We start from the raw sequence: 144,179 nt of genomic DNA on the forward strand, positions 1-144,179 counted from the left end.
AAAAAAAATTGCTGTCTGTGTGACTTCAGATAATAAATCCCTTTGTAGGGGGAAAAAATGTTCCTTTAGGGAAACTGGTTATTAACTTCAACCTTCCTAGAAGGTTTAATAATACACTGTGTACAACAGGACAGCTGTGGTTGGAACAGGAAGAGCCAATAGGAGAAATAGCATTCTGTGTTTGCATATTAACCAACATCCCCCAAAGAGCATATGAGGATGGTTTGAGCCCAGAGTTATTTGGCAAGCAAATGGGCCATGTAAATATGAGCTGCCTCTGGTAGGAACAAACATACAATATTCAATTGAATAAAGCTTGATTTTCATACGAATATCTACAAGTTTTTTGTAACAGAATATATACATATACCTATAATATGTACCGTAACTGAGAGATTTGTCTCAGGACAGCCTCAAGGAATATAAGGGTGATATCAAATAGCCATATGTAGCATGGGAGATGCTTTAAAAGCTCCTCCATCAAGGCTCAAACACTGTAATCTTTCCTGAAATTCTTTAATATCAGATCAGTCCCCTCCATGCCTTCCAAAGGATGGAATCTGTATGTGTTAATGCATCTCTCCTTTTCAGCAAGCACACACACACACACACACACACTGAGAAGTAATTGTTTCCACTCTTAGACTGTGACAAATGACTCATGCTTTCCAGCAGAGCATGGGGGACATTTAAACATCCCTCCCAATGATGTTATGTGGGCTGAGTCCTAAACAGTTACAATTAAAAAGGTTTTCCCTCTTGCAAGTTTATCAGCAAAACATTTGTTTCTGAGCCTTGATAGCAGCAAGGGTGTGTAACCTGTGGTCCTCCAGATGGTGTTAGACTCTAATTCCCACCAGCCTCAGCCAGGATGGCCAGTGGTTAAGGTTGATGGAAACAGCAGTCCTCCAACAACTGGAAAGGAAATAAACAGAAAAACACGCACAATCAATTTTTAAGAGAAGTCATAAATAGTGGGTGATATCTCATGCAACCTACTTAGAGTGAACCTATTGAAGTGAATGGATGCAACTAACTTAGGTGCATTAATTTCAATTATTATTGAGTTTTATTCAGCTCCCAATCATCATCATCTTCTGCTGTTGTTAGTGTCCTCTCTTCTTATGTCTCACCAACTGTGGCTTCCCACAGATACATGGCAAAAACCATAATGTGTTTGTGCATGTATATATTTTGAAGATTTATACTATACCTTCCAATCAAATCATTCTCAATGTGACTTAGAAACAACAGGTTATTTTTACAACCTCCTCCCTGAAAAAAGGTCATACATATGCACTCCCAGCAGCTATCCCTGATGGATCGGGCCAGAACATCTTCTCTGTCTGTTTTGCAGGCTGAGGAAAATGGTTAGTGTCCTATCTGGCAGGGAGGGGGGAAGATCTCTGCAGCTGCTGCTTCTCTAACCAACACTTGGGCCAAGTTGATCTTCCCTTTGCCATGATGTTCTTCCTGGGAGGCAGGATGCACAGACTCCCAATGGTCCTTGGTCGCCTGACCAGTGGCAAACGTCAGTATCTCTACCCTGTGTCTCTTTGATAACCTTACAATGCGCACACATGTTTTATTTCAGTTTGACGCCATGCAGACTGAAACAGCTGGATTTCTCTAACATGCACTCCTCTTCCCAAGGGATGCTTACATTCAGTCGAGCAAACAATGGACCTTTTAGTTTTGATTTATATTTCCTTAATGGTTTGGCTTTGTTTTATTAAAAGCAGCGACCGAACTTAGCCATTCTAAGTAGAGTGACTCTTATTTGGAAAGCGCATTTAATATGTACATATCCCGAGCAGTGCACACTTAAGTAATGTAGCTGAATGTTTGAGGAACAACAGTGTAGTGTTTGTGGGAGAAGTGGGTGGAATCCCTAAGGAGAAGAGTCAAGCTTGCCTAACAGAGAAAGCCATTCTCCACCATGACATCCATCTCATTCAACCTGAAATGGAGAAATCAAACCATTATTGTAGCAAAATTCTCTGACCTAAATCCACAGGCCCAGCAACCAGGGAGCAGTCAAACAAGAACCCAAATTGCTCGGAGCAAGGTTTCTGTGGCCTTAGGAGTGCAGGAAGCTGCCTCACACCAAATTAGACTATTGATCCATCTCAATATGGTTGACACAAACTAGCAGCTGCTCTCAGGGTGTCAGACAAGATTGTTTCTTCCATGCTCTCTCTGGAGATGCCAGGTATTGGGTCCAGAACCTTTTGTATGAAAAGCACCAAACTGTGGGTAGAGCTGGTGTATTGGTGCAACAGACTCTTCACAACATAGAACCATGGAGGATGTTGACATTTTGAGCATTGTGTTTTGAAGTGTTTTCCCCCACAAACCAGCTTCTATCTACAATTTCTGTCCAGGTAATTTGTTCTATTTCTCCATGTGTCTGCCCTTTAAGGATGAGGTGGTGTGTGTGTGTGTGTGTGTGTGTGTGTGTGTGTGTGCAGTTTGGTAACATGACTTATTAGTTTTGAATTTACTCTAGTTCCTTTATTTCGAGCCAGTTGGGTTACAGAGGCAGAAAGCAAGACATGTGTATAGCCTGTGGCCAAACAACTTTAATAGGCTTAAGGTTTATGCCACAAATGAGAAAGCCGAGTTATTATTGTCTGGTGATTGGAATAAATTCAACCCGGAGTGGAAAAACAGTGAAAAGAAGTAATGAGAAAAAGAGAGAGAGAGATTGGCAAGCAACAAGGTGTGTGTGCATGTAAGAAGCCCAAAGTTTTTTGTTTTGTTTTTAGTTAGGAATATTGTCTTAGTCCAGTATTCAGGGAATATTAAACTTCTTAGATCAAAGACATATATCCTGCTAAATTGCAACATGATCAAAGTCTCCCCCTCCCCCACAGATATCTCGCCAGAAAAAACCTTTTAGAAATCCATGTTCTACATCCCTTCACTTTGTTCTGATCATTTTATAACTCTTGTGGTTACATCTGCAGAGTCTTGTGTGCCTCTTGTTAAGGAAAGACACATACGTCCATGAATAATCTATTTTTTAAAGTTACCCCCTCTAACTATGCAGCAAGAGGCCTTGAATTAACAGAGTAAAATAAGAAACATTTTGTGGCCCAGTGGGGTTCAATAACTCTGGAAGTAGTTATTTAAAACCGCAAGACATCTGAACACTTTATTGCTGTGTTTTGACCTTTTCTGCAAATGGTATCTGATACCAGAGAATGCTGGAAGTTGGAAGAGTGTTCCAATCTGATATGGATTAAGCATTCCTGTATAAAAGAGAAACTTGCTGTCTGGTTACTCTTACTCATATTATTCATTCAGTTCTATACCGTTTTATATTTTAAAGGGAAAAAAATCTCAAAGCAGTTTACAACCTACATCAAATTAAAACATCAAATAAAACAATCCAGTATGAAACATAAAACATAATCCAGTAGTCAAACATAAAAAGTATAACATTCAAAGAAACATGATGGTGTTCAAGTGATCTTAGGATCCAGGCCATTTAAAATGGTCAAATTGTTTCTTGTTTGCAACCCCCCCCCCAAAAAAAAAAGACCTCACCCACCCTCATTTGTGTGCATTTTGTAATGGTAGTAAATACAAAACGGCTGGAAGACTTCCTGTTTCTAGTATTGCCTTTAGCAGTACATGTATAAAATGTACCTTATATGCTCATTGATTCCTTGCAGTGAAAGAGTGTTCTGATTGCCCTCTTGTACATTTGCTGTGGTTGCTGTTTAAACAGCAGTTATGATTGCAAATATAGATCTCAATGAAATTCTTTTTATTTCTTGCTTTCCTCACCTGTGTCTCGGAAATAGGTGACTGAGCACTCCACAGGAAGCAGAGCACCCAATTTAAATAACCATGTGGATCAATATTCTTCCCATGTTAAAAATGTGTTTCCTGAAGGTGCTCCAAGCTTGCGGGTTTGTGAAATGTTAATTATAGAGGCACTGACCTCATGCCAGAAGTGAAGTTTCTTTTCACTGCGTGAACCGGATTTCCCTTCTCGATTTATAAACTTTATAAATAGCACCTTATTCCCCTGGGAAAGTACTGTCAATGAAACAGTTCAGTTCAGTCAGTTCAGATGTACTGTTTATAAGTAACCGTAAGCCATCACAATATAAAACAAATACTACTGAACTAAAAGTCCCAGTTTTAAAAAATCAAGCCAGATTTGGCAACCAGCTGCTTACTTTGCAACTCAGGATTTTTGCACACTTGGACTACGTGAAGCTTAATCACTGATTAAGAGCCCTGATGGATTGGACTATCTAGCCCAGCATCCTGTTTACTCAGAAGTAAGTTTCAAGACCTCATCACAGAGAAACGCATGCAGCTATACTCATTGTCTTCATGACCTCAGTTCAGGGCCTTATATATGTGACGCAGGTGGTGTTGTGGTCTAAACCACTGAGCCTCTTGGGCTTGCCGATCAGAAGGTTGGCAGTTCAAATCCCACCGACAGGGTGAGCTCCCGTTACTCTGTCCCAGTTCCTGCCAACCTAGCAGTTTGAAAGCACACCAGTGCAAGTAGATAAATAGGTACCGCTGAGGTCGTAAGGTAAACAGTGTTTCTGTGTGCTCTGGTTTCTGTCACGGTGTTCCGTTGCACCAGAAGCGGTTTAGTCCTGCTGGCCACATGACCCGGAAAGCTGTCTGTGGACAAACGCCAGCTCCCTCGGCCTGAAAGCGAGATGAGCACTGCAATCCCATAGTCACCTTTGACTGGATTTGACCGTCCAGGGGTCCTTCACCTTTACCTTTTTACCTATATGTGACTATCCCATATCCCAAATATGGAGCTTTCTACTGAAGACATCTAATGATTCAAACGCCACCTTCCCCAAAGTGATGACTTCTTCAGAATTGCCTTCAGAAGTTTCTGCCATAAAGAGATGAGCTAAAAGTATTGATGCATATATGAATAATGACGCTGGCTTTATTTCTACCTTCCTGTAAACTATTGGGCTACAATGCAGTCTGATGCCGTAACCCAAGAAAGTCACGTGTATCATATATCTCGGGAAAGGTCTTATTACTTGTTCCATGATTGCTGTTTGAATCTCAGCTTGTTTTGAGCAGAGCCGAGTGTGACAACTGTAGAGGATAAAGAAAAAGCCCTAATGTGAGAGGCATTAATACAGAAAGTAGCAAATCAAACCAGAACTGATGAGAAAGCTGGCATCTTTCCCTTTATGTACAAACAACACCTTAAATGGAGCTCACAAAAGAATTGGCACACCTCTGGGATATTTTTTGTGCGCAGTTTAAAAATCTGCTGACTCAAACTGCAAGGATGCTTCCAGACCACTGCTATTTGGGGGTGGGATTCAGTCATACATTTGCAAACTTAGGTTGTTCAGTTAAAGCTGCTTTGGAGTTGTTGCACAACAAAGCCACACACACACACACACACACACTGCAACTTTCACCCCCTGCCTGAGCTTTTGAGATAATTCATATAATGGGAAATGCACAGAAAAGTGTATGATAACTTTTGCTGGAGGCAACATTGTCTAACCTCTCTACAAACAAATTGGACTGAATGGAAGTAAGATAGCTCAGTTGGTAGATCATGAGACTCTTAATCTCAGGGTTTGAGCCCCACATTGGGCAAAAGTTCCCTGCCTTGCAAGGGGTTGGAGTAGATGAGCCTTGTGGTCTTTTCAAATTCTACAAGTCTATGATTCTATGAACTCAAGATGGTTTTTATTATCGTTACACAGAGAGAAATAAGTGCACCCCACCTTTTCTAATGGACGTGATTTAGATGTACAGAATTTGGGGGCCTTAATGCCATAACTCACTGTTCTTTGCAAATTTGTTATTCACCATAGCATAAAATACTGGTCATATTTAAAAAACCTCTCAACTGACATTCAGTATTAATACCCAAACCTGGCAGCTCAATCAGTGACTCCAGAAACCTTAAGGCATCATTTCACAGACTATTATTAAAAATCATAAAATTAAAAGTCGCACCAAATTGCCTTATATCAGGTCTGACCACTGGTCCATTTAGCCAGTGCTCTTTATCTAGAAAAAGAGGTGCCAGAGCTCACCATGAACTTCTTCCTTGTTCTCTTAGAATGGCAATGGCACCCACCTGAGAAGTGCTGAGCTCTGGTAAACTCTGGCTGAAAAAAAAAGGCCTTGCATTCAGCTCAGGATGGTCAATTACAGTGGTACCTCAGGTTACATACGCTTCAGGTTACAGACTCCGCTAACCCAGAAATATTACCTTGGGTTAAGAACTATGCTTCAGGATGAGAACAGAAATCATGCTCCGACGGCACAGTGGCAGCAGGAAGCCCCATTAGCTAAAGTGGTGCTTCAGGTTAAGAACAGTTTCAGGTTAAGAACAGACCTCCAGAATGAATTAAGTACTTAACCCAAGGTAACACTGTAATGGCATTGGCTCTCCAGGATTCCAGACACGGAATTTTCCCTTGTCGTACCTGGAGATGCGAAGAACTAGTGCTAGAACTTTTTTTCATGCATCGTGTGCTCTGTCCCTGAGCTACAGACTTCCTTCCAAAAGTGAAAAAGACAGTATAACAAATCCCTATTAATGGGGCAAAACTCACAGTTTTTTTCAGTCACTGCAAACTGTAGAAGGCAATATCTTTTACTTTCATGTTTGTGTATGTGTGTAGATTTGAAATATGAGTTTCTCTGCTTAGAAACAGAAACTTTAGAAGCCGTACTTGCCTTGCAGTGTTCCAAGATCTGCCTTGGCCAATGTAGAATAAATTGCCAGGAGCTGTTGCTGATTCACTTTTGACTTGAGTCGAGTGCTGTCATCGTACCATAGGAAGGAATTGAGAAAATCTGCATGTGAACCTGTCAGTTATTCTTTCGATGCTTTCGCCGAGGCCAAGTTTCCAGTTTATATATATTCAGCATGACTCCATTTTGTTTGGAATTCAGCACCAAGCATATGCCATTTCAATTTTGACCTTAAAAGTCTAATCAGGTTTTGGTACACATTTTTACCTAGATACACATTTTTACCTAGATAAAGTATGTCTTAAAGAAAGTAGTAGAAATGTTATGGGTATCATATGTTCATGCAGGTATATGGCTATCATATGCTCCTGCAGGCAGGCAGGCACACACACACACACACACACACACACACACAAAATTAAGTGATTTGGAATTTTGTACTTGCATTACATACAAGTTAATACTCATTTGCAAGGGTGGGGAGAACCAGTGTAGTGCAAAAAGCAACAACAACATAAGTAAAGTTATGTTTTCTGAAAGCATCTCCTTATAGTTTGTCCCTGAGAAACACAAACTAGTATTTCTATCTTGCTTTCCACACCAGTGAAGTCCCATAGATAACTGCCACCATATACAGTATGAAGTTTCTACTTTCTGTGTTCATATGTTCATAAAATCACTTTGAAAAAATTCAGCCTGACATTGTAGAGCATTGTTGAAGGCCCTATGCATCAATTAAGTTGTAGCACATAAGCCCTCCTCTTGTATTGTTTGTGTGGAGAGGTGTTGACAGAGATTTTGACACAGTGCATTTAGCTCCTCCCCCAAGGCTATGCTCCGCCTCCTGCCCCGGTTGCTGTCATTAGGTTCAGCATTACAGTGGTACCTTGGTTCTCAAACTTCATCCGTTCCAGAAGTCCATTCCAAAACCAAAGCGCTCCAAAATCAAGCTGCACTTTCCCATAAGAAAGTAATGCAAAATGGAGTAATTCATTCCAGACTTTTAAAAACAAGCCCTAACACAGCAATTTAGCATGAATTTTACTATCTAACGAGACCATCTAACGAGACTATCTAACGAGCAATAATCAATGTACTGTAAATAAGTAAGATAGTATTGTAGATGATAAAAAATTAAAAAAAAAAATCTTACCTGCACAGATGATAATCATTGTTTGGATGGGGTTTTATTTATCCATTTCGACAGTCACTCAATCAATCAATCAATCAATCAATCAATCAATCATTCAGTAGCTGAGCTGGGTTCCACACAGTCACAAAAACAAATTAACTGAAAAAGCCTCAAAAAACAAAAATGCAAAATAAATAGCAATATCCGTTCCAGAAGTCCATTTGAAATGTTCGAAAACCAAGGTGCAGCTTCTGACTGGTGCAGGCACCCCGGAAACAATAGCCGACAACCGCATCAGACATTCGGCTTCCAAAAAATGTTCAAAAACCACAACACTTACTTCCAGGTTTTCGGCTTTTGAGAACCAAGGTTTTTGAGAACCAAGGTACCACTGTACATGAGCAGTGGGAGGCCTTCACAGTGACTGGAGGCTCCCTCTGTGATTTTGAACCCTGGCCAATCAGGATCGGGCTTCCCACTGCAGACAAGCTAAACATTAGAGCAATGGTGGGGGCAGGTGGAGAAGCATTAATTCTGGATAAGCACACAGGCTCTACTTTGTGACCATGTGCATGGAAAATTTGCAGAACAAAGTAATTATAGAAGTACTGTAGCTGTGTCACCATGCATCCTACATGGTTAAATAATCTAATAGCTGCCTGAAGAGCAATGCTTGTGTGATAAAGAACTCTGTCTTTTGGAGCAATCCTGTAAATGTATTCTCCCAGGTAAGTGGATATGAGATAGCAGCCTTAATACCTCTTCATGTAGAGGAATGCTTTACTTAATGACATGGTAACTGCATTCTTCATGTTAAAAAATAAATTTAAAAAGCACTGGCAACTGTATCTAAACAAGTTTCTGTCTTTATTTTGAATGGAAAAACTCCAGAATTCCTGCCAAATGTGTGTTCCAAGTTTCAGAAACTCCAACAAGTTTGTCATGCCAACTGGGTCACTGAAAGGCTGCCTCCACTGTGGTCCAGGATTGTATCTGGCCTGTCCTTTTGGGTGTATTTTTTCTTGCAGAACTTTAGATAAATATAAAGATTGTTTGTTTGTTTGTTACATTTTTGACAATACTCCATATGTTGAGAGAGAGAGACGAGACAGCACTCTTCAGCTTTAGGAAATGTTTGACAAAGCTGGGCTGGTGTTTGGGGGAATCGGTTTGAAATACATTCTTTTTTGTCATAAACAAGTTCATAAAGAAGTGACTTTTATTTTAAAAATAAACAGTATGGTTTTTGGAAAGGGGAGGAAATGTATACAATTATTTCCCATTTCTGTGGTCTCTCTATACAAAGAACAATGGACCAGTTCACATTATCGGACTAGCATGGGACATTGTTGTGTTCAGAGCATATTATGTGATAGAGAGATTAGCTCATTTCAGACCCTTATGCTGTTCCTCTTAAGCACACGTACAGTGTGGGATGTGACCCTAGTCCTGATATAGATCCTGATATAAATATGTTCCCATTTGCATGCATGTGCACACACCACAGAAATGTGAGAAACATGCATCCATTTCACTTTGCCACTGTTAGCCAGTTTGCTTGACTTGCTATTTAAATGCTAAGTATTATTGTTATGACAATTATATTATTATTATTATTATTATCTTGGAGACTGTGGTTTATTAAGTGTCCTGGGAATTGTGGCTCTGTAAAATGTAAACTACAGTTCTCAGATTCTTTGGGAGAATCTAAGTGCTTTAAATGTAGGGTGTGGGTGTGTTTGGCAGGGGGAAGACACTTGGAATAGCTGTAATCTTTTGGTTTTTTTGTGGTGGACAGTCTATGATTGTGCTCAGGTTTGAAAAAGGAATCAGTGGTAGTGGTATTCTGCTGTCACTTGCATGATGTTGTGTTTTAATTCCATCTCCTGCTGGCAAGTTTTTGTGTGGCCCTAGACCAGCAAGTCTGATGAGTTCTTATATATAAGCTCCTATCAGCATCTGCCCTGCAGGGCTGTTTTAAGATGGGTAATTACAAAGCAACCACAAAGTCAAAGATTGAGTAGTGGCATAAAGAACATATGGTAAGTAAATAACTGCAATTTGAGGGGGTTCTTTTAAAAAGAAGCCTCAAAGATGTCTTTCTCAGCAGCAAAAAGGCTGCAAAACTAGGGCCTCAGATGTTTCTTCACTTAGATGTGCTACCTCAGTCAGATCAGAAAGCATTCTGCCGACCTAAATAAACTTACCCAAGATGCCCTTTCTCTGCACATAGAGTCTTCTGTAGTTCCAGGACATCAATTGCAGTTTTGGAATCCCCAAAAGAGAATTGTTGAAAGAAAAATAACGTATCTATCCAATTTCTGGTTACTGTCAGGCCCAACTGTAATATTGCAATTGCATCGAGGACAAATTTAAAGCAGACAACCAAAGATTAAATCCAGACATGGTAGTGATAGAGAATTTATTCAAGAGATTTCAGATATTTATACCCTATCTGTACTCCAAATGGGTTTGAGTGAAGTTCATGTTCCATTGTGGTCAACAGCAACATTTTTAGATGTTGCTCACAACCTTTGTATCTGCTGCAGCAAATATTTAAATTATGTCTTTTTCATATCCAAAACGAGCTGAAGTCACACACTTCCAAGTCAGTGGGAGGATGTGAACTGCGGGCTCCTGCATGTTTATTCAACATCCATTCTGATTTTCTGGCATAAAGCCTATGCAGTGATTAGACTATGTCTGATCTTCACTGAGTGTTCATTCTGATTTGTTTACAGGGAGGTTATATGAGAGTGCACCCTGCGTCTGTCCGGATTTGCTTGTGAGGTGTTTACACATCTTTCCATGAAATGTTCATTTGGCACAAACTTTTCAATGCATTTCCCCATCACTTTGGAAACTGCAAAAACCTCCAAAGAGCTGAAGACTAACATAAAACTTAAACTAAAGGATCACACAATGGTGAGACAGCAGGTAGCACACTACCCTAGCATATGCATTTTTGTACATAATACATGGCTGAGGAACTGCATTGCAAAATTCAGAGAAATACGAATTTCAACAGTGTTTGCATATTGGTTTTGAATGTGTGAATTGGTTACGTTCACCTTTAAATGAATCCTAGCTGAATCTTACTTAATTGTTCCAGTCCTGAATAAAGAGACTCTGTTTTTCAATACATGCAAATCTCCCAGACTTTTAACTAGTTACTAATCTAGAGGAAGACATGTGACATTTTACTAGGTTTGGCATATTAACATTCTGGGAGCTGCTAACAAATATGTTATCATTTCCATTCACCCTGGATCTTGTTGACAATGGTAGCCCAGTATTTATTGCTGCTGCTGTTGTCATCATCATCATCATCACCATCACCATTTCTAATATAACTAAATCCCAGATTACTTGAATATTAGTGTGTGCCATATAATATGAATTACATTAGCTCCTGGCATGTTGCATCTACAACAGTGGTCTGTATTGTTGCCATCATCCCAATCTCCAAGCAGTGTGAGATTTCAGGGGTTCCAGGGAGGCTTACCTAATGTTCGTGTTTCCTTTGGAACGAGGGACAGCAGAGAATGTGGTCTTTAGGATATATGGCTTATTTACATACACATATATATAACCGGAACTTGTGATAGAGAGCTTCTTGATTGTTCCAGGAATTGAATCTGTGCTGGATTCAAGAATTAGAAGGGGGCTCAGGCCCCCTCCAAACTCACAATAGTATATTCTTGGTATATATTTTTCAATCCAACTGGATTAGTAACTTGTAAAATTTTCCTTAACTTTCATACATATAAACGTGAAACATTATTTTTAAATATTCTGTTGGGTCTAAGTTTTACTTCCTTTTGTAAACCCTACTTTCATCCATGGGATTCTTTTAAAAATTGAGTGCTGTAATAGCTAAGAACTATGATTAAATAAATACAAGCAATATCAACATCAAAGCTAAATAGCCATAGAAATAATGATGCTGCCTAGAGGGGAGTGCAAGATGGCAAACATCCCATTTCATCCTCAGAACTCTATGATGTATTTATCCTGAAAGATCATGATTGGTGCACATTTAACCAGTGAGCTTCATGGGCAAGAACTGAAGTCTTCCTTGTTCATGCCCTTATACTGCCTCACATACTGGCTCTTTGTGGGCTTCAGAAATGCTTCACAACAGAAGCGCAGCAAGAAAGATGTGAGGAGTCTGCACAATAAATGAGAAACAAATGTGCACTTAATATGCTATAAACCTGATTATGTGAAAAGGCCCTTAATCTTGAACTGATAAATTGAAAAACAGCAATGTGCATTAATGTTCTACTTATGTAAAACTAAATGTAATTTAAAGCATATGTGCTATTTTCTCTTTCTGTGCGTCAGCATATAAGAATCTTGGCTATAGGATAACATGACATGATTGAAACCATATGTTCTCTCACAAACAGGTGGGGGAAAGCTGATTAAAAATGTGTGAGAAAAAGGATGGAATTGTTATTTCTTCCAAAAAGGTGAAGAACTGTGGGCCGGCGCTGTATTCCAATTAATTCTTTTAAATTATTTAATTTAAAGAATGGTTTACTTACCACTTACAAGAGCAAAAAGCTGGACAGGAGGTTTATTATTCTGCTGCATTTTTGGACCCTACAGGTTGGTCCTTCTTCAGGGCAATAGCATGAAAAGAAGAGAGACAGACAGCACACCTAAATGTTTAAGCTTCAATTCTCCAAATTTCCCTGAAGAAGGACTAGCACTGTGTTGACATATTGAAACAAAGCAGGTACTCCAGATGGATGGAAAGGGCAGGCAATCTCACTTTGCTCCTCAAATATTGGCTGGATCAGAACTGTCCAACCCAGAGCCATCGCCAAAGCATGATAGAGATGAAGCCTAAGGCTTATGTCTTAGGCACACTCATTTGTGGAGAAGCCCATTTAATTCAGTACACAGTGTAGTTGATATATCATGTTTTCCTGGGATTGTGACCCAGCAAAAAGTCTAATGGTGCACATTATTGTTCTGGGATTAGGACTTTGCGCAGATGCTAGAGCTGACGTTTGAGGCAGTAGCCAGCTGTTGCTGAGTTTAATTGTCACCTGTTGTTGGTGACAGCGTGACTGCCTAAGTTCCTGCTCACCCACTTTTCATCACCATTGCATTACCCATTGCACCATTATTTTAAATCTCATATGTATGCATAGACATGTGCATACCTAAAAGGTAGACAAATGCAGAAGTGCTCCTGCCTCCTAGGAAGTGATAGTAAAGAATGATATACCCTATCCTTGCATGTTGATATGCCACATAGCTTTTTACTGGGCCCCCATGAGGTCTCTGACATAGGATTTATGTCATGTGGCGGATCTGAAGGAAATTTCTGGAGCCATTTTTTTTCAAAACCACACCCCTATAGGAGAAAGTGAAGAGAGAGAAAAGATTTGTTTCACTTCCTGTTGAGTGTGTTCCATTTGTAAATTGAGTCCCCCGCTGCTATGGGAAAGCACGCCTTGGTTTAAGACTGCTTTGGTTTAAGAACAGACTTCCGGAATGGATTAAGTTCGTAAACCAAGGTACCACTGTAATGAGTTTTAGCACATCAAAGGAGGGACCTTCCCCTGAGTTATAAAAGAGACCAGAACTTAGGGCAGGGGAGAGGAATGGGGTTAGAGTTGGGAGTGATGTAACCAGGAAGCAGAAAGAGGAGCTGCTATGCTGCTTTGCTTCTGCTATAGAGTAAGCTAGCACTTTTTGGGGTGCTGCTGCCGTGAGCCCCTCCACTAAAAGCTCCAGTAATAGACCATATATCATAAAGACACTAGCCTCTGCTGAGCCTCATTCCCAAAGAAAACACTAACCCTGGGTAAACGCTAACCCTAAGTGTACCACTCGGCGATAGATTGGGGTGGTGTGTAACAATATACAGTATTGCAAGGACCATGAAATGGCTGTGGCAGTGACTCCTAGCGGTGCCCTGTCATGTTTCGCCATCTGAGGTAAACAGGAGGTGCTGCTTCCTCTCTGCTACTGCCCCACTGCTGAACCCTCGGCAGTGTGGCAGTGGCAGCATCCGGATTCTGGCAAGATCTTGTGTGAGAACCCACAAGCTGATGCCACTTCTCCTCTGGTGGGGTGGCTGCCTCAGTCTCTCTCTTGAATAACCCAGTCCTGGTGATTCCTGTTAGCTGCGGTAACATGTAGAAGTAAACCACCAATAGGAACTTAATCTGGAGATAAGCTGAAATCAGAAAGGACTATAGTTTATTGCAATAATTTCTCCCCTTCTGTGCAGTTCATGTTATATTTTGCTTAGGTTTCCAAAGTCATATTTTAAATGTGCAGATGGAGGAAGTGGGTGGGTGCTATTCTATTATCCCCCCCTTGTTTTATGATACTGCCTATGGAGGATACAGTTGCTAAATAATCTTGAATATTCTTGAGTAAAACAAAGTTTGAAACAGCAATGAAAACAAAAGCCCACAGATAATCATTAGATTATTATTATAAAACTAACATACTGTTACAGTAAGTGTGGCCTTTTATTTTATTTTTTTTTACCATTAGATGTTGGTTTTGTAATTTTGCTTAGTAAATGAAGTCCATGATCCATTTCCAGAAGTTAGTTCTACTTGGTGACTGTGCAGGACTGAATATGCCTTTTGTCTGACAGAGAAGAACTTGTCTTACAGTCTTGATGCTCTCAACAGTTCTGGTAGGCATGTAATCAGTTTGTGTGTTTGTGATGGGAGTAAAATAACAAATATCCGTAGCTGGTAACATTTGCAGTTGCAGACTTGCGTGCAAGGCTGCATACACTATCAATTTTGTTTTTTGTTTTTAATACTTCCTGAAATGTAAATTGGTGTTAAATACATCCAGATATTTTTCAAGCATTGTACATGAATAACTCCTGCTAAATATTTTGTAGAGGTATGTTGTGGGTTCAACAACACATGGGAGTGTTTTTGCATTCAAGGCTGGTTCCGTGTAAGGCAGTTGCTGTGAAATTGTCATGCTTTGTTCATTCATTTTATTAAGGGTGTGGAGAATTAAGTGGCCTTAAAATATTCACATGAACTAGCAGAAAATAGAGCAGACAGAGGGAAGGAAAGCAAATAAAATAACCCACTGTTTTTCTCAACGTCGGAGCTTATCCCACATTGAACAATGCCCTTTTCAATACACGACCCCAACACAAAAATGGTATTGCAGTCACAAAATGTGTGCTGGGTTCACTTTACTACAAATAAACTTCTCCAAATAATTTGATAGTATTTATATTCATTTGTCAACAAGGGTTCTCTGCTTAAAATATTTATTTAAGGCTTTGTGGAGGAAAGAAGGGGGAATCTAAATCTAAATATTACAACGTGGAGCACCACATGGGCAATGCAGATTTTTGAGGGAATATGTCCTGAGATCTTTTGTGGGAACTGTTGGAGGTCCTGACAGGAACACCATTGGCTGTAGGTGCCATATTAGTGATACCTGCCCTTACCTCTGAGCCACACAGCAGCGGCAAACATGAAAGACACATGTTGTGGAACATTTGTCTTGCCACCCAGCCGCTAGACTCAGCCATAGATGCCATGTCAAGGGAAGCAGAAGAAGAAGAAGAGTTTGGATTTGATATCCCTCTTTATCACTACCCTAAGGAGTCTCAAAGTGGCTAACATTCTCCTTTCCCTTCCTCCCCCTAACAAACACTCTGTGAGGTGAGTGGGGCTGAGAGACTTCAGAGAAGTGTGACTAGCCCAAGGTCACCCAGCAGCTGCATGTGGAGGAGCGGAGACGCGAACCCGGTTCCCCAGATTACGAGTCTACCGCTCTTAACCACTACACCACACTGGCTCTCAGTGTGTCTTAACTGGCTATTTGTCACTTCCAGGGAGAGGTTAGAAATTCAAAGCAATGCTTCTGAATACCAAGAGCTGGAAACAACAGGAGATGAGAGTGCTCTTGTGCTTGAATCCTGCTTGCAGGTCTCACACAGGCATCTGGTTGGCCACAGTGAGAACAGGATGCTGGACTAGATGGGCCATTGGCCTGATCCAGCAGGCTCTTTTATGTTCTTAATGCTAGAAGAACAGTGGCTTCAGGAGGAGTTCTAGCTGCCTGGAATTGTTCTGCCCGTGTATCTTTTGTGCTGGTCTCATATTGTAAATTCCCCTGGCAAGGTGTGGCTTCTACCAAATCCTTTAGTCCTTCAGCCAGCACACTCTAAATAGAGGTTGACGTGTGACTTGATGAATCACCTTTTTTCAGTCTAATATGACTGTGTGGGCTAGTTTGTGTATATCTTTAGGACGTTTTTGCCCAGCTTGTGTAAAGCACCTTCACTTACCTAGAATAGTTTTAATATTTGGTTTAGGAGACAGGAAAAAATATTTTTATTTCTGTGGAACAGCCTCTGTCCACTTATATGTTAAAGAAACCACACCAAAAACTTGTCAACATTGGCAAAGGTTCCATCTGGTTTGGGTTGTCTCAAATTTATGTTTTGATGAAGAAGAAAAAAGGTACCTCAAGGTCAGAAATGAAGGTTTGGAAGCTACCAGGCTAATATGTTTTACAACCACATTATTTATATATTCAATATTTATCCATAACAAATGTTATAATGCTCTTTAATATTGTAAACTGCTCAGTGATATTTGAATGAAGGATAGTATATAAAATGAATGAATGATGATAAGGTAAGCATTGTCTCAAATTGAGCCGTAACCATATCTGGTAAGTGGTTGGTGATGGAATACTAGCTATTTGTGGAGAATTGTACATATTAAATGTGCATCTGTAAGAATAGTTTTATTGTTTTTAGAGTTTGTGTTTTATTTCATTTTTATTGGCCTTTTGTTTTATAGGCCTTTGGTCTGATCCACTTACACTTTAAGGCTTCTCTTTAAGGCATTTTGCACATGCTCAATGGTCTGCTTTTTCCCTGGTTACTTCACATGAACCAAGCCGAAGGCTTCTGGAGCAAAGTCTGGGTAAGCCTTGGCCCCAAATAATCCTTGATTTTACAGTTGCAGACCAGGCTGACATAAGGAATTCAGAACAGATCTGAATCAGCTGCACCCCTAGAATGGAATGTTATGCTAGGAAAGTATTTTATAAATGTCAAGGACCCCATACTCCACCCCTTCTCAACTGTAAGTGGCTATGTCCAGTAGAAGCAACTTGTAAAACACAAGCATCAGAAATTCAATGCAAAAAGCTTTCTCTTACTAGTTAGGCAAGGACAACCACTGGTGTCTGATACAATGTAGAATGGCCTTTCAGTGCTCGGTGCTAATGAACAACACCTACTATTCTAAATAGTTTTTTTTTTAAAAAAAACATCCTAAGTCAGTGACATATTTTTCTTCTGAGTCAACATGTTTAGCACCAGGTAGTTGGTCATTTACATTAATCAGGAGTCTGATTAAGGGGATGTTATGACTATTTTCGGGAAGCTCTTAACGGCTTATGTGAATGGAAAACACATACGATTGCTGTAGCAACAAAGACAACAATTTTGTTGTGGCTGCAGACTGGCTTATGCACTAGCCTACTTAAGCAGTTTCAAGTTATCAGTTACTATGTTCCTTGTCTCACACAACCCCCTCTTTTTCATCCCTTCTCTTTAGACACACACACACACACCCCCAGTCATTGTTGATCACTATCATTTTAATATTTTATGTATTTGTTTGCTTGGCACATCCCTCATTATTGGAGATCTCAGGGCAGGTTACAACAGACAGGGTGCTTATTAACTAAGTTTTACTCTGAGGAAACTCATTGGCATAAATTAACATTGCAAAGTTAGGTCATGTTATTAATTTCAGTGGGTCTTTGATGAGTAAAACTTTGTTGAGTATCATCCACAGTTACAAGCTAAAAATAGCATCACTCGGTGATATTGGGCTAGTCACTACCTTTCACCCTAACGCATAAAGGTAAAGGGACCCCTGACCATTAGGTCCAGTCGTGGCCGACTCTGGGGTTGCGGCACTCATCTTGCTTTATTGGCTGAGGGAGCTGGCGTATAGCTTCCGGGTCATGTGGCCTGCATGACTAAGCCACTTCTGGCAAACCAGAGCAGCACAAGGAAACACCGTTTACCTTCCCGCCGGAGCGGTACCTAGTTATCTACTTGCACTGTGACGTGCTTTCAAACTGCTAGGTTAGCAGGAGCAGGGACCAAGCAACGGGAGCTCACCCGTTGCGGGGATTCGAACCGCCGACCTTCCGATCAGCAAGTCCTAGGCTCAGTGGTTTAACCCACAGCGCCACCCGCGTCCACCCTAACACATAACACAGCATAAAATGAGGAAGGAAATTCCTACCTTGAGATTTGTAGAGGGAAAGTGAGGTGCAAATGTTTTTCTTACGCTGCTTCAAACAGTTATGGCTTCCCCCAAAGAATCCTGGTGTAAACAGTCTTCACGAAGGCTTCACTCAACTTTATTGAAGTTGGTTAAATCACAGCGCTTGCCTTGCCAGGTCGTAACCATCACACCATGAAAGTATATGTGAAGCATATTGAACTCTCTCAAATCCTACAAGCTAGTAGCACATTCGTAATTTGAACGTGGATCCTTACATAAAGAAAATGGCACGATCTAGGAATTAAGAGGAAGTCTCAGCTCGCTTGAGGGAGCCCCAAAGCTGACAGAAGTCCAATATCTCTTGAGAGGAAAATACTAAAGGGGAAACCCAACACAGTGAAGACCAGTGGCGTAGCGTGGGGGGTGCAGGGGGGGCCGGCCGCACCGGGCGCAACATCTGGGGTTAGGGCAAATCCACGGGTTAGGGGGCGCAAATCCACGGGTTAGGGGGCACAAATTACTTGCCTTGCCCCGGGTGCTGACAACCCACGCTACGCCACTGGTGAAGACTAAACGTGTTAAGTAAGCAAGGAATGATGACACTGTGTTGATGGGAGGATCAAATGGAATGGACACTGGCATGCTTGGCTTCAGCACAATTGTCCTGTCATCATCGCTACCATGCTGATGAAATGCCAGCTGGCTAATGGATCTGCCATTTTAAAAATAGTTCTGAGGGGGGGAAACACACACACAGTTTTCAAAGAGCATTAACATCAGAATCCTATACATGTGAACTCAGAAGTAAGCCACATTGTGTTCAATGGGACTTACTCTGAGCTGCAGCCCAAGTGAAGTTATACATGCCTTGGTAAATGTGGCATCTGTACAGAATAAAGTTTGGAGTGTGCATAATCTGGCATATTTCATCCTAGTTTTCTTCGCTGGGGTTCTAAGAGCTGGCAAGACTACTAATGCTTCAGGATTTGCATCATAGCCAAAACCTATCCCCTTCTGAGTATCGCTTTTATTTTATTTTAAAAAGATGAAACAAAGCAGTAGAGAAGGGCATGAGAAAATATTTATTTTTGTTCAGCAAAATAACAACAGTACTTTTAAATACACTAGAGGTGTTGTTGTTTTTTAAAAAAGAATAAATGTTTGTTTTGTTCTTGTGGATAATAAATAGGTATGCCTCTGTGGAATTGCTGTAAAAGAACAAGATATGTGGGCTTTTGCCAGTTAACATTCCATGTCAGGGATCTTTTATAATCTTATTTATATAATTTACAGTAAATATTATGATAACTGTGGTTCTTTTGACTTTTGTCTAGACATTAGGAATTTTATGACTAGTTTTAAACTGCCATGCTACACCATGTTGTTTTGTAGCCACATGAGATATCATCTTGAATTAACAAGTCATTAACTAACAACTAGACACGATTTACAAGACACTTACCAGAAAATGAAACCTAATTTCCCAGCAGTTACTAGACCTCTTTGCTGGATTCTGCATTTTGCACACAGCACTCAATGGCTTCTGATAAACAGTAATCAGAGTATTGCTTGCATGGCAGATGTTGGTGTGTGGACTAGAATGGGAAATGGGGAGAGAGGAAGGGAAGAGAGTGTATTCGTTGTCCTTGACAAAGCAGGCATTTCAAGCTGATGCTGTTGCTGTGTTCAAAACGCCAGATGGCTACCATGTGGGGCAAGAGGCACAATAACGGTGGGCATAAGACCACTTTCTGGGTGAGAGCCAGGATGGGATGTCTATAGTGCCCTAGTTGAAAGTTGGGGTGGAATCTATGGATGTTTGAAGATGGAGTCTTGGATCCAAACTACAGATACATCATCTGGACCATGGTGGTGCCTTTGTGCAACAATTCTACTTTCATATTGGCATCATTTTCTCCTCTGTTTAAAATATATATTGATTTTATATTTATTGATAAGATTGTTTATAATTGTTTCTATTTTTAAAAGCTATTGTTCATTTTATATGTTGTGAGTGAGTCGCTTTGGGCACAATTTGTGGGAGGAAAGCTGCATCTACGGCGATGGTACTTTTCTGAAAACAAAGGGATTTTGTCAAAGCCAGAGGTTGCAGAATGCACCCAAAGCAATAAAACAGCAGCCTGGAGCAGAAGCAAGAGCTACAGGCAACCTCTTGCCTTAGTAATGGAGGAAACTCTGGCCAATGTAGGCACAGACTTAAAAGGATTATGTTGAACTCAACATTGTCTGGGCCAACTAAATGAATAATGACACAACAGAAAAGGCCCTCAGCGTTTCCTGTGTAAGGTCACACATGACCAAAACAAACCCTCTTTTTTTGTGTGGAGTTGCTATAACCGTTTTGCAAACAATTCGAAATGGCTCTCCGGAGCTCCTTTAGAGAGCAAGGGTTTCAAGGAGGCGAACTTATCCCAATCTTTTTTCTAAGGAAGTGATATTGAAGGGTTGCTGCTTAAGCAGTCCAAAGGGTGGATGCTAAGCAGTCCCCCTCTGAAATGTCCTCAAGTCTCTGTGCAAGAGGGGAGAATAAACACAGCTGGATTCCTGAGAGAGTCCGGCTGCAGACATCCTTTTCCTGTGAGTCTGACTCCAGTCCAATCTCTGGACAGGAGGAGGAGAAGGAGAAGGGGGAGTCTTCTGAGACTAGACTCCTTTCCCTTCCCTCCCCTCTTTCTGGCTCTCCTCCTATTTTTCTTGCTGATGTCACAGATAGGAAGCTGACTCCTGATGAATAACTATTTGCTGTTCCCCAACAGCCTGCCCTTTTGCAGAAAACCTGTGCAAAGTTTTACAAGAGATTTCTCAACCAGCTCCCCTAAAGCGCTCCAGGAACATTGCTCCTAGCATGATGTCACGGGGAGTAGTCCTGGAAAGGGGAATTGTATTGCCGCAATCCAGGACTTTAGCCTGCAAAGGCTCTATCTGCAATGTGCTCTCCAGCAGCAGTGAGAAACTTGCACCCTACAAGTCAGCCAAGGGAGAGAGTAGGAAGTGTGGCACCAGTAGTGCAATGACATAATTTTGCACTCCAGAGCTAATGCTTTTATGTGGCCTTCCTCTTTAGATGGTAATAGGTCAGATTCAGATTTACACTGCAAGCCTAACCATGCCAACGGGCATTCTTACTCCCAGGTAATTGGGGTTAGAATTGCAGCCTCGTTCAGGTTAAGTGTGCTTAGGACAGCAGACACACTTTCTTGGAAGTAAACCCCACTAATTTAAGCCCCACTGATTTTAATTGGGCTACTCCAAGTATGAATAGGTCTGGATCCAACCCTTATTTTTTTAAAAAGCGACAATCCAGCCCTGCTGCTTTTGGGTGCCTTCCTGCTCATCTTGCTTTCATTGAATTGTAGAGCTGGAAGGGACCCCAAGGGTCATCTAGTCTAACCCTCTGCAATGCTGAGTGGCGCCTTGGTTTTCTGCCCCCATCCTGTCCTAAAGTGGGTGTCACTGCAGCATTGGCAGCCACTGAAATCTACTTCCCAAGAGCCTCAAGGGAGGATTTCACCTTGTTCCCCAAATACAAGCTTTCTTCTCCAGAACTGGATTCTAGAAGGCCAACCTGAATTTCTTCTCCAAACCGAGTCTTGTAAAAACATAGCGGATTTACATCCGCAGCCAATAAATGTCCACTCAGAAGAAAATCCCACTGACTTCAACGGCCTCCTTCCTAAGTAAGTGTGACAGCACTGCAGTTTATTACTCGTATTGCATCTTTATTCCAACTTTTCTCCAAGGGGCTCAATATAGTGCAGGTGGTTGTTCCCTCTCCGCTTTATCCTCCCAACAACCCTGCCAGGTAGGATAGGCTGAGAGATAGCCACTGACCCTAAACCTTTGGGGGCCAAAGTGCAATCAGATGCAGAGAAAAGTATTTGGAAGTATCCCCTCCCCACTCCTTTTCCCCTTTCTCCCAGCTCGTTAGCAGTGCTCGGAAAAATCCTCTTTCTTTCTGACTCTGCGCGCGTCTCTCGCACCCCTCCTCTTTCGATCCTTCCCTCTCCCTGTTATCCCGGAGGGAACGAACCATTGTAGCCGGGAGGGGGGGTGAGTTTGTGTGGCGGCGCTCTTTGGCTGGAGCTTGGATACCCTAATGGGCGGGACTGGCTTCGGCTGCGCGGGGAGGAATAGGAGCAGCAGCAGGAGGAGGAGGAGGATCCTGTCGAGCTGAGGAAGGAGGCGGGAGGGGGGGTGTCTCTTTTCGTAAGGCGCCCGCGATGGGAGTCTCCGGAGTGGCTGGGGAAAGCGAAGGATGCACAAAAGGCAGCAGCACCAGGAGGTGAGTGAGGCGCTGCCTGGAGCAACTGCTTTTGTCCCGCGCGCGTTTGGGTATCTGCGCGCCTGAGCGCGCAACGTGCGGGGAGAGGGAGCGCAGAAAGCGCGCAGCAGGCAGCTTGTGTGCCGGGCAGGGAGCGCTGCTTGAGAAAGGCAAGTCCGTCTCTCCGTCCGGAAGCTAAACAAAACCCAGGAGAGGATTGTAAACTTTGCCCTGAAGTTTTGTTTTTGTTTTTGGAGGGAATGAATTTTGGAGGGCATCTCCTAAAAGGCACCTACTTAACAACCCAAAACCTGTCTCTGTTGCCCACCAGGACTCCCTGCTCTTTTATGCTCCGTGGCAGACAGATTTGTTTTGTCTTTCATGGGGGAAGATTTACTGGTCGCTTTGCATGCATTTTAATCTTGCTGGCCTTTTTGCTTTTGCAAACTGTGGCGCGTTTGTTTTTCAACTTCTACAAATTTCTGCTAATGGGCTTGCTTAGATTACGCTAAAAGCCTCTGCTGAGAAGAAACGGGGACAGCACAGCATTTGTTTTGTTTTTTTGAAAGTCGGGGGCACTGTTGACTTAATGTAAACTGTTCCCTTCCGCTGAGAATCATTCAGCAGAGCTTTGGTTAGGAACCCGCTGTAGCTGAAGAATTAGTGCTTGCCTTGAAAGAGACTTTGTACAAACACAGCTAGGCAGTTTCCTCTCACCCACTTGCTGTTTCCTCCTGTAGGGTTTCCCTCTTTTGTATGTTATCCCGGATGATTGTTGCCCTTTAAAAATGTCTCTTAAAGGAAGCTTTTTGTGTTCTGTTCTCTCTCTCTCTTTCTCTTGATAAGCCCAAAGACTTCATCCGTGCATTCACAAATAGATCTGTTTGGTGATGCTCTCCTCAGTTTTGCGTAGAGTTTTTCTAAGCAAATGAAGATGTGATTTTACTGCTCTTATTCAAGCAAAGTTCATTGGTTGTTGTCAGGAGAGCACAGGACAGAAGTTGAAACATGTGCTTCAGATCACATAATCCAGAACTTGAGCCTGGAAAATGATAGCTGTGTTTGTCTGTTACAGCAAACACGCACACACAAAGAGAGAGAGAGAGAGAGAGAGAGAGAGAGAGAGAGACGTCTTGTGGTGTCTTAAAGACTAACAGATTTATTGTGGCATAAGCTTTTGCGGACTTGTCAGACACACAAAGTGCTAGTCATGGTAGACTGTTTACGTATTTTAAATCTGTAGGATAATTTACCCAGAAATGCTTATGAAATGCTGAATCAAGTTTTCTCTAAGATGTCACTAGACTCCGTCATTTTTGTGATCAAAGTGTAACACGCTGAACTCACAATCAGGGTGGTCAAGAGATGGATAGCCCCTTCACCGCAGTTTGGTCCAGTACATAGACTGAATGGTAGCCAACATAAGGTCTTTCCAATGTTGCTGGATTCTATCTCTCATCAGCCCCAGCCAGTATGGGGTGAATGGTCAGGAATAATGGGAGCTGAAGTTCAACACCTGGAGAACAACGTGTTGGCTCTGCCTGGCATAGGTTTGTGAACTGTGATCTTCTGGACTGGAGTTTAAGTCTCATTTGTGTCAAAAACACAGAATGTCTTTGGATAATACAATCAGTGCTACCCTTATGTCAGGCATGGGGAATCTCTGGCCCACTGGATGTTGTTAGACTCCAGGTAGCATAGCCAGTGTTCTGGGAGGGGGCGAGCTGTGTCCCCATCTCTGCCTTAAGTGAGTGCACAGGTTCCTTGCATTGGCATTTTTACTCTTCCACTGAAACTTGTGCAAAACTGGAGGTCACTCAAACAGCTTGCACATCTCTGTGCAAGTACTGCAGAGAGAATGTGAGCACAAAGAGTTCATTCACTTGCTAGTTAGCACTTCTGGTATCATCCAAAGTTGCCACAGTGTGTGGTAAATCTCTGGTCATCTTTTAAACAGAAATAATGGAAACTCACTTCAAAGCTATTGTGAAGACAAGAAAGACTGCTAAATTCTTTACAGAACATAAAGGCTATGTGCATAGGTTGTATAGATGTAAGCAGTAACTTTCCTTAAGTTATACTCTGGTAGCTGTCTTCTGCAGGTGTGGGATTCGGTAAAGTGTGTCACCTTCAATGAGTAGACCTTGGAATTCAAACATTATCATTGACTGACATGAGAGAACTGGTTGGGACTGGTTGACTATTATGGGAAGCAAGTTACAGTGTAGCACCACCATCTAGATTCTGGTTCTTATGGTGATTAGCTATATGGGAGGTTAAGACTGTGCCTGCACCTCGGAATATTCTAAAGCTCATAATATAGCAGTTGCTTCTTCATAAAATTAGGGAACTGAATAAATGTTTTCAAGTTAGGAAAAACGTCAAGGTATGAATAGCTTTTCCAATTGGAGGGGTAGAATGCTGACTATATTGTAGACAATTTCAGAGGCTGAGCAGAAGGAGAGGAGGCTGTGTGAATCTGAATTTATATTCCAGGACCAGCAGGGATAAAATAATGGGTGGCAGACTGATTGGTTTAGCGTAGGATCCCCTATTCCTTTAAGCCTCAACAGTCTGCTGAAACAAATATATTTGCAGGCTTTCAACCTGTGAAATCGACTTAATGTTTGCATGCTTTCAACTTGCTTTGCTGTACTTCTTCCTTCTTGATAATTATGAGACATAATTAATTCTAATTAGTTTGCACTGATGCATCTTCTATTTGATAAGGGATCTTGTTTGCCCTTCTGGTACAGGCTCCTATATAGTTTAGTTTGACTGGTCTTGCTGTGGTTCCCTGAACCACAAAACCACTGTGGAATGAAACCTCTTGATGGTGGTTGGCCTCTGTACAGTGCAGCCTAATGCATTTATGACAATGTCACTCAAAAATCAAGGGGGAAATAAAGCATATTCAGCTTGCATTGCTTTTAAAATTGATTTAACTTTAGAAAAAGGCAAAGGGATCACTGACCTTACAAAGAAGGGCAATGTCTGCTGTTGGCAAAGGTCTTTTCACAGCTCAGTGTGAGGTTTGGGAGATTCCAGGAAATCTAATGAGAATGAAAAATGCACTTGGTGAGAACCCTTAGGAACTTATGATATTTTCACTGGAAATTCTAACCTGGGAACAGGTTGCCTGAAATTGAAAAAGGTAATATGGAAGGTAATATAGAACCAATAAAGATTCAGATGTTGCAGCTCTAAACCTCTATTGAAGTGATGTACAGTCGTATCTTGGTTTTCGAACAGCTTAGTTCTCAAACGTTTTGACTCCTGAACGTCGCAAACCCAGAAGTGACTGTTCCGGTTTGCAAACTATTTTTGGAAGCCGAACGTCTGATGGGGCTTCCACGGCTTCTGATTGGCTGCAGGAGCTTCTTGCAGCCAGTCAGAAGCCACACTTTGGTTTCCGAACATTTTGGAAGTCGAATGGAGTTCCAGAATGGATTCCATTCGACTTCCAAGGTACTAGGTTTCCAGAACTCTCTTAAGGTTTTCTCCTCCCACAGGGGTGGAAGATATGTTGACTTGTATTATCTCTGAAGCAAGGGAGCTACGGACTCTTAACTCCTTCTCCCGCTGAAGCAGCAGTGGATCTTCCTATGGTAAATGGAAGCCCTGAAGTACAAAATAAATGTCAAAAGCTAAGGTTGCAGAAGACTTCTACCCAATTTGGCATAAAGTTCTTTAGAAGGACAATGTGATGACAGTGGAACGATCTTCATCACCACCATTGCATAGTATCATCCTTCAGTCATTGGCTGTAATAAAGAGATTGATAATATTACTTTGGCATGTACTGCGTGGACTTCTTCCCACCTGGGTGTCAAATTATCTGTCGTTTCTGCAACGGATTTGGAAGGCACTTTACAGATAAAATTCGCTAATCTCCATTCTGACTTTGATAACATATTTGAACCAAAGTCCTGGGATTATTTTCAGTTTGTTTCCCCTTTGACAGATTGCTTGGTAAGAGGGAGTATCCATACTAAATTCTTGCCCTTCCTGGGTGGTTAGAATACATGGGAAAGGCTGGACCTCTTATAACAAGAGTGATTTTTAGTTCATGAAGAGAATGGAAGTTTGCAACTGCTGAACACAGGGTTCATTTGGCTACTGTGTTAGAAATATTTACTTTATGTCAAAAAGCTCATTTCCATTCTGCCTCCTCCTTTGTGGGAAAATTGGGGAAATGGTTACAGCATGTAGTTGGCGTACAGTTTTAGGCATCTAGGCATTCTGCCTTGTCCTTTTTTCAATCCTGCTTCTAGCTTTGGGACACAGTTTGCTTCAATTGTTTCGAGATTAAGTTAGGAAGTTTCTGACCACTTTGGACCATCTCACACTATTGATGTCCAGATATTGATAAACCAAAATCTTTATTTTGTGAGCATACAGGGGTTATCCTTGAATACATGTGTGAGTTTCCTGGTTGATAACCTGTGGGATTCTTTAGTGAGCATATCTGCACTTGCTGTTACCGGCTCTGTTTGTTGAAAGATAGCAAGCAGCCAAAGGTTCGGAGCAGAGCGTGGTAATACCACTCATCTCATTCTCCACTGCTCTAGGGGCAGAAACCTCTCTTCTGAATCACTGTCTGGGGTCAAGGTCAAATTATGACCTTGGAACTGAAGCCATACAATACAGAGGTGGTGGCACTGGGGATTTTAAATACTCATTTAACGTATGGCAAAGATGTGACCTAACACAGCTATCCTTCTAGATGGATGGGACATGGGTGGCGCTGTGGTTTAAACCACTGAACCTCTTGGGCTTGCAGATCAGAAGGTTGGCAGTTTGAATACCCACAATGGAGTGAGCTCCTATTGCTCTGTCCCAGCTCCTGCCAACCTAGCAGTTTGAAAGCATGCCAGTGCAAGTAGATAAATAGGTCCCACTGTGGCGGGAAAGGTAAACGGTGTTTCCATGCACTCTAGTTTCTGTCACGGCGTTCTGTTGCACCAGAAGTTGTTTAGTCATGCTAGCCACATGACCCAGAAATCTGTTTGTGGACAAACGCTGGCTCCCTCAACCTGAAAGTGAGATGAGCGCCGCAACCCTATAGTCGCCTTTGACTGGACTTAACCATCCAGGAGTCCTTTACCTTTACCTTACCTTCTAGATACTGTAAGCACTGTAGGAGGACCTTATTATTTGGGTTGGCTTATATCACTGGAACTATTTGTAGTGGTGGAATTTACCTTAAAGCTTTATATGCTTGGTAGATAATACCTGTGTGCTGGTTTTAGATGTGCTCTAAGCCTCTGAGATAGGACGGAATACAAGTCATGATTAATAAGAATAAATGTTCTTCAGTTTTAGAAAATGGGTGTGAGTTTGAAAACTGAAGGGAAACTATTTTATAGAAATATATGGCTACTGCCTACTAAGAGCAGTTTGTTCTGGGATTGTCTTATTAACATTCTGTAGCACTCAGACATTCTTGAATAAGTACCTTGATAATTACAGTATGTTATGTTAACTGCTGCTTGCCACTTCCATTGCTGATGAGGTTTACTTCACATTTGGCAACACTGATGCTGTAGTTCTTGCTCTTATTAAAATGCTTTGACCATATGGAGATATGAAGTAGTCAAACATGTTCTAGTTGTTACCTCGAATACATTGTCAGCATATGAGGGATCATATTAGGGAGAGAAAAAAGAAGAGGAGGTGGTAGTTGGATCCAAGTATAGATAACTATTATGAGTTAAAAACAAGATGGAATAAGGCTGCCGTCATAGGCACACTTCCATGGATGAACTGAGTAGGGTTTTCTGGGGAAATGTGTAGGATCAGGCTGCATGTTTTGAACAGGTTCTTCAGAGAAAACCAATTACTGAATGTTTTGTGTAGGGAAAGAATAAATTGATAATCATACTAGCATTCGAAACAGGATTGTTTTTAAAACAAGGTGGCAAAAGTAAAAAAAGAGGAGATGAGGACGAAGATGTAATAGTTACAAGGACTAAAAGAGCAAGAGCAACTAGAAGCCCCAAATGCATTTTATTATGCTCTTATTCTTCCTGTATGTTTTATTTCCATTGTTGTGCCAGTGAAGTAAATACAGAACTGCATGTGAGTGCCGGTTGTCTCTTTTCTGAGAATCCTTCAGTGACAGGAATGGTGATATATACTACTCTCTGGTACTTCGTGTGTTCTTTCAGGGATCAAGAATCTTAAGCCTGCTTCTGGACAGCTTTAATACAGTTCTGTCTGCTTCCCAACATCCAGAGTTAGTTTGCCTTAAGCCAAAAACAACACTTTTATAATGTTCATTGCATGGGGACAGGGTCCACTCATTGAGGTTTGAGGTTTCTTGGACTGAAAGGTCATTGTTCTAAATTTCACTCGAAATGAAATGATTTCCTTGCCATATGGTCAGAGCGTATGGTTTTTAAGCCTCCCCTCCTCCGAGATTATTAACCTTTCAAATGAGGTCCCAGCACTATGGCTCAGTGGTAGTGCATCGGCTTTGCTTGCAGAAGATGCCAGGTTCTTCAGAATATCCTGGTAAGGCTGGGAAGGATTCCATCTGAAAACCAGGAGAAAGAGAACAAAATGAGAATATAAAAGCTAGGTTGATTGGCTTATACAATCTTGAATTCATTTGTTTCGTTTTTGTTGGAAGCTCCCATTCATCCTCATGCACCCATGAGATCTACAGCTTTGCCTACAAAACCAGCAAAGTGAAAGACTAGCACATTTGCTTTGCGACACACTCATATGTATGAAGTATTGTCCTTAGTTAGCATAAACATATATGCATAGATTTAGACATGATAGTCAGTGGGTGAAGGATGTTATGCAAATGGTAGGTGTGTCCTGTTGCAATTGACAGTCAAATGCAAACAAGGTGATCCGAAAAGGGGAAATGACAAATGAGTAGGAAGCCCTCTGGACTTGTATGGAACCTTCAAAACAAGATGAGTCATTGACATAAACACTGGATAAGGAAGAATTCCTTTCTGGAGGGAGCTATCTGCTCTCATGCTCTGTTCACTCCCTGTTTGATAGGTGTCAGGTCTGCAAATGAATTCCAGCTCAGCAGTGGATGGTAGGTGGAAGCCCACTAACACAGGGGTGGAGAGCCTCAGGGCCACCAAGCCTCTCTTATCTGGCCCTTGGAATCCTCCCCAGGCCACATCCCCTATTGGTCCTGCTTTGTGTCCTGGTTTTGCCTGGTTGGAATGTGTTCTTGAATTCTGATAAAACACTGTGATTCCCTAAATGGAGAACAGAGAGGGGTGTGTGAAACTCAGTCTCCTGTACAAAAGGTAAAATCTGCAACAGTTGCTCAGCTGCATTTGTCACCTGCTGCTGGCATTTGGCCCTAGAAGGGAATGTGGCCGCCAAGCTGAAGAAGGTCATATCCCTCAGTTTCTCTGTTGAAAATAAAAAAAAAATCAATTCATCTCATCACACCCATACCCTTCAATAAAGTGTTGGATATAGGCTGCAATTTTAAACACTCATCCAAGTGAGATACATTTTATTGGAGCTGGGATTATATATTACTCTTGTATAAACTGCCCTGGGATTGAAAATGTCCTATAACTACCTTAATTAAAATCAAATCAAATCTTTCCATTAAATAGAGGGAGGCTTACTTCCACAAATGATCTGCATGAAATGCAGCACAACTTATTTGCAAGTAAGCATAACAATGATAAATCAGACTGTATGGACTTTGCATTTCAGGTGTATGAGCTTCTTGAAAAGGAGAATGTGAGCACTAACCTCAGCTGTGGAACTTCTGATTTTTCTCCCAAGAATACTAATAGTAGATTTCTAAACAGACTTAACATCAGAGCTATCTGATGATGACTGTAAACCAAACCAAACAACGATACCCTTCCTTTCAACGTAGAATTGGTTGGGTTTTGTTTCAAGCCAGCAAAACTTTTCTCATCTGTACGTGTGTATCCTACCTATGTACATCCTGAAGACAGCCTTAAAAAATATTTTTTCAATAGATGTAGTCACCAGAAGTGTAGATTATCTAGCAAACTACTGTAATACTACCCGTTTGTTAAAAGATGCTGCTCTTGCAATGTTCCACATGATTTCCTCTGAGGAAAAGAAAAAGTCATAAGAGCTTCCTTTGCCAGTCTTTTCCCACATTTGTAGTTACAAGGGCAGTACTTTCCAGTGGTAAATTGTGGTTTATATGTCAGGTTCTTTCTATAACTCTTCTGTGACACTAACCCCTACCAGAAAGTTTAACATGCAACAGTCTGACAGACACCAATATCATCTTACTTCATTAATACATATACCCCAGATGTTACCGGAATACAACCTCAATGAATATTCAGGTTCATTGGATGATACCAATTTCTAGTCTAGTGAGAGAAGAAGAGAAATGTCTTTCTATCCACCTTCTCTACACCATGCCAGATTATATATAGCTGTACATGTCCCCCCCCTTACTTGCCTTTTCTCTAAACTGAAAAGCTCCAGGTTTTTTAATGTCACCTCACCTCACTGCTTGAGTTGCTGCAGGCCATTGTTCATTGTTGAATATTACTTCATTTGATATAAGTTGCTTATTTTAAAGTTATGTTTTATTATCACATTTCTCTATTGGATTAGATTGTTATAAGGTGTACATTCTTTGTTTCTTCAGCTTGTAAACTGCCTTAGGTATTGTAAAAATAGAAAGATGGTATTCAAATAAAAAGTGATGGTGCTGATGATGATTTTGGATGCCCTTTCCTGCCCCTTTTCCATCTCTACAATACCCTCTTTGAGGTGCAGTATTCCAAGTGTTCTCACAGCATATATTTGTATAATGGCATTATGGCAATGGCAGTTTTATTTATTTTCAATTCCTTTCCTAATGATCCATGACATGGAAATCTCCATTTTCATAGCAGCTTCCCAGTGGGTCAACACTTTAATCAAACTATCCATCGTTGGCCCTAAAATCTCATTTGTGGTCAGCCACTGCCAGTTCAGGCCTCAAGAACATATATAGCCATACCTCGGGTTACATTTGCTTCACATTGCGGCTTTTCAGGTTACGAACATGGCAAACCCAGAAGTGTTTACTTCTGGGTTCGCCGCACGCATAGAAGTGATCTGCACGCTTTGCTCATGCGCAGAAGCACTCTATCGCGCTTCGCGGATGCGCAATAGCAGCACTCTACATATAGACTTTTTGGGGTGCGAATGGCACCCCGAAACAGATCACGTTCATAAGTAGAGGTACCACTGTATGTGAAATTAGAAATTTTTACCCCAATGTGTATTACTTGACACTTCTTTCATTGAGTTTGCCATTTTCATACACCTTAATGCAGTTTGGATACATCCTTCGGAAACTCCCCATGACCCAACCCTCCTTTAACCACCTCAAATAATGTGGTATAATCAGCAAACTTAGTCAGCTTACTTCTGACTCCAGGTCATTTTATGAACAAGTTAAAAAGCACAGATCCCAGTCCTGATTCTGGGGGGACTCTGGTTTTTGGTTTTTTGTTAATATTTCCATTGTGAGAACAGTTCATTTCTTCGTCTGCCTCCTTATATCATGACTGCTCTAGCAGTCTCTGGTGTCGTACTGTACCAAAAGCTTTTTGAAAGTCCAGATAACTTCATCCACATGCTTACTGAAAAAGCTAACTCCAAGAGGTTAGTTAGAAATGACAAATTTTTGGAGGCCATGCTGGCTCTTCATCAATATTTCTTCTTCTGTGTGCTTTCCTACCAGTGTTCCTAGAACATACATTAAGTTAAGATAATTTCCCATATCCTCCCTGAATCCCTTATTTAAAATTGGTGTTGCATTGAACACTTCCTGGTGCTCAGATAAAGAAACCACTCTTAGGGACCAGTTACAGGGGGTTGGGAATTATTTTTGTTTCTTTTTTAAAAAGAGCAGCAATCACATATTTAAGTTCTTTAAGAGCTGTTGGGTGGATGCCATCTGGACCCTGCAATTTGTTCATTTTAAATCTGTGATGTGGCTGCTGTTTGCCTCAGTTCCTCAGACTCCCTCAGAAAGTCCCTTCAGCCACAGGATCTGCCCTCCATCTTCCAAAGTAGAATAAGACCTTAAATGGTAATAGTAGCTTTCAGATGTTTGTGTGTCTCAAACAGCTTTATTTTCACCTGGAATGGTTTTGAAAAGAATAACGGTATTGGGACAATTAAGAAAAAAATGCAGTGTTTTAATAATAAATTGTTTGGCCATGAGAGAAATGCATAAAACAGGATCCACACAGATTTGATGCATTACTTTGACTTTTTAAATGGCTCTGACAATGTTGTAAGTGTACTTCTCTCGGGGGGAAGGGTTAATCTGAAACATCTGGATCACCAAGGTTTTTCTTCTTCTTCTTCTTCTTTTTTGCTGAAATACATATTGCTGGATGTGTCCTTAAACTCTCTCACTGCCAAATTCTCTCTTAGTTCAGAATTTCAGAACTTAGTAGCTGTCGAATGTGTCAAAACACAGCCTCTTAGTAAGTGATCTGTAGAACAGATGCCACAAATCAGTAGTCCTGAATCAGATTACAGATTTTGTAGTTGCAAATTTGGGACTCTCACCTTTCCCCCGCAACTTTAGAAAAGGGACCTTTGTTCTGCGTTATCATTCTGATCGCATGATTTGATTTTGATGGTAAATATGTGAAAACCTTGCGTGACGTTTCTGTGATCATAAAATTCATTTTGGGAGGCAGAAGTGCATATTGCAATTAGACTTGTGAAATGTTCAGATGTGTGCCATATGGGGAATTTTTGGCCTTTCTATCATCGTCAGCTCTTTCTGGCATCACAGTTGCATATATTATGTTCTTTGCTTCTAAGGTATAAAACTTGGCTTTCTGCTGTTCGGATGTGAATATGCCGCATTTTGCTTATTAAGTGAAGATAAGGTTCCTTAGGGACGCGGGTGGCACTGTGGGTAAAACCTCAGCGCCTAGGACTTGCTGATCGCATGGTCGGCGGTTCGAATCCCCGCGGTGGGGTGCGCTCCCGTCGTTCGGTCCCAGCGTCTGCCAACCTAGCAGTTCGAAAGCACCTCCAGGTGCAAGTAGATAAATAGGGACCGCTTACCAGCGGGAAGGTAAACAGCGTTCCGTGTGCTGCGCTGGCTCGCCAGATGCAGCTTGTCACGCTGGCCACGTGACCCGGAAGTGTCTGCGGACAGCGCTGGCTCCCGGCCTATAGAGTGAGATAAGCGCACAACCCTAGAGTCTGGCAAGACTGGCCCGTACGGGCAGGGGTACCTTTACCTTTAAGGTTCCTAAGAAAAAGAAGTTTAATGAACTAAAAGTTTTGCAGAATACGGTATCAAATACACCACAATTCAAGGAGGGGCAGTAAATAGACCTGCATTGACACAACTGTTATTTTCACAGAGAAGTTCATTTCCCTTAAGTTCTCTTTTATAAAGCAGGGAGGGAAAACATTCAGCCCTGCAGAAGTTGTTGGACTCTAAATCCCATCAGCCCCAGCCAGCATGGCCAACAGTCAGAGATGGGAGGAGCTGTTCAACAACATCAGGAGGGTCATACTTTACCATCCCTGTCATGAAATGTTTAGTTTCTCATTGAGGAAGGGGTTTTTTGTGTTGTAATTTTTGAGTCCAAGATCTAAAAGAAAAAGCAAAGAAGGCCCTTCAACATGATTTGTTGCTGCTTGCTTCCTCCAACCAAATTGTTGTCCATTCCCTCTTGACTGCATCTCCTACTCTTGAAAGAAAATAACTTCACAGCTACATATCACTTTCAGTACATATATATGAATTAAGAGTACAACTTAATGGCTTGGATCCTGAATTCCTTTCCATGGACCTAACAGGGCTCTGTTAACAGACTCTACGCATTTCTCTGTGTACCCTGAAAACATGAAACAGGGTTGGGGGAATCTTCTGAACAGAATGACATTATGTTATGGGGGTGCTTCAACAGAAATAGGTAATGGGGAGCATTCTCTTTTCACAAACAGAACTAATTCCACTTGCCCAACACTGAACATCTGATCCTATGATGCTAGTAATAATGTGAATTTTAAAGTTTTAATTTTGATTAATCGATGTTATCTTTCTCTAATTCTGCGACGTATTTGTAACGAAACCCTTTCTTTCCCAACAATTCATTTCCTTTCAGTGCACGAAGGAAATGGGTCGAGTTATGTTAGTTTTGTTCTCAGAGTGTTATTACTGTACTCACAGGTGTGAAGAGTGGGGAAGCTGAAGAGAGAAAATATGGATTTAACTTGTTTAAAATATTTTAAGCGTAGCTAAACCTTTAATTTAGCATAGCTAAACCTTGAATTATGGTGCTGGAGGAGACTCTTGAGAGTCCCATGGACTGCAAGAAGATCAAACCTATTCATTCTTAAGGAAATCAGCCCTAAGTGCTCATTGGAAGGACAGATCCTGAAGTTGAGGCTCCAGTACTTTAGCCTCCTCATGAGAAGACTCCCTGGAAAAGACCCTGATGTTGGGAAAGATGGAGGGCACAAGGAGAAGGGGACGACAGAGGAAGAGATGGTTGGACGGTGGTCTCAAAGCTACCAACATGAGTCTGACCAGACTGCGGGAGGCAGTGGAAGACAGGAGTGCCCGGCGTGCTCTGGTCCATGGGGTCATGAAGAGTCGGGCACGACTAAACAACTAAACAACAACAAACATTTAATGAGATTTTAAATCAAGGTTAAAAGCCAGTGTTGATCTGATACTGCAATCCAGACCCAGCTTTACACTCCCGTTGGCGTCTGCCTGCGACTCTGTTTGTGCGGAGCTCCCTATTCTGCATTGCTGCGGCAGGTAGAAGTTTCGTGGGTGACATCTCACAGATGTGGTGAAATGTGGTCCTGAACAGACAGGCAGTGTCTTATACGGCACGGCGTGGGAAGTCAAACTAGGACTGAAGCACACGTAAGGTCTGCATTAGTGCGTTTTGCTAGGGCTGCTGTATAATCAGTTTTGCAAAAAAAAGGAGTTAACATTAATCCAGGGCAGTCCTTGGCATTCATGAAACAGCTGCTGCTGGTGGCCCTGACAGAGGGCATTCCCAGGCGCAGAGAGGCTGTGTTGGCCCAGGATCACATGACTGTATAGGCCTGGGTTCAGTTCCAGAGCCTGCTCTGGAATGGTGCATCAGTTTGCCTGCCCCTGACCTGTGTGAGTTGATGGGCTGCTAAGTCCTGCTGCCACTTGTCCGGAGTTCAAAATGTGCCCAAAGCGGCTGCTTTTTCTTTCAGACAAATTCTTAGTGAGGCTAAACTACTTCACAGATTTTCTACATTGTACATTTACCTTCTGATTTTTAGTCAGGACAGATTAAGTCTTTTTTTTTTTTTTTTTTTTTTTGCATCTCATGCACAGTTAATTTATTATGTGATTGGAATGATTTTGGTTTACTCAGCATGTTAGCATACTTGTCCAAATATAATGATGATTGTCTTTTTCCCTCTCAGATGAAAATGTTAGGGTTGAAAGCTGTCAAATGCTGTGAGGTAAACTGGTGCAGAAGCGATTTTTTAAAATATTTTTTTTAAAAAAGAGTATTTTGTGGAGAGAACCTTGTCAGTCAGAGGAAACATTGATACAAAATGGCAAGAGAGTACAAATAATAAAACCGTTGTATGGAGTTTCCTGCATTTGATTTTTAGAGGGCTCCATTTGGAGAAATATCCAACAATAAATGCTATACAAAATAAGATCCTGCATTTTTAACAGAGGGATGAGTAACATTTGATATCTTGCCTGTTTTCAGGAATATTTCTTTATTTTTTTCATAATAAAATGTTTCAAGAGTAACACATGAAATGATTTAAACAGAAAATGTTACCAGCAGGAGCTAAAACAAAACAAAAAAAGGATAATAAAATGTTCCACAAATCTATTGACAAGCTGGAATGTGTTCAGAAGAGGGTGACCAAGATGATCAAGGGTTTGGAAACTAAGCCTTATGAGGAACGGTTGAGAGAGTTGGGTACGTTTAGTGGGCTAAGAGAAGACTGAGAGGACATATTATAGTTATCTTTGGATACTTGAAGACCACAGGAGTGATGGGGGGACATTTCTGCCTAAGAGCAATGACACATTATCAAGTCCTGTCACTCTGGGGAAGTGGAAGTGTGGAAGGTGGAAGGAACTCCCCAAGTTGGCCATTGTGTGGTATTCAGTATTATTCGGTGTAGACGCAATGAAATTAATGAACATGACTAAGTTAGATACATTGATTTCAGTGAGTCAACTCTTAAGGAAAAACTTAGCTGAAGGTATTTTGAAATACCTTTTCAAAAAGGTAGAGGGGGGGCACCAGTGCAGCCCTTTGGCCACCTTATGTATATTTATTTTATTTTTAAAAAACAAATTTTGCTTTTGTGTTTCCCTACGTATTTTAAGCATATGCCATTAGAAATCTGCACAGAAGCAGGAAGAGGCACACTGGACTTTAATGGGTCCATTCATTTCTAGTGCTCAGTGATGAACCCCCCCCCCCTTTTTTTAGCGGGTGGAGAGCGTTCCACTGAAGCTTTCATACTGGAAACAGTTCCATTGGGCCTCATTGGCTTACTTGTCTGACCCTAAACTCCCTATTTTTGCATGCCACATTTTGAGATTCCTAAATAAGAACACAGGAACTTGATATTACCTTATAGAGAGCTAGGCCTTCAGTCCATGCAGCTCAATCCATTGTCTACCCTGACTTGTAGCAGCTATTCAGGGTTTCAGACAAGGAAACTGATGAATCTGGGATCTTGAGTTATGGCACTTCCCTATACAGTAGTACCTCAGGTTAAGAACTTAATTTGTTCTGGAGGCCTGTTCTTAACCTGAACCTGTTCTTAACCTGAAGCACCACTTTAACTAATGGGGCCTCCTGCTGCTGCCATGCCGCCGGAGCACAATTTCTGTTCTCATCCTGAAGCAAAGTTCTTAACCTGTTCTTAACCTATTTCTGGGTTAGCGGAGTCTGTAACCTGAAGCGTCTGTAACCTGAAGTGTATGTAACCCAAGATATCAACGTATTAACCTTCTACCAGATTTTTCTCACCTATCAGCTCTCTATAGCAAGCATAATACAGTCGTACCTTGGAAGTCAAACGGAATCAGTTCCAGAAGTCCGTTCGACTTCCAAAACGTTCGGAAACCAAAGCGCCACTTCTGCTTGGCTGCACCCAATCGGAAGCTGCGGAAGCCCCATCAGACATTCGGCTTCCAAAATAACGTTTACAAACTGAACAATCATTTCCGAGTTTGTGGCATTCAGGAGCCAAAATGTCCGAGTTCCAGAGCATTCGGGATCCAAGGTATATATTTGAAAAGCAAAAACAAATGTTAAACCTTCAGGGTTTATCCAGAAAGTTACTTGCTGTTTACCAGCTTTATTTTAGCTTGTTTCTAAACCCTTTACTGCTCGCTTGTGGGTTAAAATATTTTATTTATTTATTTTTGCTCATAGAAGGCAATAGAAACTGTAAGCTTGGATTAAAAAAAAAATCTTTATTTTATTTTCTTTTGGTATTATTTCCTTAGACGCTTCAAAAGTGAATCATTCTCCCACTGTGTTTTCGACAACTTGGCTCATGGCTTCATTTTGATGGAAGATTGTTTGTGAAGGCAGAGCCGCTGGAATTAAAGTTTGTTCCCATTTTCTTATACCAATAATATTTGTGCGGCACCTTTGATCTTTCTTGAATGTTCTTCAAACATCCATGTCTTAAGAACCTGCATACAAGGCTGCTTGCCGAGATCAAAATATTTTTTATGCATGTCCTCAAATAGCTTGCCTGTGTGTGGTATGCCAGCGAAACGCAGTGAAGAAAATAAACGAGCTCTTCCTCATTATGATCCTTTCTGATTTTATTAAATATTTTCTTCCCATTCCTCTGCTTAATGATGAAGTATAAATTACCTTATTTGTGTCAGTTTTAAAGAAGTTATCTCCTGTGTGCCTTTTGGATGGGGCAGACCAAACGTGAATAAATATATGTTAAAAAAGAGATCACTTAATGATCTTTGGTGGAAAACGTGCTTAGGCAGTAGCTACATGAGTTGTGTCTGAGAACCACATTCCCTTTTGGAGCCAGTGTGGTGTAATGGTTAAGAGCGGTGGACTCGTAATCTGGTGAACCGGGTTCGCTTCCCCGCTCCTCCACATGCAGCTGCTGGGTGACCTTGGGCCAGTCACACTTCTCTGAAGTCTCTCAGCCTCACTCATCTCACAGTGTTTGTTGTGGTGGAGGAAGGGAAAGGAGAATGTTAGCCACTTTGAGACTCCTTAGGGTAGTGATAAAGCGGGATATCAAATCCAAACTCTTCTTCAGTCACCCGAGGTCCACATGCCAAGGGTAGAAGGGCCAGAGGAAAAAGGAAGCAGAGCAGTGCAAACAACTTTTACCTTTCTACAGTTGCCTAGTTTCTGCAAAACATAGGGTCATAGAATCTTAGAGTTGGAAGGGATCCAAAAGTCATCTAGTCCAGGAATCTCAACTAAAGCATCCATGACAGTTGACCATCCAACCTCTGCTTAAAAATCTCCAAGGAAGTTTGTTTGTTTGGTTTTTTTAAAAAAAGAGGTTGTACACCCCTCTCTAGCCTCCATCCAGGCAAGTATTATCATAGTTCAAGGACACATTTCTAAAAGACAAAAACAGTTCAGTGGAAAACAGAGCTAGTTTGGGTCTGGGGGTAGGAATGTGGCCTGAGAAGAATTTCAAGGGTGTGTGAGAGAGAAAGACCTTGGAGGGCTGCTTTTGGCCCCTCAGCCTGAGGTTCCCCACCCCTGGTATAACTGAGTAGAAAGCATTGTTGGCATCCATCTGTCTCTAGAGACAATGGAGGGTGCTTCTGGGGGTGAAGTCAAACTGCTGTGTTAGCAGCACCGAAGTGACCTCCCTGGATGCACAGACCTGTGTATGGAAGTCCTGGGCTGCCCAAATGACAGGACCCCCTCCTCTCGAACTCACTGATGTGGTCCAAAGGAAAGCACAGCAGTTGGTTTGGCACCAGCTTGGGTGTGGCCACTGTCACATGCTGACAGCTTCTAAGAGCCCCAGGTCAGAGCCCCTCCATTTATGTCACTGAAGGGGACCAAACAGCATATGCAAGAGGAATGACTATGTGGATTGACTCTTTCTGTCATCATGAATGTGACTGGTGACACATACGTGTCCTCCGAATGCAGATTGGAGAGAATGGGGTACTTTGGAGGACATTGTTTGAATGTTAAAATCTTTGACACATATCAGTGAAATGTCTATTCGGGGGCGTCCTTTGACCCCACAGAGCTAATCTTTTTCTTTATTTGGCTGTTGCTTTGGGGTCTCTTCCTTTCTGTTCTGTCCCCAGCCCACTCCCTCCTTCTGTTTCTATGTTATTCAGATTTTTTATGTGTAACTTGTTTTTGGATTTTATGCTTATCAGTTGTGCTGCAGATCTGCTTAGTTTCAAATGGCAGGTATAATGCTTCAACAAGTTAATCAGTTTATGTTTTCAAAGCATTTGTGACCATTATGATGATCGGTTTATTAAAGAAACACTCTTTGTTTTATTTACAGGTGTCAATATTTACATGGCTCAGCCTGACGGCCTGCTCCTTCTGGCAAATGATATGATGTCAGATAGAAATAATCTCACTTACCAGAATCTTGGGACAGGTATGAGTTGTGTCATTTATATTTGGAAGGATGTTTACTTAACACAGGGGAGGAAGTGCTGCAGTGAATGGATTCTTTATTGGCAGTGTGTGTACCCATGTTTTTTGAATGTGAGAGTCAGAGAGAAAGAGAGAGAATGGGAGGATGAGTGAGATGTGCTTTTGTGTGAGTGGAAATGAATTGATGTACACTTCAGGCTCTAGCCAAGCTCAGTTTTGGCTTCAGACCCACCTGCCACTGGCATATGCTTCTGTGAGGAAAATGTTCCCCACCTTGGTCATAACATTTAATGGTATTGGTACTGTTTAAATGTTGATGCCCAACTCTGCTGTACAATTCTGTCTCCACCCCCATAATTCAGCCTGAGGTCCAGCTCCGAGAGCCTTCTGGTGGTTCCCTCCCTGCGAGAATTGAGGTTGCAGGGAACCAGGCAGAAGGCCTTCTCCATGGTGGCACCCACCCTGTGGAACACCCTCCCATCTGATGTCAGGGAAATAAACAACTATCTGATTTTTAGACGACATCTAAAGGCAGCCCTGTTTAGGGAAGTTTTTAATGTTTGATGTTTTAATATTCTCTTGCGAGCCGCCCAGAGTGGCTGGGGAAAACCAGCCAGATGGGCGGGGTAGAAATAATAAATTCTTTTTCTTCAGGTTACTTCAGTAATTCACAAAATAAACCTTCACATGCTTTTTCAAAAGCGAGTCCTGTATGCTCTGTGGGGCTTATTCCTCAGTAGATGTGTTTAGTATTGCAACCTCACATATGCAACTGTGGTCTGCTACAGGAAAACTTCATTTGGTTAGTCTTTCTGATCAGTAATGCTGAGTCTCCCAATTAGCTACCTATTTTAAGAAACCGGACAAGTAGGAAAAAGACAATGTATCCATATAGCTTTAACTAGCAAATCCAGCCTATACAGATGAGACAGGCACTCTGTAATGAAAGCTAATCAATTTCAACTCTGGCTGACCTTCAGCTGGAAAAGGTTCTTCTTGCACCTATGAAAACAAACTGTTTTATCTGTGCTACGTTGGGAGTGCCAATAAAACCATCTCAGAAGTCATACTTCAGCAGGGAACTCCATATCAGAAACAGCTTAAATGGAGTCTAAATTTAAAAATAAATGTAGATAGGTGATCAGTGTGGTAAGGAGAAATGTGCACTTATTAACAGGAAATATTGCATTAACTTTCTGTGTTCCTAAATCGTCTTGAAATATACATAGCTTTTAGCTGGAACCAAATCTCAGTCCCACAAACCTGCTTTGGCTACCTTAGTTCAGCTCTGGAACAAATGACGTGCTTTTCTGAACATATATTTTACCATCTACCACATTTGAGGTTAAGGGGGAGAGTTTTCCATTTCAGGGCAATTTTCCAGATCTTTATGAGTTTGCTGGCATGTTTGTCAAAGTTAAGTCTGTGGTTGGTCAAGAAGGGAAGTAGCAGAAACTTTCTTAGGCAATGGGCATCTGGTTGTGGATTGCTGGGATATTAAACATCCAGGCTCCAGTCCTTAGGTGGCTGGTATGTGAAGCTGCACATAATAACTCTAGCAGTTGAATCCAATTGTTCTTGTGCATGTTGGGTGGAGTAATGGAAGATACTTGCCAATGAATAAATTTTTCCATGTGCTTTGACTCCCTTTCACAGATGGATAGTCTTTTGTATCACCACTGATAAATTTAAACTGTGTTTGACAAAAACTTGAAGGGGTTCAGGGGAAAATGCTGTGTGTTTTGTTAACTTGAAAACCTGGGTCCTTCCGTCTAAGAATACAGGCCATGCTTAGGCAAAACAAATAGGTTCCTTCATAGCTGGAAAACAGAAATAAAGAGAAACAAAGCAATTTTATACAAACCGAACTGGAGATTAGTTTTAGGTGGTTTATTAGGTTAAAAAAAAGTAATAAGCTTCAGCTCTGTTTATAAAGAAACTTCTTATACCAAGGAACCTGTCTGCTTTTGCTATTGATGGAGACCGAGACCTGGGGAATAGGAATTTAAAAATATATTTTCAAAATATGTAAAAACGTATACAGTGGTACCTTGGTTCTCAAACTTTAACCATTCCAAAACCAAAGCGTTTCAAAACCAAAGTGTTCCAAAACCAATTTAACATGAATTTTACTATCTAACGAGACCATTGATTCATAAAAAGTCCCTGCAGTACTTTGAGGCAGTCCTAGATGCATCTGAAATGTGCATAGCACCTAATCTAAGCCTGTTGCCTCCTCACACAGCACATTTAAAACCAAGATGTGTGCCCATCAAATCTGCTGTGAGTTTTTCCACACATACATCCAAGCAGATTTGGGGGTGGTGTGATGGGGGAAGAGAGGGAGGGGAATTCAATCCCTGTGTTGATTTAGTTGGAAAGAGCCCTATATTTTGAAATTAATCTCATGGCTTCCATCAGGATTCTAGACATGAGACTCCTGCCCAGGTAAATGTACTTAGGATCTTAGTCTTAGCCTAATGTGTCTCCTAGAATTGTCTGGGATTCTAACCCTTCTCAGGCATAACTAATTCTGTGTTTTTCGAGAACTAGCTGCTGCCCATCCCTGATAAAGGCAGGATTGCACTACGTAGTTCCTGTTGTACCGTTTATTAGAAATGACATCCCATTAGGTATGAGAAACTTTGAGACTTCAGGTTGGATTGTGCTTCTTGGCAGGCAGGTGCAAAATAAAATACTTCTCCATGATAGTATTTTGATTGGAACTGTATTCATATTATAAAACATGAGTTTTTGTTCGAAGTCAGTTTGCCAGCTTACTAAAACTGCCAGCTGAATCCAGAGAGTTTTGGAAAAGGAACAGCATAGATTGTGAATCATGCTACTATGACCTTTGCCAGTAATCCCATATAATTGCACTATCTCGGCAAGATGAGAGACCTCATTAGGGGAGGGTATAAAGTGATTAGAGTGTTGGATTAAAACCTGGAAGACAAGGGTTCAAATCCCACCTCGGCTAGGAAGCTCGCTGGACCAGTCACTTTTTCTCAATCTAACCTACATTTCAGGGTTGTTGTGAGGAAAAAATGGAAGCTGGGAGAACCCATGTACACTCCCTTTTGCTTTTTGGAGGAAAAGTGGAATATGAATTTAATAAATTTAATAATGTGGTCTGATCACCAAAGAAACTCTGGGTAATCTGGAAGATTTAGACAGGCCAATGGTACCTGTGACCCAGCAAAGCCTAATGAAACTTACCACCCATATACAGTAGCCAGTCAGAGCTTTAACCACCCAGCCCTTGTGCTCCATTTTGGCAGGCAGCTAAAACAGGTTATTGTGTCCTTGGTGGGTCATTGTACATTGCTGATTTGGTAGAAACACATGCTGGGCAAGTCTGGTGTAGTTATTGCTTCCACTACATTAAGATAACCCTCTTCTCCATCTTGATTTTTCTTACAAGATGGTTACTTGAAACCTCCCCGGATTTTTATAAAGTATTTTGGAACACATTCCCTGAAAGTAACAATCATTATTGGATTATATGACCATATTTACTAGAAAGACATTATGGATTTCATGTGATGTGAGTTTCTGCACATGAATTGTAATCTGATTACAGGTTTAATGCCAAATAATTTACTTGCTGAAACTTTTTTCTTTTCCTTCTCTTCCTCCCTCTGCCTTCTTTCAGATGCCAGTAAAATGATGGAAGAGTATGGTCACGTGCAAAAGCAGGTGGAATTACAAAATCCCAATTTAGGGAAGGAGGGAGTGATGAATTCCCTTGAAAATGATCTCCAGGATATAATGGACAGGCTTAACCAGAAAAAAAATTCGCCGAGTCTGAGGTTCAAGGCAAACGGTGATTGTGCCGGTTCTTACTTAACACTCTCACAGCCGCTGCCACCTAAATCCAGCCCTGCGTCTAGCGTTAAGAGTATGCCTTCTGCTTCCAAGCTCCAAGGAAGCAAGCCATTGGCTTGTGAGAGCTCTTACCTTTCAGAAAAGAACATCTCTGGGAAACATCTGGGCTCCATTTCAGGCATGTCTCCATCCTTAAGTGGGTACAGCCTAGGGAAGAGAGACTTTGATATTTACGTTCCCAGAGAAAATGAGAAACAGTTTGGACATCTGGATAAGTTTTCCTACTCAAAGTATAGTCAGAAGAATAAATCTTACGATAACGTCTACTTCCCAGGAGTGCTGGATGGGCGGAAAAACGCTGCGTCTCTTCTTGCCATGTGGAATGGAAGCTCAGGGAATGAGATAATTCTTTCGCCACTCGGATGCTCAGGAGCCGCTAGTATGCCCTCCAGCCCAAAGCAAGGCAGGAGGATGCATATTCAAGATCTCCTTTCACTTCAGACCAGACCAGCTAAACAGAAGGACCCAACCGTGGACATGTTGGGGTCTAGAACCAGGAAGTATTCTGGAGGCTCCCTGAGCCATATGGGAGTTTATAGCCGTTCTTTACCCAGGCTTTACAAATCATCAGAAAGCCAGCTGGTGCCGCTAAGTTTACCCCCAAGGAGCTCCCTTGGGAACACCAAAAGAAAAAAGATTGTGGAAAAAGATCTTCTACCTCAGAGTATACTGGATGCTGACAATTACCTTAACTTTTCTTCCTACACCTCAGGGGTTTTGCCGCATACGAACTTTGCATCTGAAACCAATTCCTATGTGAATTCAACTCTCAGTGTTCCTGCCAGCCCCCGCATAGCTCGGAAAATGCTCCTGGCTTCTTTTTCCCCATACGCGCCCGACGACTTTGACAGACTTGGACTCTCAGGGACCAGCCCAATCAATTCTTTCACCCCTGTGGATCCCGAGAGAGTGTTCCCTATCAGAAGGAAAGTTTCCAGCAGTTCCATGGAGTTCGAGGAAATGGAGCTGGAAAGCCTCAGGCAGACCCCTTCCGTCCGGGAGCGAAAGAATAGCATTAGTTCTGTTTCCGGAAGGGATGACCTCATGGATTACCACCGGAGGCAGAGGGAAGAAAGGCTGAAAGAACAGGAGATGGAACGACTGGTAATGATACTTTCTGGTTAATTTTTAACAAGACGTTCTGCTTCCAAGCCTTTGCCCACGTTAAAATTATTAAGTTGTGTCTGTGTGTGTGTGTGTATGTGTGTGCACGCACGCGCACACACACACTGCTGTTGTGTTTTCAGATTTGGGTGTTTGACCTTGTACATGGGTGAGACAGTGTTTACTCTGTCAACCTCTGAAGTCAATTGGCCATGTAGTGTCCTGCCTTGAAATCTGGGCGGTCTAATGAAATCATATGTAGGAAATTGATAGGAATTTCAGCCATTCATCCTGCGCGTTCTGCCAAAATGACCATATACTTAAAAGCCACAAATTATAGGCTGCAAGGATACAGCACTTAAAGAAAAAAAGTTGATGTCATTGTTTTGTGGTGGCTGGGTAAGTAACTCATGTCTCCAGCCTAAGCTGTTTGGAGGCATTCTTGTATGCATTTTGTTGAAGGGAGCAAATTGGAAAATTTTGTGACAGCATGCAGACCAGAGTATGGTCTGAAGGCATGTGATGGCACCACCTTGTGGGTGGCACTGTGGTCCAAACCACTGAGCCTCTTGGGCTTGTTGATCAGAAGGTCAACAGTTCAAATCCCCACGATGGGGTGAGCTCGTGTTGCTCTGTTCCAGCTCCTGCTAACCTAGCAGTTCAAAAACACACCAGTGCAAGTAGATAAATAGGTACCACTGCGGTGGAAAGGTAAATAGCATTTCCTTGTGTTCTGGCTTCTGTCACAGTGTTCTGTTGCGCCAGAAGTGGTTTAGTCCTACTGGCCACATGACCTGGAAAGCTGTCTGCCTGAAAGCGAGATGAGCGCCGCAACCCCATAGTCGCCTTTGACTGGGCTTAAACGTCCGGGGGTCCTTTACCTTTTACCTGCTGAAGCTAAACAGGTCTGGGTGGGTGGCCGCCTGGGAACCAAATGTACGCTGCCTCAGATTCTATATCAGAAGAAAGGCTGAATGTAAATGCAAGGAAATAAATAAATAGATTGTTCAGTCGGAGCATATTTCCATTTGGGGGCATCATAGCTTGTGCCAGGCAGCTTTAAAAAATGGTGAGATAGCACAGGACTAACCTTCAAAGCACTTTTCCCCCAGGGAGAGTTCACACATGCATGTTCATCACTGCATGACTTGCAGGAAATATCAAGTGGTGACTTGAATGTGTGAACGACCCATTCCATAGAAAACAGAGTACCTCAAATAACAGTGGGCTTCATATATGCAGCTGCAAGTCATCAAGCCCATAAGTGATGAGAAATCTAACAATGTGTGTGCATTCTGCACTGGCTCTAAGCCTCTTGTCATTGGTTTGCAACAGTCAGCAAGTATTCTGGTGGTTCCTGTTCCTAGTGCGTTCTGCTTGAAGGATGGAATGTGCAGAGAAACATGTTTCAGAGGCATAGTGGGACATTAGAGAGTCATACTAGGTGCCCTGTGGCCCCACATGATAGAGGATACTTCAGTGCTGATGTTGGTATACAGAGCTAAAAAGAGAAATCTCTTAATGAGAGATTTGGAGGAATCAGTAATTATACCCTTGTGAAAGCTTGAGGAATAGTACATATCATAAAGATAAAATGACAAAATATTTGTTTCTGATTCTGTTTGGCTGTTGTTTCCCTTACAGCAGCACTTTCTTCTCCCTTTTAACAGCTTTCATCCTGTAATAGGATGTAGGCCTGCTGGTTTGTGACATGTGGAAAGAGCCTCGGTGTTTACATATGAAGGAATTTCCTCCCACTTAATTTAGTTTTCCATTTTTAGCATTCTAGAAGGGTAATTGTCTTTCAAGTTGGCCACTCAGAAGGCTGGGATTGGGGACTTTGTGTTCAAACCTTTGAAGGACGTTAAGAACCAACAATAACAGCTCTGGAAGGAAGCGTGTATTTGTCCGGCAGACCCCTTCCATCCTTGGCTTAATGCTTTTTTCAAAAGGTCAGCTGTTCTGCAGCTGTAATTGTACTATCCTTCAAAGGAGCCTCTTGGTGTTGTGCTTAGTTACAGGGCAAGCTGTGATGCCAGACTCGATCTGCGTTTCTGCCCTGTGTGTGGAAAATCAAGCAAAGAACAATCTAGATCCATTTCCAGTGGATAAATAAGAAGCTAGTTTTAGCATCTTCTTCTCCTTACTTTTTTTTTAAAAAAGTGTTCAGCATTAATTATTCTCAGACCACAATAATTTATTCTGTTTTCCTGAGAACTCATTCAAATGCACTAGTAGGGATGTTACATTTCCAGGAACCTTGTAACTATGCCATGGAGGATTCCCTACCTCTTCAGGAAAACCAATGAAATAATATGCAATATTAGTGTCTCACTTTGAGGCTACAATCTTAGGTCCAATTTATGTGGGAGTAAGTCCCATTGAAGCAAATGGGAAATACTTCTGAGTTGGTATGTATAGGATTTCTCTGCAAGAACATAAAAAGTCCAATGTGGATATAATTCAGGGCTGCTTATTTGATAGTGACAGTGTGGGGTTGCTGGCTTTTTGGGTGGCGCTGTGGTCTAAAACACAGAGCCTAGGGCTTGCCAGTCAGAAAGTTGGCGGTTCGAATCCCCGCGATGGGGTGAGCTCCCGTTGTTCGGTCCCTGCTCCTGCCCACCTAGCAGTTCGAAAGCACGTCTAAGTGCAAGTAGATAAATAGGTACTGCTCCGGCGGGAAGGTAAACGGCATTTCCGTGTGCTGCTCTGGTTCACCAGAAGTGGCTTAGTCCTGCTGGCCACATGACCCGGAAGCTGTACGCCGGCTCCCTCGGCCTATAGAGCGAGATGAGCGCGCAACCCCAGTCATCCGCGACTAGACCTAACGGTCAGGGGTACCTTTACCTTTACTTTTACATCACCAGAGGAGGAATTGTTTGACTTTTTCTCCTGCTCTATATTCCTGATCCAACTTACCCCCAATGCAGTACTAGGCCCCTGTGAGTTCCACTTCCAATGAGGCAGATAAATGACTAGCAAGCAGAGAAAATTCCAGCTACTGGAATTGTGCATAGATCATTTGTTTACCAAGCATAGATAAAACATAGATTTAACTCATAAAAACTGAAGTTCTTTCCATTTTCATAGCATGACTAGTTCCTTTCGAGAGCCAGTGTGGTGTAGTGGTTAAGAGCAGTGGACTCATAATCTGGGGAACTGGGTTCGCTTCCCTGCTCCTCCACATGCAGCTGCTGGTTGACCTTGGGCTAGTCACACATCTCTGAAGTCTCTCAGCCTCACTCACCTCACAGTGTTTGTTGTGGTGGAGGAAGGGAAAGGAGATTGTGAGCCGCTTTGAGACTCCTCAGGGTAGTGATAAAGAGGGATATCAAATCCAAACTCTTCCTCTTCTTCTTCCTTGTTGGCACATCAATTCAGGAACAGTAGTCAATATCAGAACATGATGCTTGATCGCGATACTGACCCCTTTAGCAAGTTAGCATATTTTTAGTAACATGGTTCTTCTGCGTGTCTGACAAGAGGCAGTGCTGAATCTTCTGGGATCTTTCAGTGACATGAGGCCAAATGATTTGGCCCAGTTGGTTAGCCTTTGCTTCTCTGTGTTCAAGCATTGGACGGTGGGATAGCTCAGCTGGTAAAGCAAGAGACTCTGAAAATCCGGGTCATGGGTTTGAACCCCACGTCAGGCAAAAAGATTCCCCAATTGCAGGGAAGTTAGACTAGATGACCCTTGCGGTGCCTTTCAACTCTACAATTGTCTGGTTCTATTATTCTGTCTTGCTTTCATGCCTCAGGCTTCTGAGATGTTGAAGTTAGGGGATGGACTGCTGTAGAGAAATGGACAGCTCTGCCTCTGGTGTCCAAATTGAGTAAAACCAGTCTGCAGTTTAAGGATGTGCACAGTTTTGCCTCTAGATGGTGCTACTTAATTAAAAATTCTGTAATAGATACGCAAAAGCACACATAGGGTTGGTTTCAGTTGTTTCGCATCCCATCTCAGTGATTAAAATAGCAAAAAAGGTTATTTATGTATGCCACTACTGCAGTCCGTGTTTTGTTAGCCCCCAAATGGAAAACAAGCGAGGTCCCAACCAAAGAAGAATGGCAACTTAAGTTGACAGAATATGCGCAGCTTGCAGACTTAACATATAGAATAAGAGAACAAGAACATATGTTTAGAGAAGATTGGAAAATGTTTATTGAATATATAGGGGGAAATGGTGTACACTTGAAAACATTGGCAGCATTAAGATAAATTCAACAATGTAAATAAGTTTTGATAGATGTAACAATGGAATACGGAATGGTTTAGTTTATGTTAAATATGCAGGGGTTTATGGTATGCAAAATGAACCATGGAAAGAGAAGAAGGGAAGCCATTGATATTTTAAGGATGCTTAAATGAGTATTCAAAATTGTAAAACAGAAAATTTAATAAAAATTTAATATATACATTCCAGTCCAAGTGATCAGGATATGAAGTTCTCTGATGTTTAGAGAGCAATCCAGATCCTGGAGATCTGGAGATGAAATCCACTGCAGCACTAAGATCAGAACATAAATCAGGCATAGGCAAACTCTGGCCCTCCAGATGTTTTGAGACCACAATTCCCATCATCCTTGACCACTGGTCCTGTTAGCTAGGGGTGATGGGAATTGTAGTTCTAAAAACATCTGGAGGGTCAGAGTTTGCCTATGCCTGGACATAAATCTTCTAACTAAAGAGCAGCCAGAAGGATCTCAGTGCTCAGCACTGCAGCACTGAGAGGAGAGATAAAGCCCTCTGCCTGCTCTTTAACAGAGTCAGTATTTCATCTGTACCTCAGGCTGGAGTGGAAGATGTGTGGACATGTTCATTTCATGTTGCACGTAGATTTCTGTGCAGAGTAAAAGGCACGCTCCCCAAGCATTAGAGTGGAAAGGGTTGGAAATGCTGATTATGTGTTTATGCATCTGCATGTGTGAATGAAGGGGTGCTGTGTTCCTGCATGTTTGGTGAGTGTGCTGTGTGTGTACATGTGCTAGTTCATGTGGCCCACAGAGAGACGTGTGGCCGTCAGTGTGACCTTTGGGCTGAAAAAGGTTCATCGCCCTATCACAGAATCAGATATAGTGTTAATATTAATTTATTCATTTTATATAAGGAGTATGTTCTGATCTGTGCTACATCTTGATTAGACCCTTGAAGCAAAGCAAAGAGAATAGTAAGGTTTGCTCATCTCCTTGTATCACAAAGTTCCCAGGGCTACTTGCAACAATACAAAAAAGGGGAAAATATAGGAATTCGCACACACCAGGATGTAAGTGGTCACACACAAACAGGTAAAAAGCCTCATTCCCCCAAAACATCAGAAGGATCACTGTTAAAGCAACCACCACCAAGCAGCCAGAGAAAAAATTAAAATCCAATCCCTGGGAGTAGAGAAAAGTCTTGCCTGCTGGAGAGGCTGTTTCTTCATGCAAAATGGGGTTCTTATTTTGCTCTTTCTAGTGCAGTTTATCACTTTTCCTGCTTGCAAAAGGTCCAATAAGAAAAGTGACAGAAAATTGCACCGGAAAGTGCAGGATAACAGCTGTTGTCTCCCAGTGCCTCCCATATACCTTTGCACGAATGTATCGGGATGAATGCTCAGTAACCTTTGTATGCACGCGTTAACATGAATGCTCAGTTGAAAAGCTGGTTAGGAAGCTCCCTAGTCCTAGCACTAAAAAAGGAAGTAATGCTGCCACCTGGTGGTTTTTTCTGGGGAGAGCACTCCATAGTCAGGGACCTTCAATTGAAAAGGTTCTCTTGTTCCCACCTTACTGCCAGAGAGGGTACTCGGAAGAGGGCCTCTGCTGATGACCTAAGGGTCATATGGGAAGAGAGTTTCCTTAGGGCACTGAGCCACTGAAGTCTTCATAGATCAAAGCCAGTGCTTCTCAAGGAGACACTGATCACATTACTCTTATTATTGTGCTATTCAGGATGGTCTCAGAGGCCATTAGTTGTGCTGCTAGTGTGTGTATAATAATAATAATTTATAAATTAAAATCTTATTGTCATTTCACATAGCAGATGTGGGATTTGCTACCTTTGGGGTGATAGTGGTGAAATATAATAGGCAAAACAATGACACATTACCTAAATGGCCTTGGCCCAGTCTACCTGAAGGAGTGTCTTCACCCCCATTGTTCTGCCCAGTCACTGAGGTCCAGCTCCGAGGGCCTTCTGGCAGTTCCCTCACTGCAAGAAGTAAAGCTACAGGGAATCAGGCAGTGGGCCTTCTCGCTAGTGGCGCCCGCCCTGTGGAACGCCCTCCCATCAGATGTCGAGGAAATAAACAGCTACCAGACTTTTAGAAGACAGTCCTGAAGGCAACCCTGTTTAGGGAAGTTTTTAATGACTGATGTTTTATTTTTATTATTTTTATTATTCATATTCTGTTGGAAGCTGCCCAGAGTGGCTGGGGAAACCCAGCTTGATGGGCGGGGTATAAATTATTATTGTTGTTGTTGTTGTTATGATTATGATTAGTCCTCTTAAATTAAATCCATATATTGAAATGCTGAATTATGAATGTGCCAAAAGCCTGGTTGATCTTAATATCCCCATAATCCCTATTGCGGGTTGTGGTTGAGAAGTAGTGACACCTTAAAGACCGCAAGTGAGTTCATGCCTGAGGTGAGATTTGACACAAAGATTCCTAGTTCACAGCTCTTACCTGTAGACTAGAAAACTCAGGAGGTAGGGAAGCTCCAATTTACATTTGCAATAACATATTGAATCTATGTAACACCCTAGAACGTAAGAGACAGCAGTACAAATGAAACAGGTGGAACTTGTAAGGGCTGGAGATATGCACGTCTGCTTTGCACTCTGTTCCACCTTAGCAGAACCATAGATTTCACCACAGATTTCTTTTGTGTGAAAAGGTGGTTGTGACCCTATTGTTGAACTATGAGGCAGAGGAGTTTCTAGAACCAAGGACACAGAACATCTTCTGTGGCCAGCCATGGACTAATAGTGTCAAAGCATAGGACCAGAACCCCTTTCCTCACCTGAAGGTAGCTCAATCACAGAAAATAGTGTGCGTTTTTCATAGTCTAATGGGAAGTACTTGGAACCTACTGAGATACTTTAACATCTTAGGTGGTATTCAACTGCATTTTACTCAGCTTAGATCTGTTGAAATTAATGAACCTCATTTAGTCATGTTCATTCATTTTAATGGGCCTACACTGAGTTATGCTTAGTTGAATACCACCCTCTCTAATAATCTCATTGTGTTTTTTCTGCTCTACCTAATTTCATGGTGGATTGTGCCCTTTGAATCTCCATAGAATAGGCAGTTGTCTTATAATGCGATGAGTGTCATATTTTGTGAAATATGCTGTGGTAATAAAAAGAAACTACGTGTGCACTGTTAATGCCTGTGAGTCTCCCGGTTGCCTCTCTGTTTTCCTGAGTTGCAAAAAGAAATTAAATTTATGGCATGAACAGAATGCAGGTGCAATGAAACCATGACTAGCGAGCAGCCAATAGGATGATGTGAACAGGCAGCACAGAATAGCAGCCGATAGAACTTCCTGTGCATAAGCTTTCTCATACCATGTTGTGCAAGTCAAAATAGAAATGAAGCAACGCAACATAGTCTCCTATTACCTCTGTAGCGAAAGGAAGCTATGCTTGTTATTTAGGCATAGAGGCGTTCTTTCTTGCAAATATAGGCATTTAGGGGCTTGTAGTTTCTCGCTGAACCTACCTGTTTTCAGCTTTTCCAGATTTAAAATCCACATCTTGAGTTGTATGTTTGAAGTACCAGCAGTTGCATTCAGAAAGAAGATTTTCTCTGCATTCTCAGTGGTTGAGAATCAGTTCTTAAAATTGTGATATCCTCGATATTTTTTTCTGCATTTTGTAAATATAAAAAACACCCGTTCACCCTAAAGTTTGGTGCATTCTAGACTGTCTTGTCAGTTCTGGGTTGAGAGCAAAACTCAGCCCGTTGCATTTGAGAAAGGCTAAGGTGAACGGCAGCCACGCAGGCTTCCATTTGATATGTCCTGACTTCCAAAGAGTGGGTGAGGAGAGACGCCAGTACAGACACATCCTGTTGCTCTGTGTGGGGGTGGAGTTTTGTTTATCCCAACCGTTGCCGTGAAGGTGTAGCAAAAGTGCCAGCACAGTAGCCTGTTGCAGCATCAAGGGATGGATAAATGTTCCTGGCCAGCAGTTAGACGATGCTTTCAGAAATGGGTTGGCTACTCAAAGAATACGGGTTTAAGAGGAAGAGAGAAAATACGGGCTAAGCAAATGAAGAGGGAGCTGGAGGCTTGTGGAGAAAATGCATGGAGGGAACAAAGGAGTTTTGAGGTGCAAGGATTTTGTTGTCATTTTGTCTTTTCAGTTTACTGTCTTGAGAGAGGAGAAGAGGGGAAGTCAGGTTACAAGATAATTCAAGAATGCATTTGACTATGCTAGCTCAACTATACTGATATTTTCTCCATGACTAGAAGGTAGAATTCAGAAGCAAGTACAGAATTTTCTCATAATCTTATCTTTTTCGGGATAGCATTGGGTTCTTTTTTCATATACTTGCATGTTTTTCATGGATATGCAGAAAATCTTGATTTCACAAACTCTACTTGCCTTTCCCCTAAGATTTAAAAAAAGGGGGAGGAGGAATGAGTCCTTTCTATGACATTGTTAAGCATTCTTATTTATTTTTAAAACTATCTGTATACGACCCGCTTGCAAATCACCTATGGGGTGCAGACACACTTATCCTGGAATAAATTCTATGAGACTTGTTCCTATATAGACATGCATCAGATTCTGCTGTAACATTGCAATCCTGTGCACATTTACTTGGGAGTAAGCTCCCTTGGACTCAGCAGGCCTTACAATCACAGGCTTGGACTGGATCTTATTTTTTGTGTCTATTCTTATGTTCAGTTTGCAGACAGATTGAAGTTGAGTACTCGGAATAAGGTTAAGGTTAAAGGAGCACTTCTGAATGCTGAAAATTAGGTAGCTGGCAGCTGAGACTCTAGTTGCCCTAGTTGTCATGTACAGTGCTTTTGAATGCAAGGTTAAGGCTACTGTAACATGTTTAACTTGCATCCTGAAGAACCATCCTTTAAAACTGACTTTATACTGTACCTGGAGGTATGTAAAGCTATGTGTTGGTGACAGCTTTCTCAAGCCTTTAGTGGTGTAATTCGGCCAAACCCTCAGCCTTGCAGTCACATGAACTGCACAAGTACAGAGTTCTCATATGCTGAAATGCAAGCATGAAGTGTGGTTTGCAGCGTTTCTCAAGAGGAGATTCAGCAATCACTGATGTTGATGTAGTCGTAATCCTTCATAGTCTGCTTAGATCCTAACGTTTGCATTACCACAAATGTTTATTTAGAAGATTTGCCCTTCTGAAGTCCATTGTTTTCTGTGAGTGATCATAATTTACTAAAAGTTTATGCCTTGCATGACCTTTGCATGTTGCTTGCTTATATTTATAAAGTATGTACGAATTGCTTGCTAATTAGAAGAATGTTAGATTGAAATCCATGATGCCTACATTCCAGGATATAGGATTCAGGATCAATGTGCCAGTTTTTAAGTACCTTTTTCATTCAGTTTGATGCTAATATTAATTTCTGCATGTATCCTAGCCCTCACCTTTAATGGTTTTCATTGCTTCTTTCAAATATTAGGAGCGTCAGCGGCTGGAGACCATTCTTAACCTGTGTGCAGAATATTCCAAGCCAGACAGTGATCCTGCCACTGTCACAACTGTAGCTGATGTTCAGAAAATCAATAAAGAACTTGAAAAGCTTCAGGTATCTGAAGAAGATTCTGTCTTTGACGATTCTCAGATGACTCCCGAAACGAAATTCAGAAATCACTTGCAGATGCCAACTGGAGATTCCGACTTCTCTGAGTTCAGTGATCTAGGTCAAAATGCTATGGGATTCTTTACCCCCCGAGGGATGAGAACAAATAAACATTTAGGTGACAGCAGGACAACATCACCCTTACCTTCTTCTCCCTTCTTGAAGAGTGCCAATGAATCGTCCTACCTGAGCATCATGTCCAAGGTAATGGCAAATACTTTATAAGACAAACTGGCTGGGGATCCCGTTCTGTGTTAGATCAGTTACCATGAGAAATAGTTAAAATCCACAAGTTTCAATCGCAAACCTGCGTTTATATATATGTTTAGCTCAGAAATGCCAGTTTTGAGGCCACAATCCAGATAAATGCAAACTAACACCTTGTAACTTCTTTTCTGAACAGCACAAAACTCCTCTTCACGGACAGGTCCCAATGCTGTTTGTTAGTGACTGACTGCCACTGCCGGCGGGGGGGGTTCTACTTGATTTTCAGCTGCCATCACTGTTGGACAACCAGAGAAAGAGAGCCCAGTTCATATAGTAGTGCAGGCTACATTCAAGGCTGCCACACTGTGGCGGCATCCAGGAAGTGCACAGTCCCCTTGGCACCAATCAGAGCAACAGATGGGAAGTGAAGCCATTGCAAAATATGCAACCAGATCAGTATTCAAAAATAAAAGCTGGTGACTTCTTTTCTTTTCAATGCTGACATATGGTCCAAATGAAACAACAAGTAGCTGTCAGTTAGACCTTTCTTATGCCTCTGGATGTTACATTTTTTTAGAGAGAGAGAAAATAAAAAGGGGGGCAATAAGTACTCTTGTCTCTCTCAAAGTGGTCTTCGTTTAACTGTTTGTCCATGAGTGTGGTGTGATGCTATTCGAAAGGGAGGATTCATGATGTCTGGGTGTGCTCAGTTGCCTCCAGGAAACACAGAATGTTGAATGTCAGCCGGTAAAGGAAAACTAGGATGAGAAAAGTGAATTCGCATCCTCGAGCCCTTTACACCTTATAGTATCCTGTACTAGAGAATGGCATGGTGCCTGGAATTGTCAACACAAGCACTGCACATCCCACTGAGCTATGATTAGCAGACTGCAAATGGTTTTGGGAGGGCAGAAAGAGAGGGGAATCCAGGCTGCAGTTTTTTCGACATCCCGAAGAGATCGGAATTGACTTTTTAGAAAAATTGAACCCTGAATCTTCAGGTCTTAGTAGAAGTGTTGTGCTATCATGGGATCAGCATACTAATTTTTCAGAAGTTAAAGCGCTCTGCACAGAGCTCCCAGGAGGCAGATGCTGTTGTGTATTGTTGGTGAAAAGGGAATCGTATAAGAAAAATTGCATTATTGTTGTAGCAGTGACCAACTGGGTTAGGCTGAGGATGAGGAACAGTCCTGTTAGTTTCTCCCTTTTGGTACATTCTTCATATCATAAGGAGAGAGAAATGTATGGAATTGTTCCATACCACCTGTATACTTCTTTCCCTCTCAAAACACATAGTGCTGTTCCTGGGGTGATGGGCTATACTGCTCACTATACTGCTATATGAAGTGACCCACACCCTGCAGTAATCATCTAGTCCCTTCTTCATGTGCCTCCTCTGCTTGATTATAATGTGCCCCCCTTTATCTTTACAGGATTGTGGTCTTGCATCTCTTCCTTGTGATTATACTTTGCCTCCTATCAGTGAGGAGCCCTGTTGTTAATTCTCCGCTAGGAAGGTGAAACCCAAGCTGCAGTGTTAGAAATAGCTGAGCAGGGATTCTTGTGAAAAGGGGGCTTTCCTGTTAGGATTACTAGTGCTAGTAAGGAGTACAGTTCATTAAAAAAGAAATCTGTTATATTATGTTAATAGCAATAGCAGTGATCACTTGAATGCAATTCATTCTTTGTTCTAAAATGCCAGAGTTGCAGCTCCAAAACTGTATTGCTTAATAGATGTCTGAGAGAAGGACATATGGTTTAGTAATATAAGGCAAAGGACGGAGAATAGGAACTGAGTCCTGGGTGTAGTTCTGATACTGAGAAATACTCTTGTGACCTTATGCAACTAATTTGCCCTCTGAAGACTAACCAGCCCCCCTTGGAACACAAAAGCCATAGTCAGGACACCAGGGATGCAGTCCTAAGCACAGGCAATGTGTGAATAAACCTGAAGAGATTGTTGTGCTATCAGTCTCTGCCTGTGCTAGGGTTTAAAGCAGTTTGATGCAGGCAGTGCTTTTCTTTCTATTAAAAAATGTTTAGGGGTACTCTCATTTTGACTCAAGAAAATCACCATTTTATAGTTCAAATCGGGGAAAATAAATACAGTAAGTGGACAAAAGTACAAAGATTCACAAACTGTTTAGGAGTATGTGTACCCCTGCATCTCCCCCAGGAAAAAAAGCACAGGATGCAGAAGATAGTTGCTCAGAAAATAGCCTTGACACTAGTTTTTGTATCTTCCCGTATTGTCCAATAGGTAAACGGGTAGGAGTTTTGAAACAGCACCTTTGAGGAATATGAGAAAACAGTATTAACAAAGGAGGGGGGAAATCTGATTTATAAAGTGTAATTTTGCTGCTGTTGTTCTTAAAAATCTGCTAGCATAAGCAATGTTTGGGGCCTGGTATTTTTAGACAATACTAAGAGCAGTTGTTGGGGTGGGGGTAGAGCAATGAGAAAACGTACATTTTGGGAACTTGTATTTTAAAAAAGTAACAACACTTCCTTGTTGTTCTTTCAGACACCAGAGTGCATAAGTGATGAACAAAGATCACTGGAGCTTAATCAGATGGAAGAACAGCGCATTATAATACTGAATAACTTGGAAGAACTTGAACAGAAGGTCAAAGATTTAAATGATCAGATGGATGAGTCCTCTAGGGAGGTATAAAAAGTATTTTCTTTGTTTTTATCTGATTAGATTCGAGCCTCTATCTTGCTGCAAGAAGCTGCAGGTGTACATAGAACCATAGAACTGTAGAGTTGGAAGGGACCCTGAGGATCATCTAGTCCAACCCCCTGCAATGCAGGAATATGCAGCTGGTCCATACAGGGATCGAACCTGTAACCTTGGTGTTATCAGCACCATGGTCTAACCAACTGAGCTATCCAGGCTCACATAAAACACATTCATCTGATTACTGAAATGTTGATTGATATGAAACAAAACTGGAGAGTCGCTAGCCCATGGATCAAACCTGGTCTTCTGGTGGGTCCAAATTGCCCCTCCCCATTCCCCCCCCCCAAGTCATGCTCACCTGCCTAATTGCTGATGATTGTCAGGTGGCTCTGCCCGCCTGTCAAAGTTGGCCTATGGCTTGCTGGGGAGATAACGATCTGTTCAGCTGGGCCAAAAGGGTACCCTGCCCGTGGTACAATGGTCATCGTGCCACCACATGTATTTTGTGAACACATGAAGGCACCATAGCTGTCAACTTTCCTCCTTTTTTAAGGGAAATTCCCTTATTCCAAATAGGATTCCTAGCAAGAAAAGAGAAAAGTTGACAGCTATGGAAGGCACAGCAAGAATGTGCCTTTTACAGTAGCTGTACTCATGATGCTGATATACCTACTGGCCACACTCCTTAGCACCAGCACATTGGGTGTTAGCATTTATTTTTAGTCCCATGCAAATGACAGCCCAATAGCACATCCAAGCAAAGGGTGCTATGGCAGCTTGGGGTGGGGGTTGGTGATCCTCATTGGGACAACAGTTTGGATCTTGGTGCCTGATCTATAAACAGCACTATATTCAAGGGGCTTACCCTCTAGTAAGTGTGTTTAGGATTGCAGTGTCATGTAAGTAATGAATGCTACAAAATTTGCAAATCTGAACTGCAAAGTATTACTTGGGAGTACTGCAGAGGTATCTGCCATAGCCAAAGCGTAAGGAAATGAACGGCACCATTAAATTATAAATCCCTTCTGAATTCTGCTTTACTTGGGATCTCACATTGCCAAAAACAACCTGCAAATCACTCAGTTCCTAGTGAATAACCTTAGTAAAGGGGGAGCAGCTGTTGCAAAAGGGATCAACATAACAACGTGTCATGAGGAAGTGAAAATACTACAAGCAGACAGAAGCAGAAGCACTAGAAAGTTCTTGAAAAATTGCCAACTTTGGATTCCGTTTTCAATAGCATGCTGTCTTTGTACATGTCTTAAACTATCTCAAGAGAAGTTAATGTGGCTTTGCATCACAGTGTGTTTTAAAATATGCAGCATGCATGAATAGGCCTTCAAAAAGTGTGTGTCAGTATTTCTTTGTGAGCTGGATTGAGGCTGAGAAATTTTTTTCGTGTTCTTAGATGGATATGGAATGTGCCCTATTGGATGGGGAGCAGAAATCTGAAACAGCTGAACTTCTCAAGGAGAAGGAAATACTGGATCATTTAAACAGGAAGATAGCCGAGCTGGAGAGAAATGCCATTGGTGAAAAGACCAAGGTAAATAAAGTTATGGTATCCCTGTTTTAATTATATTTTTGTGCAGAATTGGAATTTCAGTAACTGGTATTTTCAAAAGAAAATAGTGTGTCATGGTGCATTGTTGTAAGATGAAATAAAAAATTATGTGAACTAATTTAGAAGCCACTTCTGGCTGCTGTCTAGAGTTGTGGAAATTAAAAAAGAAAGATAACTTGAACTTGGTATGGGTTTTGTTGGGCATTGATGCTGTAATTAGTTACTTATTGAAGAAACACACAGTTATTAAGAAAACACACAACGTGTTGAATTATGAAGAATGAGAACTAAGGCTGCAATCATTTGCATTTTCCTGGGAGTAAGTGAAATTAAATTCAGTGAGATTTTCTTCTGAGTAGACACGAATAAGGCGTAACGGGGGAATCTGTAATGTGGTGTCCACAGTCTTTTTCTTACTGTGCATGTTCAGCAATCTTAATAATGTCATCTGCAATGGGTTTCCTTCATAGTAGTGAAAATATTGAGAATTTTATTTACCTCTCATGGCTACATATTTTTAGCTTAAGTACATTAAATTTTGCACGCCTGTAATTTGCTCTCCTAAACATAATGTTTTGATAACCTGCTACAGAATACTGAGGGGACAAAAGGAAACAAAAATCTAAAATGCAAAAGAGCATTGAACATTACATTAAATCATTTTATGTGTAACGTGGAAGCCAACGTACAAATACTGTAACATTTTAATGAAATGTTGTCACATTCCAGAAATTCAAGATTATGTAAAAATGAGAATCCACATAATCACTAAATTAGGTCAAAGTTGTGTGCCAGTAAAAAAAATACCCCATGGTCATAGCTTTTAGGAATGTGAGAAGTGATGTGTATATGTGTATATAAATGCTTTACCCTTTCAGCAGTCCTCCTCCCATTGGGAACTCTTGTATGGAACTTGCCTCAATGGAGCATGCATTTGGCATCAAATTTAAAAGCTGCTGAATGCAAGCTCTGCTTGCAGAGAAACAATCTGGAGCGCATTGCGAGGCTCCTGCTTGTTCATTTGCAGCTGCAGCTTTAGCCGTCCCACATCTGCCCTGATGTTCTATGAGATTCAGTGTGTATGGCTGTGGAAAGACAGTTTCATGGGCCAAATTAGGATGCCTGTAACTAAAATTCACCCAACAGAGAGAAGATTTACACTGCCTTTACAACCGTTGGCAGTTATAAAAATAATAATATAATTTTATTATATATACATTATTATATATATTATTGTATTATATTATAGTATATATTTAGAGTTTGACCAGTGGAAGACAGGAGTGCCTGGCGTGCTCTGGTCCATGGGATCACAAAGAGTCGGACACAACTAAACGACTAAACAACAACAACAACAACATATTTAGATTGCAGCTTAATGTATGTAGGAGATGCACTAGTTAGGATTGCTCTGTGAGTTCTGTTTTTTAACACGCTGTTTCTGAAAGAACCATTGGAATAAATGGTTTTGTGGCTTCTAGTTTCTAGTGGTTTACAAATGGTTTGATGATACTGTATTGACGTGCATCTCATGCGCCATCGAATCTAATGCGCACCTAAGTTTTCAAAACCTATGAACCCCCAAAGTATTTGCTGCATCTGCGGTGCTTTTCAAGCTTGCGATTGAATCTAATGTGCCATGAAACCTAATGCACACCCTAATTTTCGTGGCATAATTTGGCCAAAAAAGGTGGGCCTTACACTCGAGTAAATACGGTAGTTGTAAGGAGCAGCTGTAGTTCACACCTGCATCCTTCCCATGTATCATTTTGACTCCTTCAGTATCTTCCTTCAGCCTTAAAGCCCATGTGGTATCATTTCCCCACTCGTATTCCATTTTCTGGTATTGCTGTTCACTTCTGAACAGCTGTTCTGATCTCTTCCACCAATGAATGGAGATTTGTGAATAGTGAAATGATATCTGTGTACAACTTGTGAAAGACAAAACCATTTCATTCATAAAAATATACGGCACAAATGATGGCAGGTCTGTTTTGCGGTGGTGATAGCTTGATGTTTATGGAAAGAGTTAAGACTGGAATTAATTGCTGATCTAGGCACCTGTTTGACAGGAAGTCTTATGCAAAGTCATCTGACCGTTTAAGGACACCTGCTTCAGAAGCTTGTGAAATTCTTAAGAGATATCATGAATGAAAGCATAATCAGCTTTCCATCTGCTTGCTTAAAATAGACTAAAGGGAGAATTTTCATATTACTTGTAATCTTATTCATCTACTTCAAAGACCATAGACACCATACAACACGCTGCAGAATATTGAACCACTTATGCTTTCACAGTAATTTACTGCAAAGCAAATCCCATTGTTCTGCAGCAATTGAAAAGGAAACTGCACATTCACAACCACCTGAGTAGGTTATATTAAGTTAAAATGTTTTGAATAAAATTGAACCTAGTTTACTTGATTTCTTAATTTGCAGGAAGACTAAATTCAACGCCAGCAAAAAAAATGCCAGCATTATGAGACTACCGCTGAATTTAGGCTGTGTACTATTTGCTAATGTTGAATAAAAGATGAAGGATCAGTGGAGCTTGGATAAATGTTCGTAGGACAGACAATTAGTACAGAAGAAGAGCTTCACTGCATTAAGCCAAAGGTCCATAGAGCCAACACAATGCCTCTGGGATGCTTCTGGCAAGCCCACATCCAAGACATGGAAGCAACATACATTCCCTGAACATGGAGGTGCCTCACAGTCATATAGACAGGCATATCCTCTTCCATGATTTTCTCTAAACTAGTAGCCATCATCACATCCTGTGGCAATGAGTTCCATAAGTTATGTTGGGTGGTGAGGCTATATGCACTTTGCTCTATCTGCCTAGAATCTGTCGTTAATCTCTTTCTTTGGATGACCCTGAGTGTTTCAATCTTCACATTATGGATAATTTTTTAATATTTTATCCTAGGTGTGGGGAACCTTTTCCAGGCTGTGGACTGTATTCCCTCATGGGGCAGAGTTCCCACATGCTAGTGGTGGGAAGGGGCCGGAGCAATAGATGCGAATCTTACTTTTGCACGTTCTAGCCATGCAAAAGTTGGAAGTTTCTACACAGAGAGATGCGTCTCTGCATCCTGACATACAAGATACAGTAATCTCAGATCAAGAACACATTCTAGCTAGGCTGAAGCACTCTAGGAAGGGTGCCGAGCAGTGTTTGTGAAAGGTGTGGCCTGGGAGGAATCTTGAAGGCCAGATGGAGGATCTTGGAGGACTTCACATGGGGCCTAAGCTAAGCTTATTCTTCTGGTTTGTTATCCTTAATTAAGGTCAGTTTCCCATTTCAAATGCACAGGGAACTCTGGCCTAATGTAAGCCAGTACAGTGGTACCTCTAGTTACAAACTTAATTTGTTCTGGAGGTCCATTCTTAACCTGAAACTGTTCTTAACTAGAGGTGTGCTTTCGCTAATGGGGCACACGATTTCCATTCTCATCCTGGGGCAAAGTTCTCAACTCGCGGTAACTCTTCCAGATTAGCGGATTTTGTAACCTGAAACGCCTGTAACCCGAGGCATTTGTAACTCGAGGTACCACTGTATCTTGATGTTGAAAGGAGGGGTGAGGGAGGAGCATATGTCTATGGTGCTCATCCTGGCTTTATAAACCATGGTTTATAAACCAGTTTATAAGCCATGGTTTATAAAGTCTTGGCCAACCATGTGACAATGCCAATGGGTAGTAAGCTTATTGAGTGCTTCTGTTATAAATTTAATATCAGTTTATAGAATCATATTGCTAATGGGAATGTAAAACATTAGACCTGAACTTCATGTGGTCCAGCCCTAAGGCAAGAGACAAAATGTATTACTTAGCCCAGCCATCTCAGTTATAGCTTATTTGGGGTGACATTTTTTTTTACAGTTTAGAACTGACTTTCATATTTCCAGAACTTTCTTAAAATTATATTTAGGCTCTATGCAATTATACAGGTTGTATTTCCTAGACATGTATAAAATGCCCTTTTCCCATAGTGTAGCTTATATGGAATTATCTTCCCAGTGGAAAATGGCTTTGATATAAGATGAGACTGGTGAAAACAGGTGTACTCAGTGGAATTTCCTCTGTAGGAAAGAAGTTCCTTGCCTTGTTTGTGCATGTGTAGGGAACAGATAGGATTCACCGCTTCCAGCTACAGCTGGGAATCCAAGCAGCGACTCTTGACGGTGATATGTGACACGGTCACAGCTGCCAGAGAGGAAGGGAAGGGTATCCAGGATGGGCTGTGGCTCTTAACTTCCCCCTGCCGCTGGACCTCTGCCGCTTCCATTTCTCTGTTGCTGCTTATCTCCTGCTCAGGATCTCCCAGCTCTTCCTAATAGCAAAGATCTAGTGGAAAGGAAAACAGTGAGCTGCAATCTCTATCATGCATGTTCACCTGGGTGGAAAAAGACCTCTCGTGACTAGGGGAAGGAAATGGAGGATGGTGGCAGCAGCACTAAGAAACAGGAGTTTGATCTGGGCCAGTTCCCAGCTGGATTCTTGGCTAAGCTTGTGGGTTCCTTTCCGACATCAAAGGGTATGTAGTCAGTATGGGATTGGCTGCTCCACGAGATCCTCTAAACTGCGCATGTGCATGCATTCTAGGACTTCCTAAGTGCCAGAGAAAAATTCTGATTCTTTACTAGCATCACAAACTGCTGTTCAGTGTTTTGTAACGGTCTCATTTACAACTTCCCGTGTTACTTGTTTATAGCTGGCTGGTGTGTCCCATTAAATCTGAGTCTTTTCCTGCTAGTAACAAAATGCCTAAGTTGTGCAAAGGACTGCAGATGTAGTTGTCAGTAAAAAACAAAACAAAACCCTGCATAACATAAAGAGAAGATAAAGGAAATTATTGTTCTCTGGTTGAATGCCGGACAAATGTATTAAAGAGGTGTGGAGATTCACCCCTGCTTTAAACAAAAATATTGCAAAAGTGCTAGCATCCTGTCGAGATCTAATTTGACAGGTTGGGGGATATGAATCATTTTGTTGCTTGTTCCATGTGATAATCATGAAACTGGACATCAGCCCAGATCATAGCTTACCATGCAGAAGCGGTATGCTAGTCTGCCTCATTGCATCAGTTTTGCACCTTAGCTTGCATGATCAGGAGCAACAAGCCAAGAATACAGACACTCAGGAAGCCAAGAACAAACCTTGGCTTCGTGATCATGGTTTACTAGGAAAAAATAAAGCATAATTCTGAGTTTGTGCATAGTGATAAGCCAAGCTTAATGGCTTGCTCTTCATCCCAGAAGAGGAGCAAAGTGGCAGCAATTTGGATAGTGTGCACTAGTATACTACTTGCTCGTGGTAAGCCACAAACCACAGTTTACTGTGATGTGCAAAGTTGGAACATTATATATTTCTCTGCCTGAAAATTGTGAAAGGTTTTGGAGGCATCGTTTTATTGAGACACCGCATCCTAAAAAGAAAAAGGAAATGGCTCTTCCACTTAGTCTCAGGTTTCCTTCTCCATCCGTAGCATGCAGCTGTTAGCCTCCCAAATTAACTGCTTCCCTTGTAAGATGAGCTCAATAACAGCCTTGTATTTAGCACCACTCTGCAATAAAGTATGCTAGCTTTTCTCTGTAGCTTCCCCGTTACCCCAGCAAAGAAGAGTGTTTGAAGTAGAAGCTCTGGAAATGCAGAAAAAGTATTTAAGACTATACATGAGGCAGAATAGACAGTAGCTGTTCAGAGAGTGGTATTTAGCTCTGCCATTGCCTATGGTACATGTGTTCATCTTTCCTGCCCCATCGCAGGAAATGTTCAAACCATTTTCCAGGTATTTTAAGCCACAACATATAAAGAACTACCTTCTATCTTCAGAACTGGCAGTGCTTTCTAATATATATGAGCGCCTATTGGACAGTGCCTACTGTGACATCTCTGGTGACATAACCCTTATCCCAGATTTCATTGCAAAGGCATAAAATCTTGTATTTTCTTTCCCAGCACATTGAAGAATCTTTATTATATTTTCTGGTTTCCTTTGGGAGTACAACTGTCTAGATCAGGAGCTGCAAAAAATCCAATCCAATCACTTTTATCATTCCATTGATCTGCATAATGTAATGAAAATAGCTGCATATAGTAAACAGAAAAGTTTGCCTACACTTGGCTTTCCCTTATTGTATATGCACAGCTGTCAACCTGCTACTGATAGACCAGAGTTGGAAAGTCACTCGTATTGCTGCTATAAACTACTGCTAATATTTAACATCAGCTGGCATTAGAGGAATGCTAGGTAGAAGTGTTTTTATCATGAGTGGTGCTCAGTCCTTTTAATGGAATAGCAAAGCTTAGGTTTGAGAAGCTGTTGACTTGCAAGTCTTGTTGCACCAATCTAGTAAATACAGGCGCCTTCACTATACTGTTTTTGATGCCTGCTAAAAATATTTTTGTTCAGACAAGCCTAGTCAGACATGTAATTTGATTATGTATGTATGTTTTTAAAACTGATAACTTTAGCTACATTTTGATAATTCCTTTATGCCTAGGTATGTGTTTTATGTGTTTACTTTATTGGGATTTTCTTGTGAATATGTTATATAAACTGCTTAGAGATTTTTATTTATTTAAGCAGTATATATAGTTAAATAAATTGGAGAACCCATTTTGCACTGAAAAGTTTGTTGACAAAAGTGGCTATACATTACATAAAAATAGATCAATTGCATTGATCGCTAAATCAGATTTGCTTTTGTAATGTATATTTGTCTGGCTGCCTTTGAAAACTTGCTCCAGAATTGCATTTTTCTTGTGGGTAAGTATGCTGTTGCAATTTAAGGATAGGACCCAGAAGAGTCCCCACTGACAGTTTAGACAATTCAGCTGCTCAGCAGTTTAGTTTTTGTGCTTCTGTGGGATTGCAGTAATCCAGTTTATAAGGTTATTGGTCTTGTAAATATAAGCCATGCTTCCACGGACCTTTATGAGCTCAGATACAAGCTTACTGGAGATCAAAAATAATGCATCTATCTTGCGTAATTGTTGTCATAGGCACCAAACCAACATGTAGCAAATAGCACTGGTCAAGGTCACTTGACTGTTTGCAGAACGCTTGTCAGCGATAAATGCTTAATATATCAATTCCTGCTGTGGTTAAAAGAGTACTGGTTGTATTAGATAGCCTCAGTTCCCTTGCAGTGAATAGCAAACTGTGGACATCTTGTCACTTTGAGTGATAAATAGGTTGCTTCTTTCTTGAAATAAGCCATATTCTCTCTGTTGTCTTTTTCAGTGGGGCAGTTTTGCACTGTGATTGCTGTAGGAGTATCCTCATACTCTCCCTGGCTCCTTTTTAAAATTATCAAATATGCTAAGCTATTTGCTAGGCTGAAAATATCCTTAGAAACCCATTGGCAACCTCAATAAGGATGCTGCAATAAAAGTCTGAAATAGTTCTTCCTTGCTTTGGATTTTTCATCTCAGCCAGGAATTATACTGCACAGGACATCTGATATAAATCAGTATGGGCAACAGTGTGTGCTTATTTATTAGCCATGCTCAAATGCCACTCAGTAAGGAAAGTTCTCCAGTTAGCTTACAAAAACAGTATAGATGTGGCCTTGTGAAACTTTCAGAACGTAAGAGCCTGTACTCACTGTGGCTGTCAGCCAGATGCCTATGAGAAGCCCAGCAGCGTGACTTCAAAACACAACAGCCCTTTTCCCACTTGTGACTCCCAGCAAGTGGCTTCTGATTGTGGAGATGTAACATAGTTGTTGTGGCTGGTACCATTGCTAGCCTCTTCACTGACAGCCTGAACATTAAAACCTTATGCGGAATTTCAACATGAGCATAGGGAGAATGGTGCTTGTGTCTCCCTTGTTGCATGGGGAAGAACAGCAGCCCGGCGGGCCCTACACATCCATATGAAAATTGTGTAATTGGAACATCGTGTAAAAATGTAGCATACCAAGTATGTGGTTCCCATCTATGTGTGGAAGTCCCTGTGTGGAATGCCTAGACTTTGAGGGTTGTGAGGCGGGCTGGAACTGGCATGATCCAACCCCCCCCCCCCCGCTGCCTCCCTGACCCTGTATAGGGCTGGCTTCAGTGCCAGGAATAGCACATTCATGGGAAGAAGCAGAATGTGAAGAGGCGTTGAGCTACTGGTATTTACCTTCTTTCTTTTTTGGTCATACACTACTTATCTATTTTTTTTCTTTGCTGAAGCTGTTGTTTGCCCTATAGGACAAACATATAGGATCCTATATAATGCCTGCATGTTTCCTCCTTTGGGACAAAAAACACCCAGGTGGGATTTAGTCAGAGAGGGGCAAATGCAGGAGGAATGCACGGAGCATCTTTGTCAATGTTGGGTATAACAAGTAAAGAAAAAAGGGTATCAAGGTTAAAGCAGCCCAGTGTTAGGACAATTAAGATGACAGCTTTTAATTGTGAAGTGCCTTCCGTGCTTGTTATGGCAGAATGCTAGACTACTAATCTGAAAAATAAAGGAGTAAATACAGATAGGTAATACCTAGAATTCTTTAAATTATAGAAATCTTGGTGCAAAAAAAAAAAAAAAAAAAAGATGTCTAGTGGAGAGTGATTCCTGCATATAGAACTACTGAAGTGTGTGACTTTCCTTCATCTTGTTATGAATCTTTATATGCACCCATATGCTAGTGGGAGCTGGGGCTGAATAACCTAGAATGGTCTGTGGGGAAGAGATGGGACCTAAACCCAAAACAATGTTATGTGCACTGGAAAACCTTAACTGTTCTTACTAGTCCAAGAAATACTTTCCCCGCATGAAACTGCAGTTGTTTGCTGCAGTTGTTTGCAGCCGAAAGTACGTGTGACAAAGTATCCTATTGTTGGTCCCTGCTTCCAATGCCTTTAAAGTTTCCAGGACATCTGTAGTTTAACAGGATGGATATACCCCTTTAATATACAAACACAGTAAGTGAATGAAAAGAGTGGAATCCAGCTGGATGTGCTACGAAGATTGATGTTGCAGCTATATGAAGCCCAGCAGTTGTTGCAGCAAAACAATGAACAATTAGGTTAATTTTGAACTAATGTAAAAGATTACTGTGCACATTGTACTGTCCACCACAAGTGGAACAGTGTGCCTTTTGCTGTTTCAGAGGAGGCGCTCAGGATAAGAACATGTCCTTCTATATATGTATATATCAGTTTTGAACCAGTCATCGTTTAGGCACTGCATGAGGCAATCTGGGCTAGTGGTGCAGAAATAAAACGCTAGCATATTTACAAGGGGTTGGACGAGATGATCCTCACCGTCCCTTTCCGTCTCTGCAATTCTATGATTCCATGAACCATAAGTATAGGAATTAAACAGATGGCAGAGCACATGTAAGCAGATACAGCTTGCTTATTGGCAACTTGAGTCATATCTGCAATTCTTTCGTTAGTGTGTTTAAAAGCCTTGAAAAATTGCAGAACTTTGGTGACTGTACTATTTTTCCAACAAAATGCTGTGGTCTGAAGTATGTTGTTCTTCTGCAGTAAAAGTTCCGTTTTAAAAACTGAAACTGTAACACTTACATGAGTTGTTTACTGAAAATATGGTTTCAGATATAGGACAGGATCTAGTTCTATAACTAGAAGAAATGATTGATGTTTTTCTAGATCTGTGTGTCTAAAAGGTTTTGTTCTGGCTAAGTCCAAAAGTCTTATGACATGCTTATCAGAAACACAGAAAGATACAAATTTAACATATTTTAATCTGCATTAAAAGAAAGTGCATACTATGGAATTCCTTTCATCTTCAAAATAGGGACTGGATGTCTTGAGAGCCAAATTTATATTGGAGGTCATTATAGCATTCCCTTTAGGGTGAATTGAACCAGTCCTGTTCATTCAGCATGTTTGATTTCTGAAACAGAATTTCCTGTTCCAAACCAATACGCTGTGCCTCAGTTCATCCTTTCACTGCTTATAAACTATTAAAAACCATCATTCTTGTCCCCTCTGCCTGTTACTTCTGTGTCATTCTGGATAGTATTCTGTTTAGTTCGCTTTGTAAAATCTCACCCTTTTCTGTCCTTCTCTCATTTGGAGACTAACATACTACTGATTCCATTTCTAAATAGCTAGTGTCCCATTGATCTTGAAAGTACTAAAGGATGCCATTTCTTGTATATATAAAAAAGCATTGCGACACTGACTATTGCAGTCAAATTACAAACCCACCTCTTAAGTAGATTAGTTTCTACTAATCAATGTCCTAGATCCAGTAACATGTTCTGAAAAATCTAAATTTAATTAATGGAATTTACTGTGCAGTGGGGATGAGTATACCCACAAATTATATATGTGTAGCACCTGATCTTTCCAAGGTCCAAATTTAATGGAGGCAAAATTCCAGCCTTAATGGAGCTGAACTTTATGGATGGTAGAGAGAAGTATGAAATAATTCGGACCAAGCAAACCTTTATATTTTATTTCAGTTTCCAAGGTTTGAGGGTGGATGGAAATTGCCACAAGCAAAGTGGTCGTTGCTTAACAGTTTGCCATGTGGCATGTGTATCCTTCAACCATACAGTTTTTAGCCTAGCATTACCATCCCTCTGCACTTTTAAGGAAGCTTTGAAGTGACTCTTATCCAGTCTTCTGAATCCATCTTCAAAGTCTCTGTTTCGCAATGGAGAAGCCACCTTTGTGCACCTGACACATAATCAATAAATGTTAATGTATGTCAACTAACCATTCTTTAGCATCTGCCAGGTTTATTAATATAATACCTAGATTATGCTGTGGCACATGAAAATTAGCCACAGCCTTCCAGCATGTTTAAGCATCCCTGCTACAACCTTTAGGACCGATCCTATCCCTGCCACCCAACCCTGCTCCATGTGCCATCAGAATCACTAACAACTGCTTTGGGTTTGAAGGTAATTCTGTTCTTTATTTTTCTGGTTCAAACTTCAGGAAAAAATAAAGCTTGATGCTCAGAGGGAAAAACTAGAAAAGCTTCAGGAGCTTTATACCGAGCAGAAGACACAGCTTGATAATTGCCCTGAGTCCATGCGGGAACAATTGCAACAGCAGCTAAACAGGGTCAGTAGCATGGATTCCTCTTTTCTTTTTTGTGGAAGCACAAGTGTTGAAAGACGACTTGCTGACTGCCTCTCATCTCAAGGGTTTACTGGTTTTCTGCACTGCTAACAGGATTGTTGCATGGCGATGAATAAATAGAATGTGAAGAGCTGGATTAAAAATTGGTTTGTGATACATACTTTAGAAGTTGCCAACCAGTTAATGTTTAGCACCCTTTGCTTATTGGCAAATCAGAGTTGTGTGTGCCTGTGTTTGTGTACTTGTGATGTTTAGTTGAGCTTTAGGGTAATTTGCTGTAAGCATGTTGGATAAATTCTTGAGTCTAATAACTGCACTTAGCTATCTAATTTTAGCCCTCATTATGTTTGCAGTTGCTTTTAAGTTTCCCTTTGCCACCACTATGAAATTGTTTCCTCCTTCAAAATTGTTTCTTACCCGTTGAACGAAATCTGTTTTATTTTTTAAATTCTTTATTAAATTTCAAGGGAAAAAGAGGAATAAAATCACTGTTGGCATAGATGCTGTTTCAAAATTATAGCTAGGCAAGTTCTATGCAAGTTCACCCACCCACATTCAGTGGGCTTTCTTTTGTTTTGTTTTGTTTTGGGGAAATTCACCCCCCACAATACTGAGACATGGAAGCGTTCTTGGGACAGTGAGAAGGAATAAGCTAGAATACAATGCCAGAAGAAATTCCAGTTCAGATGCATTCTTAGTGTAAAACATTACACTTTCACCCCAATGTTGAATAAAACAATTCTAAATGGAAATTAGCTACATATTCAAGGCATGCTGCTTGGCATATTAAGTGTTTCTTTATGGAGTTCTGCTAAAACCATAGATTAGAGGTGAAGACATGGGGTCCTTCAGATGTTGTTGGACTCCAACATCTACCCCCAGTCAGCATGACCAATACTCACAGAAGATGTGAATTGTGGTCCCGTTACAGCCCATCCCTGCCATAGACAGAGAATTCTGTCCTTCAACAGCTTTGCTTGCCATATTGTAGCAAAAGAACACTCATCTATTTATCCAGGATTTGGCTCACCATTATGAGACACTTGGGTGATGACCATTCATAGACCGAAACAAGATTTCTTTCCCAATCTTCCATTTAGATTCTGTTCCCCTTTTTATTATGGAACCTGCTTTCTTGAACTAAGGGAGACCAGAGTTTTAAACAGCATCTCCTGAATTTCCCAGTTCATACTTAAGACACGAATTCCACATTAGGTGGAATTCTGTATAAATTTCACTTCACTTTTTAATGCTAATGTAGCTTTTGGAGGTTACAGTGGTGGAAGGGTATGTGGGGTAGAGCTGCATACTATCTTTCCATTCATCTGCTTTTCATCCATCTTAAACTTGGTCATCAAGAGGCACAGAACTAGCATCCCTGGAGAATGAGGTAAGAGGGAAGTGAGGTCAAGCCTGTTGGGTGTCCCTTTCCTTGCTTCTTAAATTTTTATCCTTACATCTGCATAGTGCTAGATCATCTTTTGGTTGAGCTGAACTGTGACCAAAAGATCATTACACGGGTGGGACACTCAGATTGATCTGCTATTCAATATCGCGAATTTGAGGGTGTACGTGATACTTTTTAACATCCAGGCAACAGTTCAAAAAACAATGTAAATGGCATAAATAGCTGTTTTTTGTCTTCTTTTTTAAAGGTCTTAGAGTGTGATCTTCTGCACAATAACTTGAACTTCCTGAGCCTTATTTTTGTTTGGGATGGTGCTGCATGCCTACTTTTGCTAATGATATACAACTTTTAAAAAATATATATACACTGACTTTTGTTGTTAAAGGATGCTGACCTGCTGGAGGTAGAAAGCAAACAGTTTGAAGATCTGGAGTTTCAGCAGCTTGAAAATGAGAGCAGGTTAGATGAGGAGAAGGAGAACTTAACACAGCAGCTCCTGCGTGAGGTGGCTGAATATCAACACAACATTGTCAGTAGAAAGGTAAAATTGCTTTAAAAATAAAGTAGGTAATATCATTGCTTTGTTGTGGCTTGGTTCCATTTCGTGAGATGTTGTTCTGGCCAATTACTGGCCAATTCAGTAATTCAGTAATGGATTTATGTTCCAATTCATGTTGAAAAATGTAAATACTATTCATAGGACAGTGAAGATTCACAAAATGTGGCTGAACAAGTTCATGTTTACAGAGCAATCCTAAACACATTTACGGAGGATTACATTCTTGTGAAACTGCTTCCTTTAAGGCCTGAATACTGGAAAATTCATGCAGTCTTGACTTTTTGAAATATGGCAACCCTACCCCAAGGTGATCTGATTTGATTTGGGTTGTTCCAGTTCAGGAAAAAGTAAAGGTTTCCACTAGTTTTCAGCTCAGATTAATTTAGATTCTGCAATTAAAGCTGGCATCCATCCTCAAGTGCTTTCGTTTGTGTTTCTTGATTAAGTACATCTGCACCAGCTAATGTTGTAATCTACACTGCAAGTTAACATTTCTATATATTGTTTGTGAAAATGGTCATTGTATGAAATATACGCAACAACAAGAACTACAGCCAAGAGTTACTGGTGCAGAAGTGTCTTTAGTTTCCTTCCTGGGAGTGTCTTCCTGATCAGTAGTGCATACGTACATTATACTCCCAAGCTCATATTGACTATGTTTTGGTGCTATCTTTGCCATAGGAAAAAATTTCTGCCCTCAAAAAACAAGCCAATCATATTGTCCAGCAGGCGCAAAGAGAACAAGATCATTTTGTGAAAGAGAAGAATAACCTCCTAATGATGTTGCAGAGGGTAAGCACTTTTCCTTGATTCAAAGACAGCAACATTATTGAAAGAGAAGTTGCTGAATTACAACTTACTACTAAACTGAAAACTATGGAGAGATCTGGTCTGAATAGAAATATTGGATTCTTGTCTCATTACACACGCTAAAGCTATTGTTGGTCATCTGCATACTATCCCTTGCTTTTTCCTGTAGGACTAATTGCAGTCGTTAATAGTCATCAACAGGTTTACCATACCCACTGAGAGTCAATCACCCATCTCCTACTACCCTTCTGAGAAAAACCCCACCCCACCCTCCCACTATATATAAGGGACTGGTGACTTCTGTTTCAGTGTATCTTGAAGAAGTGTGCATGCACATGAAAGCTTATACCCAGAATTAACTTAGTTGTCTCTAAGGTGCTACTGGACTGTTTTTTAATTTTTTATTTCGACTGTGTCAGACCAACACGGCTACCTACCTGAATCTAGCAACATCATTGTACAGCTACAATTATCGGAAGATTTTCTTGACAATTGCTCTAAACTGTGCTGTCATTTTGCAGAATGTTTACTAAACGGAATTGATGCCATTCTGTTGTGGGTGTCATCCCTGTTTGTACAGGTGATTTCACAAGCCCTTGGACATGGCCCACTCAGGATTCTAGGCGCATAAACACAGCACACATGTGCATGTTATCCATCCATATTTTATGTGCTTGCCATAGGAAATACTGGTCAACACATGCCAAAAACCAAGATGCTTGTCAAGCTACCTTAAACACATGGCAAGATAACTGTATACTGGGATATGATTTGATGATTGCGGGGGGGGGGGGTTGAAAGGAATGAACAGAGATACAATGCAATTTACTTGTGAACAATTCCAAACAGAGGCTGATATTCAATGTGAGTATACTCAAGAGTAGACCCATTGAAGTGAACGGCTTCAGTTATTTAAGACATTGGGTTGCAGTCAAAGCTAATCCTATTCTGAGTAATCCTATTAAAATTAATGAAGATGACAAAATTGGGTCCATTAATTTCACTGGGTCTCTCCATGACCTACTTGAGTATCACCCAGAAACATTTGTTCATCACTTCATTAATTTTTTTAGTCTAGTTTTTTTTATTTCTGAAGTGTACAAACAAAGCCTGAGACTGTTTGTGATCATCCGTGTGTGTTCTGTCATAGAAGTGATTGCCAACATTTGTATCTGAAATATAACTTATGTCTGCTAACAGGAGAAGGAGAACCTTTGTAATCTAGAAAAGAAATACTCTTCACTATCGGGAGGAAAAGGCTTCCCCCTAAGTCCCAGCAGTCTAAAAGAGGTAAAAATGTGAAACTTGGGAGAAGGAGAGAGAAAGCAGTTACTGTTCTCTGTATTAGATGGTGATTTAGAGCTGCACATTTTATAATATTCAGTGTGAAATGACGTGTGGTCCAGTCTCCTTTGTGTGTAAATGGTTTGCATATATGTTTTTAAAGATAGCTTAGCCGTGCAGGATTTATATAAAATTTGACATAATTTTATCCATTTTTGTCAGGTTTGGGGTTTTTTTGTGTATGTCTGTAAATATGCTTCTATTGTGCTTTTCCCAGCTTCCATACAAGCACATGTCCTTGTGTCTACTTTATGGTGGCGTGGTATTCCTGTGTTGAAGATAATTACCAAAATGACTCCTTCCAGTGTGCACATGCAAACATGGTGGTCTCACCCTTCATACAAAATTTAAAAAAATGAAAACTAAGTCCTACAGATATATTAAGTGTTTTTCTGAAGCCATTCTAATACCTTCCAAAATATAGTTCCTTAAAACCAGAGTTAAAATGTCCAGATATTTCCATCTGTTCCAGAGTATTTCGCTCCAAATCAATCATTCATTTCTAGACTATAGGAACAATTCTGGCAGTGTTCTTGCAAGAGTACTTTTCAGGGACTAAATTCAGTTAGGATTTTTAGAAAGCACATTCTCTTCCAGTATATCCTCCTGCAGCTTGCTTTTGCCTAAAACCCTTCTGCTGCTTTTGCTACTGCTGCTGCTAATCAAATCCTAGACTTATTTATACTTTTAACAGAGAATTGCAGCTACTCTGATGACCTTAACAAAACCCTAGCTGATGAATGTGTCCCTAAATTATTAAATTGTCAGTAATCTATTTTGATATTAACCAAAAAAAGTGAAATTTGCAAGGAGGGTGTTGCTTAGGACCAACAAAAACCTGCATCTAATTGCAGTATAGTAACTCACTGAAATGCACTGGAATAAAGGCAGCCTCCCTTTGCCAGAGATTCATGCTCTTAAATGATTTTTACCATTCCTTTGGAATTTTTCTTTCTCTCTCTCTCTCTCTCTCTCCCCCCCCCCCCCAATCCTCCGGCACACCAATAGTTTGTAAACTGTGCTGGGAGCCAATTTTTCAAAAACATTTTCTGTTGAAGAACTGCCCTCCCATGGTTGTAGATCATAAAGCTACCACATTGTAATCTGTGGTACATGAAATAGCCACGAGGGGCAATAGTGGGAGCTACCTTGGAAATCTAGCAGTATTTTTACATTTAAACGTATTGAACCAAACGTATTAAGTTATAATGGTTCTATGATATGATAGCCATGTTCAAATATATAAAAGGATGTCACATAGAGGAGGGAGAAAGGTTGTTTTCTGCTGCTCCAGAGAAGCGGACACGGAGCAATGGTTCCAAACTACAAGAAAGAAGATTCCACCTAAACATTAGGAAGAACTTCCTGACAGTAAGAGCTGTTCGACAGTGGAATTTGCTGCCAAGGAATGTGGTGGAGTCTCCTTCTTTGGAGGTCTTTAAGCAGAGGCTTGACAACCATATGTCAGGAGTGCTCTGATGGTGTTTCCTGCTTGGCAGGGGGTTGGACTCGATGGCCCTTGTGGTCTCTTCCAACTCTATGATTCTATGATTCTACCTCATTATGAAAACCACTTCAGATATAATGATAACAATTTTGTTTACAGTAAGTTAAAGCATTCAGATTTTCAGTGCTTGTAAATTTCGATGGTTTTAAAAAAATATTTTAATGAAACTTTTTTGTAATACCACAGAAATTGGCTGGATCACTCTAAACTAACTTTCACAGCACACTGGGAACCTTAATACTCTTGCATGCCATTTAGCTTGTGCTTCTTCTTATGTTTAACTTCTGAATTCCTCCCTTTAGGGTTATGTGAGTGTAAATGACATTAGTGAGCCGTATGGCAATTCCACGAATATATCCCCTTCCACTCAAGCCCCCATGGCTGCTGAGGCTGTTCCTTCCACAGCTGGCCTGATGAGCCAGACACAAAATAAAGAGGTTTGTTCTGAGAGACATTTCCCGTTTGTATGCATTTTGCTTGCAACGTTCTGTTCCCTTGGTTTTTGCAGGTTCATGGTAAAACTGCATATATCCAATTTAAAAGAGAGCTAAATTTACTTTTATACCTAGAGTCTGTTTTAGGGAGAAAACTCAGGTTTAAGACTTGGGGCCATCTAAACATCTCCACACCTTGGGAAGAATACTGCAACTGAACCAGGAGCTCTATACAGTCGTACCTTGGAAGTTAAACGGAATCTGTTCCGGAAGTCTGTTTGATTTCCAAAACATTCGGAAACCAAAGTGCGGCTTCTGATTGGCTGCAGGAAGCACCTGCAGCCAATCAGAAGCCGCGGAATCCCCATTGGACGTTCGGCTTCCAAAAATAGTTCGCAAACCAGAACAGTCACTTCTGGGTTTGTGGCGTTCAGGAGCCAAAACGTTCGAGAACTACCTTATTTTTTGCTCTATAAGACTCACTTTTTCCCTCCTAAAAAGTAAGGGGAAATGTGTGTGCGTCTTATGGAGCGAATACAGGCTGCGCAGCTATCCCAGAAGCCAGAGCAGCAAGAGGGATCGCTGCTTTTGCTGCGCAGCGATCCCTCTTGTTGTTCTGGCTTCTGAGATTCAGAATTTTTTTTTTCTTGTTTTCCTCCTTCAAAAACTAGGTGTGTCTTATGGTCTGGTGCGTCTTATAGAGCAAAAAATACGGTAAACTGTTCGAAAACCAAGGTACAACTGTACAGTGTTCATTTGCAGATGGCCTTCCATTAACTACACAATACAGTGAAAACACACACACAAACCTTTGTTTCCAGGGATAACAGCAATGTCAGAAAGTTTCAGATTCACATTCACATTCAGACAAGGCCCAGTTAACTAATTACTTTCTCTTCAGTAAGGGGAAAGGATGTTTTAGAGGTATATCAGGCTGAAATAAGGGACAAACCTTTGAAAAGAAGGTATATTAATTATGGATCCCCAAAATTTGGGTTCTCCTCCAAACCTTTTCCAGTGTTTTGCAACAAACCCCACCTGTTTTCTTCAGCACTGCCCAAACTGAGTAACTGATACATCAAACCCTGAAAAGGTACATTGACATTGTAGAGTCAGCCTTTTAGAAAGCTGAAAATCATATGGCATTCGGACAACAGACCAAGTACTTGGGTATGACTTCTGTGGAATGAGGTTTAAAGCACATAAATTTGGTTTTACTAAATTGTGGAGTTCACTCAAGCATCACTTGGTGGAATTTAACATTGTGAGTGTAGAATATTTTACGCTCTTTATGTCCCATTAATTTATACAAATTTAAGTATATCCCAAGATGCTATTTTCTTCACACTGTTCCCTGGTTGTTTTCCCAGCTGTTTCCTGTGACTGTGTGAGGGGTGGGGGAGAAGCACCTTTTTAGCTATGAAAAGAAGTAATTCCATATCCAGAAATATTTAACTGCTGCCATAAATAATACATACATAATGTACATTAGCTGCAGGAATTGAGCCTGGTATATCTAATTTTAATCTAAACACTTCAGCCACAAAAGCAGTTAAATCTGTAAAAACATGTGTTTTTCATTTCACCATCAGCGTTCATACATTTTATTGCTTTGGTTTGGATAGCCCCAGATCTGCTTTCACCCAGTAGAATGCTGCAAGCCCTTAAGTAAACTCCTTCGACAGAAAATGCTGCTTGCCTGCTTTCTCTGCACCTGCCTGTTATCACCTGTGGGTTGCACCTCATGCTTCTCATCATGTAGGCTGATGAAGCAAGTCCAGATGTTGTTGAAGCAAGCCCAGATTCCCCAGATGTTGTTGAACTACATCCAACATCATACCCAGGCAGCATGGCTAGTGGTCAATGATGTTGAGAGCTGTAGTCCAACAACATCTGGGGACACAGGGTTGGAACAGGCTGCTTTGTACTACCATAAAATGCTTCTCTCTGTGTGTATTGCTGTCAGCTTGTGTGTCATCCTGTTTAGAAGCCTCTGAACGTAATTTCTCTCTTTCCTATAAAGCTAAGATCGCCTCTCTGTTCTGGATTTGTGTTTCCTCACTCCCTTTCTCCTCGCCCTCTTGCACAACTTTCACCAGCCCAATGGTCTGAGGTCAGGGCTGCAAATGTAGAGCCTTTTCCTTTGCCCGACACACCACCACCTCTTCCAGCTAAGAAACACCGAAGGCAGTCACAGGTAACCTGCCTGAAGGCTGACTGCCTTGATAACCATGTAATTATTTTTGCACGGACTTTTCTGCTTCAGTCTGAGGGAGTGCATGCAAAACAGGCCGTCATAAAATCCTGCCAACCAATCAGGTGTTGGAAGGGAGTGAGGAGGGTGCGCCGGGGGGGGGGGGGCTGAATTCAACACCACATTCCCTTTCCATTACAGTTGATTGGTGGAATTCTAACATTTTCTAAAGGACTTTGCATGCACAGCCCCCCCCCCCCCCGCAGCCTTTTTTTACACGCGCATAGTGCCCTGAGCTCTGTCACGGTGTTCATCTCACAGTTTCTAGGTCAAACTAGCAGAGTTCAGTACCTAAGGGGGGAGAGAGACCCACTTACAATCTGTTCTTGCTTCTGTGGACATCAGTCGTTATTTGAATATCTGTATAAGGTTTTTTAAAAGTTATCTGCATCTTCCTGATGTTTGCCAGCTGATATTTTCTGTTAATGAGAGCCACACAGAAAAATATATTAACAGTGAAATGTTTTATTCAACAACTTGGTCTTGTATTTATGGCATGTAGAAATACTACAGCTGTTGCTTCAGAAATCTCAACTAAGAGAGGCATTTGCAATCAATAGTTTAGAACAGTCGGAATACCAGTGATAGATCAAGTTTAAAACATTTATTTTAATAGATCAGGAGTTGCTTATTTTCTTTCAGTACCATGTATGCCTTAAGCTTCTAAAAAGTAGTAGTAGCTAGTTTGAGATCATACTAAACTGAAACTGCAGGACAATTAGTTGGATCCAAACCTAGCACTCTGCTCATGGAAGAATTCTGTGGACGCAGAGAGCCTTTCCACAAGTGGAACCTTTCTTCATGAGTGGAGCATTGTTCGGATGAAACACATAATATAGGAGATGGAAACCTGTAACATCGAAGTTTTCTTATTTATGAAATTTGTATACCATCCTTGATCCATAGATCTCTGGGCAGTTCACAGCATAAAAATACAATATAGAAACACAAAATACATAATAAAAACAGTAACAACAACAACAAAACAATCACTACATCCCCCCTCACTTTCCCGCAAACATATTTAAAAGGATATAGGATATAGTCAGCCAAAGGCCTGGTTGAAGAGGAGTGTTTTCACCTGGCACCTAAAGGTGTATAATGCTGCAGGCAGACCTCCCTTTGTGGGATTAAATCAGATTTGTTTTAAGGAAGCATGTTGGCCAGTATAAAGCTGTGTATATTTTTTTTACAAACCCCTACTATGAATCAACTCACAATGCCACAATTAGACCAAATAACTTTGTCCTTTTGTTCAAACAGTAGTTGGCATTATGTAACATTTCTGTAGCATTGTTTCATGTCCAATGTGCTTAATCTTTTTACTTTAGTGAAAATGTCACAGTAACTTTTGGTGATTTTTACCCATCCTAAAATGGGACAGCTGATTCACAATCAGTAAGATATGTATCCAGTGTCCTATTCAGAACTCTGCATAAGAACATAAAAAGAGGCTGCAGGATCAGGTCAATGGCCTATCTAGTCCAGCATCCTGTTCCCACAGTGGCCAACTTGGGGTGGCCATGAGAATGAGGCTGTACATGCTTGTCCTGTCTGCAACACTCTACTGTTCCATCATGAGCAGGAATATCTGATGGACTATTCTAAGTGCCTTCATCTGAACATAGAATCCTATACACAGCTGGGAGCCTTGATTGTGCAGGGCTCCCAATCACAGGGAAGAGTCTAAGCACTCAGTCAAACACACTTAGAATTCCCCTACAGAGTTTTCATCTCAATGCATGAAGGTTGATGTTAGGGCAGGAGTAGTGCACATGGCCCCTTCCTACTCCTTAGTTTCTGCCCTCGCATGTTCTCTTGGATGCCTGAATACTATCCCAAATGATTCAAAATCTCCTTAAGTTTCATTGAAACTTGTCCAGGGAATCTTCCTTGTAATTTAATTATATTAAATCACCCTTGAATTTTTTTTAAGGCACTCTTAGTTTAAATCTGTGAAACTGTATAACATTTCTCTTTTTGGTTTGTGTGTGTGCTGTAATTCCTATGCACTTAAGAATTTTTAAACAGAGAAACTCTCCCCTACTGGCTTTTCCTTGTGCTGTTTTGGGCTGTGTTTTCAAACAGCATTTAGGTTTGTTTGTGAAATGCACCTTGTTTAACGCCAACATTTACAGCCGGCAGGCTCCCATATGATCACACTGCAATTTCATATTTTTAAGCACTTCCGAAATCTGGAAGAGAGGAAGAAGCAGCATAAAGAAGGCCCATACACGAGTGATACTTTGCCACGCAAGAAACCAGCTCCCTCCGTGTCTCCCCATTTCAGCAGTTCTACTCTTGGAAGGAGTGTTAAGGTGATTATAGATTATAATATCTCGGAACACAAGTATTTAGTTCATCAAAGACAAGCAGGAATGTAATTTCTCAATTTGCTTTAATTTTTGCATCCCGTTGTGTAGTCTGTGATTCCTTTTACTTTATTCCTGTTTTACTTCTTTGTTATTTCTTCCATTAATCTCTTTGTCTTAAATTGAGCAGCCCAGATTCTTTTGATTGTACTGCAGTGTGACTTGGTGTGCTGACTGAAATGAGCAGAAACAGTTTTCAGCTAAGGCAAAGCCACCATTGGACAGCAATGGATGGCTGATATTTGTGAATACTAATCACTATTGTTTTATGCAGGGTCATCCTCCACTTGGACAAAGCAACAGCTGTGGCAGCGTACTTCCTCATTGTTTGGGAACTATGACCAAAGAGTCTGAACCAAGGAGGATGCATAAAGGTAAGGCTGTTCAAAAATTATCCTCATACACTGCAACACAATGCCATTGAAAAGGAAATCCCATTTCACACTAATCAGATTTTCTTTTTAATTTGATAAGTGGAAAATGCATTCATTCAGCTGCAATGCTTTTTTGAGTCTTAGATTAATTAAGTTTTCTTAATATAATTATTGATTGCACACCAAAATGGGAAATGGCATGATTCTATTTGAATTATTTTATACACAAACCACTCTGTTCTTGCATAAGTGTGTGCATAATACTCTCAACAAGTGGGCAATATCTTTCCCAGTGCAACCTTATTTGTGTCTGCTCAGAAGGAAGCCTCCTTGAATATAGTAGGACTTGAATATGCTTAGGATTGAGCTGTGCATAGAATTATAGCTTTAGACTGATTAAAAGCCGGGCACCCTGTTTAGAAAACGGATAATCCCGTGAAACTTCATGGTTCTTGATCTTGAATGTTATTCTGACTGGTCCTTGAGCGTACCAGCCTTCCAGAGCCTGATGCTCTTACCTAAGATGTGTTTGTTCAGTCTATTGTGTGGGACGATTTGTGCATATCCAGTCCCTGTGCACTACAATGTGCACATTATATAATGCATTTATATTGCATAATATAAAGCAATTTAAAGTGACAGCTTGGACCTTAAATACCTTTTCCTTCATTACGACTGGTCCATTAGATGCCCCAAAATGCTTGTACAGTCGTACCTTGGAAGTTGAATGGAATCTGTTCCGGAAGTCCATTCGACTTCCAAAACGTTCAGAAACCAAAGTGTGGCTTCTGATTGCAGCGTTTGGGAGCCAAAACGTTTGAGAACTAAGCTGTTTGAAAACCAAGGTACGACAGTAGTAACTTCTTCTTTCTTAATGCTTAAGATAACTACTGCAGTACTTGTGTTGAGTCTTAATGAGTCTTCATTTGACATTAATTACCTACTACAGAAACTATTGGCTAAGCAAATTTTTATGAGTTGGTGATTGATTAATATTTGGACTAACCCAGATGCTGTCGGACTCCAACTCCCATCAGCCTCAGCTGGCACAACCAATGGTCAGGGACGATGGCAGCTGTATTCCAATAGCAACTGGAGCTACTGTTTCCCCATCCCTGAACTAAACTATTAATGGAGAAACCCTGTTTCTTAGCTGTGAATCTTCTGCAACCATTCAGATGATTGCAGCATTACTACTATGCTAATGCACATTAAAGGGACCTAAAGAGAACTACATAAAGGCAAATGGGACTTCATAACCTTAGAAGCCTTTATTTCTGCAGCTGCCTTTTTGTCTGTGGACTAAGGCAAGGTGAATTGGGCTCTTCACATATGCAGCAGTAATCAAGAAGTGTAATCCTAAACATGGAATTTATTCCTGGTAAAGGCCTGTAGGATTGCAACCAAAAAACTGATGCTTAAAATTATTAAAAGTAATTCAGACTTTTAGATTGTGATGTGTTCTCCCAAGAGAGCTAGGTAACTTTAAAATTATTTCTTATAACAAGCACATGTGCATTTATTTGAAATTAAGTTCAAATAGGACTGTAGCCCAGAATAAACTGTACTAAATAAAACTGTGCCCCAATACATAGATTAGCCAGCTTATCTTTGCCATGTCTGCATTCTGTGCTTGTAGCTCTTTTTAGCCTATCTAATTATTTTATCCTGCTTTTAAATGTCTATAGCATAACACTTTTTTATTTTTTTATGTCTTATTTAAATCAGGAAAAAGCAGAAAAGGTATGAGGAATGTTCTTTGTGTGGCTGTATATGTTTGCTTTTGTGGTTGTCACAGAAAAAAGGGACACCATCAAGTCATTCAGAACCAGCAAATGTGGAAATTCTAAAGTTCCTTTAATTTTTTTCCTGGTGGTTGTGGTGATTTTTGTAGCTCCCTTCAAGCTACATTCATGTGCAAGCAGCCTGGCTTCTACCATTTTGTCTGCCTATCTATGTGATGGGGAAATGTCTGCAATGGAGAAGTCTGCTGCATGTGTGAAGACTTGCATGATCTAGAACCCTGTGGAGTCAGGGTTCCACATCACGGAGAGAGCTTAACTGCATTTTCAGCAAGCTTCCCCATTGCAGTCAATCCCCCAACATGTGAATGGCAGGGGATGAGACAATGGAGACAGCATAGCTCCACGATCCCCATTATAAGATACAATCTCATGTTGGAAAACACCTGAAGAGGGCTTTAAAGAATGAATGTTTGAAGATAAACTTTGCCCACTGCTGCTGCTGCCAGCTTGGATTTGCAAATGAAACTTGAAATGAAACACAATACTGTAAAGGTTAACCACCTGATTCCTTCTGTATTGTCTAGTCTCAAATATTTATTTTCATGCAATTCCTCTGCTGCTGACTATAAACCTGATGTTTCTTCAGAGTCAATCTGGTTCATATGTCAGCAACAGAGGAGTTGCATGAAAATAAATAAGAGAATTCACAGATTCAAGATTCTGTTCACACACTTGGCAGTACAGCAGCGCCAACCAGTTTTAGAAAACGTGCTAACCCACAAAATTGTGTAGCATCCTGCTTTTCTGTAACACATGAGTCTTTACTGCTCTTCTGTGCTGAAGGATGCAAAAAGATTATCGAGCATAATAAAGAAGCAGCAATGGAACAAAACATTGACAATAAAGTTGGACATCTCCATGTTTTCTGGGTTGGCAACTTCAGAAAGATGTGACAAATTATTCGTGTTTGCAGCACATAGGAGAAGTAGACTGGTCTGTATAACACTGATCCAAAATAATAAAAAGGGGGTATTTTGAAGAATTTATGTTTACTTGACTGTGTTCCTTATTAAAAAACAAAACCTTTGAAATGAATAATTGTGATTGCAACATAGATTGCATTCAAAAAAGTTATTATAATATCATTTCAATAACTGGCATTGCTTTTTAAAATTTATTTTTGCTTCTTTTCTGTGTACTTCTAGTAATCTTTTTTTTCCTGTTTACCTCTAAAAACCTTTAACCCAGTTTGCTTTTCTATCAGATGTAGTCTTGCATGTCTTCCTGGATTAAAGCTAAACTAAACTGAATGCTGTAGTTTTCCTCTGGATTAATAACTTCAGATTTAGTAGTGTATCTTTGGTGCTTAAGTGTCTGCAGCACTCCTAAACAGCTAAATGCTGTTGGAGGCGGAACAAACCTCCAAAATAATTCCTCCCATCCCAAAAATGCCCACCCCTGACCAAACACGTGCCACAGTGCTGCGATGCTACATGTTATGAATAACTCTTCCCTCCTGCGCTCAAGACTTCCAATGTTTGCTGAGACAAACAGAAAAGCCAGTTCAGCTGATTGCACCAAATAGTGTTACACATATGTATTACTTTTTCACCAATGCAAAATTAATATATTGAATTTGCTATAACCAAGTATGTAATGGTCACTACAGCTCATAGCTTTTTTAAATGGATTAGCTGAATTCAAAGGGAATAGCAAAATAGGGCAAAGATGTATATCTTTAAACGCTAGATGCTACAGACAAACAAGATAATGGCGTCACTTCCTCGCAAGTTCCAGATGCATTTTCCCCTCCAAAATTTATTTTCCCCAGATCCACTTCATTACATTCTCTCTCCTACTACTCAACATTTCTATCTGCTTTTTTGTTTGTTTAGTCCCTGTAGCACAACCCTCATTTTTTCTCCTTCAGTTCTTAATGGGCTGCCAAGAGGTCCTTTCCCTGCACAACATTCAACATGAGTCTATCGGACAGGGGTCAGCAAACTTTTTCAGCAAGGGGCCGGTCCACTGTCCCTCAGACCTTGTGGGGGGCCAGACTATATTTCAAAGAGAGAGAAAAAAGAATGAATTCCTATGCCCCACAAAAAACCCAGAGGTGTATTTTAAATAAAAGGACACATTCTACTCATGTAAAAATATGCTGATTCCTGGACCATCTGCAGGCCGGATTTAGAAAGTGAGTGGGCCGGATCCGGCCTCCGGGCCTTAGTTTGCCTACCCATGCTATAGGAGCAGGTGGGATACACTCTTTTCCACCGGCATACTGGTGTCAGCACCAGACCACAGCCCAGAGCCTCTAAAACATGAAAGTTATGGCTATGGACATGCATGTGCAATAGTTTTTAAAGGATGTGTGTGTGTGTGCACGTGCGCCTTTTTCCAAAATAGTGGTTAGTGTTGGCATGCTGCAACAACAGTGAGCCTCAATGCTCACCGACTCAGGACTCACAATTCCTTCTGATGTCTTCCCTTTCCACTGAACCCAGAGTTTAATTCAGTTATTTAGGAATGTAGGCACTGAGGAGGAAAAAATTAAGTTGTATGTATTCTTCTGTATGGGAAGAAAAAAGAATGTAGAGTTCTATGGTTTGCCAATAAGAATCTGTAACTCATCTGTAACTCCAGTACCTAAATAACGATGGTGCGTGGTCTTAAGAGTTGCATTTGTTCTTCGGCAATAATTAAGGAAGGAATAATTTTACCTTATTTTTTCATAGTGAGAACAAAGCATATGCTTTAGTTTGTGTTTTGAAAGTGTCCAGAGCTGTCATATGGCAAACTAATTTAAATTGATACTCAGAGGAATTAAAGTAAGAATGCAACTGATTTGCTAGCTAAAAGCAGTCAGTACTTTTAAATGCTCTCATCTGGATTTTTAACCCAAATTCCCCAAATGGCAAAATGATAGTAATTTCTCTTTTCTTCTCTTTTCTTCTCTCTCTCTCTCTCTTACAAAAAAATTAAGGAGCAATTAATCATTCCAAAAGTGCAAGTATTAAAGGTAATTTTTATCCATTGTTGCAAGTTGTATCCTCCTAATTTTCTCCAGTGTTCTAACAATGAAAGCTTCATGTGCATTAATGCTTGCCTTTAAGTTACATGTCATACTGGTATTGGCTTTGTATCAAATTATGTGTGTTACAAACTATTCCAATGTGATTTATTTATTTCTTACAAAATATTTCTAGGTCACCTTTCCAGACCTATCCAAGGCTGCTTACAACGATAAAAAACATACAAAAAGAGGAACTCAGCAATACAAAAGCTAAAATTATCAGATCCCATCAGAATAAGGACCAATAAGATATACATATGAAGCCAACCAATAAATCATTTTTCAGCCAGTAACTTACACATAGTATTTGTCTGCTTGCACACCTTTATTTAGCAAACAGTGTTGCAGATATGTTGTCCAGATGGACAACCCTGTAATCTGAAATCTCATTTTACAAAAAGAGACAAAGACTGACAAAAGACATATACTAGAATACTGATCAGAAATATGTCAGATACATAATCCAATTAGCTGCTGTTTTACTAAGAAAGATGGTTGTAATAAACATTTGCAGTGCTTCGATCCCGGTTAGAATACAGCAGTGTTCAAAACGCTTCTCTTTTTTAAAAAAAAATATTTTTAAAAATACAAAAGGTAGGAAAATTAACTCATATTTTTCTGCTTCTCATTCTAGGTTATAACAACCAACATATTTGTGAAGATCAAATCCAGAAATCTCCCCAGTTCTACAGCAGAACTGCTTCTGAATCGAATGTGTATCTGAACGCCTTCCATTATCCTGATCATAATTTCAAGGACCATGCCTTTGATACTCTAAGCTTAGACAGTTCTGACAGTATGGAGACCAGCATTTCTGCCTGCTCCCCAGATAATATCTCCAGGTAAATAATTTTTTCCCAGTAAATTTGACACTTTAAAAATATTGTTTTTTTAAAAAATATATGCAGTTTAAGGGCTTATCCAGCATCCTAACATTATTTCTAAAGGCACCCTTAGTCCCCATTTAGTGGATTGCAGAGGGTCATACGAAACAGTATTTTTCAGGCATGTACATGCATAGATAGTTTCACTGATAGAGCAGAAGTTGCACTTATCACCTGTACTTTTGCTACAGGTAATTTCATAGTCTTACATATATTGTTTGCACTGAGTTTGTGTCTAGTTCTCTGCACATGTTAAGGTAACCAGAGTATACACAGATCTTGTATCCAAACTTATCAACAAAAAGACTGAATTACATCTCTAATACAGAACTGTTTTCTGAAAGTCAGACTCTCTTTTCTCTCTTCTTTACTAGTGCCAGTACTTCAAATGTTGCAAGAATAGAAGAAATGGAAAGACTTTTGAAACAAGCTCATGCTGAAAAGACTCGATTACTTGAATCCAGGGTAATCTAACATTAGCAAACATTGTTATAGTACAAATTGACTTTGTATCCCCAGCAGGGGTTTGAAAGGGTTCCGTTTTCACAGAATTCGTTTTGAGTTATTTCTTTGCTCCTGCTTCAGTCCCTTTTAAAATTACAATTTTATCCACTTGCCACAAATATAAAAATATTTTGTGGTTCTGCCTAATAAATACTCAGTATAGTACAGAGATTCCATGTTCTAAACAAAACAGATACTCCTATCCTTAGCATAATGAATGTAGCCACTGTGGGCAGTAGATGTTTTCATCAGCCTCTGTTTATTATAGCTGAGTGATTGAAAATATGCCACATGTTGTTATTTGAAAACTTCTAGACACAGGCGTTAACTGAAATAATTAAAAAGTAAAACCCTTGACCCTGAGGCAAAAATATTTACTTTTCATTCTGTGCCAAGGCCTCATCATTTATATTTATGTTCGGTTCCAGCATTATTTCATAGTCTCATTTTTACGGGCATATCTTAGACACAAGGTGGGTGGGTAGTAATAATATATTTGTTTGTGTCATGTTTGTGTCATTAGAACAAGAGTTTAGTTAGGATTTGCCATCAGGCAGTACAATACTGTAGAACTGGCACACCGATGAATGAATTGGTAGGGAATGAGTTTGAGCTTGATGTGTATTTAATAGGGTTGGGGTTTTTGTGTTGTTGTTTTTAAACTAACACATTTCTAATACAATGTTGGTGGGGTGGCTTTTAGGAACGAGAAATGGAAGCTAAAAAAAGAGCGCTGGAAGAAGAAAAGCGTCGCAGGGAGCAGCTAGAAAAAAGACTGCAAGAAGAAACTAGCCAGCGACAAAAACTAATTGAAAAAGAAGTTAAGATACGTGAAAAGCAAAGGTCGCAGGTAAGAAAATGCAGGCACTGAATGGGAAGACAAATATTAAGAGATGGGAGGTCAGCTCAATTGCAAGCAAGACACTATGGATTCTCACTTGTGACAGGCCTTGTGTCCCAAGGTTTAAAGCAGGGGCTGTGCCAACTTTTTTTAGGCCTGTGAAAGCAATTGGGTTATGAGTGACTGCTGTGAGGGCCACCCACTCTGGTCGTGTCTTTCCCTCTCCCCTGGATCAGCCACTGTGTAAGCACACAGACTTTGAAATTATATTAAGCCTTTCTAGAATGAGACAGATGCAGTTAACTTAAAACTAGGCTGCTGGTAATATATAGCCAGCAGAGGTCACTGTGCTACCTGTCATTCCTTTATCTCCCAGGGTAAATACTGAATACCAAACTAGACAAAGTGACAGAGATCTGTGGTCAGATGTTTCCTTACTCTTTTGTAAAAAGCAGACACTCTCTCCTCCCTTCCAGTTCTCTTCAGTACTATGGCACTCACCTAAAGGTTGAGAAAACACACATTTATCTAAAAAAATTCCTTCCAGTAGCACCTTAAAGACCAACTGAGTTAGTTCTAGGTATGAGCTTTCGTGTGCATGCACACTTCTTGTGCATGCACACGAAAGCTCATACCTAGAACTAACTCAGTTGGTCTTTAAGGTGCTACTGGAAGGAATTTTTTTATTTTGTTTTGACCATGGCAGACCAACACGGCTACCTATCTGTAACTGGAACACATTTATCTATTTCAACTTCACATATTTAAATGTGCACTTAAAATATGTGAGGGGTATGTACGCCTTCAAAATGTAATGTATGAAATTGATGCCTTTGTCACATAATTTAGACTGAGATTATATATCACGAGGGCTGTTGACATTTGGTTTCTAAGGTTGTGACTAAGCACTCTGTGTGTAAGTGTGCAATAAAAAGTGTAAGTTTCAGATTTGGGTACTTTATTTCAGGTGTTGAATGCACCTGAAATATATATTTTATATATAAGCGAAGAAAGGAAAAATACTGATTTTTTAAATTTATTTTTTGCTGTTCCCATTAGTCTCGCCCTTTGACTCGCTATTTACCTGTCAGAAAGGAAGATTTTGATCTACGCAGCCACATAGAGACAGCAGGGCACAATATAGAGACCTGTTACCATGTCTCACTCACAGAGAAGACCTGCCGAGGTTTTCTTATTAAGATGGGAGGGAAAATTAAAACCTGGAAGAAGCGATGGTTTGTGTTTGATAGGAACAAGAGAACATTTTCTTATTATGCAGGTAAGTTGTATGGAGCCTTCCTATGGTTTGTCTATTAAGTTACATCAGTGCTGCTACTTGTAATTTAAGTTACTTGTTGCTTGCCTAATCTTACCCGTTTACATTTTATCTTGTAATAACTCACGGAGCTTCCTAATGCTCTGATGCTTCTAGTCACATGACTCAGATAAAGACATGCAGGTAAATCTCTTCTTAGCAAACTGAGTCATCCTATTTGTTTGGAACTTTCACCAGTGGGACTTAACTCTTGGTAAAACAGTTGTACCTCAGAAGTTGAACAGAATCCGTTCCAGAAGTTTGTTCGACTTCAAAAACATTCGGAAACCAAGGATTAGCCAACTGGAACCCGCGGAACCCGCATCGGACGTTTGGGTTCCAAAGAACGTTCGAAAACCAGAACACTCACTTCTGGATTTGCGGCGTTCGGGAGTCAAAACGTTCAAGTTGCAAGGTGTTCAACTTCCGAGGTACGACTGTAATGATTTGGGTTGCTGTCTCCACCACATATAGACTACAATCCTTGTTAGTAATTTCATTCTCTCATTGCTGTTGGATCTCGCGATCCACTGTTTACATTCCATAGTCTTAGGAGTGTGGGAACAGAATTCAGACACTGTATTTCCGTTTTATCTGCTTTTGTACTTTCTCTCTTTGTTCTCTGCTTTCGGACAGAGAAGACATGTGTGAAGCTGCTGCTCACACTCAGCCATGTTTGTTGTTTTGATCTGCTGTAAATAAAGAAGCTTTTGCGATGCCAAATACCTACAATCGCTTCTTGCTGATACTCTGCTGATGCTAATAGCGTGCCCACAGCTCCACTGGATGTGAGTCGATGGACACCTGCATACGAAGAAGGAATGTATGCATAATCCTAACCTGTGGCTGGGCTTTATGGAGTGGCACAGCTAGCACCACAGCCACAGCCCAACTGCTTATGCCAACCAGGGCAGAAGATGAGAGCGCAGGAAGAAATGCTCCATCACTGTACCAGCTACCAGGTTGGCACAGCAGAGGCAGATTATGCCCCTTGCTGTCACCTGCTGGTTGCATGGCTTTCTCAGGATGCAGCTGACCCTGTGCTGGCCCTGTCTTTGCCAGGCTCCATGGATACAGTTTTGTATATGTGTATATGTGCCTGCATATGCTTTGTTCTTCTTTACAAAGCACTCAGATAAGAAGTACTGTACCTATATTTCCCTTTCATGTACACTCTGAATTTGTGTGCTACAATAAAGGTAATCTAAGTGAAGAAAGAAGTAGAGGTTTTCCTGGAATAGTTAATAAATAAACAAACTTTTTTAAAAACTTCTATTGTTGTTGGCAAAACATGTTGTATAGGTTGATCCTTCAATCCCTATGGTGGGGTATTAGTTTCAACTTTTCTTTTCCTTATTGTAGACAAACACGAAACCAAGTTAAAAGGAGTAATTTATTTTCAAGCCATTGAAGAAGTCTATTATGATCACCTAAAGAATGCTAATAAGGTAAAAAAAATGTTTTCCTATAAATATATACTTATTTACTCTTTGAAAGTATCATAGTGCCTAAAGTGGGTCAGAACCTAGTTTTAGTAAAAACACTTATTTGCTGCCAAGATTTTTTGATGTAAAACACCACTTTAAATTTTTCAAGTATGTACAGTAATACAACGGACAGAAAAAGTGAGACACATGATTTTGATGCTAGAAATCCCACTACTACTCATTATCATGTGTGTGATAAATCAAGTCAAGCTGAGTTGTCATTTCAGTAAGTATACTGTCAGTATACTGTTTCAGTGCTCCTTCAAAAATTCACCAAGTGCTTTTACAGTTTTTTAAGTGGCTTTTAAGGAGGAGTAGTGAAAACTTGCAGGCCATGGCACGGAAAACTTGAAGATATGTCTAGTTCCCACTGCACAGATGCAAAGAACGGAATTCACAGAACTTTCATAGTTGGGCAGAAGAGAAAATTTTGACAGGTGAAGTCTGTCAGGTGGGAGAAAAGCTGTGCCTGTGGAAATTCCCTTGCCTACAACAGTTAAGATTCAAAAATCCTGCACTCCTGTCCTACTGTCATCTGTGGAAGGCAGAGAATCAGAATCGGTAACACTCACCAACTTAGTAAATTGATATACAAACACGTCTTTTCAGCCCCTTTGCACATGCGGGCACAGCAACCAAGATGTCTTCTATAACCTATAGCTTCCCAGTTTGACCAAACCAGGTAAATGCGGCTATTAAATGAGTGGCTAAACTGTGGGTATCCAAATTTTTTGATTCCGGCTTCCATCAGCATGGCCAGTGGTTAGGGATGATGGCAGTTGTACTCCCTGGACTAATGGAAAATCTACTGGTCTGTATCCTAGCTTGCACGAAAGGTCTCTGCGGATGGCCACGGGCTCGTTCATATTTCAGCTTACTAAGTTAAGACCTGAACTTCTAATGCATGTAAACTTACTCTGCAGCACACAGGTTGTATTATGCAATTGACTTTATGTATTCTTTTTTTCTTTCCTTCCAGAGTCCTAATCCATTGCTTACTTTCAGCGTTAAGACACATGACAGAATATATTACATGGTGGCCCCCACACCAGAAGCTATGCGGATATGGATGGATGTAATAGTTACAGGAGCAGAAGGCTATACCCACTTCATGTTATAGTAAAATGGGGCAAAGTTTCTTTGGCAGGGCATAATGCAATAAACAGCCTCACATTGGGGGAAGGTGGGGAGAAGCCATATTTAATCACGTTGTACAAGTCACACACAAAAACAAGAAGCCACAGGTCAGAAACGGAACACATGCTGTGTACGGGAACATTAATTCTTAGATTTGTTAATCACTGACATAGCAGAAGAAAAGAAAAGCTGCTTAAAAGATTGTAGTGCTCCAAAATGGATAATCAGATCGCCATAAGCCTGGTACAGAGATTCTTTGGCAATTTCCTGCAAAATTTCCTAATAAAAAGAAACTTCATAGCATAAAAGTGTTAATATACTCATCAGTATTTCACTATTAAGAAATGAAAGGGAAAGGTATGATGTCTGTATTTAATGCACAAAAATTCTGTATAATTTTAATTTCCTTATAGGTTTTATAACAAATTTTTAAAACTACAGTGTGTGATGTTTTTGTCTTAGTTTACTGCAGAACCAAAGATTCACACTGTATAATGAGATTTAGCTTTCATGTGATGGAAAAGCATTAAAACACTTCATAAATATTATTGGGGCGTTTCAAAATATTACCATTACCTTGTTCTTTTGAAAATACTGAGCAGAAATACTGTACATGAATTGAGTAACTTCCAAACACCACTCATTTCACTAAAAGGGCAGTATCAGCTGAAAATCTGAATGTAGAGAGGTTCATGTCCTTCATTTCTTCAGTATCAATGGCTATTATTTAAGTTCTTGCAACATTACGACATTCTGCCTGCTAAAACTGAAGAAAGAATTTTGTGGGTAAAGAATATTGATAGAGCTAAGAACTGCAGCTAAAAAGCCAAGACTATAAAATTATGTGTTGGTGGTTTTAGCATCCCCCCAAGGCAGAAATTTTTCCCAAATGCAAGATTTTGTTGTATATAGCTACAGAGAAATCTTTGTTCAGAATACCCAGGTCCTCATATAGGGGATATACAATCAGCCCACAGATGGGTTAGGGAATGCCCTGTATTCGCATTGGAAAAGTTCACAGATTTCAACCCTTTCGCATAAAGACTGTGACAGATTTCAGCGTAACTGAATACCCTCTGAGGGTTGGTTGACAGAAACAAGAAGCTGGGGCAATTTTCTTGGGCACACATGAGACCAGTCATCAACCAGACTCCTTCAATCTGACCAGAATTTTATATGTACTGGTGGTGAAGAAGGATAGGAGTATTTCTATCGCATTTCACTAGGACCAGCAGCTATGTTTCAGTGCCTGAATAGAAGCCATGTAAGCTTACTCTGCATGATAAACAACGCAGCTGCTGCTAGTTCCACTGCCCATTTGTCTTACTGCTACGCTCCCAATTCAACCCGCCAGGGTGCCATCACAGCCTTATGTCATCAGTTACCACATGCATTTGTACTCACACTTTCATTTGACCTGTATTTTGATCGTATTGTGTACCTATTAATTCTCCCAGGTCTGAGGGCTTTTCTCGCCATTCCGCAGTTTCCCTTTCAAAAATCGGATTTTGCCCGCTGAATTGGACCTTACCAGTTGCGTGAAAAAGCTGAAGAGAGATTTTGCTCACCAAGCTTCTGATTCAGTGGGTAAGATCGGATTTTCCCAAGGCACAGCCATGAAACAATAAAAGTTCTTGGACCTGGATGAATCCATCGGTATATAGTTTGATTGAAATACGGGACAAGTGAAAGAGTGAATTAGCCCCAAGACAAGTATTTTATTTTGTGAACCGCCCTGAGATCTGCGGATGAAGGACAATATGCAAATGTAACAAATTATTATTTTTCCCCCTGCATACTTGAAACTTTCTTACAAACTAAATATACAAGAAATGTAAAAAAAATATAATACATTTCCCTTTAGCCCAAATACAGTGAATACAGTATTTTTTGTGCCCTGTGATCTCTAAGCAACTGATATGGGAGATTGTAGATCAGTGGTAGAAAAGATGTTTTGAGTGCCAAAAGCCCGTTTCAATCCATGTCCTCTCCAACTAAAAAGGTTCAGGCAGGTGATGTAAAAAGGCTTCTACCTGAGGCCCTAAGGAGCTGCTGTCAGTCAGATTGATAGACAGTACTGGACTAGGTGGTCAAATGGTCTTAATTTTCTATAAGACAGCTTCCTATGGTGATATGGAAAACTGTTTTAGACCCAGTGGATCAGTTAAAGTTCAATAGTCTGAAGGTGGCTGCTACACAGCATTCGCCCAAGAAAGTCTGAAGTTTTTGTGTAATTGAAGGGATTACTGTATCTCTTCTCATAAAAATTATATATTCCTTGAAGATCTTTTCCATTAAAAGACACATTTTAATCCTTGAATATTGTGTTCAGATGAATGATTGAATTTTTAAGTTCAAATCTGTGTTTGATATTCTCTTTTAATAATCTGAATTTGTAAGTGCCATATGCTTTTTAATGTAGGAAATGAAAATCATTGTTTCTGTTCAAGAAAAATATAGATAATAAATCACACTCGCAAAAGTGGTTTAAGTTTAAATATATCCTGCATGAAAAGAGCTGTTTTTTTGTTTTTGTTTAAAAAAATCACACAATATGGTATAGCCAATAATGTGGTTACAATAGTTCACAAATGCCACAGTCCTGAAAAATTACATCTAAGTGTGCTTGCAGTAGGGTTAGAGAACCTTTCTCAAGATGAGGGCCCTATTCCATTGCTCCCCAGCCTACTGGGGACCACATGACAATGGTGGGTGGGGCAGAGGCAAAGTGGGCGGAGCACTGAATGAAACTGAACATTTTTCAGTAGGCTACATTACAGCCCTGCAAGAGGTTTCTACAAAAGCAGCCCACACAGCTCACCATCCAGGCAAACAAGAGGCATTAACAGAGGCAAAAACACTCCAGGAGGGTGTGGCACAGGAGTGGTGAGGGGTGTGGCCTGTGGAGGGGGCGTGGCCTGCATAGTCCCTCCAAGGGCTTCCTGGCCTGAATTCCCCCACCTCTGACTTGCAGCCTGACAAGCATGGTTTAAGGCTACATTTGCTTAAGTTTGATTAAAGTTTCAATCTCCTGTGATGTAAGTGATTTTTCAGGAATGCAGTATAAATGATATTCATTGTGAATAGAAAGAAAGGGTCTCTTATCACAAAGCCTCATTAAAATCCTCTTTTTTAAAAAAAGAAGACTTGATAAACAGCTTAGATGGTTTTTAAAAAAATAAAAATTAAGCAGTATAGGAATTCCCATAAATAAAAACAAATGATGTTTGCAATGTTTGAGGATAAATTCCAGAAATGAGTGGCATTGGGTTATATAATTTTTGTCATGTATTTTGATTTTACTTCTATATCGTTTTACAGGTTTTCTAATCTTTTTGTATCTTCCATGTTGTAATAACATTCAAATAAATGTTTGAAAATACCCGATCTTTTATTTTCAAACAATATGTCTCGTTTCTTACAGCAGGAAGCTTTAATCAGTGTGCAGCCCTGAAGGTCTTTAGCTCAGTGCTAGGACTTCTGTTTGCATGCACCAGGCATGGTGAGCTCCCCAGCCCTTAGCAGACTACAGTGGTACCTCGCAAGACGAATGCCTCGAAAGACGAAAAACTCGCAAAACGAAAGAGTTTTTTGTTTTTTGAGTTGCTTCGCAAGACGGATTTCCCTATGGGCTTGCAAGTTTGTTTCCTTTTTCTTAAAACCGTGCATTCACTTCGAGGAGCAACTCATAGCACGCGGTGTGGTAGCCTTTTTTGAGGTTTTTGAAGACTTTGGTGATTTTTGAAGCTTTTCCAAAGTCCGTGCTTCGCAAGACGAAAAAATCGCAAGACGAAAAAACTCGCGGAACGAATTAATTTCGTCTTGCGAGGCACCACTGTATCAAGATTTGCTGCGGGATACATAACTTTTCTGGCCATGTTTACAAGGCTGATCACACCCTATATGCTCATGCTGCTCAGCTCATGCAATCCTAACCACATTTCCTACAACGAGAGCGGGGAACATTTCTTCAGCCTGGGGGCTGTATTCCCTTTGGGGTACACCTTCTGGGGAGCTGCAGTTGGGTGGGACCAGAAGCAAAACTTGGTGGAGTACTAAAAACATATTTTACTTTTCTACAGAAGGCTAGTTTCTACACGTCCCACTCTATCTGCCATCCATTAACAGAGTTCAAGGACACACATTGTGACCAGCAAAAAAACCCAATAAAAAATAAACGACAGGGCCAGCCAGATAGTGTGGGTAAGGAGAACCTGTAACTTGAGGACTAGACGGGAGAGCTGCATTAAACTCCCAGGTTCTCCACTCCTGTTCTAGGCCCCAAGCCCTCTTGAACAGAGTAGGACGTAAGGTACATGTCTGGGTAGAATCAGGCTGAAAACCTTGAATCTATTTTAAATCCCCATTCATTGATTGTGGGTATGGGAACATGGAAAGACTAAGACCGTTCAAGACACAGTCTTCAGTCACCTAATTCAGTGGTTTTCAACCTGGGGTGCCTTGAAGGATGGTCAGGGGTGCCTTGAGCAACCCTGACCTCTGTCCCTCTTTCCTTCTCTCCTTCTTCTGATGCCCTCTCGTCTCTGCCTCCCAAAGGCTTGCATGGCTTTTTGTTGCAGCAGCCCCAGCTACAAGCTCCCCAGCTGAATGGTGCCTCTGGGGCTGGCCAGGGGTGCTGGGAGCTGAGGCGGCCTCAGAGCAAGCAAGCAAGCAAGCAAGCAGACGACAGGGCCAACCAACTAATCCACCAGCCCTTGCTGTTGGGAATGGACAGACAAGTGGGATACCAGGCAGGCAGGTGCTGCACTGGCCTTGTGCTTGCTGTGTGCAAGGCCTGCCTGGGAGCTGAGAGCCGGGTGCTGAAAGGGAGCCTTTCCGCCATGCAGGCCCAGCAGCACCCATTGCTGCCACTGCAGCCTCCCTAGGTAAGGTGCTGGCTTCACGTTCACCTCTGGCCAGTCTCCGTTGGGCCACTAAGGCTGGGGGCATCCTCTTCCCAGCCCCTTGTGGGGCAGGGCAGGAGGCACCTCTCTTTGGTGCAGTGCGGGCGGGGGGGGGGAAGAGTTCAGAGAACAGGGACAGCGGCTGCCCCGGTTATTGTGTTGTTATTTGGGACAATCTAATACACCTTAACTAGTGTCACCGGGGTTTGACAGCGAGGAAGCGGCCACGGGCAGTTTCCATAGAACTGGTTTTCAAAAGGGTTCCCCAAAGGTCATCCAGCCCAACCCCAACCTTCCCTCCCATTCCTTCTCAAGTGTTCATTTTTACCCCGCCCGTAAGGTTCTCACTGCGAGCAGTCATGAAGACGGACAGCAAAATCCTGCCCGCTTCCAAGCCCAGCTTCCACTTCCCAGCGGCTCTCCTCACCTTAGTGCGCCTTTCCCGCGCTTCCCACAGAACCCCCGCGGGCTTTCCGAGCATGCGTAGTCTAAAACCGACAGGCTCCACCCACCACCAGCTGACCAGGCGCATGCGCACTGGCTTCCTCGCCGAGCGGCCCGAGGGGAAAGGGCGCTCGCTCGCGTGTCTGAGGGCGATGGCGGGGGCGGCGAGAGTCCTGTGGCGGGAGAGCCGCCGCTGCTGGGGCCCAGAGGCCGCTCGAGCGACGGCGCTGGTGGGCTTCCCTCAGCTGCCGGGTAAGTGCGAGGGGCGTGGCTCCGCCGGACGGTAGCGCGATGGAAGCGCCGTTCCTCCGTCGCCACCGCCTCTTTTTCTTTTTCCCGTGGGTTCCTGCCGAGGCTTCACGCGGGCGAGGCTCCTGCGTGGCTCCAGGTGTTGTCGGACTCCCATCTCCCCTCAGCCCCGGTGCGAAGGATCATGGGAGTTGTAGTCCGGCAGCGGGCGGGCCGCCAGTCCCCCCACCCCCCCATCCGCGTCCTTGCTGGGTCAGGCCAATGGCCCGCCTAGTCGGGCATCCTCTCTCACGGTGGCCACCCAGGTGCCCCGGAGGGAAGCCAGCGAGCAGGATTCAGAAGCGCCTCTGGCTCCAAACAGTAGCCATCGTTTTTTGTCCCCCCCCCCAAAAAAAAATTTTTTTTATTAAATTTTCCACAATTATAACAAATATAACATAAAAAAGGAAATGAAAACACACAAAAGAAAACACAATACAATATTAAAAAAGAAGAACAAAAAAGAAATCTTAAACACATATCCCTTGAAAACCTAATTTCTCTTACATTGTTAATTGACTTCCTCAAATCCCTCCCTTCTGAATTTCATTATATCTGCATGTAACAGCTCTCCAATATGATTCTTAAACTAAAATCATTTCCAGCAATTAACTATCTTATTCTCTTTTCTTACTGTCCTAAATCCAATTTACAATTTAATCCTAATTTAATCCTAGGCCTATTTGGTGCTTTCAAGTGACTTCTATTTATTTATATTACAATATTTATTCAAATAGTCCTTAAATTTCTTGCAATCTTCTTGATATTCCTATTCTTTCTGGTCGCGGATTCTTCCAGTCCCTAACCCTAACTGTAATAAACAGTAGCTATCGTGGCCGCCAGTGGTCATCTCCGCCATGAATTTGGCCTTTTTTTAAAGCTACCCGAATTGCTAGCCATCACTGCCTCGTGCCTGCCCAGCCAGAGGCGGACTACGAAGGCTGCCTTTGGTGGTGAGAAAAAGGTAGGAAGAGAAAGAGAAGAGGGTAGCCGTGGGGCTTTAAAGAAAGGCCATGGGGTTCTTCTGTCACTCTGGATTGAGCACTGTTGTGTCATTTCTGTGCGGCCACTCGCGTTGCGCGTGGTGTGGACAGGTGGCCACACCCACTTCCCACCGCACTGTTTTGTTTTCGCAGGGACATGCGAGTCCCTGGAAAGAGCAGACTAAGCCTCCCTTCCTCCCACCCAAGAAATCACACTCTACCATAAAGTTGACGCAAGCTTGTTTGAAGTCACAAGGTTCTTCTCAAGTAGTCTCATTTCGAAGCACAGGCCAGAAGACCAGGACCTGCTTTGCTTCAGAAGATGGCTATAATAATTATAATTTATTATTTGTAGAACGGCCCATCTGGCTGGGTTTCCCCAGCCACTCTGGGCTGCTGCCAACAGATTAAAAACTGAATAAAACATCACACATTAAAAACTTCTGCCTTCAGATGTCTTCTAAAAGTCAGATAGTTGTTTATTTCCTTGACATCTGATGGGAGGGCGTTCCACAGGGCGGGCGCCACTACCGAGAAGGCCCTCTGCCTGGTTTCCTGTAACCTCACTTCTCGCAGTAGGGGAACCGCCAGAAGGCCCTTGGAGCTGGACCTCAGTGTCCCAGCTGAACGAAGGGGGTGGAGACACTCCTTCAGGTATACTGGACAGAGGCCGTTTAGGGCTTTAAAGGTCTGCATGGATACATATGCTATAATTTTATTGTTTTATTTAAATAAATTGTTTAAATTGTTATTAGGGAAATGATTATTTTTCTCCTTCCAATAAAGTACAGCAGAAAAGTTGTCCAAATATAAACAGTTAACTTATTAAACCTCACCATAATTTCATAATTATATGTGTGTATTTCTAATAGTATAACCAAATCAATAACTTTTGATATAACTGTAAAAACTACAATGAAAATTTATTATTCCAAAAGTGAAACGTTCTTCTGGTTGTGAATATTAAGATTACAGTCATACCTCGGGTTGAAGTTGCTTCAGGTTGAGCGTTTTCAGGTTACGCTCCACAGCGACCCGGAAGTAACGGAAAGTGTTACTTCCAGGTTTTGGCGCATGCGCAGACGCTCAAAATGACGTCATGCGTGGAAGCGGCAAATCGTGACACACAGACGCGGGTTGCGTTTGCTTCAGGATGCGAACGGGGCTCCGGAACGGATGCCGTTCGTATCCAGAGGTACCACTGCATACCAGTAAAAATGAGTCTTTCTGTTAAAAAAAGAAGATTTAAATCGTCTTACTGACTAGTGATTTAAATCATAATTTAAATCATGATTTAAATCGATTTAAATCAAATCCACCCTGATGTTGATAGATGTGTGGAAGGCAAATTTAAAAAATAATGCTTTGTTTATTTTCTGTATATAATTCATTGTATAGTGTTTGTCAAATCAATGCATATAATTTTAAAACATTCATATGATTCTTATTTCTATGAATATCTACCTCAATAGATGACAATGTTTGCATATGATATGTGTGTTGCACATTCTGGTCTCTGGATTTGTTTTTGTTTTTTACTTTGAAAACAATGATAGTGAAAAGTTGCAGATAGGACTGTTCGCCAGCTGACATCAGACCACTGCTAGCTTTTCCAAATGATATGTATCAATACTGTCAATAGGCAAAACATACATGGCTTAGAAATGTCTTCTGTTTAGGTTGCAGACAAAAATCCTCACACAGTTTTCTTAGCCGTCCTGATAATCCAAACCTAGCCTATCACAAGCTAAAAGGCAAGAATCCTGGAGTTGTCTTCCTCTCAGGTTTTCTTTCAAATATGAATGGTAACAAGGCACTAGCGCTCGAAGACTACTGCAAATCAGTGGGCCACGCTTTTGTAAGGTATGTCTTAGAAGTATATGCTAATTAAATGCAAACACCGTTCAATAAATTACATTGATAAATTATTATTATTCTGAACCTTCTGTAAATGTTAATGAAATGTATTCCAGCTCTTTGTATTGTTAATGTTTTCCAGACTTTTCATTTTGTGGCCCTGTTAAGTGTCGTTTGCGCAAAGCTATGCTTTTATTGAGATCCCTCTCTTGCCTAATTTCACAGGTTTGACTATAGAGGCTGTGGAAGTTCAGAAGGCGATGTTAAAGAATGTACATTGGGAAAGTGGCGGAAGGATGTACTGGCAGTATTGGATGAACTCACACAAGGACCACAGGTTGACAATGTCTTTATTTTTAAACCTAGCATAAACATTTCTCTCAGGTTCAAGTACAGGGGTTGCTAGTGTGGTGTTCTGCTTCCTGAAATTAAGCTCCCCCCCCCCTTTAAAAAAAGGTTTCTGCTGTAGCCCGTAGAATTGGTTGTGCAGGGTTTGTGGTGCCTAAATATCCCCACAGTTCCGGAAAGGTTGGCAGCCCCTGTGAATGTAGTCCAAGCCCTCTTTCGTGAATAAAAGTTGTTGAATATGTTGCCATTTTCAGCCTGTGTAACTTTCAAAGAAGCAAACATATGCAACTAAACAGTTCCACTAGCGCAAGGAGTTTCCCCTCTCCCTGCATGCCTTATAAATATGCCCCAGGGAGATGAGAGCACCCCTACAACCGATTTAGGGAGCACCCGAGGAGAAAGCGGGAAGTTGCATGGCACAGCTAAAACTCCTTGCACTGGAGGAGTCTAACTCGGGTCAGCAAATTTTTTCAGCAGGGGGCCGGTCCACTATCCCTCAGACCTTGTGGGGGGTTGGACTATATTTTGGGGAAAAAATAAATGAACAGATTCCTATGCCCCACAAATAACCCAGAGATGCATTTTAAATAAAAGGACACATTCTACTCATGTAAAAACACACTGATTCCCAGACCATCTGCGGGCCGAATTTAGAAGGCAGTTGGGCCAGATCCAGCCCCCAGGCCTTAGTTTCCCTACCCATAGTCTAACTAGATATCGCTCACGTTCCCAGATTTGCACAATGCTGCTGTGAATCTGGCTTCTGGTTGACAACATTTGCTGGGTAATTGTTGTTCATGAGACAATTGAGTAATACTGCTTTTTTAAAAAGTTCATTTGAGAGCATATTTAAGCTTGTGTGTTACACAGCTCTAAAATAAAATTTTAAAATATGTTTAGAGCAATAGAGCCAACATATTTAAACCACCCAAGAACTATGCTAAGTAATAACAGCCTCCCGAGGTACTGATAAAGTGCAGAAGGTACAAGACTTCAAATGTGCTTGCCATGTCAACTGGTGTTCATATTCTCTTGGACAGTCCTCATAGCACTTAAAGTGGCTTTATCTCCTGACCCTTTTTGTTTATGGTGGCACAGTTTATTAATGAGCTCGCAATAAACTAACTAATACTGGTCTCACATTAAGATTTTAGTTGGTTCCAGTTTGGGCGGATGGTTGATGCTTCATGCTGCAATTGCTCGTCCAGAGAAGGTGGCTGCACTAGTTGGAGTAGCTGCAGCGGCAGACTATCTAGTATCAACTTATCAACAGCTTCCTGTAGAGGTAAGGAGGAATAATAAGACTTTCCTGATCGAAATAGGCACTTTTTTCATGTAGAAGTAGTGTTCTGTCTTAAGAGTACACAGTGTATGTCAGACAGAAAAAGCACCAGAGAAAACAATTCTTCCAACTTTTGCAAGCCTCTTGGGGATTGTCAAATAAACACTTGACATTTTTAGGATGCCTTCGCTAATTTTTTTAGTAGCCCTCTTTTTTGAACGTTTTACTTCACTACTTAAAAGGCTTTTGTTATTATAGACAGCATGTGTGTAGAGAAATGTCATTTACATGACTGGGCAACAGCTGATTGGCCCTGTGGCATTGACAGTATGGGGTCCTACAGGGTTCCATCGTGTCCCCCAGGCTCTTAAATGAGTGCTCGTTGGGGCAGAGCTTCAGCAGTAGCCTCCCTGGCAGGCGCATCACTGGCATTTTCTGTGACGGTGGATTTGACAGTGAGGTTGGGGTTCACAGGTATGTCAGCAGCAACGTTAGATTGGCTCTGCCGGTGTGTTTGTGTTGCCACAACTTTAGCATCAGCAGTGCTGTTTCTGGGAGGTCTATTGCTGTAGCTCCACCCACTGAGCAAGGCTCTCCTAAGCTATTTAACATCTCTATAAAGCTGATGAATAACGTTATCTAAACCCTGTCTAAAAATCTGGGTTTGTTCACTTTCCAACTGTTGCAGATTGTAACTTGTTAACTTTCCCAACTAGATCACAGTGGGAATTATTAAGAATAGATCTGGTCCTTTGCACCTTCACTTGAATATTCTGCTTTGAGTTTTATTTCTTTTGCTGGTGCTTGGTGTGACAAGACCTGAAAATGGTTTTTGGATGTATTGATAACTATGAAGAATCTTCATAGTGCATTGACAGCAGAATCAAGCTTTGTCCTTCCTAGTTTTTCGTAGCCCTTTTTCTTAACCAGTACACAACAGCAGGTTGAGCTTGTAACAATTATTTACTTGATAAAATCACTACTTTACATGTGGCCTTTCCCAGCTGTGAAAAAGATTTGTTTTGAACTTCCTCTCCTACTCTTGGTGTTCCTTTGATGATGCAAATCCATAATTATGTGATGGCGAGGTGCTGATATCAGTTAACACTTGGAGAAACTCACCTTAGGATGGAGAGTGACTTTCAGGTCCCGCCTTGTGAGTTTAGTTTGTAATAGATATATATAGATAGATATATGTTTTTACTTCCTAGTTAAAAAAGGAAATTGAAGAAAAAGGTGAATGGAAGGTGCCAACCAAGCACAACGAAGAAGGGGTTTATTCTGTGCCATATGGACTCATCCAGGAAGCAGAAAATCACTGTGTGTTAACTAGCCCTCTTCCCATAAAATGTCCTGTGAGGCTTATCCATGGCATAAAAGATGAGGATGTTCCGTGGGAGACTTCTATGAAGATTGCAGAACGCGTTGTTAGCACAGATGTGGATATTATTCTCCGCAAAGCTGGTCACCATCGGATGAAAGAGAAGGAAGATATCAAACTTATCATATACACAGTGGAAGACTTAATTGAGGAGCTCAGCACTTAGCATGAATTCCCTACTGAGAGAAGCAGAGGAAGTTTACATGAGCTCTGTTGCTCAGTCAGGGCAGCAGGAAATTTCAGAGGGTAACTGGTCAGCTAGATGCACTTGGAGCCCTACCATGGTTTCCTTGCTTAGTTTTCTTCTCTTTCTTGTAAATATTCTTAACGATGCATTTGCACAAATAATAATGTGAAGAAAATGCTGCTGTTTAAACCCTTCTGCTCAATGCAAATCACCACTGACCCTTTTATGCAACATACATTTCCTATATTTTTGTACCCAGGTATTTTTGTGCCAATGATTACTACTTGCAGTACGGTGTGACTTTTTCACCCTTTTGTACACCTTAAAAATAAATATGCATTGTAAAGTTTTCCCACTAGAGTTGTGAAATATAACTTGACAAGTCAAACTTTCTAGAAATGTACCTGAAATATATGTGCAATGTTTGTTATTTCTAGCATGAATGAATGCACCTGGTTTTCATAGTGTAGAGAGAATGTAAGGAGAAAGCATGCTTAATATTGAATTATTTAAAATGGGTTTCAATTATTGATGTACTTCCTATAAAGGATTTACATGGCACTGGAACTGTTCCTTATAATTTTTTAACTCAGTCACCAAAGGAAAAGCAAAAACAATTATCTTTCCACCAAAGAAGGAACATGTGTTGGGGGAATTTCACGTTCAGAAGCCTAAACACAATGGGAAGTTACTGTGAATGGGTCTTGATTCCAGCTGTATGTAGGGCCTAGTATTTAAGTGTGCTTTACATGTAAACAAGTCAAAGATTGCCGTTCCTTTTTGATAAACTTCCGTGGGTAGTCTGCCAAAGAAGATCAGATTTGTAATGTGGACTTTTGTGTAATTTCACAAGCCTGATCTTGTGGTTGTCATTGCTTCCATTTGCCAGTGGTGAGGATCATCAGGCTTTCCAAAACAGAAGACCTGGTTTGCAAATAAAATTCTGTTATAGGAATTGCTCTGTGCTAGTTATAAGATTGTTACTAGATAATACTGTTAGACATGTAGTCTTGAGGAAGCCATTCACCATTGAATCCTAAGGTTAACATTTCTCACAGTTCTTGGTTTTTGACTACACAGCATATCCTTTCTTAGGTGAGGGGAAGCAGGTCTTTTATCATTCATTCCTAATAAAAAAAAAAACATTTTATATAAAGTTCATTATAATATTAAAAGATTTATACTTGAAGCCACATTTCTGCAGCAGAAAGGCCGTATTACTAGATCATGCAACTAAAGGTTCAAATGTGGGATGACCTATTCTGTTGTAATTCTTGGTTATAATAGAAAACCTTAACGGTTGGTTCATGTTGCTGGTTATTGCAGGTAGAATTGCCCTGACCATATGGCATTTCTTCAAAGGATATGCTCCCTGTGCACACGGAGGGCCGCTTCACTGGATTCTAACCAGTGTGTGAAACGCAGAAAAGTAAAACTTACTGAATAATATATGGAAAAAATAAGTTCTAAATTATTGTGTGGTTTTTTTGCAGCATTTAACCAGATCTTACATTAAGTTATTACATGTGGAAACCCTGCCATCTCAGAAGGTGCTATTTCCACTGAGACTCTTCAGCAAATGGAGTTTAGTGGTACACCTTAAGGATTCGCAGCACAGCATTTCACATCTCTAGGGAGGAGGATGCCTTTAATTGCAAGGTTGCAAACGTAGTTTTTCAACTTGAGAATGTGATGCTACATGTCAACACAAGCCTGGGTGACCTGAGTTTGAACCTGTCGAATAACATAAGCATAAGTTTGTAGTGCACCTGTAGTTTTCTGGTTGACATTGTACCTTCCTGTAATCAAGAATATTGCATAAGTACATCTGAGGACATTTATTATTATTTCTGAGTACTTGATATGAGAACTGTTGCTGATAATTTCTATATTTGGCTACAGCCAGTTAATACTTCTGAGGTACAAGAAAAAGCCTTTTATCATAGCCCTTTATGCAATTGAAGAGTTGCCTTTTTCAGTTTGGGTAGATTTCTTGGTCTCTTCTATCTTGCTGTTGTGTATCTCCACAGCTACTTGTGCTGGTGAGAGGTTGGAGCATAGAAAATGGTCCTATACTATAGAAAGTCAGCGATAAAACAGTTATCTTAAATTTGTACTAAAAGAAATGCCATATATATGGAAGTGCACGTGTTTTAGGTGCTAGAAATTAATCCACCGAATGGGCTTTGAAAGGAATTAAATGACACTGCCTAAACTATAACCTGAATTGAACTGTAGTGACAAAAAGTAGCTCTTTGTTAACATTCTTATGCAATTTAATACGTTTAATAATAAAAAAGAGATGCTGTTCTGAAGTGTGTTTTTATACAATATATGACACTATCCAACAAGACAATTGAATGGCTTATCTATAAAGAGTTTTGAGTGGGATGTTTTACTCCTCAAGCAGCTATACCACTGCAGGACTTTGTCCTCTGAATTTCTTTCCTCCACGACTTACAACATGCTTACATTTTTCATAGTACTTTTTCTGGATTAGTCGAATAGCCGTGCTAAAATTTATTCTGGTGCAGACTGTAAAGGAGTGGAATGTCCTTCGTAGTGTATATGCAGTGCTCATGACTGGACCATTGAACCAATAGTAAGAAAAAGGTCAGCTGATCACTTAGTACGGGCCTGGAGTATGGCTGTGCTTTTCATACTTATCTTGGAAGCAAGTTCAGTGGCAAACTGAGGCAGCACTGGTTGCTTATTCCACTAAAAAATGTTACTGAGTAACCAAATCACCATGTTCCAAAGGTGTAGATCTAATCTTATCCTCCTGGTAGTATGTTGATTTTTGCTTGCCTATATATCAGTTCCTTCAGAAAATTCAGATCCTAAAGTGGTTTAGATTCTATATGCAGATTATCGGCAATAGTTCTTCCCTGCAGCTTTATAATCCGAATGACTATGGCAGGGAAAGGGGAGAGGACAGGGAAGCAAAATTGGACAATAATTTTTCATAAAGCTACATAAATGTTTGTTGAAAAGGTGCAAGAGACAATTCTAGGAGTGAAGAAACCAGCTGGCATTTCATTCCAGCGAAGATGAGAGTGGACATGGTCAAAGCTTACTGCAGTCAATAACTGCTGAATATATTCTTTTCTTCATTAGAAATAAAGCTTGAAATTCAAAATGCATTTTGAATTAACATGACTTTTAAGAATCCTTGTGTAGTGATCACAGTGTTGTGCAGTAGCTAAAAATGTGATACTTAACATCTATGAGTCAGTCTTTGGAGGAAGCTGCTACCTCACAATCATATCCTTATCTAAACTAGTGGCATAATACTAGCTTGCTTTACTTTGTATTAGTGAGAGAGGAATGTGAGATCCCTGTTGGACTTCATCAAAGGCCCACTGAATTCAGCATACTTTTCTCTACAGTGGCCAACCAGTTGCCTGAGAAATACATATAAACAGGAAATGAGGGCAATGTATATGGAGCATGTAAAAGCTGTTGTGTAAACCCAATTATTATAGCCTTTTGACCCAGGATCAGACATGCTGTGAAACAGTAGTTTCAAGAAGCAGAAGCAAAAAGGAGTGTGATGCCTTCTTTTCAGTCATTAAAACAGCTGGAATGAAACTGATGCTGTTTTGACCTCATCTCAGATGTCATCATGTCCAAAGCTATAGTTCCTTCTTCTGTGCGATTTGAAAAGTTGGCCATTACTGTCTTGTTTTAGGACATCTTTACTTAAAATAGAAATGAATTATCTGTTTGAATTTTTTTTCTACATCTGAGCAAAGGAAGATGACTTTAAGGGCAGCCATTTCTCTTCTCACAACTGCAGTGTTAAATTTCTTTTAACATTCATGGTCAATAAAGACAATCCTGTTCTAATTGCCAGGTTTCAATTAATTTGAAATGCCTCTTGCTGTGGCAGGTTTGATTAGGTTTGTAGTGCTAAAACTCTTCATTATTGTTCCCGCCTACAGATTTGTCTGGGAAATAAAACAGCCCCAGCTGTCATGAATGAAATAAGCTGGGAACATGTATGGGGAAATGGGTGGAATTTGATTTGAACAGTTAGAAGGCTGATTGAGATGCAATGGATATTTCATAGATGCTCAGCTCAGTTTCTATATTCTGCCACAACTAGCCATGTTCTCATTGTACTGCTTTTATTGTTTTAAAATTTGGAATTTAATAGTTCTTATTTTAAACATAGTATTCTCATATTGATGACACCAAACTCAGCGGAGTAGCCACTGCCGCTGGAGACAGAAACAGGATTCAGGTTGACCCAAACAGATTGGAGAACTGTGCCAAAACTAACAAAATGAATTTCAGTAGTGACAAATGAAAGGTTTTACACTTAGATAGGACACCTGGCTTTCCAGTAGTACATTTGAAAAAGATCTAGTGATCTTAGTAGACCACAAACTAATGATGCAGCAGCAAAAAAGTAGCCAATGCTATTCTAGGCTGCATCAGCCTAGTTTCCCAATCAAGGGATGTAATTTTGATGGACTGAGCTGATTTTGTTCTGCTGTTAACATGCTGCCAAAGCTTCCAGTGACACTTATGGGGCATTTGTTTTTTGTTTGGTTTTTTTATTTTTTTTGTGTGTGTGGTGTTTGAGAATTTTAGTATTTAATATTAATTTCATTGGTATAATGTACATACACTTATGCTTTTATATGTAAATTGCTTGTAGACCATGGAGGGTAACAAGCAACTAATAAATCTAAGAAATAAATCTAGGTGCCTGATGAAATCAGTCATGCAGATATTCATAGCTTTGTCTGGTAGCTGAGAGTTCTGCACATGTGAGGGGCATCTGGGCTCCGTCTTTGTTGTTCAACGGCTGTCTGCTGTACCATATGGCAACCCCTTTCTGAAACTGAGGAGACTTGCAAAAGCAGCTCATGATTGGGCATGGATCTGCCTGCTGTTCAAAGAAACAATGGCAGTCAAAAAGCCTTAAAACCATGCCCAGGCCACAGGGTGTATTTAATGGGGCTCTTTGAAGCAAAACCCATATTTTGAATTTACTGTGTTGATTTTAGCAGAGTGTGAAGCAGTAACATTTTTCATTTCCCCTGATTTACACATCCAAGTCCCCACTGGGTTTTTCTCTTTAAGATACTAGATCACTGAAATGCCTGCTCAGTTTCCAAGGGAAGAAGGAGGAATCACCAGCTGGACCACATGACCTCTCACCATGTCCTTTGGAAGGACTGGGGAGAAGGCTGGTTGCTGACTCATGGTACCACAATCAATATGGGGAAATAGGTGGTGGTCTTTGTTTTTCAGGCATCAGCTTGCAACTGTCTCGTTTTCTTGTCTATGCAGCTTTACGCTGTAGCAGCTTATATAATCAGGTGGCCCTTGTGAATTTGAGACCAATGCATTCAGGGTTCAAGTGTGCCAGTTTACTTCTGTGTATATTGGCCATGTGTATTTATCGGTGTCATTTTCCACCATATTTTCTCCTACATTTTAAGATGCTCCCCCCCCCAAAAAAATAGGAGTAAAATATTTATCATTTCAAAAGCCTGGGGTTTTTTTTGTTTTAACTCACCCTTCTTAGGAATTGTACAACTGCTATTCATAGCACCTCCGGGGGGCGGGGGGTCCCAGATCTTGACCTGCTTCCTGCCCTGTAATTTCTATGCTAATTCTGCCTACATAATTTCCTGTGACCTGGTGACATTCACTATTCCATCCTGCCTTTGTATTAAAGAAGACACAGTTCTTGAAAGCGCATGTGATGTGATATCATCAATGGGTTTCAAAGATGCATATTTGACTGTGGGCACTAAGATGTCTGAACAATCCTTCTGGTCTTACTGAAAAACTCTTGACATGAACGGCTTGTCTGAAGCCCAGTTTTTCAATAAAACTATATTGGACTATATTGCATCTGTTGTTTGCGCTGTCTCCATCTGTCTACTAAGCAGAAAATAGTGCCCATTGTATACCCATGGAAACAGTTTTCAATGGCTGATTTTGATTATGCACTGCATGAGGAAAGAGTGACTATGAAATAAGCACATGCTAACTGTAAAACATACTGTGCTTATCTACATTAGAGTACAATTTTTTGTGTGCATTGCCAGAATCACTTAATTTTTATTCAAGTAGAATAAAAATAAAAATAAAAATAGAGAAAGCCAGTGTGGTGTAGTGGTTAAGAGCGGTAGTCTCGTAATCTGGGGAACTGGGTTTGCGTCTCCGCTCCTCCACATGCAGCTGCTGGGTGACCTTGGGCTAGTCACACTTCTCTGAAGTCTCTCAGCCCCACTCACCTCACAGAGTGTTTGTTGTGTGGGAGGAAGGGAAAGGAGAATGTTGGCCGCTTTGAGACTCCTTAGGGTAGTGATAAAGCGGGATATCAAATCCAAGTATCCCAGAATTCAGAATTCTTCTTTTCTGCCCCTGTCACCAATATACAGCCACATATATAAAAGTCACGTTCTGTTTCCTTCTTCTTTTTTAAAGTACATATTCAGTATGTCTGGCCTTGGGAGGAAAAGAAAGTAGCATTTCAGCTTGGAACATTGATTTGCAGAGGCGCCACACTCCACTTAGCATTGGCACTGGTTAAAGAACTACAAATCTCATCATCCCTGGCTATTGGCCCTGCTTCCTGCAGCTGCCTGGAGTTAATAATTCAGAACTTTTGGAGGGCCAAAGGTCCTCCACACCTGCTATAGAGCCCTCCCCACCAACCAAGAGAGTTCTCTTTCCTTGAACATAGGAAACTGTCTTACACTGAGTCTGACGACTGGTCCATCTAGCCCAGTATTGTCTACACAGAGAGCACGTGGCTCTCTAGTGTTTTAGGCCCTACCTGGACATGGCAAGGATTGAACTTATTGCATGCAAGGAACTCTAGCGCTAAGGTGTAGCCCTTCCAAATGCATATAGTAAGTATTTTTATTTATCTATTAAATTTGTATACCACCCTTCACCCAAAGATCACAGGGCAGTTCACAACATAAAAGATAAGGTGACGGCTATTCATTTGTTGACTACAATCCTTACAGTGTGACTCATCCTGTTGGAAGTGGATCTGAAGTGACGAAGGACAAATAACCTTCCACTGCCATGTTCTAGAGTTGTATGAATTAATTCAAAGGAAATGCAGTGCATTAAAATCCCTTTTGTATTACAGGAATACTAGAATAATAGACCCTCTTCATAGCTTTCTTTTCCAGAACAAAAAAATTGAATTTTATCAGTATATGCAACCTAGCTGTTTGTACACGATTGAGGCAGTACTTAAAAAAAACATTTTTCCACAGATGCCTCATTTCTTTATCACGAACAGCATGCTGCGTGTGCAGTAGGGTGAGCTCTAAGAGAGCTGAGTTACATAAGAAAATTTTTCAGGCGACTTATTTAAAAATAAATACATACCAGTACACAATATGAAAATCTTGCAGGGAAATGAGGTCACCCACTGAATTTTTCATGTATTCAAGTCAAGCCAGGAGAGTCTGAGAATTATATAAGCCAGAGAGCTCACGTCTTGAGTTTCTGAACAGTTGGGAATGTATGGAACAGGCTTGGCTGCAAATCTGAAAAGATGAAACATAGAATGACTATATATGAAATACATGACAGCAGTTCTCTCAAGCGGCATGAAAAGGAGGGAGAAGGAAACATGATCAGCATACTCATGTGACGAACCTTTCGCTGGACTCAGGACCAGCCCTACCATTAGGCAGAGTGAGACAGCTGAGTCATCTCAATGGCAAATAATGTGTTTGTGTAGAAGTGGAAACCCCCAACCATTTCTCCTGAAGATGCTGACGTTTTCCTTCTGTTGAAGGACAGAGTTTCAGTTGCCAAGTTGGTGGGCTTCTGTAATTGAAAAGGAGGTGCTGTCTTGCCCTTCGCTTGTCTTGTCCTTCAGACTGGATATCTGAATGCTTTCCCCATATGCAAGGGAGGAAAACACACTCACATACCTACAAAATGGATGTTGTGGGAAAGAGTTCTCCCTTTGCTAATTTTGCACGGCGGGAGCTTTCAAAACATATATAGGAGCCTTCAAAGCATCATTCCCCAAGCTTTCGCCTGAACCAGTACAAGCAAACATTTTGGTGTGAAGTTGGTGTAATGCCTGCAATGCAAGCAATAGAATGAGATCCTCTGGTCTAAGTTAAGCAGGCACAACCCATGGTGGTGTCAAAGGCCATTGAATAATGAGCTGGTACTATAGATAAGCTAAAAGGGATGCAGGTGGCACTGTGGGTTAAACCACAGAGCCTAGGACTTGCTGATCAGAAGGTCGACGGTTCGAATCCCCATAAGAGGGTGAGCTCCCGTTGCTCGGTCCCTGCTCCTGCCAACCTAGCAGTTCGAAAGCACGTCATTGTGTAAGTAGATAAATAGGTACCGTTCCGGCGGGAAGGTAAACGGCGTTTCCGTGCGTTGCTCTGGTTAATCAGAAGTGGCTTAGTCATGCTGGCCACATGACCTGGAAGCTGTACGCCGGCTCCCTCGGCCTATAGAGCGAGATGAGCGCCGCAACCCCAGAGTCGGTCACGACTGGACCTAATGGTCAGGGGTCTCTTTACCTTTACCTTTACTATAGATAAGCAGGACTGAGGTGGTCACCTCAGGTTAGGTATAATGAAAGGCGAAGAAATTGCTAGCTATTTAATTTACTATTATCATACCATTACATTTGCAGACAGAGATTCTGGTGGGCTTTTCTTCCTCAGCTGCCAAGACAACTTGTCCATTTGATGTCCTGGCCTTCAGTGCAGTGCATCTTGCCTTCAGGGTTGGAGTGCCATTTGCTGTCTCAGCTCAGGCAGCAAAGCATCTTGGGCTGGTCCTGAACAGCTGCTGTTGCAACCCACCATGCATCTTTGCTTGCTACCCAGAGCTCTGCATATGACAAAGCTTGCTTAGTCAGAACTGGAAAAGTTCTAGACTTTTGAAGAGTGTGGAATATTCTGTCCGGCACTGCATTGCAGGGAATTGGGGTGGAGGATGGGGAACTCTGTCCTCCTCTGAGATGGCATTTAGCGGCTTAGCTTTCTTATTTCCATTCAAGCAGATTAAAATAGTCACTTTCTTTGAATTTACACTGGTGATTTTTGCTGTTTATTGACAATACGTCTTTGCTGCTGTTTTACGGGCTCTGTTCCATGCATTTTCTGCAGGTTTGTCTTGGGTTTAAAGAAGCCAACACCGAACGGATGTAATCGGGAGAGTATTTTTAATAGCAATCTTCCTGGGCACCATGACAACGGCTGCAGCATAAGAACGTAGAAGTGAGTACCAAAGCCTAGAATACAAGGAGTGACAGCAGCAGAAGTGTGTGTGCAGAGGAGCAGGCTGCAGAGGATTGAGATGAATAGGGATCCTTTTCTGGCCATGACAGAGTAGGAGGGCCTCTTTAATAGCTCTTAGCAACGCCCCTGCTTTGACCCTCCTCATCTGTGAGGAAAATCAAATCAATACAGCCTTCTTCAGATCACGATGCTCCCACAGCAGCAGTTCCAGGAGCAGCAGAGCATCGCAGCAGCCTTCGACTCTTCATAAATTTTACCAACATTTCTTGCTTCGATGGTCTCCGCATTTCTGGACCCAGATCACTGCTGAAAATCACCAGATCACCTGCGTCACTGAAAGGCTATTCCAAGTTGTCCTGTAATAGACCTTTTTTTTTTTTTTGGTCTTCTTTTTGCTTTTAATTCCTTTGGATTTGCTGGCAATTGCAATGTTAATATGAAATGCTTACATCTCTTCCTAGCAACGACAGAAATTTCACTTGCAGCCAAAATGTCAGCTTTGATGATTTCATGCAAGCACACACAAACCCTTTACTGGCATCACAATTTATGAGGCTTTTGATTTTGACTTTTTTTTTTTTTTGTAATGCATTTGGGATTGTGTAGTAATCCCTTTCCAGGATGTTCAGAATAGATGCTGGGTAATAGATGCTCAGCGCTTTGCACCTCTTGCAAATTAAATAAAGTGGTTTTTCTTCTTCCTAGAGATGGCCAACAGAGGACCCAGCTATGGTTTAAGCCGAGAAGTCCAGGAAAAGATCGAACAGAAATATGACACAGAACTGGAGAGTCGACTGGTGGACTGGATTATCATACAGTGTGGTGAAAACACAGAGCACCCCCCTCCCGGAAGGCAACATTTCCAGAAATGGTTAATGGATGGAACAGTAAGTAATAGTCTGATGTTGCATCAATAATAATAATAATGTGTGCTTTAAGATTTGCTCCTTAACTTTTGCCCTCTGCAGCTCCTTTGGAGAAAGCTAATCAATTACCTTGGACAGTGTTTCCCCACCCCTGGCAACAACCCTACTTCCATATAAACCCTATAGAACAAAGTAATATTTAGGGATTGGAATTTAACTTTACATTTTACCAAGAGTATCAATTTCATTTCTAAACTGTCTTTCTCTTTTAGGACAATTAAAGTATTTAAAACAATTGCTTATTATGATCAGGAGGTTGTAGAAACAATAGCCAGTATATGTGCATAGAGACAGATGGGCAGATTATATAATTCGGTAACTATTTCTCTGACAATTAGAAGAAGAAGAACAGATTTGCTTTTTTTTTTTTTAGCTGAGCTTTTAATACCAGGTTTATCTTCTTTAGAAACCAGTCAGTGTTGGTTTTTAAAAAGAAAAGAAAAAGTAAAATGTGCTTATGCTACATTCCTGATCTGTTTTTGTAAACATCCTGAAGACTTTAAATGACATGTTGGATTTTTTTAAAAAAAAACAAATAAGCACAAAGATGCTGTCCTTTGCCCTGGAGATATAAGACATGGGAAATTACTGAGCCTCTGTCATTGTGTTTTTAACAGTATACCAAATGGAAGCACTTACAGTTGGACTCCAGCTACCGTTTTGCTCTCCCACACAACTGTCAATTGTTATGTAACCTTTAGCGAATGATTTGATTTTGTCCGCCTGAGTACATCCATGCATGTTTGGTCCAGCTGCAGAAATGGAAGCTTTGGGCTTGCATTTTTTTTAAAAAAAACTTACTTGCTTCTAACACATTCAGAATTATTCTCAGTTGTTATTTGATTTGATTTTTGAGAAGATTTCCTTCTGTGAGTGGCACCAGAGCACCCACACCATAAACTCAATAGCGTGTACATGTTGTCTTTAGTCAGCTGGAACTAATTGATTTCCCCCCCTCTTCATTTCTGCTTCTATCTTTAATCTCCCAGCTGCTGTGCAAGTTAATAAACAGTTTACATCCCAAGGGGAAAGAACCCATTCCAAAGATCACAGAATCAAAGATGGCTTTCAAGCAAATGGAGCAAATTTCCCAATTCTTGAAAGCGGCAGAAATCTATGGAATACGAACAACAGATATTTTCCAGACAGTGGATTTATGGGAAGGTACCAATATCCATTTATATGAGCTTTTATTGAAGGGACAATTGCCTTCTTTATATTACACTACTTAGACTGATGCTAATCATGCATGTCTCTAGGGTGGAAATTCCCTGATGTCATTATCTTTCTCTTCTGTTTCTGTTGTGTCACAACCATGTTTTTCCCAGCTTGTTATCTTCTCTGAGAGATTTTATATTTTTTCCAGGAGTTTATGACATCTTTTGTACCAATCCATAACTGAAAAATATATCACTTTGATGGAAACCTATCAAATCTAAGAGAAAGGGTAGTTTCTATAGAAGGTTCAGCAGAAACTGTGGTAATATCCAATTTTCACTATGAATAGTATTCCCACAACAGTGTCCATTTTCATGCTTGAGTGAGGCAGAGGAGGCTATCTAAAATAACCTAGTCAGGGCAAACTGTTGGATTGGGCCGGGCCTGGACCAGGACCAGGACCTGGACCTGGACCTGGACCTGGACCTGGACCTGGACCTGGACCTGGACCTGGACCTGGACCTGGACCTGGACCGGAACCCCAAATCTACATGGTCTTACTCCATCGCTGGAAGATGGGGCAATTCACAGCTAGCATTTAGGCCAAAGATAGGGAGACTATGGCCCTCCATTGTTGAATTCCAATTCCCATCAGCCCCAGTCAGCATGGTCCACAATAAGGTTTCTGAAATAAGGAACATTGTCTATTTCTATGCTGCTGTTATGCTCTGGAATTAAAGCATGCTCCTAAATGTTAGGGGACATCTAGTAATATTGAATAGAAACCTGAATGTTCATACTCATACTACAAATATCCGCTAGCAAAGTACAGGACTTCTTTTAACAACTTATTGATCAACCACTAGTTCTCTTCTTGCCAATAGCAAGCCCAAACTGTTAATCATGTTGTCCATTACTTTCTGGAAGGCCCATAAGTCGTCTGTTGTAGGGCAACTGCTTTGCATGTAGAAAGTTCTGAGTTCAATCCTCAGCATCTTCAGATATGAGCTGGGAAAGACTTCTTGTCTGAAACCCTGGAGAGCTGCAGCCAGTCAGTGCAGCAATATTAAGCAAGATGGGTCAATGAATCTGACTCAATAGAAGACAGCATCATGTGTTCCTACCATGAACAACATGTGTGCATTTTGAAGATGTTTGTCCAACTGTCTGATCATATTATAACTCAGAAACTAAAAGGAAGAGAGTTGTACATAGGCATGTACAGCACACAGAGAGTTCTTGAACTAAATTTTGCTAACACTTCAAGCTTTGGTCAGAATTTTGGGTTAGGAGATAGGATTCAGAGACATTTGCGATTTAGGCTGCAATCCAAACCTCCCTTCCCTTTGCCAGTGGGGTTGTATGGAGCAGCGAAACCACCACCACATCTGTAGTCCTGCAGTGCACAGTGGGTGGGGAGCAGGCAGATCACTGAAGCAGTCTGGGAGCTGGTGCAGTGATCAGGTCCTAAGCCATTGCATGACAGCAGTGGAATCAGCTCAGGGTCCAATCCATCCAGGGTCCACACTGGCTCAGTCTCTCTCAGTCACCCCCGGAATGCCTTCTTTTAAGGCTTTCCACTGGCTCCCACCAACAGGAATTTTGCCAGCGGCCTACCCACCAGCTGACACATCCAGCAGGTAGTAGGAGGCTGGCTTAGCTGGGCAGAGGGATATCTCTGTTCATTTCAACCCCAGTCAGTGGGACGCAAGGAGGGGATGCAGTGCTTTGGCCACTAGTGTTTTGCTTGTTTTCTGAGCTCAAGATTGCAACATCTTTCATTTTCACCATCTGATTCAACAGTTTCCCTCCATCTTTGATTTGTTTTCCCTTCCTAAAACTCACTCTCTTTGGAGGACTAGAGTTAGCGTCAACCCATGTGATGATTTGAATCCACTTTACACAATGAGTTGTTACCCAGAACCTCTACTGGGTGTCTACGTATATACACCTTCCAGAAAAGTAGCCATGTTAAAATCTTTTCACGCATGACATTTTTCTCACATGGAGCTAATCCCTGTGTAAGAAAAAGCATGCATGCAGCAGCTGTCTAATCTGTGTACATGATTCAAGACAAAAACACAAATCAGTTTTCACAACCAACTCATTCTTCCGTTTTCTTTGGTTTTGATTATTTTCTATTTCTTAGTCCTATGTAGCAATCAACAAACCATCCACTTCCCCTCCTTTCTGTTCATTCTGTGTTTTAAATTAGATTATGAGCCTGCAGGCTTGTCTAACCCATTTACTGTGACTTTTGCATCCATGGTCCTTTTATAGATATGTAATGACGATAATGGCCAGGAAGGCTTGAGACAGCGTCAGCTGAAAGCCCTAAAGAGTGTGGCTACTAGTTCTCAGGGGAGAAGGCTGAAGCAAGCTCTTCTTCCTGTGGCTGAAGTCCTTTCTTGGGCTTACTTACATATTGCCCCCCCCCCCAAGAAAAAGGCAAATTGCATGTGCTAATTTTTATGTATCTGCAAATAATAACTATAATTTACACAGAAATACAATACTAAAAGGGGCGTGGCTGGCGCTGTGGGTTAAACCACAGAGCCTAGGACTTGCCGATCAGAAGGTCGGCGATTCGAATCCCCGCAACGGGGTGAGCTCCTGTTGCTCGGTCCCTGCGCCTGCCAACCTAGCAGTTCAAAAGCACCTCAAAGTGCAAATAGAAAAATAGGTACCACTCTGGCGGGAAGGTAAGCGGCGTTTCCGTGCGCTGCTCTGTTTTGCCAGAAGCGGCTTAGTCATGCTGGCCACATGACCCAGAAGCTGTACGCCGGCTCCCTTGGCCAATAAAGCGAGATGAGCGCCGCAACCCCAGAGTCTGCCAAGACTGGACCTAATGGTCAGGGGTCCCTTTACCTTTACCTCTACAGTACTAAAATAGGGTAGATAGGTGACCCGTTTGCCTGCTTGGTCCAGGTGCTAAATCTTGATGTGAAACTTCAAGGACGCTGCTCTCCTCCCTTCGTGTAGGATCTTTATCTGTAAGCTGAACTTGGACCAAACTTGGACCTCCTCAAAGAGAGGATTGTGTTCTGTAAAGTAAGACATATGTCCCACCCTCTCATTTCCCTTTTGCCTCCATGGGGCAAGATAGGGAATAATCGTACTGGAAGCTGGTGAAAAACATGCAGGTGTAAAACAAGCTCACATAAAGTAGCACCATACCCAAACTGCATTCAGCAATGGAGCTGCTGCTGCTGCTGCTACTCTGCCAAACCCTGGCAGAGAGGAGCCATTAAACCTGTGTTCTGTGCCAGGTTGCCTGATTACATGACTGAGTGGAACAGGCTTAGGATCCAGCCTAAGTCTGCTCTCTCTGGTGCTTCCTCTACCATGACCTTGGAGTGTCCCTTTTTGGGGACTTACACTGGCCTCAGATCAGTGAACTTCACCTCATTTGGGACGGGCACGTTATGCCAGCATATCTTTGACTGAACCAAGGTTGGAAACTTAATGTCAGCTGAGCCTGGCTGAGCAAATGGACACAGAATATAGAGAGCTGAATTTAAGATTCAGAAAATGGGTAAATGGGAGAGCTAAAATTGATGGATTTGCCTTTCCCTAATTATAATTATTATAAGGGACACGGGTGGCACTGTGGTATAAACCACTGAGCCTTGGGCTTGCCAATCAGAAGGTCGGCGGTTCAAATCCCTGCAACGGGGTGAGCTCCCGTTGCTCGGTCCCAGCTCCTGCCCACCTAGCAGTTCGAAAGCACGTCAAAGTGCAAGTAAATAAATAGGTACCGCTCCGGCGGGAAGGTAAACGGCGTTTCCGTGCGCTGCTCTGGTTCACCAGAAGCGGCTTAGTCATGCTGGCTGCATGACCTGGAAGCTGCAAGACGGCTCCTTTGGCCTATAGAGCGAGACGAGCGCCGCAACCCCAGAGTTGTCCTCGACTGGACCCAATGGTCAGGGGTCCCTTTACCTTTACCTCTACAGTACTAAAATAGGGTAGATAGGTGACCCGTTTGCCTGCTTGGTCCAGGTGCTAAATCTTGATGTGAAACTTCAAGGACGCTGCTCTCCTCCCTTCGTGTAGGATCTTTATCTGTAAGCTGAACTTGGACCAAACTTGGACCTCCTCAAAGAGAGGATTGTGTTCTGTAAAGTAAGACATATGTCCCACCCTCTCATTTCCCTTTTGCCTCCATGGGGCAAGATAGGGAATAATCGTACTGGAAGCTGGTGAAAAACATGCAGGTGTAAAACAAGCTCACATAAAGTAGCACCATACCCAAACTGCATTCAGCAATGGAGCTGCTGCTGCTGCTGCTACTCTGCCAAACCCTGGCAGAGAGGAGCCATTAAACCTGTGTTCTGTGCCAGGTTGCCTGATTACATGACTGAGTGGAACAGGCTTAGGATCCAGCCTAAGTCTGCTCTCTCTGGTGCTTCCTCTACCATGACCTTGGAGTGTCCCTTTTTGGGGACTTACACTGGCCTCAGATCAGTGAACTTCACCTCATTTGGGACGGGCACGTTATGCCAGCATATCTTTGACTGAACCAAGGTTGGAAACTTAATGTCAGCTGAGCCTGGCTGAGCAAATGGACACAGAATATAGAGAGCTGAATTTAAGATTCAGAAAATGGGTAAATGGGAGAGCTAAAATTGATGGATTTGCCTTTCCCTAATTATAATTATTATAAGGGACACGGGTGGCACTGTGGTATAAACCACTGAGCCTTGGGCTTGCCAATCAGAAGGTCGGCGGTTCAAATCCCTGCAACGGGGTGAGCTCCCGTTGCTCGGTCCCAGCTCCTGCCCACCTAGCAGTTCGAAAGCACGTCAAAGTGCAAGTAAATAAATAGGTACCGCTCCGGCGGGAAGGTAAACGGCGTTTCCGTGCGCTGCTCTGGTTCACCAGAAGCGGCTTAGTCATGCTGGCTGCATGACCTGGAAGCTGCAAGACGGCTCCTTTGGCCTATAGAGCGAGACGAGCGCCGCAACCCCAGAGTTGTCCTCGACTGGACCTAACGGTCAGGGGTCCCTTTACCTTTACCTAATTATAGAACAGGGGTAGGGAACCTGTAACCCACCATATAGTGTTGGGCACCAACTCCCATAAGCCCCAGTCAGCATGGCCAAGCATCAGCAGATGATGATAGCTGCAGTCCTGCCATGTCTGGAGAGTCACAGGTCCCCCAGCCCTGCAAGAAAAGCTTAGAACATTTATTTATTCATCATTTGTTGATCTGGAGTTCTGAGTTCCTGAACTGTACTGAGATCAACTACTTGGGACAGCCATTTTCAAGCCATGATTTGCAGTGTGCTATAACAGAATGTAGGGCTGGAAAAGGCTTCTGCTCGGGCCCTTTGCAGGAGTTTAATATATGTGCATGTTTGTGGAACATTGTGGGTGCAGGCTCCACTCTGTGTGTTCATTAAAGCATCTGTGCTCCTGTTCATTCAACAATACAGTATGTGTTGGATGGAATGAGGAGCTTGTTGCTATGATGCTCTCCCCTCCATATTTCTGGTACGTGTTTTGTGTTTGTGTTTTATGTTTATTACATTTATACACCACACTTTCTTCCAAGGAGCTCAGAGTGGTCTACATGGGTCTCCTCCTCCCCATTTCATCCCTACAACAACCCTGTGAGGTAGGTTAGGCTGAGAGACGGTGACCGGCCCAAGCTCACCCAATGAGCTTCATGGCTGAGTGCAGATTCAGTTTGGGGCTGAAATTAAGAAATCACTTAGGAATTTATGGTTGGGGTGAGATTTGATCTAAGACACCTTCCCAGTTTAAAGCTCAGACTCCTGGCTCCCACACCAGCCTAATTGAACAATTGATTGTATTTCTATGCTGTTTCCGATTCAAACAAATCCTCAGACTGCTTGCAAACAATAAATAACAATAACAGAACAGAACCTCACAAGTACAGCATAAATCAAATAATATAATTAACAAATTATTGGTAAAATGACTTCCGCTCTGGCGATCGTCAGCAGGGTTGCACCAGAGCGTCCTTGTGCCAGAGCGCTGGACCAAAAAACGAGACATTCCAGGATCCCAACTGAAGCCAGGATTGGCTTCTGTGATCCAGGATAGCCTGCTTAAAATGGGACACAGGTATTTGGAAGCATTGTGTGGCTGCAGAATATAGCCATCAATGGCCCTCGCCTCCTACTTTAATGCTACCTCTTTCTGCTGCCCCAGACTATCGCCCTGCCTTTGTTAAATGAAGATAGCAAAAGCTGATTTACTTTGGGACTGCTGTGAAGATTAATGAGTTGAATGATGTTTCTAACAAGGATTGGTATGAAATCAGTGGCAGCCTATTTCCACAATAAACACAGTCACTTTCCTCTGCAGTAGCTCCAGCAGTGATTTCTCTTTCCACACGCTGCGCTCCATGGTTTTCAATATTGTTGTGCCACTTTAGATTTGAGGTTAAGTGGGGTCATGCATCAGTCTCTCTGCAATTAGGTCAATTTAAGGCCCCATCTGCACTATACAGAGTTCCTTGGGAAGAGGGTTTGACTGTTAAACCTCTTCGGGAATCTTAGCTCTGTGAAGGGAACAGGGGTCTCCTAACAACTCTCAGCTCCTTTAACAAAAGACAGGATCCAAGATTCTTTGGGAGAGGCAGGATTGTTTAAAGAGGTGTGATACAGCTTGAGATGTATGGTGGAGATGCAGACTAAGACCAAGCTTTGCAAAGGGAAGCATTTTTATGTGGAAGGATTGGCTTGCAAAAATGGGGAGACTGAGGGATCAGTGTAGGGTCTGGTCTTGACACATGGAAGGGATCTGACTGGTAGTGGAAGGGCAATGAGTTTACTGGACATGGAGCAAAATGTGAGGCATAAGCAGAGAAGGCTTATGACCGGTCCTAAGTTAAGCGTGCTGTATACAGAGATATACACAGAATGGGCAGGCCCAGACCTCAGTATTCATAGCTTTGGGAATTAGGGATGAAGGAGAAATTTGATTCAATTCACCTTTAAAGGCAAACTTATCTAATTCCAAAAACAATTCATCCTCCAAAATTCACACTTCTCCAAATTTTACAATGTCAAGTAGCATGCACAGAAATGTGCACAGTAGTGTAAAGTGTTGGGGGGGGGAATGTATATATTGGTGAAAATAACACCCCAAATTGCACTGTATTGGGGGGGATTTGCAGAACTACCCCAGTGTCAACTGCAAACCATTCCACTGTTTGCAAGGTGAAAGAAGCAGCAGTTCTGGGTGAGGGAAACCCTGTTGGTGCCCATGAGACCCGAAGAGAAACAGAAAACATAATGGGATAACAAAGCCTTGGGGATTTCTGGGATTGAACTGGTGTCTATACAGTACTGCCAAAACTACAACCGAACTACGTAGCAGTAAAGAATCTCTCTCTTCCTCTGCCTTTCTAGGGAAGGACATGGCTGCTGTACAAAGAACTTTAATGGCTTTGGGCAGTGAAGCCGTCACAAGGGATGACGGATGCTATAGAGGGGATCCAGCCTGGTTTCACAGGTAAGGATCTATAGCTCTTCCCTGGATCCCCTGGGGCCATGTTTTGGGTGTAGACTAAATGTGTCAATCAGCACCAAATTCACCTTTTTCTGAATTCATATTGTCTATCTTTGAGCAGGGTGGTTCCCAAACCTCCATCCCCCACCCACCCCAATGGGTCACATGAAAATTGCTGAGAGTTTTGGTGGACCTCTTAATTATTTTTCTGTTGTTGTAGGAATTCTAATGCACTGGGAGGTATGGCCTTAAATTGTATTTTTACTAGGGCTGCTATATGTCCAGAATTTGCTGGACCCTCTTTTTTTTTTTTTTTTTTGAGATTTTGCTAAAAAAAAAAAAGTTTCACAACTTTGGCCAATTTTTTTGAAATATGGCAACCCTAGTTAATGGGTTAACCAGAAAGTTGGTGGTTCAAGCCTATCCAGGGGCTGCTGTGGGCAGGATTATGTTTTAGCAAAATCTCAAAAAAGAGAAGTTTTTGAGGTATTTTTTAGGGAAATTCACCAAAATCTACATTTCCAACATGGGTTGCAATACATCTGGATTTTTCTGGACATTTAAGTGATTTCTGCCTGGGCGCTGTTACAGTCTGCTGAATCTCGGCTACGTCTGGGAAATTCCGAACATATGGCAACCCTACATTAACTGACCCATTGCATCACATAATATAGTCATCTAATTGTCTACAGATGATTCTAAACTTCTAAATAAATTTCTAAATAATTTCCCACTGTATTCATATGTGAAACCAGCAGGAGGAGGCAATACTTCAGAGGCTGACTGAATATTGGAGGTGGGATGAAGAAAGAGTGCTATGAAAGATTGTCATAAAAAGGCTGCTAGAATTATGGCACACGAGGCCCTTTTTCAAATTTTGATAAGCAGTTTCATCCCCCTAAGATAATTCCAAAGACATCTGTATTCATAATCAAATAAATGTATTGCATGCTGTGCGCTTTTAAAAATGGAGCCTCTCCTCAAAGTTTTGTTGTTGAACTCTGTTATCCGATTTGTGCAAATTAATCGGCAGCTGTGACTAAATCATCCAGAACCTGCAATGAAACCTTTTTAAAAAAATAAAAAAGCAAATATACACCAGTGTAAGAGAGCCAACTTTTCTGGACAACTCATTGCAGAGTTGGCATTTTATGCATTTTGTAACACCAGCTCCTGGGACAATGATGCTCAGTCTTCAACATTCTTGCCTTAATCTAGCAGATCATTTGGGCATCCACTTAAGTGTTTTGCTGGATGGTGGCCAGATTACTTAAGACCTCAGCCATTGGGAAAGCGTTATATTGATTTGGCCATGCTAAAAGATTTCCCCCCCTCTATTTTGTGGGCATAGCTAATGCATCAACAGCAGCAAACCCAGGAGATCTAGTTTTCTGATCTTTAGGGTGGATGGGAACCTTTCTAAGAAGGATCAGAAGCTGTCTAAACTCTAGAACAGCCTTCCCCAGTCTGCAGCCTTCCAGATACGTTGGGACTCAGCAGTGGCACGATAGTCAGGGACGATGGGAGCTGTAGTCCAATTGAAAACATCTGGAGGACACCAGGCAGGAGGAAAGCTGCTCTAGTAGGAGTCTTTCTCTGATCATGCCCCACTTGCTTTGCCCTTTGCTGTCCTCTGGATGAGAGCTACAGCACTTACTGTACCTGTGTTCCTTTTTAAGGAAAATGAATGCGAGGAATTAAAGCCCAGAACATGTACCACTTTAGATCTGCTTCACCGATCCACCTAAGTGCTCAAAGCGATGTGCAAATGAGAACTAATTTCAGGCTTGTCACATTTACAAATTCTTCTTCACAGGAAAGCACAAAAGAACCGGCGAGGGTTTTCGGAAGAGCAACTTCGTCAAGGACAGAACGTCATCGGTCTCCAAATGGGGAGCAACAAGGGAGCGTCTCAGTCTGGGATGACGGGATACGGCATGCCAAGACAGATCATATAGGTCACATTCTCCACCTTTAAACACACACTCACACAATCTACAGCATGGCCTGACTGGGGGAAAAAATATATATAGCTAGTTAATGTTCATGCTAAAAAGAAAAAAAAATCTGCTTCTAAGTTTTCCCTTCTAAGATTTTTGGATTTCTTTTTCCAACTGCAACCTTTCAACCTGAAATGTGGACCTGTGTGCTTGATGTGTACCACTTCGCACACATCACATGATGCCCTGTGATGTTCGTTTCTGAACTATGCAAAAACTGTTTTTCTGTATTTATTTGCAGTTTGTTACCTTCTGTACTTGTGGCTTATTGAACTTGCTCTCTTGCACCTCGGCAATCTTCTTCTCCACTCTACTGGTGAAATAATTTGCTCTTCTAAAAATAAAAATAAATCAGGGGAAAAAACAATCTGGAAAAAGACTTGCTCTGTAAAGAGAGAAACACAAGGCTTTCTGTAGAGCAAAGCCAGGGTCTGATTTAATTGTTCCAAGAGGCAAGGAGGGAGAATATGTTTTGCAGTTTTTGATACCAATGAGAAGAATGTGCCTAACTTTGAGCTCTAACATGGGCTGTGATGCTGATGAGGATGATCCCAGTAAGGGGGGGGGGCACCAAAATTGCAGCTTCAACCAGGTGCTATATGTCCAGATCCGCTATACCAGGGATGGCCAACAGGTAGATTGCAATCTACTGGTAGATTGTGGGGTGCCTGTGGTAGATCACAGTAGATCGGGGGACTGCTTCCACTCCCCCCCCAAAAAACAACTTTGAGCTCCCCCAAAAAGCTCAACAACTTTGACTTTCTAAGAAAAGCCCAACAACTTGGGTCAATCCAGTGGGTAGATCACCGCCAGCTTTTTTTATAGCGGGAGTAGATCGCAGTCTCTTGGAAGTTGGACAAGCCTGTGCTATACCTAGAAGAAATGAATGGGCTGACCTAACACAGGAAAGGTTGAATGAGCCAAACAACCCTATATTTATTTTAGGCTTGGTATGAATGTTTGCTGTTGCTAAACTGGCTTAATGGGGGCTTCATCCAATATATTCTTAGCCCTGGAAAGGAAGGAGAAACACAGAAGAAATCTTTATTTAAAGAATCCCAGGCCAGCCACACACCCAGCAGGTACATCCCAAGCAGGCCCACCACACACCCAGTTTTTAATTTTGTTTTTTGGAAATACACCAACAGCATCCTTGAGAACCTTGCTGGGTATGGTGGATCCATAGAATCCAAGGACATGATGAAAGTGATGCCTTCATGGCCAGAGGCAGTAATGCTTCTGATGCCAGTTGCTGGATGCCCCATGAGGGTGGGGATGCTGTTGTCTTGCTTGTGGGTTTCCAGAAAGCATCTGGTTGGCCACTGTGAGAACAGGATGCTGGAACAGGATCCTGCTCTAGAGGGTAGGACTCGAACCAATGGCTTCAAGTTACAAGAAAGGAGATTCCGACTAAACATACAGGAAAACTTTCTCACAGTAAGAGCTGTTTGACAGTGGAAAAGTCTCCCTCGGGAGGTGGTGGGCTCTCCTTCTTTGGAGGTATTTAAGCAAAGGCTTGGTGGCCATCAGTCATGGATGCTTTAGCTGGGATTCCTGCATTGCAGGGGGTTGGACTAGATAGGGTCCCTTCCAATTCTACAATTCTGTGATTCTATGATTCTGTGACTGGATAGGCCATAATGTTCTTTTCATTGAATTGTAGAGTTGGAAGGGACCCTGAGAATCATCTGGTCCAACCCCCTGTAATGCAGGAATCACAACTAAAGCATCCATGACAGATGACCATCCAACCTCTGCTTAAAAAGCTCCAGGGGAGGAGAACCCACCACCTTTCATGGGAGTCTGTTTCACTCTTGAACAGCTCTTACTGTGAGAAAGCTCTTCCTGATGTTCAGTCAGAATCTCTTTTCTTGTAACTTGAAGCTGTTGGTTCGGATCCTACCCTCCACAGCTGGAGAAAACAAGCTCTTCTCCATGTGACAGCCCTTTAGATATTTGAAGGTGGCTATCATATCTCCTCTCAGTCTCATCTTAGGCTAAACATATGGATCTCCTCCAACCATTCTTCATAAGGCTTGGTCTCCAGACCCTTGATCATCTTGGTTGTTGTCCTCTGCACATGTTCCAGGCTGTAAATATCCTTCTTAAATTGTAATGCCCAGAACTGGACACAGTACTCTGGGTGTGGTCTTATAGAGCAGGAATATGTCTCCACATTGCCCAGAAACAGAGGGCTTCTTGCTGGCCAGCCTGATGATATGGTCAGACAACATGCAGAACACTAACAGTGACACCAAATTATCCTGAACATAAGAGTCCCAGGCTGCTCCGACCATGGGCACTTACTATGAAACCAACTCTATTGGTTTATGACTTACCTTTCTAATTCATTCTCTCCTCCTCCCTTCCCATTACATCAGAAAGTAGGCAGGAGTGGGAGTCCAACAAGGCTTAGAGGGAGCATTTAAACATTTCTCTACACCCAATGGTCTCAAGGAAAATTGTCCCCCAAAGTCTGGGGTTGGAAGGAGAATACAGTGGTGCCCCGCAAAACGAACGCCTCGCAAGACGGAAAACCCGCTAGACGAAAGGGTTTTCCGTTTTGGAGGCGCTTCGCAAAATGAATTTCCCTATGGGCTTGCTTCACAAGACGAAAATGTCTTGCGAGTTCCTGCAGGGTTTTTCCCCTTTCCCCCCCCTTTCCCTAAGCCCTAAGCTGCTTATCAGCTGATCCGCTAAAAGCCGCTAAACCGCTATTAGCGCTAATCCGCTAAGCTGTCAATGGGCTTGCTTCGCAAGACGAAGAAACCGCTATACGAAGAGCCTCACGGAACGGATTAATTTCGTCTTGCGAGGCACCACTGTAGCTATTCAATTTCTAAAAGCATGCTTGTAAATTGTCTACATCTGGAAGTGCCCTTCTCCCAAATAATATAGAGAGTAAACACACAGCTCCTGTGTGATTCCCAACAGGCCTGCAGGAGACCCAAATCTGAGACCCAAATACTGCACTGTGCACACACAAGCATCCCTGGCCTTAGCATTAATCAGTCTAAATTTGGCACCATTCAGCCTGTTCCATTTTTAGAGAAATGTGATGCCATCTTCTTCCTCTATATACTGATTCTATGATGAATTATGGTTCAATAAAACCAGGCACAACTAAGGTAATAAAGATTTAGGACAATAGGATCCTAAAACATCATCCGTCATACCCATAACCTGCTATATTTCAAAGAACACTTTTTGAAATGGCAAACGCTGAAAAGGTTTCTTAACTATTATAGGGTAAGACACATCATAAGCTATTCCGGACCTGCATTGTTCAGGGGTTTGTGCACTAGCAAAAGAACCTTGAACCTGGCACATGCAGCATTGCTGCCTGAGGCAGTCACCTCACTCTGCCTAATGGTAGGAATGGCCGCAGTGATAATCCGTAAAGCTGCGTGCTTTGCCTGCTAGATGATGGCACATACTAAACAGAAGCTGCTCAAAGTCACATGATCATAGCAGTCCTCCGGTTTAGTTTTGGTCAGACAATGGCCTCCCACAAAAGCAAGAACCAGTATGCTTCTGTCTTCCTACATCCAGCCTGGTCTGCTCTGCTCTGAATGCGTCAGCCCAAGCAAAGCTTATTACAACAGGCAGGAAACACAATAAATCCTAGGATATCCAGTTAGCCAGTTCAATCAAATCAAGGCTTGGGAACATTACAGTAATACAATACAAGTAAGCTTTAATTGACAAAGGAGGGGGAAAGATGGAAGGAAGGATTCTGCCCCCCCCCCCCCGCTGCTGCCGCCACACACACACTGTGGGAGTTTGCTCATTAGCAAATGTGGCTGGTTTATTGTGAAACATTTCAGTTGTTCCTGTCACCCACTGTTACTAAGTAAGCGAGAGAAATGGTGTTGAAATGATCTCCTACAGGCCTTTCCACACACCCCTTCCATTTACTGCTCATCTGCTCCCTCTTCTGCAAATCCCCATCTTTCAAGCCGGGTTGTAGCCATGGGAGGTTTTTGGGGACCTGGCCATTGAAGTGACTCAAGCTTCCTCCCTTAAATGCCCAGCTTTCACTAAAAATAAAAGTTCCTATGGAGATATAAAGATATATCCCCATATAAGTCTGGCACTGTTTTACTTTAATCTTTTTTTTTTTTAATCATCCAGCAAAAGAGAAAGATAATCTTTGTGCTGATGATATTTTAGTATCCTGTTGTTGGCTGCAGTTTTTATTATCTTAAAAGATGGCTGGTTTTATTGTGTTTTATTTATCAATTTTATTTATTCATCATGGGTCCAATATATATTGAAAAAACAAAGTATTTTTTGTCTGAATTTAGGACCTTTTTTAAAAAAGGAAAAGGCTTATGCGTTCAGGTACCACTAGATTCATGCCTATATCCTCAAGCTGCAGTAACTTAAACTCATCCAAGCAATAGCAGCTAGCTGGGAATCATTGATGGCTATACTATATTCAGAGTGACATCTCAGTCAGAACAGATGTGAAGGATGTTATCTTAGAAGCGATTAGTAAACATTCTCAGTGTACAGTTTTTTGAGAGAATCCGCATCAGGGATGGGAAACCTGTGGCCCTTCAGACAGGGCCAGTCCTATCATTAGGCAATGTGAGACAGCTGCCTCAGGCAGTCTATAATCAGTTCTGTATGCACAATGGGAAAAGGAGCACCATCCAGTCCTTAATCTCAGGCAGTGAAATGTTTTGAGCCAGCCCTGCCTTCAGATGCTGGGGAACTCCTAACACCCAGCAGTGCCAGCCAGCCAGCATGGACAGAGATGTTGGGAACTGGCATGCAGCAATATCTGCAGAGTCATGGATTAGCCCTGCCAGTCTACCTCAGGTAGAGTCTCCATGAGTCAGCTCTGTGTCTGTAAGGGAGATCTTTCAGAACCTGTAAGAACAGCCATTCCACTGGCCAGTTTTGAATGGAAAAGTGACCCTCCCATCCTTCCAGGTGACTGGAAAATTAACATTTCCAGCTTCGTGTGTATTTCACCCACACCCAGACGATAGTTGTTCAGGGCTGCAACCTCAGGTCTCTGTCAATGCATCATCTGTGACCTTAAATAATGTTATAAAATAGAGACTTACTGCTGTGTTGGAGCAGCAGGAATAAATATGGCTAGAGTTGTGATGAATTTAGTACTGCATACTGTGCTGTGACCTTTAGTTCTAATGAGATTTCTCTGGAATGGCCCCCATGATAGAAATTCTCTCTTGCTGCCCTGATAATGGATCAATCCTAGCAGAAAATGATTAGTGGCAGCAGATAGACAATGCTTTGGAGCCGAGGCCTGTAACTGTATAGTCTGGAGCACAGGCAGATCTTCTGCTCAGAAGAAGAATCAACAAAATAGAATCCTTTAATTGTCTAGTGTCTTAATATTTGCTGATACGGTCAACAACCAAAGGGAGGTCAGGAAAAAGAAAGGAAAATATATACATTATTTGCTTTGGGACATCTTCATTCTCTTCTGTTTTGTCTTATTTAGTAAACAATAACAGGTATACATAAATAACCCATTTAAAATGTGTATCATTCAAAATCTCAGATACAACGTAATCTGTGGACCTATTGCAGCCAACCTTTTAATAGCTGTGCATGCAATGAATTCTTATACTTTGGCAATCCTGGTTTGTATAAACAAGCACTGCTGAATCAGGATAGGCTGAATGAGAGCTTGCTCATACAAATCAACCTTTAGAGATTTATGATTTAGTTGATTATATAAATGACTCTGAGATTTTCCCAGATATTTGCCTTGTTGCTGCGTGTGCAGTTGAGACAGCTAGACAAAGACAATTTTTGCTATTGATAATGTTCATTCACTAAATCATGCATATCAAAGGAGGATTGGATTGTAAGTAGGGGGAAATATACAAGTCACACGGCTTCACACATGATAGGGATATGGCAATATATTTATAAACTTTGGGGCTTATTATGTCTATGGAACTGTAAGCTATTAACTGGTTAACATTTCCCATTTGGAGGACAGTTTCTAAAAGCCACATGTCCATGTCCCTAAGCTATCTCTTGCTAAAGTGCTTGTTCAATAATGTGTGAAATGCAATGAAGTGTGATGGGTTTGCACATGACTGCTTGGTTTCTGTTGATGGGTAAAGGAAATTATAAAGGTGCAAACAGAGGCCTGAAATGCTAATTTAGTTTGGTTATCAGTCCGGTGCTTTTGGAAGTGACTAAACTATTGTTTTAGGTAGAATTCTTATAATTCCTAAGATACACTATAGGTCTTGGCTAGTGAGCAATCACTTTTTGAAGATCATTTCTCAGTCTTGAGCAGCAGCAAACTGAAGGAGCCAACCTGAATCTTAGTAGTTTCTGGGTGCACCAATCTATTCAATATTACTGTATTATTGCCTAGCTTTTAAGACTGGCGGTATGAAGGATGGGATGTGCTGTGGAGAGAGGAGATTCCTTCCTATTTATTCTTCCTCCCATTGCTGCAGTCCTGTTCCTTCACCATCCAACTTGTCTTGTCTCCTGCCAGGGATGCCACATAATCTCCCTGTGCTTTGGTTCCTTCCCTTTCAGTTCCTTAGGTTGTATAGTGTGGTTTGTTGTCTGCTGCAGTACTGACACTGGTGTGTAGGTCAGCCAAAGATTAGAAGGAAAGAGATGTTAGTCAACACAGTTCAGGTGACCTAAACTGTCCATCACAGCATCATCTCCACAACAGGGGCACTCTGGTCTGTGGTGGCTACTGTTTTTTATGCAAGGGCCACATTTGCCCTTAATGAACCTTCTGGGGGCCACTCCACACAAGAGTGTGCACATATCTTGCAACCAGTGATGGCTGGTGTCCACTGAGACTGGTAGGGTGAAAGGTTGGGAGACTGACAGCAGATGGAGTCAGAACCAATGACAGGAGGAGACAACAAATTCTAATTTTGCCCCCATCCTCCTCCCTGCTGGCTTCTACGTGAGCAACAATGCAGGACTAAGGAGGAGGAAGCCATGTGACTCCTGCAGTGTGGGTCTGGCTGAAGCTGGTGGGGCGGAGCCCCATTTGCTCCTATGAAACACTGCTTGTCATAATAAATATAGTTTAGTATGAAAGGATTAGCATAATGTGTAAACTGATGGCATCCCATTCCTTGCAGATGCGAGAATTATAAGGTATGGGTTAAACAACAAAGGGGCAAAAATGCAGTTTTGTCTGCTGCTGCTGCTGCTGCTGCTAATTGTGATAACGGTGATGGTTTTAAGAATTAGAGTGAAAGAGTAAAATGTTGCGAGGTTCCAGATGGTTTGTGAAAAGGCTGAATAATTGCTAGTATAATCACTCATTCATGTAAGTGGGATTCTCAAAAGATGGCAAGAATCTGGAGTGGCTGCCATAATAGTTGGAACAGAAGTCGCTTTCTAAACTGCAATGTTCAACCAGAATGCTTTTTGAGCTATAGCGGGAAGACTGCCCTAAATGTTTGATGGACAGTGAATCTGATCCCTGTGAAATGCTGAGCTGTCCAATTTCTCACAAGGAATGGGTCGAGAATTCGGTTAAGCATCTGCATGCCTGGAAAAGAATCAGCTGCTCAATTTCTGCTCGTCATGCAGCTGTTGAAAGGCACAGGAGCCTTGCCAGAATAAAAAGGATGGAAATGTTCCCTAACTCTATAGAGCAAGAGAACAACATCCCAGCAAAAGAAGAAATTTCCAGTGTGAAGATTACATATCTTAAGTTAGAGCCTTTAAATATCGCACAAGGCAGTTACCAGTGGAGGTTTAGAATCAGAGTTTTCCTTCTGTTAGATGGACTACCTTCCCAGGTTCATGAGCCCCATCTGCCCCTGACTTCCCTCTGCAGCACATACAGAAACTAGCTTCTTGACCATTGAACCCACTATTGGTGTCATCTCCTCCATTTACCAGAATCTGTCTTTACATGCAGGGGAAGTCCCTAAGTCATTAAGGTTTTGAACCCATTGACTACCCTCACTTGGTTTCGCCGGCCTGTTGAAGATGTTTCCAGGGTGTGGCCACTGTTGTTGTTGCTGCTGCTGCTGCTGCTGTTGTTGTTAATAATAATAATAATAATAATAATAATAATAATAATAATAATATGCCATCCAGAGGGGGAGGAGAGGAAATTTGAGTCCTGTTGCATGACTCTGTTGGTACAGCATTGGATACACAGCCCCTTTTTAATTGCTTATGTAGTCAATTTCATAGCACAATTTCCCCCTGCCCTATAAGACAATGCTGTAAATCAATAAACTAACATATTCCGAACGGTTTATACTGTTTGTTTTTGCTGCTCCCCCTTTTTACACACAGGGTCCCTTTTGCAGACAACCATTCAACAGTTTACCTTGGCACACAACTACAAGAGCAATGTCTTAAAGGGATTCTTGTTCACATGATATGTGTATTATGTGCTAAGCATGAATTCTGACAGAGAGCTCAGAAGAAAGAATGTTGTCTGGCTGCCATTGTCAGTATTGCAAGGCCACTGCTATAAGTGCCACATGTGCCTCTCACTCACAATAGGCTGTGCTTTGAGAGCAGCATCTGGGTAATGTGAGCAGTCCCTTAAGAATTTGAATCTACGATTTTCTGTACCTTGAATTCCTGCCGGAATAGGGTTGATGCAGGCAAACTGGATCCACAGACGTAGATAAAGGTAGCATTTCACAAAGCAATGAGAGATTGCTGGCTTCAGTTGAATAAAAGCAGCTTTAGGGATTCGTATAGCAAAGAATTGTGATACTCCCTGATGCCTGACCTTCTGAAACTGTGTCTAGAGAGATGGACCTAGTTTACAAATTTGGCAAATCACTTACACGACTTTAAGTTGATTTTACGCTTATGACATATATCTAGATGAACTTGCCATTCAATAATGGAATTGACACAAGATAATATCACCAAGGCAACTATCGGTAAACAAACAATAAACGTCCATAAAAATGGCAAAAGTAGTTTCTGTCCCAAATAGGTTTTATCTTAAACAATAGCAAGCACCGTAAATAAAGAGTTCACTTTTAATATACCAGTGGTTCAGTGCTCATTCTGGTAAACTGATGTTTCATTGCTAAAGAGCTTAGTCATCAATAGTAGTACATAATAAACAAGAGAATACAGTATGTAAATGACTTAAAGCAGGGGTATATCTGACCCCATCTGCCTGTTTTCCATCAGGAGGAACACAGAAAGAGGACAATGTCTCGGTTTTTTGAGCTTTACAAATGACATTATGGGGCACCACCACACACCTGACCTCCAGTCAGTCACGTTGCTGTTGTTTGCCAGGAGGCAGGGGGCACTGGGGAGGTTGTTGTGATGCAAATACGCCAGCAGAAGTGTTGGATAGGCTCTGCCAGTGCATTTGCACTGCACTGAAGTTGCCGCCACCTCCCCCTCTACTTCCCAGTATGCATAGGAGCCACCTCCTAGGGTTTGAGGAGTCTTCAGCCCCCAAAAGAATATTTGAGGAGGCTGAGGGCCCAAAAGTTGACGGGAATTGCCATTCAAGTGGTGTGCTTGCACCACATCATGTGATTGATTATGCAGGGTGGGGCTTACCTGTTCCCCTGCCCCCAATATTTTATTTAAGTTGGCACCCCTGCCAGTAAGCAGTAGGAAAACGCCCAACTGGAGGTCACACGTCTACCACTGGTATGGCACATTACACAGAGGCTGTTTTAAAGTAGCAGCTGATACCACATGGCCAGATTGTTTGCATGATTGTGGCTCATCCTGCTGACTGGATGATAGTCACCCTGCCATCTCAGACCTTTCATGCTGGGCGTTTGCAATCCAGTTTTGTTAGATGACTCTGGGTTTTAGAATTATGAGAGAGGGAAAGAAATATCTCTGCATCTCCTTTCTCCAAGCCAAGCATAATTTTTGCACCACCATACAGCCCCTGGGAATTACAGGTGACTTTTGGGCCATTATTCCAAGGAAGTGAACCCAACATTTTAAGCCCAATTTCAGATCTATGTCACTTTAGAGTCCACTAATTCCAAGCACAAGGATCTTTTTACTATTTAAAGTTTTATCCCTAGCCCTAGTTACTTGTGGGGAAAGCCCCATTGAATTCAGTAGGACTTCAATCTGTATCTGTATCTCTTTCCTGCAGAATGGGACTGTCACAAGTGGTACAAAATAATCAAACCCATTTTCTGTAGAGTGTACAAGAACCTCCAGGGGAAAAGACCACCCCTTTTTATGTCAAATTTTTTTTTAGACAAATACAGTGCTTGTCAGAGACAATGATGTCAATATTTATTTTTAGCACAATTAAAATTAATATTATACTCTCTTTCCATCTTCTTCATTTCATTTTTTAAAATCTTTCTCGCTGAAGGGAAAAGCAGGATATTCCTTAAGTAAATCTCAATATATATGGAATACCTGTTTCCAGCAAAGTATAAGAGTGGTTTTTGATTTGTTTTGTTTTCTATGCTGGCAAAAAGGTGCTTTTCAAGATGTCATAGGCTACATAATTTTAATGGAAGTGAAATGTTTGGGCTTACTTCTACATCTAAAAATAAGCTATTGAGCTGATGACTAAGCTTCCTTGCTCATTTAAGAGCTCTCCTTAAATACAATAATGGTTCAATCACCTGGGATACATATTCCTAATTTTGGAGGAAATTATTGATTGAATGAAACTGAAGGCAGTGTCCTTGTCTGTCTTCTTTGCAATACGAACTATGGAGAACAAAAAGTCATTTGGCACCTCAAAGACTAACAAACCTGTTATGGGCAAGCTTTCATGGACTGCAGTCCACTTCACCAGATGCATGATGTCATCCTAAATTGGCAAGCACCTGTCCATAGGAGGTGGAAATGCAGAGGAGTGAGGTCAGGGGGCATGAAGGGCAAAAACAGAAGAGTACAGCAGTTAGCTGGAAACAGACTAGTGACAGTGGAAAATACAGCATTGGTAATAACACAAACATTTTGGCACTGGTAAGCCAATTAGCACCAGTTGATGAAAAAATACATTCACACTTCCACCGCTAACAGTTTCAAAGTTGACAGGAACAGCATCTTCCAACCATCAACTGCCTGTTCTTAGCATCTGTTACTCCAAGATAAACCGTTCAAGAGACTGTTGATATATCACATCAATGGAAAGAGAAGCTGATGAGACTTTCTTTTGGTCACTTGGATGAAAGGGTAATGAAGCAAAAATGTTAGCCAATAGGAATTGATGCGTCTTCTGTGTCCTTAAAATGTCACAGGGAGCTGAATGGATGATTAGCTATAATATGTGCTCTGTTACCCTTTCAATATCCATGGCCTATCATAGAGAAGAAATATGCTAACTTCATCTACATAAATTCATTTCAATTTGCTGGATTACACTTGTTACAACTGCGTTATAAGCCAGACATTTTATTCTCTGTTGATGACAGTTATAGATTGGGTCTGGAAACACTATGAAACTTCTTTTTTTAAGAACCCCCCCCCCCAGTCTTTAATTTTCACAAGTCAAATGTTGAAATTCAGCAGAAATCGATGGATTTCAATTACAAGCTGGATATTAATCAACAAAAGAATCTACTGCCAGCCATAAGAGTCAAAGATCTGAGCTGCCCATGTGTTTGACTGTGAGGAATGTACCTCAAGAAAAGAACTGAAATCTAGTTGTATGTGGTAGTGGTAAGGGACCATTTCCCCATGATGTTGGGTTTCTTTAATATTGTGCTGGTCCTTCTGCAATGCAGGATGGTCTTGTTGGATATGAAGGCAGTACAAAGAAACAGCTGGGCTGAATTATCTTTGCAGCTGGTGTGACAGACAAGAGCCACAGTGTCCTCTAGTGGTTGTGAGTTCCAATTAACACAGGAGACTGACTTCTACTAGGCCAGCCCATTGGTCAGCCACATATTAGCTACTCTGACCAGCTGCAAGGCTGCCTGGAAGAGGTCATTCTACCTGCAGAACATGTACTCTATCGTTGAGCTCTCTGCTACCTTTCCCAGCATCTCACAGGAGAGTTTACAAAGATGGTTGAACATTCAGGAATAGCTCCTTATCTGTTTTTGGAAAGGGCTAGGGGTAATGACAAGAGTTTTCTTGGGTTTGCTTTAACTGTACAACACTGAATTTGTGCTGTTTGTGAGCAGTGGTTCACTCTGTGTGACATATTAGGGCATGCCATTTTAGGGGGTGAAACGTAGTTTTTGCCATTTACTTCAGTGAGGAGTCTTTAAAACATGTTTTTTGGTGTGAGGAATTCAAATATGCTATAAGTTTTGTGGTCAGACAACACTCAGCTTGGTCAAGGTTTGATGAAGGAACACATAAACTGCTTTCAGAAACCCAAGAAATTTAATTTCACCTTCTGAAAATGTCAGGGAATGCTAAATAATAGTAATAAGAAATAATATTGACATATAATATAACTACAAGTGCTAGGCAATCATTTTTAATTATTTCTATGCAATTTTACGTATGCTTTACTTACCAAGCAAAGCTAAATTATATTAATTTAACCAGAATAACTTTTGAATTCCCAAGGCACATTACAACTTTTTAGCACCGCTCATTTTTTAAATTTGAAGGTCGAAAAATTCAGTCAAAATGCCCTAATGTTATATGCAGGAGATGTGGTAGGGCTGAGTCTCAGCTTCATGCATGCCTCTGACCTGGGTTGCATACCCTAACCACATAACCAGCTCATCTGTTATCATTTATTTTCTTTATACAAGTTACATACCAGTTATTATAAAAAAGCTCCCTCTGCTATCCTCATGTGACCCCCTGCACCTCAACCCCATCTGCCTCAAGGGGTTAGAGAAATAGATTTGGATGGTGACATAGGCTCACACCTGATTATCTTGCAATGTTCTACCACGGTTTACTGTTATATTCAAGCAGGACTGCTAAACTACTTAATGTCTGCAGCATAGTTATACTCTTAGATTAATGTGCAAACCTGAATGTTCTGTTTAATTGAAAGAAGCAAGGGATAAATCACTAAGAGGAGGCAAAGGGTATCAAAAGGCCACATCCATCTAGGTTCAGAATTAGGTTAGTGCAAAAAAAAATCTTATGCAACCGACATGCAGAACTCTGCTGTTCTAGTGATGCCCAGCTGCAATGCCAGCATCGCCATGTGCAGTGCATGGGAACCAACTCCCTGGACCCCGCAAAGTTGATGGGCATTCCCATTCAAAGGATGTGTGTGCACTGTGTCATGTGATCAGTTAAGTGGGGCAGGGCTTTCCTGGGCCCTCACAATACTTTATTCAAGTTGGCATCCTTGGCGCAGTACTGGGTTTCCCAATAAGCAGACTAAGCACTTTCTTAGGGCACCTACAAAGTGGGGGCACCAAAAAAAGAGATTTTTAAAAATAGAATTTAACATCTGATATTTCAAAAACAACAACATTGAAGTAGTCATCGAAAACAGAACTTTGTGAGACTTCGTTACACCCCATTCCCTCTTCTTTCCCTGCTGTTCTGTTTTAATTACTTTTAATTACTTATCCTTACCTAAACCAGCAGGCACCCTGAGAGGCGCTGCCATTGAAAGGTGTCTAAGCCTTGCTGCTAACAATGTTAAAGTATACATAATATACAAATACAATATTTTTTAATGTACTATCGTAGTAGGAAGATAATTTGAGCAGCCAAATTTGGAGTCCAGTGCTGCTTGATAATGTTTTGTTTCTTTTGAAATGTTCACAGCAGCGGCAGAAAAGGGCAGATGAAATTACCAATGGAAATTCTTCGATGTAAATTGATGCCACCCCAGGAAAGTCTGCTTTGACGGTGTTGCCAGTTCTTCTTCAAACATAGTTTCTAACAGTCCTTGGCAGTAGATACTTGCAGCTCTCAGTGTGCGAGTTCTGTTTATTTGTTTGCTTGCTTGCTTGCAAAGAATCAGCCTCCTAACAATGGACGAGCAAGGCAGTGACAGACCTGCTAATCCTGAAGATGAATTAAGTGTAAGTAAGTAAACTTTAAATGCACTGCAATGTTGTGCCTGGTTGAAATAACAATGTGTTCTGTTTATCATATACTTGCTGAGCCCATGAATTATGAAAGTGATATCTGGGAACTAACTGGCGCTGTCAATGCTGTAGCTGATTTTAACTGGGTTTTTTGGTGAAATATGATGTGCATTTATTTACATGCAGTTGATAGGGCATGAGATCAGCCCTTGAGAGCTGATGGCAGGAGATCTGCATCAGGAGGCGGAGTGAAGTTCTGTTAAAACTTATTTCATTCCTGGGTGCAATGTTTGAAAAACAAATCAATTAATTATACAGCATATCTAAATATAGTTCGCATTCAGCTAGTTGGCATAGTAACTTATCCTGGACTGCTGACAGGTGGTTAAAAGAAAGAGGAGGACTTAAATAATTCAGTGTTCTGTGATACTTAAATTGCTTTATTAATGGGAATGAATTCTACAATGCTTAATCAGAGCTGGCACAAGTGAGGAGGTGGGGAGACACATTGTTCTTTAACCGATTAAAGGAATAATTTGAGATACTTAAATTGTAGCAGTCAACTATGAAATTTGCTGCTCTGGATGAAGTAACCATGCTGGAAATGCACTGTTCTGTTGTTGGTGTCTGACCAAATAGTATGATGGAAGGAAAAGCAAGAAGTTCAAAAGAGTTTATAGTCCCTGTGAAATATTTAAAGGGAGAAGGTGTTGACCAGGAAAAATGTGAAACCCTGTTAATATGATTTGATTTATATCCTGCCCTTCTTCACAAAGAAGCACAGGACACTTTGGATATGGGAGATGGCCCTTTTTGAACTGAGTGTTTCAATAGCAAAAGGTACTTCTTTGATGGCTACTGATAGCTGGAAAATTGAACAGCAATGACAGTTGACGTCTGGTGGCTGCTATGTACTGACTCCACCTCACCTGCTTGGGCTGGAGAGAAACGTTTTGTGCTGTAACCAGAAAAGTAAAGGGAGGGGGAAGCAGATGTGGCATTATTTGCACGGATTTATAAAATTATTATTATTATTAGTAGTAGTAGTATTTACAAATTGTAAATAGCAACCTTAGTGCCGCATATGTAGCGTGCTTCAAGCCTATCACTTCACCAGATTCCAGATTGTCACCTCTGCTGATTGTGTTGAAATTCTTTGCTGCTGGTATGTTATTTTATATAGTGCATCAAGGACACAGTAGTAAAATAATAAACAGACCACGAGAAACAGTTTTAGGAGTGTATGGTGGTCCTAACTGAAAAGTAAGACTCATTGAGATTTACATTTGTGTAAGCATACCGGGATTGTGTGGGATATCACAACTGCAGTGGCATTTTGATGTAGCAATAGAGCACTGAAGAGTCACTCATGACTACACCAACAGCAGAAATCTCAGTCAAGGCACGCCGTTCAAGTGTGAAATGAATATGTCTGCCTTTGGGAAATGCTGAATTGAGAGATACTGGACATTTATCTATGTGATTCTTTCCCCCTCTTTGATTAAGGTATCAAATGTATCAGTACAAATGGCAGATTCAGAAGAAAAGTGGGAAAGAATTGCAAGGAAACTCAATAGGTCAGCAAAATCAAAGAGGAAAGCCAAAAGAAACAAGTCTCTCTGGAATTTTCAAAATAAAATCATCCTGTTTACAGTGGTCCTCTTCATTGTAGGTGTTATAACTTGGACGTTATTGTGGCTCTTTATTGGTGAGTTTCTGTATCTCCATTGTAGGCAATGCTTTATGAGGCCTTTCCCCATATTTACATTTAAAGAACACTCATAGAGGTATAAACAATGCTCTAGAAAATCGTTTTCTATTATGTTGCTTTTTATTGGCTCTAGAAAAAGGTTTTCTATTTACAATGGAGGCTGTTTTTATCCTTCAGAAGATGTGTATGCCAGAATGTCAGTTAAAAGAGAATCCTAGCAGCATCTTGGAAAACCTATTCCTCAGAGCCCAACATTTAACTAGAAATAGGAGAGTAGTCTGGATGAGAATTTGGTTCTATAAGGTGTGCACCCACAGCTCAAAAGTGAGAGGAAGGTCTCCATTAGCTATTTTCTTCTTAATGAATTGTCCTGCACCATAACCAACCAAAACCAAAGTTTGTGTGTGTGCTTTATGTGATTTTCTATAAATGCATTTCTTCCTTGTTTTGCGTCATGATTGAGACTGGGCTATTGCATTATTTTTCTGGCTCTATACTGAAAAACTTTTTAAAGGGCAAAATGCTAATATATTATTATGTAGTGAAATTCCAACATACTAAGGAAAACCTGGTTATCATGTGGGGGTCTATTGGCTAGTGTCTGTGCCCTTGACAAGATACTTTTCCCAAAGCAGTTTACTCGTTTTTAAAATAAGTCTTCATTATATGTAAGGGTGGACAGACACATGAATAGATATATGCTGGTTTAATATTTTTAAAGTAGTACTTTGTCCACTGTGTGCTATCTGGTTGGTGTTGACCCATATCAGAACCTTCTTGGTAGCAGTTCTCCATTTGTGAGATGTCTTCCCTGGTGAGGTGTATCTGTCTCCCTCATTATTAACATTCATCCCAATATTTGATGGCTGGAAGATACTATTCCTGGCAACCTTGACATTATTATTATTAGCTATTAGGATATGTTACTATTTTAAACTTTTAAAAATGCATTGTTTTGATATTTTATTGTGTTCTTTTTATTGTTTTACAGTTCAGGCAGAAAACAAAGATGCACTGTATTTTGTTGGATTATTTCGTGTTGCCAACATTGAGTTTCTCCCAGAGTATCGGCAGAAGGAATCCAGGGAGTTTCTCTCTGTTGCACAGAATGTGCAGCAAGTGGTAAGGAAAAAACACCAACCCTTGTGTTCCACATTATCACCAAAGCATACGCAATAATCAGCTGGTTGTGTGGACCCAGCAAGCCTTGCCTTTTGTAGTGTGTCAATAAAGGGAGATAACACATTCTGGAATTTTCTCTCCGTGTCGTATTTGTAGTACCATAGAAAGATTACTGCTGGATCAGGATGAAGGCTCACCTAGTCCAGCATCCTGTTCTCACAGTGGCCTGAAACAGAACTCTCCCAGCTGGCGTTTCCTAGCAACTGGTATTCAGAGTAATACTGTCTCTGGCTGTGGAGGTAGAACATAGTCATCATGGCTTGTAGACACTGTTTGCCTTATCCTCCATGGATTTGTCGAATCCTCTTTTATAGCCAAGTTGATGGCCATCACTACAATGCCACAATGTCATGTATGCTACAATGTCATCTTCCCAGGGAAAACAGAGACAGAGAGAGGGAGAGAGGGAGGGAGGGAGGGAGGGAGGGAGGGAGGGAGGGAATCATAGAATCATAGAAGTGAAGAGTGGACCCTGAGGGTCACCAATCCAATCCCTTGCTATGCAGGAATCTCAACTAAAGAATCCAGGACAGATGTCCCTCCAACCTCTGCTTTAAAACCTCCGAGGAAGGAGACTCTAAAAAGTTTCAAGTGAATCCATTCCACTGTCAAACAGATCTTACCACCAGAAAGATCTTCCTCATGTTGAGTCAGAATCTCCTTTCTTGTAACGTGAATCCATTGGTTTGGGTCTTCATCTCCAGAGCAGGAGATAACAAGCTTCTTCCATCCTCCATGTGACAGTCCTTTAGATATTTGAAGATGGCTATCCTCTCTCTTCTCAGTCTCTTAGCCAGGCTAAACGTACCCAGCTCCCTCAACCGTTCCTCATAAGGCTTGGTTTCCAAACCTTTGATTGTCTTAGTCACCCTCCTCTGTGCATGTCAAGGATTGTCAATAGCCTTCTTAAACTGTGGTACTCTGAACTGGACACTACTCCAGGTGTGGTTGACCAACACACACATGCAGAGAATGAATCCCCCTTATACTGAGTCAGTCCATTGGTCCATCCAGCTCAGTATTGTCTACACAGATTAGTGGCAGCTGTCCAGGATTTCAGGCAGGAGTCTCTGCTAACCCTCCCTGGAGATGCCAAGGATTGAACTTTGGACCTTCTGCATGCAAAGCAGATGCCCAACCACTGAGCTGCAGCCCTAATGTGCTTCTTGAAGGAGTACGCAGCTTTCAAAGAACTAATTTCAATAGAAAGAGGGAAGTGGAAGGGCACTGCTTATGGGTGGGGGTTCAATAGTTGTTGGAATTTGGTACATTCTCTCCAATAATGAGTGCTTGAAATGGTGCAAAGGAGAGCAAAAGCATGAGTCTCAGTCTTTAATTAATATGCTTAAAATACAAGATGTGTCTGTGTGCATGAGTTATGCTGCACAGTCACTATCCAGTAGGTCCCATGCAACTTGTACAGCCACATCCCCAAAATAAATGGGTCTTGGTGGACTGGATGGCTCAAAACTAACTGACCAAACTTTCAGCACTGTTTGCTGGTCTTCATTGTATTTCCCCTTTCTCTTAACTCACTGTCTCTGGTATTTACTGATTATTCACTGTGCACTGGAAAACCAGCCAAGAGCTGGAAGAAAAACATGATTCCCAGGGAAGCACCACTTCCCAAGGATTCCTTATGCTTTACATTGAAGATGCACCTGTTTATATAGGCATTCCTTCAATCTCTCAGTCTGAGTCTTCTGATTTACCGTAATCATGGTGCTTTCTTGATAGAATTGTTTTACTGCATATTTTATAGATGTGCATATTTTAATTTTTAATTATATTGATTTATTGCATAGTTTAAATATGGGTGCTTATATTTAAATGTTTGCATAACTGGGTGGGATTTTTTGTGTGTATCTTGCTTAGAAGTCTATATTGGCATTAATATGAATAATGCAGTCAACAACTTAAATAACTTATCATAAAGGTTCCATAAATCTCCAGTACTCCCTCCTTCAAAGCTGAGAATGATATCCTTGTTATAAACAAACAGGGCTGCTGAATCTGCTGTACTGCATATCAGGCAACTCTCAGGGTGCTTCCAGACTTTCGCTATTTTGGGGCAGGATTCAATCACATACAGACAAATTCAAGTTGCACAATTAAAGTTGATTTGAAGGTCTTGCATGACCTATTTCCTTCGCCTAAAGATCAACTCTTTTGTGATAAGAAAAGGAATGGGGGAATGTACCAGAAACTGTGGGGGGTAACACCTCCTTGACACAGCATTGTCTAACCTCCCCACAAAGAAATCAGAATAAATGCTCATTAAACAGCCAACATTGTCTAATTGCCCTGCAAAGAAATCAATAAACCAGTGATCTGGAAGTGCCCTCAGCAAGAGTAATTTTAATTTAGTCTGTGTGGGATTGCCCAACCATTCTGTGCATCTTCTCTTT

The 144,179-nt window shown here is 41.3% G+C and overlaps 4 protein-coding genes and 3 long non-coding RNA genes across 18 annotated transcripts in view; 4 read left to right on the forward strand and 3 right to left on the reverse strand.

The window, feature by feature from the left end:
* Nucleotides 1-22,330: 22,330 nt before the first annotated feature.
* On the forward strand, nt 22,331-95,574 carry PHLDB2 (pleckstrin homology like domain family B member 2). Of its 10 annotated transcripts, XM_081859612.1 has the most exons (22): nt 22,331-22,438; nt 37,923-38,026; nt 39,947-40,045; nt 43,700-45,036; nt 54,697-55,080; nt 57,608-57,751; nt 59,175-59,312; nt 70,247-70,375; nt 72,187-72,342; nt 73,042-73,152; nt 74,371-74,460; nt 76,324-76,458; nt 78,479-78,652; nt 80,893-81,027; nt 81,356-81,455; nt 86,187-86,222; nt 86,911-87,118; nt 87,535-87,625; nt 88,368-88,514; nt 89,565-89,784; nt 91,183-91,268; nt 92,287-95,574. In XM_081859612.1, the coding sequence occupies exons 3-22, from the start codon at nt 39,961-39,963 to the stop codon at nt 92,425-92,427; spliced, it is 4,047 nt and encodes a 1,348-aa protein (XP_081715738.1). In that variant the 5' UTR covers nt 22,331-22,438; nt 37,923-38,026; nt 39,947-39,960; the 3' UTR covers nt 92,428-95,574. The 10 variants fall into 10 exon arrangements, with proteins under 10 accessions (XP_081715738.1, XP_081715742.1, XP_081715741.1 ...); XM_081859613.1 differs by lacking the exon at nt 37,923-38,026 and having other exon boundaries at nt 22,340-22,438; XM_081859614.1 differs by lacking the exons at nt 22,331-22,438; nt 37,923-38,026 and adding an exon at nt 22,445-22,587.
* LOC309340794 lies at nt 28,139-53,188 on the reverse strand. 2 transcript variants are annotated; one of them, XR_014156096.1, is made up of 3 exons: nt 52,746-53,188; nt 44,005-44,079; nt 28,139-28,955 (listed from the first exon to the last, which is right to left on the reverse strand). It is a non-coding gene; the product is annotated as an uncharacterized lncRNA (long non-coding RNA). The 2 variants fall into 2 exon arrangements; XR_014156097.1 differs by lacking the exon at nt 28,139-28,955 and adding an exon at nt 35,061-35,301.
* Nucleotides 95,575-97,791: 2,217 nt separating the features above from the next.
* On the forward strand, nt 97,792-104,469 carry ABHD10 (abhydrolase domain containing 10, depalmitoylase). Its single transcript, XM_081859813.1, has 5 exons — nt 97,792-98,044; nt 100,743-100,926; nt 101,146-101,257; nt 102,416-102,553; nt 103,762-104,469. The coding sequence occupies exons 1-5, from the start codon at nt 97,828-97,830 to the stop codon at nt 104,095-104,097; spliced, it is 987 nt and encodes a 328-aa protein (XP_081715939.1). The 5' UTR covers nt 97,792-97,827; the 3' UTR covers nt 104,098-104,469.
* A 794-nt stretch (nt 104,470-105,263) lies between these two features.
* On the reverse strand, nt 105,264-110,198 carry LOC309340786. Its single transcript, XR_014156081.1, has 2 exons — nt 109,474-110,198; nt 105,264-109,422 (listed from the first exon to the last, which is right to left on the reverse strand). It is a non-coding gene; the product is annotated as an uncharacterized lncRNA (long non-coding RNA).
* Nucleotides 110,199-110,262: 64 nt separating this feature from the next.
* Nucleotides 110,263-112,907, reverse strand: LOC309340670. The gene is made up of 3 exons (XR_014156065.1): nt 112,761-112,907; nt 111,493-111,653; nt 110,263-110,592 (listed from the first exon to the last, which is right to left on the reverse strand). It is a non-coding gene; the product is annotated as an uncharacterized lncRNA (long non-coding RNA).
* A 350-nt stretch (nt 112,908-113,257) lies between these two features.
* Nucleotides 113,258-125,314, forward strand: TAGLN3 (transgelin 3). 2 transcript variants are annotated; one of them, XM_081859551.1, is made up of 5 exons: nt 113,258-113,363; nt 114,090-114,271; nt 115,300-115,474; nt 122,851-122,953; nt 124,767-125,314. In XM_081859551.1, exons 2-5 carry the CDS (start codon nt 114,092-114,094, stop codon nt 124,906-124,908), a joined length of 600 nt encoding a protein of 199 aa, XP_081715677.1. In that variant the 5' UTR covers nt 113,258-113,363; nt 114,090-114,091; the 3' UTR covers nt 124,909-125,314. The 2 variants fall into 2 exon arrangements, with proteins under 2 accessions (XP_081715677.1, XP_081715676.1); XM_081859550.1 differs by lacking the exon at nt 113,258-113,363 and adding an exon at nt 113,390-113,742.
* Nucleotides 125,315-138,701: 13,387 nt separating this feature from the next.
* The window catches only part of TMPRSS7 (transmembrane serine protease 7), a 24,692-nt gene continuing 19,214 nt past the window's right edge, over nt 138,702-144,179 (forward strand). Inside the window, exons 1-3 of the mRNA XM_081860918.1 lie at nt 138,702-138,872; nt 140,385-140,586; nt 141,581-141,711. Coding sequence (XP_081717044.1) covers nt 138,822-138,872; nt 140,385-140,586; nt 141,581-141,711 — 384 coding nt within the window. The 5' untranslated portion in view covers nt 138,702-138,821. The remainder of the gene's footprint in view (nt 138,873-140,384; nt 140,587-141,580; nt 141,712-144,179) is intronic.

The sequence above is a fragment of the Podarcis erhardii genome (genome assembly GCF_964252035.2).
Source record: "Podarcis erhardii genome assembly, chromosome: 4".
NCBI classification, from domain to species: domain Eukaryota; kingdom Metazoa; phylum Chordata; class Lepidosauria; order Squamata; family Lacertidae; genus Podarcis; species Podarcis erhardii.

Coding starts and splice junctions, on each gene's coding strand:
- PHLDB2 (XM_081859612.1), top strand. CDS start 39,961: ATGGCTCAGCCTGACGGCCTGCTCCTTCTGGCAAATGATATGATGTCA. Junction 40,046..43,699: donor TTACCAGAATCTTGGGACAG/GTATGAGTTGTG, acceptor GCCTTCTTTCAG/ATGCCAGTAAAATGATGGAA. Junction 76,459..78,478: donor GCCAGACACAAAATAAAGAG/GTTTGTTCTGAG, acceptor TTTCCTATAAAG/CTAAGATCGCCTCTCTGTTC.
- ABHD10 (XM_081859813.1), top strand. CDS start 97,828: ATGCGTAGTCTAAAACCGACAGGCTCCACCCACCACCAGCTGACCAGG. Junction 98,045..100,742: donor GGGCTTCCCTCAGCTGCCGG/GTAAGTGCGAGG, acceptor TCTTCTGTTTAG/GTTGCAGACAAAAATCCTCA. Junction 102,554..103,761: donor ATCAACAGCTTCCTGTAGAG/GTAAGGAGGAAT, acceptor TTTACTTCCTAG/TTAAAAAAGGAAATTGAAGA.
- TAGLN3 (XM_081859551.1), top strand. CDS start 114,092: ATGGCCAACAGAGGACCCAGCTATGGTTTAAGCCGAGAAGTCCAGGAA. Junction 114,272..115,299: donor AATGGTTAATGGATGGAACA/GTAAGTAATAGT, acceptor TTAATCTCCCAG/CTGCTGTGCAAGTTAATAAA. Junction 115,475..122,850: donor GACAGTGGATTTATGGGAAG/GTACCAATATCC, acceptor CTGCCTTTCTAG/GGAAGGACATGGCTGCTGTA.